Here is a 144,179-nt window from a genome sequence, read left to right as displayed (position 1 = left end):
GAAAAATTTAGCCACAGTTTCATCAGACTTCTTCTTTATGGCATTAGACTCTGTTTCATGAATACCCATGGTCTCTTTTTTCTCCCCATTTCTGGATGAATAAACGTTCTTCGAACTCCATTCTTGTCCTCTGAGAATTGCTCCTCCGGCAGAAAGAACTCCTTCTTAGCCTTCTGGCCCAGTTTTCTTTCCTCCTTATCCCAAGGTACCCCCATCGGGAGATCAGTGACTCTGCTGATGAACTGTGGGGTGAGTCTAAGGTTCAAACCTCTGAAATTGACAACGGCCAGCGTTTTTGATTTTGGCTTCAAAGCTCGTAGGAATTCTTCTGCCACCTCGTCATCGTAACCTTGAAGCTTGTCGCAGAACGACATCCACAGTGCAAGAGAAAATAGGTCCACCACCTCAGGGTTTTCCCGTAGCTTATTTGAGTCTGTCAGCTCTTTCCTAATGAACCCACCTGCCATGGTGAAAGCTTGCTGTGTTAGCCGGAGCTGGCTGGCGCGTATAAAAAGATGGACCTTTGGGATTTCCTTAGACAGAGCGCGGAATTACGCCTCTGGCATGCACACAGTTTGTAAATTCACGACTCTCTACAAGTGAGCCTTAACAGTGGCTCAATTATGAACCAAACCCTGTAGAAAAACCCCGCATACACACTACGACGACAATTCTGATGCAGAAGTAAGACGACGCTTGCAAATTCATGCACAGACTGTAATTCTACTCTTTTAGGACGTCGACTTCACCACCCTTCGAACCAATTGCATGGGAGGACTATGCTCAGGCTTACCTCGTTCCAACTTGCCACCTTTGACGTGAATAGTTTAATTTCCTCCGTAGCGGTGAGCTTCTTGTAGCGCAGCTTCCTGTAGAAGTCGTGCACGGGTTCTAGAGAGCGCGTCAGTGGTTCTGGGCCTTCTGTGCAACCACCAGACGTTTGAACAGGTCGAGGACTCGGAGTAACAGTCTTCAGGAAATTTCGGATGCTTACTCGACTGCAAAGCGGTTGAGGATAAATGAGTGGAGTGCCATATGCGATCTAGCCGGTGGATTTCAATCCCTGCGAACTCGTGGCGCGGGGGTGAGCTGTCCCCGCCGGCCCGTTGGACGATGTCACCTGCTATCATTCCACTGTAAGTCTGCCTGACCACTGAATCATTCCCTGCATATCTACCGCCGCCATTTTCTGTTAGATCGCCGCTTCTCTCCGACTGGACGCTTCCCACGTGTCCATTTCCTGTCTTGTTTGACACAACCAACGCTTTCCGAATCGGACGAGACCATCGGACTGGTTGTGGTGGCCAGTTGAATGGCTACCCGACTTGCTCAACCCATTCATTTTCATACTCGCACACATTTTAGAGCATTGTTCATGTAATTTGACGAAACAGGGTGAGGCACTTACCTGTGCGGCCGCGACGTTATTTTCATGCTTCAGGACGAGGGTGACGGATCTGCTTGCTTCTGCTTCACGCACAGGCACGGGAGTTCCTTATCGTCGACTGCTGCTAGTTACGAGACTGGTTGCCTGGCTGCGGATGGTGCATGCGCCAGCTTTATGAGTTGTAGGTGCCTTCATGGTGTATGCTCTAGCCGGATCAACTGCTACAGGATTCCTGTAGCCGTTTCTCCTCCTAGGGTGCATGCCGAAACGGTGGAATCACAGTCACGGTTGCAGGGTCCTTGGATTGCCTTGATAAGTAGCGCATTGGCCTCTGCATACTTTATTCCATTTGAGAATTGTTTCTTCTGAGAATCCAACGTTCTGATTTGACTGTGCAGGTATTTTCATTGTATGGCAGCAGGGGTGGTAGAAGGAGGCGACAGCAGTGGGTGATGGAGAAAAACATTGGTTGCATGCCTCCTTATTGGACTTTGGGCTTCAAATTCTTCCACACAGTCGGTCCTGGGCCGTCCAAAGATTCTACAGGAAGTTTCCTGTAGAAATACAGAACTTCCTGTAGAAAATCCTGTAGCTTCCTGTAGAAGGCTAAACTGTGATCAAATCGTGCCCAGACCTTGGAAGAGATGAGTGTTTCTGGAGGGAGTGCTGGTGAGGTCACCTGGTAGCATAGTAGGGACCCTTGTCCTTGAGTTGAGACACCTCCTTTTCTACATGGAATACCTGCAACCTGCATGAATTGTCAAATCTTGAGCCTGTTTTCCTGTTTCTGCTTCCTTCTTTTCTGTTTTCTTTTTCTTTGTTTGTTTGTTTTTCTTTCTTCTTTTTCTTATTTTTATTTATTTATTTATTTATTTTTTTGAGGGACAACAGGGGCGCCTCAGTGAGGTTTTCACCCCTACCATCTGCCTTGAGCGCCTTAGAGAGGTTTTCACTCAAGGGTCTTTTTTATTCAAAAATTTTCAGAAAGACAGCAGGGGCGCCTCAATGAGGTTTTCACCCCTACCATCTGCCTTGGGAGCCTCAGAAAGGTTTTCACCCAAGGACCTTTATTTTTTCCTTTTTTCTTTTTTTTTTTCGATGTTCAGGGTATGCCCAAAACAGAGGCAGAACCCTTCTCTATGACCAGCACTAATTTTTCCACAGTTTTGATGAATTCTTGCCTCGAAAGAGGTTTCCTGTAGATCTTTAGTCGATGCCCATTGACAAGCATGGGGATGGCTTCCTCATCAATGGTCCGAATAAGAATAGACCCATTGTCATTACACTTCTCCACTGCATATGGTCCCAGCCATCTTGTTCTCAGCTTCCCCTTAAAATCCTTATGTCTGGAATCATACAACAGCGCCCAATCTCCCGGCTGGAATTGCTTGTCATTGAGGTGCTGGTCATGCCATACCTTCCTCTGAAGTTGAACCACCTCTGAGTGGAGAAGGGCCTGCATTCGGTGTTCATCCAGCCCATTCAGCTGCAATAACCTTTCTTGTTGGGCATGGCTGAGATCTAGGTCCAGCTGAGCTGCCATCCTCAAGGTGTTGTACTCGAACTCAATTGACAGCAAAGCTCTCTTCCCATAGACCAGCTCATAAGGTGTGAAGCCGGTTGTGGTCTTCCAAGTGGTGTTGTAAGCCCAAGTGGCCTCAACCAGGCGATCTGCCCAATCTTTTCTACTGCTTCTCACCACCTTAGTCAAGATCCCTTCTAATGCTCTATTGGTGACTTCCACCTGCCCATTTGCTTGAGGATGATAGGGGGTGGAAGTCCTATGCTTGATTTTGTGATGAGCGAGTAGGTCTTCAATTAAGTTGGAGGTGAACTGGCTTCCTTGATCGGTGACTAGCTCTCTTGGGTAGCCAAATTTGTAGAAGATGTTTTCTCTTAAAAACTCAGCCACCTTTTCTTCTGTCGCTCCTTTGATTGCCTTGGTTTCTGCCCACTTTGTCAGATAGTCTGTGCACACAATGATGTAAGACCTTTGCCTTGAAGGAGGATTGATAGGACCCACAAAATCCATACCCCACTTCTCAAATGGCTCAAGAGTCACTTGAGGTTGGAGAGGCATTTCATCCCTTGGAGTCGGTTTCCCCATCCTTTGGCATCGGTCACATTGGCTGATATATCTTCTGACATCTTGATGAAGCGTGGGCCAATAGTAGCCTGCCTGTAGAATTTTGAAGGCAGTTCTTTTGGCTGCAAAATGCCCTCCACAAGGCCCATCATGACAGGTTAGGAGGATGTCAAAGACTTCCTCCTCCCTTACACAACGCCTTAAGATCTGATCGGGGCCAAGCTTGAACAAGTTGCCCCCGATCCAAGTGAATGAGGCACTCTTCCTTACGATTCTGCTCTTCTCTCTTGAGGATAGGTGCGGAGGGAACTGTGCTGAGACAAGGTAGTTTGCTATATCAGCAAACCATGGAGAGAGTACTGAGATAGCAAACAGATGTTCATCTGGCATCTGGTCATCCACTGTTCCATCCTCACCTGCAGGTAAATCCAATCTAGACAAGAAATCAGCAACAACATTTTCTTTACCTAGTTTGTCAACGATAGTCAAATCAAACTGCTGCAACAAAAGTAACCATCTAATAATATGAGCATTCACATCTGGTTTATTCATTAAATATCTAATTGCAGCATGATCAGTATGTACAAATGTTTGATAGCCAGTGATGTAGTGTCGGAACTTGTTCAGGGCATGGACCACGGCCAAGAATTCTTTCTCAGTTACAGTATAATTCAGTTCTGCCTTGGATAAGTTTTTGCTGAAAAAGTATATGGCGTATGGAATTTTTTGTTCAACTTGTCCTAAGGCTGCCCCTATGGCTTTGTTCGAGGCATCAGTGTGGATGTGGAAAGGTAGGGCCCAATTTGGACCTCTCAAGATTGGGGCAGACACCAACTTATCCTTTAATTCATTCAGAGCCCTCTGACAATCGTCGGTCCATTTAAACTCAACATCTTTTGGTAAGAGGCCAAACAATGGTGAGGCTAGCTTGCTGAAGTCTTTAATGAATCTTCTATAATATCCTGCCAAGCCTAAGAAACTTCGAACATCTCTTACCTTCTGAGGGGGTGGAACCTTTTTGATGAGAGCAATTTTGTTAGGATCCACCTGTAACCCTTGGCGAGAAATGGTATGTCCTAGCACAGTCCCTTTAGTCATCAAGAATTCACATTTTTCAGGACTAAGGGACAGGTTCATCTCAATGCACTTGGTTAGGACTTTTCCCAGATTGGACAATGCTTCCTGGAAGTTGGACCCATAAGGAGTGAAGTCATCCATAGAGATCTCCACCGAATCATGGACCAGCTCAGAAAAGATGCTCAAGACAGCTCTCTGGAAGGTGGCAGGAGCGTTGCATAGCCCAAAGGGAAGAACTCGGTAAGCAAAGGTAGCCCAAGGACAAGTGAAGGTGGTCTTATCTTGGTCTTCCGAGCTGATTTGGATCTGATTATACATGCTAAACCCATCCAGGAAAGAGAAAAACTTCTTCCCTGCTAGTCCATCCAACACTTGATCTATGAAGGGTAGAGGAAAGTGTTATTTCTTAGTGGCTTTGTTCAGTTCTCGGTAGTCCACACAGATTCTCCACTTCCCATTTTTCTTGGGAACCAACACCAGAGGGGACACCCACTCACTATCCAAGATGGGGTAGATGAATCCTGCATCCAACAGTTTTTGCAATTCTTCTTTGACAATGTCCTTAAGGGCTGGATTCATTCTCCTTTGAGGTTGCCTGACCGGTTTACAATCTTCTTTGATGTAGATGTGATGGGTACAAACCAAAGGATGGACTCCTTTCATCTCCTTATAGCTCCAAGCAAAAGCATCTAGATGACTGGCCAACAGACTACACAGCTCCTTTTCCTGGGAAGGACATAGGGAGGAGCTAATCTTTAACGTTCTCTTGGGGCCAAACTCCACATTTTTTACTCTGGGAGTGATTGGATTGGTCACACAAAGGTCCACTAAGGTGCTGGCTTGGGTATCCTCCACCAATTTCTCTAAGGACAATGCACTGGGAGGTGGATTCTGAATCAAGGTCCCAATCAAATCATCCTCGGTTTGAGGACCTCCCCTGGTGGTTTCTAGGGTGCACAAGGGTGCAGAGTACACCTCATCCTCTTCTCCTTCTTCCAACCAAAGTGGTAAGTCATGCTCTAATAGGGGTTGGGCAGGAGGGTACTTGGACATAGGACCATTTTTTATGGTCATGTTTCCTGCACGGCAGCTTATGTAAGCATCCGCAGTGGCTAACCAAGGCCTTCCCAAAATAAGGGGGTATCCAGTAAGCTTTGCCTTTGGTTGAAGAACCAAGAAGTCTGCAGGGTACTCCCAAGAGTCAACAGAGACCAAGACATCCTCCACAATCCCTTCGAGAGTCACGGTGGAGCGATCTGCTAGTTGCAGGACTGTCGAGGTCTTTCTTAAGGAACCCTGAAGGTTGAGTTTGAGCATGGTATCTCTGGTCATCACATTAATGGCAGCCCCTAAATCAATCAAAGTGTGGGGTATGATGGTGCCATTGATATGGACATCAACTAGAGGACTCCCAGGATCCAAATACTTTGGTCAGATTACTTGCCCCAACATAAGATCAGACAATTGTCCTATGACATTGATGGTTGAGGCATCTCTTTTTCGCCTGCCGGGGTGTCAGAAAAACTTTTCCTTAACCAGTTTGTTGTACATCGATACATCGTTGATGGCCTGGAGAAGGGGTATTTTCACACACAACTGTTTGAGTTCTCCCAGAAGCTCATCCTCCTCTGGGTTGGGTTGTGTGGTTGCTGTTAGTCTCTCAGGAAAGGGTGGAATGGATTTTGGTTCACTTTCTTGTTTATCTTCCTTGTCCTCTGGGGGAGGAGGTTGGTGATCCGGAAGAGTCTTTCCAGATCGCAGGTTGATCTCTTGGATCTCCACAGCATAGGTAGGGCATGATGTTTCCCCAGTATATACCTGCTAGGCCTGTCAGTTGTTGGGGTTCGAGTTCGGTTGAGTAGGCATTTGGGGTTGTCTTGGAGGAGCAGGAGGTAATGGTTATGGTTGAGCTGGTGGTGGAGGCAAAATGGCGGGAGGAGTGTTGTACTGGGGCCTCCACCCTGGTTGAGGTGCATTCCATTGAGGCTGTGGCTGGACATGTGAGTGAAATGAATTATTAGTGGGCTGAGTATGGTATTGAGGTGGGTAAGACCATGGAGGAGGCACAGACCAGGAAGGATGAGCAGGGGGACCCTAGGAAGGCATAGGAGCAGATTGGTTGGGGCTATAATAAGCTTGGGATGTCCCTTGCATCCCCTGTTGGTAAGGTCTAGGTCCATGTGGCCTCCTTTGGTTGAGGAAGTAGAGAGGTTCAGTGGGTGCCTCCGTTCCTTGGTACATGGCTTTAAGCCCAGGTAAGGTTGGGCATTGGTTTGTGGGGTGGTCCTCCTCACAAACGAAACATACCTCTACCGACTGTAATGGGCGCTCGTTCTTAGGGTGCTTCCTTGTACACCTAGGGTAGAAGATAGCCAAAGCCCTCTCAGCTTCCTCTTTCTTCTGCTGGATTCGGAATGTATCAAGTTGCATGGCAATGGTCTGTCTCACCTCACTCTTGAGGTCCTCCAACTGATTTGCAAACTCATGTTTGGAGAAAGGAATACTAGCTGAGAGGGGGTTTCCTCTACCTCTTTTCCGGGCTGCCCTAGAGTGGTTTCTAAACACAGCCTTTATATCCTCATAAGGTAGTTGGTAAATATCTCCTCCAGCTAGCATGTGAAGGGTATCTAAAAGGTCTTCAGGGACTCCTCGGAGTAGGACCAACTTGAGAGATTCAGGGTCAAGTGTGCACCTGGCCCGTTTATAGCTAAGTTGGAACCTTTCCTCGTAATCTTCTAAAGACTCATCATTTCCCATGGTCATCCGAAAGATTTCTCCCTTGGCTTCCTTGGACTTACAGTAGTCCCGGTATTTGGTATTGAAAGCTTGTTGCATCTGAGCCCAAGTGGTGATATTGTTCCCAGGTAAGCCCATGAACCAGTGTAATGCTGCATCCTTGAGGGTAGAGGGAAAGAGTTTCAGTTTTTTCTCATCTTCGGTATAGTCATAGGTTCGACAAAGGACAGCAAACTCAAATAGGAAGGTATCAGGGTCTTCAGTAGTCAGTCCATGGAAGTGAGGTAAAGCGGAGGGGCTTATGTTTTTCATTTTCATGTCTCCATTGGTCTCTCAGATGGGAAAGGCACCTTCTATTCTCTCATCTTCTCTTCTATTGTCAGCCATGGCTTCAGATGGAGTGTTCTCTAAATCTTCTTCAGTTATAGGATCTTCGTATATCTCAGGAGGCTCGCCTATAGGTTCTTCTGGATCACTGTCACCAAAGAAGAGAGAAGGGTGACTCAGTGAAGTGGTGGGGTGTTGTGGGGAAAAGTATCCAACACGGAATGACCCTATCCCACTCTAAGGGTGATAGTTCCTTAGCAACAGCTGAAGCAAAGCTATCTAAAGTTACTTCTTTATGACATGCAAGAGATGAAAGGAAGAGATCCACTTACCGACGTCTTGCGCAAATGGTCGATCCAATCTCTATTTGCCGCTCGCTCCCAGCCCCAAGTCTTCTCACGGGCCCAGCTACACGAGATCCTGTGAACAAGACAAGAAAAGGAAACTACAAGAAGCATGCATTCATAATTGATTCAAGAATTAGCATAAATCAAATACGCAAGTAAGACAATACACCATTGAAACACATGCGAATAGAAGAACCTCAAATGCTTTATTAATATAAGGAAGTAAGGTTCAGGCGGTGATACAACCGTGAGAGGTCCAATCCAGCATCACCTTCCCGACGGAAAGAAATCTCCTCTTCACCTCCCTCAGGCAATCACCCAATACTCACAACTGTAAACCAACAGCAATTCTTTGCACAAAATTCCGGCCTTTCAGATCCCATGGGATGAGATCCTTATATAGAGTTTTGGAGTGAAGATAAGTCAGCTTGATGTGTGACTTGTTGTCCTCTTCAACTCCAGTTGTTCTTCAGTCCTTGAGTCCACTCGGAGTTTCTACCTTCCACTTGGAGTTTTAGAAGCTCTTTACTCATCATTAGGCGAATCTTCTGATCCAAGTGTCATTTTGGAAGCTTCCTGGGCACTGGCACATTGAGAAAAGATTCCTCCACATGTCAAAGTACGCCCAGCGCAGGTAGCCTTTGCTGCACTTGCTATGCAGCGCAGGTACACCATAGAGCTTTTGACATTCAGCGCAGATGCTTAGTGGAGCAGCTGCTTTGATCCAAAATTGACCTGTTTTTGAGTGTTTTTCAGTGGAGAACTGATCTGTAGTGCTGTGGTTTGCTGACCTTATTCCTCTTAGGGGTAGGAACAACATGTTTAGGGACTTTGGATCCCTCAGATTATTGACATTTCATGCTCCATGCTGTAAGGCACAAAAATGTCTATAACAGTTGCCCCCTAAAGTATGAGGTCGTTTATCGGGTGAAATGCTTTATTAGGAGGATCCGAAGTTCATTCAATCGTCAGGAGGTGACCTGTAACAAAATACAATACAATACATTATCTTTTCATACTTTCTTTTCATGATCTAGCTGATGCGGGCATTTCCCATGCTCAGCTTTATAAATACATTTGCTGTACATAAACAGACGATCGTCTGATAATAGACTGATAATTCTCTGCTTTTAATTATCATCCTTTTAGTAGGATGATCATCTGCTGCACATGTCTATGTTTTTATCTCCTGAATATATATCGCAGCCCGGATGGATGAAACTAGATCCGGGGTCTTCAAACTTGTCCGATCTTCACTCTAGTACAAGTCGATCCATGTGAGAATTTCTTGAAGTCGAACATGGAAAGACATCGCTTGATTACCAGTCAATAATGTAAACTGTTAACAAGCGCGAGAGGAATCATCGATAATGATGATGACCCTCAAGGTACTGCAGCACAATTCACGTGGCGTGAATATAGGATCTGACGTCGAACACCACGCAAAGTCTCCCGGTCGAAGGTCATTAATGTATACCTATCGCCGAAAGTGAGAAACTTGCCATTGAGGCATGCAAGCTTCAAAGTACTGAGGGGGTGTTCCTAGATCAACTTCTTGGATAGTGAGCTGATGTCGACAAGAAGTGATCCGTCAAAGGAGGGCCTTAATGAATCCCACATCAGTGACACGGAACGGAGCTAGTGATGATGGTGAAAACGATCTATGAAATATGATTCAGGGTGGCGGTCATGGAAGGATGAAAGATGATGTATGGTAGTGGATGGGACCCGGTTGACACTTTCTGAATGACATCTCTTGAACATATAACGACACTGATGTGATGGATCGGTAGCATTACCCCATGTATGGATGGTATGGCGAGACCATGGTGAAGGGACCGGTGAATGATAATAACCCAACCCGATATTTACGGAGGCAAAAGTGTCATGTTCAAGAGCGACTTGCTACCATTAAGCTTTGAGGTTCTTCCCAATTTTTCCCCAGTCATTTCTGACCAGTACCTCTTTATTTTTGTCAAGCTTGAGGAGGATAACATATGCTTGTTCTATAACCTGCCCTTCGGGCAAGCCCATCGCTATGTTTTAACGAGCTTAACGATAGGGAAACTCGTTCTCGTCTAAAGACAAGTTTGTCGCTATCTAATATTTTTAACGAGCCCAGCGACAAAGACAACTTGGTCCTTTTCATTTTTAGAGAGTCTGAAAAGGGTACATAAAGTGGACTCCAGGGGTCCTTTTTCGTCATCTAATCCCTTAAGTCCGAAAAAGTATAAAACAATACAGAAGGGATGAATGTTCGATATCTTTATCGAGCCGAACTAGACAAGCGCTCGATCTTTTTGTGCAATAATCCCTCAGGTCCAAAAAAGATTAAAATCTAGAGGAGGGATAGCTCTTCCGGTCCTTTTAACGAGCTGGAAGGCCAAAACTCGACAAACTTTTCATATTTTACGAGTCAGTGAAAAGAGCTCAAAGAAGACTCGTATTTTGAGGAACGAGTGATAAACAGGGATAGCAGCAGATTCCAGGTACAGGTTGGAATTTTCCAATCACGGCAGTGTCACAAGGATGGCTAGGTGAAATCACTCTTCGTAGCTGTTCCTCAAAATAGGTAAACAATCAAGTGGATGTGAATGATCGGCCAAATGAAAAGTGGAGGTGACGGTGCACAAACACGACCAAGGCTTTTATGGCTGATGAATTTACGGTCTCAAATGGTTATTTACCGGTTCATTTTTTCTTGATGAGCTTGAACTCTGGGGGAAGCTTGCTCACATGTGCATTTATTTTTTAATGAGCATGAACTCTTGCTAAAACTGCTCGGTTTTGCGTTTATTTTTTAACGAGCATGAACTTTGCCAAAACTGCTCATTTATTTTGCATGCCCCCAGCATCATAATAACGCATGTCAAAGGAGGGTGCCCCCCAAGCTTCATTGCATTCAACTTGGTGGTTGGAATGAAGGTTTACCTTTGAATTTTGAAAAGGGGATTTGTTTCATTTTTTAATGAGGTTGACACAGTAAAAGAACTATCCTCATGACTCCTTGTTTCATTTTTTAACGAGGTTGACACGAGATAAGAACCGTCCTCGGAGCCCACTGTATTTACAGTATCTCCATTAGGGCGATGATCCATGCTAACAAAATATTTAGTAATCTTCCGAATCCGTTGGATATAGAAGATTTCATATTGTAGGTTTCCACTGTGGCTACTTCCGCCAGATTACCTACCGGCGGTAGGGCAAAAGTACCCATTAAGGCAGGTTCTTTTAGGAGACCTACTCCAATATTTTGGAGCGATTGATTACTTTCATGGATCATTGTGTTGCTTCCCGTAACTTGAGAACTGTTGGGGAGAAATGTTTGTTGGTCGACGATTGTAATTTTTCCTTGAAAAGGAAATACAAATCCTCCTGAAGTAGGTCGACACAAATGCAGCCATGGCATATATCCAAGGCCTTCCCAGTAGGATGTTGTAATCGAGGTTTCCGTCGATTACTTCAACATCAACTTCTACTGTTTTGCCCCCCAGTTCAACTTGCAAGTTACTTAAAATCCCGTATGGAGTGTATGATCGTCCATCAAATGCTTTTAAGGTCGTTGACGATTTCGACAAGGGTGGTGAGCCTAAATTTTTCCAGCAACTCATCGACATAAGACATGTAGATGCCCCCTCATCAATAATTGTTCGATGAACAGTTTTGTTGAGGGTTTTCACTTGAATAAGGAAAGCTAGTTGAGCTGGTAACTGAGGGTCATATCCTTTATGATCAAAGGCCACAAGATTGGAATCCATTGGGCCAATCCCACTTATCGCTGATAGTAAAGCTTGCTCTTGGGAGGGGCAATTTTGCGGTACCTCAAGTGTCGACATAGCGGACGGCGATTGGGCCAGGTCCTCTACTATATTATAATTCTGTGCTATTTTTGCACGAGGATTAAATGTCGATTTGTGTACTACTCCCTTTGGTGACTTTATCATTGGTTCAAGAATGATGGGTGGCACGACTTTGGTCAAAGTTGTTGTTGAACTACTAGGTTGTTTATTTGCCTTGTCGTTCAACTGCTTTGGATTCCTGTAATCTTTATTCCTTGTCAAAGCATTATTCTGTTGCTTTGAGGTGGACAACATAAGCACTTGGGATCGGGAAGCATTTTGATTAGCAACCAGATTTTGTCTTGGATTAGGAAACGGATCAGTCAATATTGCTGGGGTTTTTGAACTCTTGAAGAGTTTCTTAACTTCAGCTATATGTGGACAATCTTTTGTCCAATGATCCTCATCGCATATATGACACGCTGTCGGGGGTTTCCCTTTCCTTTTCTTTTTCTTCTTGCCCCCTGGTTGCTTTAGTTGTTTGCTCTTGTCGGTCGACATGGCATTTACTTCTGAGGCAAGAAGTTCCTCATTTGCATTTTGACTAGAGATTTTGCGTTTGCCAGTCACGCCATTACTGGCATGAGAGTTAGTATTCGATTTAGGAGGGGGAGGAATTGAAAATTCAGGTCTAGGGGCGTCAGGTATTTTGTCGTAGAGCGTGCCCGACTGAGTATATACTAAGTCTAAGTATTGAGCACGAGCAATGACTTGCTCCTCTGTTACGACTCCTCCCTTGGCCACATCTTTCGTTATAGCCGGAAGTAACGACTTTATAAACCATTCAGCTAACAGCTGATCGGGAACGTAAGTTTTCACCATCCTACGACGACGTCGCCACTCATGTATATGATCAGATATGTGAGTGGTCGTTGTCTGTTTGAAGTTGGTAAGGAGTTATGTTCCCGTTTCATACCTTATCGGTAATTGAAAATGGGTTAAGAAAGTCGTGGCTAAGGAGCTGAAATTGTCGAAAGAGGCTCTTGGCAATTAAATGTACCATTTAGCCGCTGGACCTGTCAATGTCCTCTGGAAGAGGCGAAGTCTTATCGAATCATCGTTTAGAGTGTTCGATGAACACCACAGATGAAAAGTCATGACGTGATTCGACGGGTCTTCACCTGGATTTCCATTGAATTTAGGAATGTCCGATGGAAGTTTATGCGGAATTGCTGGCCACCAAGGGGCATAAGCAATTGGATCATTCGTCAGCCGGTTTAGATCTGGTAATTCTAGAGTTGCTACAAAGGGCAACTGTTGGTTCAGGTTAGGCGAAACATATCCAGGATAAGATGGTATCGCCTGAGCAATGGGTCTTTGCAGACCAGCATAATGCTGACAACTTTGACAAAGTTGATGGGCATAACCATTATAGCGTGGTTGCCCATTACTTACAAAGACTTGTTGCTCAGGTCCTTGATATGATTGCTGGAATGGCGATTGTTGAGATTGAACCAGCTCTGGTTGTTGGACCATTTGCTGTTGACCAATACTGGATGATTGACCAAGATGAGGAGTCACAGTACTTGTTTGAGCCTGAGTCGCTCCAGATAAGGAGGCACTACCCTGAGATTGTGATTGAGCCGCTGAGACAAGAGGTTGTTGTATTACAACAGGTAGCGCTTGTACTTGCGACGCATTCGCCATAGCAGGTGTGGTGGTAATATTCGACGCAGGGTGTACTGGTTGCATTGAATATACAACTCCTGGTTGTTGGGGCAGTATTGGTACCCAACCGCTGGATGTAATTCCAGTTTGACCTGAACCTTGTTGTAAACTCCCATATGGTTGTTCTCCGGGAGGGAACAATGAAAGAGCATACTGCCCTCCATATGGTGGAAATCCAGTACTTAAAGGGTAAATTGGCCTTTGAAGACACATTGGATCAGTTTGTTGAGTTTCAACATAAGAAGTACCAGATGATAATCCGGATGAAGAAATAGGAACTAACCATATTGTCGCCCCCGATTGGACTCCAGCTTGTTGTTGACAATTTGCCGGGACAGATGGTATACCAGCGAACATCGTTGGAGTAGCAGCAGGAGGTTCTGCTGCTGCTGTGTCAGACGACACAGTCCTAGATGTCGACGGTTGTTCAGACATATCTAGTCTATCCAAAAGATTTCTTAGCGATTCTACAAGAACTTACGATGCCAAAAGAATAACTTCGAAGATCAACGCAGGAATAGGAGGTGATTATGTTCCGTTTAAAATGAATTTTATTATGACGACGCTTTTAGACACAACTTGCTTTTTCACTTTTTAAGAGTCGAGAAAAAGCTAAAGATGACTCTAGTCTCCTTCGATGTATTAACGAGCCCGAAGTGACAAATGCTCGGATGGACTTTTTCAGTTATAGAGTTTGAAAAAGGCCAAAAGAAACTACTCTGGAGTTCTAGGCAGAGGGTGTGCCAAACCTTTCGCAAAACCACAGAATACGTTTTACGGTACGAGTGGTCGATCTTCGTGAATGCTGTGTTCACTGCATCGCGATCAGTAGGGCGGCCGACACAGCTTCCTATGGATAAAGGCTTTGTTCCTATAGGGGTCTCCCAATATACGCGACGGTACGCGGGAGCACAAGTCCGTATTAGTGCTATCGTCCCTCAGGAGGAATCACCCACCTTCGTAGAGATCGACCGTCACTATGTTTAACGACACCGGAACACGTCTCTACCTAGACCTCTACTGTGTTTCGTTATGTTTCAAAGCGTTGTTATGTAAATTCAGTTCGTTTTAGGTTGATCTTGCTTAGCAGTTTGCCTTTATGGATCACCACGTGATGTATGATACAACTCCTAAATGCAGTCTAAGAATGATAAGCAAGCTTTTTTCATTTCTTTCAACTTATGAAAATCTTAACTACTGAGGGAAAAGAAAGACATCATCTTTTCAAACAGATCATAGAGCACACACTGATGCACTTTCCTAAATCGACATGCAAACTGTCAAAATGCACATGCACAATGCAAGTATTTATTTTCTTCTTCCTTAATGTTGATGTATTACAAAAAGAAAGCTGTTGTATGATTTCGAATTCAATTTCAAGCGAAAATAAACAAGCTTTTGTCCAATAATCAAAAGAACACCTTAAGATTCACTCATTTCAACACAAGAAATACTAAAATCCGAACCATATAACGAAAGCAAATGCTCAAGCAGCTATGAACAGCAATAAACTAGCTCTTAGAATCACAACGACACTTTATCACAGGTCTAGATTCAAGAGGCCACAGCAAGACTAGTTCACTTTCGTTATGGGAAACTGTAAATGAATATAAGAAATACAACAAGAACAATCACAGTTTCTTCATACAACTGAGGCGGAATGACGGCAAAGAAAGATAGTTTCAGATGGGTATACAGGTTGACAACAGGCTGCAAAACCAATACTGAAAACTGGGCAACAGAAAGCAGGGAACCCCAGTTGCACAATGCAAAACTGGTTCAGCGCAGTTACTGCACTGTCAATCTGACATGCAGCGCAGGTAGCCCCTTCGGGACCTGCGTTGCAGTGCAGGTAGCCTTTGCTGCAGCTGCACTGAAGAGACAACTCTCGTCTCTCTCAGATTCCGGGTCACAGTTTGCTCAAAAATCAATGGTTTTTGGCCAAATCAGAGGCTATCAGCCAAGTATACACTAGAGGATGATTAAGGAAGATGAACACTATCACAAAGAGCTAAAAAGAGTCCTTGTGGATCAGCTCTTCAAATCATAAACATGCCCAGCACTGAGCTAGAGTAGCTGCCCTCTACTTTGCATTCGAAGGATTCGAATGCAGTTCGATTCGGTACTCCCTTTGTTTAGGAAATGAATAGCAAGAAACACAAGCTACCAACAAGACACGATCCCCAGCAGAGTCGCCAGTCTGTTGTGGGGAAAAGTATCCAACACGGAATGACCCTATCCCACTCTAAGGGTGATAGTTCCTTAGCAACAGCTGAAGCAAAGCTATCTAAAGTTACTTCTTTATGACATGCAAGAGATGAAAGGAAGAGATCCACTTACCGATGTCTTGCGCAAATGGTCGATCCAATCTCCTCTATTTGCCGCTCGCTCCCAGCTCCAAGTCTTCTCACGGGCCCAGCTACACGAGATCCTGCGAACAAGACAAGAAAAGGAAACTACAAGAAGCATGCATTCATAATTGATTCAAGGATTAGCATAAATCAAATACGCAAGTAAGACAATACACCATTGAAACACATGCGAATAGAAGAACCTCAAATGCTTTATTAATATAAGGAAGTAAGGTTCAGGCGGTGATACAACCGTGAGAGGTCCAATCCAGCATCACCTTCCCGACGGAAAGAAATCTCCTATTCACCTCCCTCAGGCAATCACCCAATACTCACAACTGTAAACCAACAGCAATTCTTTGCACAAAATTCTGGCCTTTCAGATCCCATGGGATGAGATCCTTATATAGAGTTTTGGAGTGAAGATAAGTCAGCTTGATGTGTGACTTGTTGTCCTCTTCAACTTCAGTTGTTCTTCAGTCCTTGAGTCCACTCGGAGTTTCTACCTTCCACTTGGAGTTTTAGAAGCTCTTTACTCATCATTAGGCGAATCTTCTGATCCAAGTGTCATTTTGGAAGCTTCCTGGGCACTGGCACATTGAGAAAAGATTCCTCCACATGTCAAAGTACGCCCAGCGCAGGTAGCCTTTGTTGCACTTGCTATGCAGCGCAGGTACACCATAGAGCTTTTGACATTCAGCGCAGATGCTTAGTGGAGCAGCTGCTTTGATCCAAAATTGACCTGTTTTTGAGTGTTTTTCAGTGGAGAACTGATCTGTAGTGCTGTGGTTTGCTGAACTTGTTCCTCTTAGGGGTAGGAACAACATGTTTAGGGACTTTGGATCCCTCAGATTATTGACATTTCATGCTCCATGCTGTAAGGCACAAAAATGTCTATAACATGGGGGTGTTGGGTAAGAATTTGCCTGTTTTATCTCGATTTCTACGAGGCATGAAATGGAAAGACTTTTGATTGCTTTTGTTTCTTTCTGGTACCTACAAAACTAAAATAGATTGAACTGCAACTAACTATCTTGCTGAAATGGAAATGCGGAATTGAAACGAAAGCATGAAAGGACTAATCTATTTTGCTCAAATGAAATTGCAGGAATGAAATGCTAGACTATGCTTGTGGAATTGAAATGCTAATCTACGCTTGCAGAAATGAAATTGCGGAATTGAAATGCTAATCTATGAAAGCAGGAAATGTCTACGCTACTTTTACGGAAATGAAATTGCAGAATGGAAATGAAATAAACTACTTAGTAGAAGGCGAGAGTAGGAAAATAGAAGAAAATCAACAATCACCAATACTCTGATGCTTCCCCGGCAACGGCGCCAAAAAGATGGTGGGCCCCAGTATTGTAGCAATAATGCTACAACTCCTGGAACTCCCTTCCTTAATTTTATCAACCCGGTAGTTCGTAACAAACTTGGAAGCGACGGTGTTGTATGCACAAGTACTAACTCTTGCCGCAGCTGTCACTTGGTCAGTTGGCACAAGTCTGCTAGGGGCTTAAGCCAACTTCTATGAGCTCTTAGAAGAAGCTTTTTAACTGATGGATGAAAGCTAACTCAAAGGAATCTAACATACTTGCGGAAAGAAACTGGAAGCCAAGAAGTAACACAAACCCTAGCAAACCCTAATTCTACCAACCAACCCTACTGGTGCAAAGGAAAGGATGAAAACTATTGAAAAAGATGCCATTACTTCTACAAAGGTAAAATGCTCATGCCTATGCTATGTCTATCTGAAGAACACATCTTTTTGTATTTTTGAATAAGTTTTTGAATTATCATGCGTGTGCTTTTAACTGGCTTTCTACTGTGCAGGGGTGGATAGAGGAGGAGAAAGGCTTGGAAAAGGTTGGGAAGGTTCAGAGGGGGTCTAAGGAGTCCCTAACACCCTTCCAGAGAGTTTCACAAAGTTTGGCTATCAAGAAACCTCATTTGTGAGCTTCTACAGGAAGTCTGCAGGGGTTCTACAGGATGTTTCAGAATTTCTACAGGATGTTCAGAAATTTCTACAAGATGTTCTACGATTGGATTTTGGGTGATGGGTGAGTGAAAGAGGATGCATGAATGGATAGGGAGGTAGGATAGGGGTCTGAAATGACTTAGTGATAGAGGGATGAAGTGATAAGAGGGTGTGGAGAGCTAGCTTGTCTTAAAGAGGGCTGAGGCAACGGAAGGGCAAGAAGGTAGGGTGACGTGGGCAAAAGAGTAGTTGTGAGACGATGGATCTAACTTGGAGATGGAGCAGTTGGCCTGGATGAAGCTTAGATGGACGAGAGAGTGATGGAGATGCATCGCATAGTGTATACTTAACCAAATCAACCACGTCCTGCACACAATCAAAATATTAACTAATCTATCCTAACTGTTAATGAAACTAATGAACAGCAGCTTTATTCCTAAAGAGAACCATGTATAGCACTTAAGTAAAGAAACATTCCAAAAGATCTGAACGCATGACTAACTCCTACAAATGAAAACATTGCACCAAAGATTGCATGGGTAAGCAACCTAGTGTTTTTGTTGGGTAGCACTGTCAGCAATTCCAACCCCTAGGAAGAGGTGAAAATGAGAGTGCAGGCAACCCTTTTCTGGAGCTCTTATCAATTCTTATCTCATTACTTTATTCTAGATATCTGAAGCAACTCTATTTTTCAATAATGACCTACTTAACCACACAATGAAATCTAACTCAACAAACTGCGTTTCAAATGCATACAAGGAAAATCATAATGCTGAAAGGAAAGATATCAATACAAAGAAGGAGGCCCTAGGCTCTCAGGTTGGGCCCAACCCCGAGAGCTATGGCTCCTCTAGAAACTCAGAGCTGAGATCAAATCTGACTGCTTCCCATTAAAAAATAATAATCATAAGTCAAGAGTCATGCCAATAATGGCTACAAAAGAACAAAACAGAGCTGGCAGCTTGTAGTGCAGAATGTGCAAAAGTTTTTCCAAAAGTCCTCTTCGAAGGCTGAAGCCTTATCATTTATACACCACGAGGCCCAAGCTGGCCTCCTAAATCTATGGGACTTGGCTGACCAAACTGGGAGTGAACAGCTGCTTCCACAAAATCTGTTTGGCTGCCTTCTAGATCCGGTTTTGGTAGTCTTTAGAGCTCGGAGTTGGAGGTGAAGATCCCGAGGGAGGCTATTTAATGCCATAGACAACCCCCCTACGAATCCTCAACCCAAGCTTGGTTGTCTCCTAGCCCTTGTCTGCTTGGTTTTGCTCCACATGTGTCAAAAAATCCTGAAATGAGCACGTGTTAGCCACCTAGGAATAGTGACTACCCTTATTCGTACAAATGACATAAACATACTAAAAAATGATGCAGAAGTTATGAAAAATGAAGGATTGAGCAAAGGTAGTTAGGCCAAATGAGCCCAAAATGTTACCAAATTTGGGGCTCATCAATAAGGTAAATAAATTAGAGTTAGAAAATAAGAATTTTCAAAAGAAAACACAGTATAATAAGAACTTTAATCCCCAATAAAAAAGACAACCTTTGCAAATCTTGCAAAGGGAAAGAAAATATCAAGATCAAATTCAAGCACCATTATATATAGAGGTAGAGCTTGTTGGAAAACAAGAGCATCTTGAAGATCAAATTTTTACATTATATGTAGTGGATGAAGATGAACTTGGTATCGAAGAAGAAGAGTATGAATATGATGAAACATATGCCATTCATGATGAAAATAAAATTGATGACTATTGGAAGCAATTCTCTGATTTTATGCAGGCTGAACTACATGAGAAATATGACTTCAGATCGAGGAAGAGATCAAGAAATAAAGAAAACGAAAGTGAGCAGCAAGTTTCAACTTCCTCACCAAAGTTGACTCCACAAGAATCTCAATCTACAAAACCAGTGAATAAAGGAAAGCAGCAACAGAATGCAAATGCCAAGACACAGATACTTCAAGTTGAGCCTTCTCAAGATCAAACTAGAAAAATTCCTTTGGAGAGACTTGTTTCAATTCCTCAAGTAATTCCAGTCATGAAGAAAGGTGAAGATTAGAATGAAAGGACTACTAAACAGGGTCACTTGCCTAGTCTTACTGAGGAGTTGGAAAAGGTAAGAATACAGGTTCCTCTTACAGAATTGAAAAAAAAATACCTATTTATCAAAAGGAGATTGTTGAGTTTGTTAGTTTGAAAGAAAATGAGATTATAAATGACACTGTAAATCTGCAGGAAGACAAACCAGTAGTGGTTTTTGGTTCACATGTAGAGGAAGTAGACCCTTCAATACCTCCTTTTTATATTTCCTTATTGGTCCATGAATTCCTCTTACATAATTGTATGTTTGATTTGGGAGCTTCACACAATCTTATGCCTTTGTCAGTGATGAAACAACTAGATCTACAAGCTACCAAACCCTATAGGGACTTGTATTCTTTTGATTCGAACAAAGTCAGGTTTCGGGGGTTATTAAGGATCTGGAAGTGTCACTAGCCCAAATTCCAGCTAGAAGTTTGGTCATGGATGTAGTAGTAGCAGATATCCCTCCTAGATTTGGAATGCTTCTATGTAGGTCCTGGGGGGCTAAATTGGGTGGTGTTTTGAAACTAGATTTTACATATGTTGTTATACCAATTTTTGGTGGGGAAGAGAGGAGATTGTACAAAGAAACTAGATTTGTAAAAATAATTACAATAAATGGAGCAAGTAATTCACCTGTATATAGCCAGGAGAAGGATGATTTTGCATGTTTCACACTGCATGATAATTCCGAGATGGCTGAAGATAATTAGAAGCATCTTTCTTCAGCCAATGTAATTACAGAGCTGCAAACTAAAGGAGTGTGGAAATGCTTCTTTAATGGAGCTTATTCCAAGGAAGGAATAGGTGTTGGTTTTCTTCTAATTGCGCCTGGAGGTAATATGTTCCCTTTTTCTTTCAAATTAGAGTTCGAGGCAACAAACAATGTGGTAGAATATGAGTCCTTGATTATTTCTCTACGAACAGCTAAACAGATGGGAGTTAAATCAATTTCCGCTTTTGGAGATTCCGAGCTGATTATCAAGCAAATAAAAAATCATTTCCAAACAAAGAAACCTAGGTTTAGGGTATACAGAAATGAGGTATGGGACTTTATTGAGAACTTTTTTGAAGATTTGAACATTCAATTTATTCCAAGAAATGAGAATAGATTAGCAGATTCATTGGTTGTGGCTGCTAGTAATTTCAAGTCTCCTATTAATTCAAGACTAAGATATGAGGTAGGGATGAGACACAAACCCTCTATTCCTAATAATGTTAAAAATTGGCAAGCTTTTGAAGATGATCAACAGATTAAAGAATTTTTTACTATAGCTGAGGAGTTTCAGGGCATAGAAATTGATCAGGATAAAGAAGAAACAATAGAAGTTGCATAAATCAGTGGTTCAAAAGATTCAATAACTAATCTGAAGATTTTTTAATTGAAGGATAATATTTTTCCAAAGGGAGTTATTCCTCTTGAAAGGTTTTCTAACCCCAATGATGTGGTTGTTGACTCAGGGAAGGTTTCACACGATGAACACATTCAGGATCGCAACATTGGAACTCGGGAGAAACTTAGAATGAATTGTTTTTTAAAGGTTCATTGGCATAATGGTTCTAGACTAAGCACTCAAATGCTAACCTCGTACCATTGGAATATCGACTTCACGTGATGAAGATCAATCATGTACATATGTAGGAACTTGTACATAAATAAGCTCAGATGTTGAGCATTTGGTTTCCAGTTGCAATTATTCAATTTAATCATTAGTTGATGAATAAAGGTGACTTTCCCAATTGGAAAATGGTTTATAGAGGTTTCAGACTTCAAGAATGCCACGTTTCAGTTGGTCAAATTTCAGGGTTTTCACAGTTTTGGACTCCATGCCCAACTAAGGCTACTTATATATGATTCTCAATATTTTGTTATCAAAGTGCAAGCATCTTATCACTGCAGATATCGGCGTGGGATCACTGTACAAATTTTTCACACAGTTAAGTTTGGCGAAGCAATATATGACTCCATGCCAAATGAATAAGGCACTAATCTACAGTTCTTAGTGCTTCTGTGGCAAAAGAACTATCCCCAAGTGGAGCTAGATGTTGTAACATGCATTTTTATTGTTTATAATATTCATTTTTCATTCAAGAATCAATTGAAAATACTTCAAAAAGAAGAGAAAAAGGAAAGATGAAGAAGTGATAATGGCATACTGGAATCGCTAAAAGAATTGTAAAATAATCGGCCCTAGAGTAGCTAAGGTTGCTATACAAATCTCTATATAAATGGTTATATGGAGCTAGACCCGATATATATATATATATATATATATATATATATATATATATATATATATATATATATATATATATATATATATATATATATATATATATATATATATATATATATATATATATATAGATATATATATATATATGTTCATATTGAAACAAGAAAGAAACAAAGTAAAATATCAGATTTGCAAAAGAAACAAGTGCTAAAGGGTTAAAGCCGAACCCGAAATACTATAAGTTGTGTTTTATAAAGTTGGGCAAGTCCGTAATGATATGTATGATTGGTTCCACTGATAGCACCGATTGTGATTTGCGATTGCGGGCCAGACCCAAAACATATATACACTTTGTTTAAAAGTCTCGTCGGGTCCGCCACATCACAGGGTTATAGAGGTTGGTTCCGCTGATCACGATTGTGATGGTCGGACCTGAAAATATATATATCTTGTTTTATAAGTGCGGGGGATATGTCATATCGCATAAGATATTATATATGTATGTGATCCCTGTTATAGCTCCAAACCTCACTCTTGATGTTTGTGATGCTGCACTCATGGCCTAGGGCAACCCTTCCTTCCAGACCTGGTCCAAAATTTAAAAAACAATTTTTTATTCCCTATACGCGACATTGCCCTGAACTAAACATGTGTGTACGCGGGTCTGTGTATACCCAACTAGCGTATATGTCTTAAAACACTTAAAAAAAATAGATCTCCTTAATTTCAGGTGGAGATCACGAGTTTTACCTGTTGATTACCTATTAGTGCCCGTGGCCCAACTGTTCCCAACGAATTCCCAACTAAAAAACTGCTTTGGGAGAAGTATAAAAAGGCTTCAATGGGAAGGCCTAAGGGAGTAGAGAAGAGAGACAAAAGTTACTATGCTGAGATTTCCCTGACCAGGTCTGAAGATCCTAGTGCCTCCTGCACTTCCCCCATTTAGAGGAAACCCTTGTTTCCTTGTGTGATGATGTCTATATACTACTTGAGATATCATGGAGTAAGTCATGGAAGGAGTTTGTTAAAGGCTTGAGACTAGACGAATCTGGAGGATGGTTCCACTTGGAGCCTGCGAAAAAACGAATCAGGTGAAAATATTCCTTTCTGTACTTTATTTGTCTATCATAAAAGAAACACTTGTCTTTGTTCCTGATATAAATCTTCTTCATGTTTATGATATCCATGTTATGATTCATATATGAATGGTTGTTTAATTGCATAACTAACTACCTTTCAATATATTATGAAGATGATTTCATTATGATGTTTAGTCCATATATTATTGTACTTTCTTGAATTGATTGTTTTGCAGGTTGAAAGAGCAAAAGGAACTCCAAGAGGGTTCAGACCCTGGCGTGACCTTCTCAAACGAAGGACCCCCAGGTATGCCCCTTATCGTATAGTTTGCTTATATTAGCATTATGGATGTGTGGAATGTGTGTTTCTCTGTATAGATAACCTCCGATCTGCTAGGGTATCAACCCAAGACCCTAGAGGAATTTATCCCTTAACGGAATTGGCGACTCCATTGGGGACAACAGTATTGTTGTTCCTAGTTTGGGTTGGTTCAAGCCAATCAAGGCTCAGTTGTCTGTTTTCTTGCTGTTACTGTGTAGTCTGTTCCTATAGGAATTTGAATTGTAAGTTTTGATCAGTTTCTTCAGTCTGTTTTTTGTTTTTCTTGAAATCTTTTATATACGATGTTTTTCTTATTTACAGAAGCGTATATATGCATGTTTCCTTAAGTGAACCCGCATATACGTAGGTTTCCTCGGGCTCAGTCGCGTATACACGCAGCTGTACATCAATACAGTCGTGTATATCTTGTAATTTTCAAGATTTTTCAAATATTTTTGTTTCTGAAGGTCTGTCTACTAGTCTGGTTCAGTCCTGAACAGTTACTTTTCTGTGTCAGTCTTTAGTTTTACAGCAAGTATCTGATTTCAATTCTCTCTGATTGTGGAAAGTGTTGGTCTTATTTGTTTTTCTTTCAAACGTCATCATTTTTGCTTAAGCACACAATATTTCTTGCTAGGAATCTTGGCTTCTCTGTATTTTCAGGGTATAAAGATTGATTTCAATCTTTGTGTCAAGTTTGGTTTTGGTGACTTTTTGGTTTGCATGTCAAAACAGTATCTTTATGACCATCTACTTTTCTTGCTTTCTGAAAGTTGTTGGTTCACACTTTCTTGAAAGTTGTCTTTTCAATCTTTTAGTCTTTATTGCCAAGCTCTTGTTGCTGCTTTTTGATTGTTAAGAGCATTTTGAAACACATTTTTGTTGAGTTCTCACTTATTTTGTGTTGCAAACTCGCAAATTGTTTCATTGCCTATTCTTCGATCATAAAGTTTCAGTCTTGTTTAGAGCACTTTTGAAAAGTCATTTTTTGTTTCGTTTCTGAAGAAAACTTCTTGAAACTTGGTCTTGCTTTCTTGAACTTGGTTTTGATTTAGTTTCCTTTTAGTGAATGAAAGTGCATTTTTGTTTGTCTTGAAACTTTCTTTTAGTGTAGAGACGAAAATGAGCATTAGAAACTCATATTCCATCTAAACATTTTAAGTGGCAAATCATATTGATAAACAAGTTACTTTCATTTCTTGATTTAGAGTAGTCTTAAGTCTTGCATCAGCATGTACTCATTGCATTAGGATAAATTTGTGCATCTTTTTAGGCATCCATATTTTTGTTAATTTTTGTGAGTGTGAAGTGTTAGTAAAAGAAAAGAAAAGAAAAATTTGTTGCCTTCTTTGAAGTTCCCCTAAACCTAGTAGAAATTTCTTTCATCAAAAAACAAAAACAAGTGCATTTGCATATAGTTTGGTTTTTATTAATTTCTTTTGTGTCAAAACACCACTAGTTTCACTTCTGCTTATCCCTTGACTTAAATAACAGCCCATTTAAAAACAAGAGCTAATTAAAATATACTAGAACTTTTTATAATTGTCAAGTTAGACATGCCAACAAGTTTTAGGATATTTTAGGGCCTTGGATTAGGCGAGTGGAGAGATAACTCTCCAAGGCCATTTAAACTGTCAAACATAGGAGTCTGAATAGTGGGTGAAAATCCAATAGTGTTAGGGAAACCAGGAAAGCTCCAAATTTAGGAGTTAAGCACGAGGGTTTTTGAAGATAGGGAAGAGAGATACCCCCTCTCCTACTTGTCGGATCTTACCTCAAGACTGTTCCGCCTGGCTTCTGACACGATTTGGTAACCTTAGTTGCTACTCCTAGGGATATACACAGGTGGTTGTGGAGGGGAATCCCGTGGCACCTGAGGTCGATGTTGTATCACTCTCAACGGTACTACTGGAGGGCACCCTTGCAAAGCTTGGGGGCTTGCACCGGTGCAGGCTATTGTTAGGAGGTCAGCGTAGCTTCCTCTGTTACCTTCGCTGATAGGACTGGGCTGTTATTATCCTAGACTATCTTCGGAAGGCCCCATACATCACTTTCTTGTATTTTGGTGTCCAGTCCTCATCACCCGGAGTGGAAATACTCGAAAGTTGTTTGACTGGCTGATATCGTTTAGGGAATTTTTAGTGTGTGCTTTGTGCTCTTAGTTGGCCTAGCTTTCAATTTTTTGGGTCTTTAGCTAGATCTTAATAAAAAATTCAAAGTGGCTGACCGATCACCTAGACGGTCTCGAAGACTTCGTGGTCTTTCACCACCAAGTTTAGAGCCTTCTCCTAGAAGGCATAGAGGTAATACTTCCGGTGGGTTTCATCCCATGGCAGCTGACACATCGGGGATTGATCCTCCTCTCGGGGGCATTAGCGTTCAGAATAGGCCTGGTAATTCCATAGAACAAGAGAGGAACACTCCAGTTCTTTCGCGAGTTCTCTTTCAGACGGAAGATAACATAGAGGTAGAAGAACTCCCAGAGTCATTAGCGGCTCCACATTCTCCCCTACCTTCTAGTTATCTAGAAGTATTACGATACGCTAGGACTCTGATGCATAGATCGTCAAGTCCAAGTCACATTACGCACTTACCATCGATGACCACTACTGGAAGCATGCCTTCTACTACAAGTGCTACAACTATGCAGACTCCAACATCAGTACAAGGGGGAGGAACAATTTCCATCCCCTCTGCTTCTTTATTTGGATCCTTTGCTAGCACATCCTTAGTTGGGTCTACCTCCATTCCTTCTACGAGTGGAAATTCCCAAACCAATGCTTTTAGTTCTTGATTTTTTCCGTTTGGCACCCATTCACAGGGTATTCCATCAGTTCCATTTAGTGCCTCCACATCTATGATGGGTGGATTGACTTCATTCCAGGGTTTTCCTTTCGGAAGTGGTCATATACCACATTCCAACCCGACAGTAGGATCTATGCCCTTTTCTTCTACAGGACAAAGCAGCAATCCTTTCCAAGGTTGGACTAACCCTGTGGTTAGTGGCATGGGAACTGGGAATTCGTTTTTCGGCCAACAAGGGAATGGGTTGTACTCCACAGTTAGTTCATTTCGAAGTATTCCTCCCTTAGCTTCTGCTTGGAATCCTTATCAGGGGTTATCGACTCCTTATAATCCTTTAGGAGAAAGCTTCGCCGGTTATGGAGGTTTTGCGGCTGGAGTTGGTCAAACTCCGAGTTTTGCTGGAAAACAAGGCTTGCCTTTTGCTTCAGCTGGTTCTGTTGGATACCTCAGGCAGCCTAGTGCCTTTCAAAATCCAGGTGAATATTTTCATAACTTTGGGAGCTCCGCCCAGTCAGGGTGGAACCCCCAAGGTCCTCCTAGGCTTCCTTTTCTGGCAACTTTGAACTTGCCAGATCTCACGAAATTAACAAACAATCCAATCAAATACAACCCGGCCTGGCCTCCGGTCCCAACAAAACTCCCTCCGAACATTCCAAAATTCGAAGGGAAGGGCGGTGAAGACCCAGGCAACCATGTAACCACATTCCATCTGTGGTGCTCATCAAACTCCCTTATTGATGACTCGAATAGGTTGAGACTTTTTCAACGCACCTTGACTGGTAATGTGGCCAAGTGGTATATAGAGTTGCCAGGGGGCAGCTTTACATCTTTCGCTAACTTAGATAATATTTTCTTAAATCATTTCCAGTTGCCTGTCTGTTATGATGCCAGAACTGAACTTCTGGCCACTTTTCGTCAAGACACAACAACTCACATTTTTGACCATATTCAGGAATGGAGACGGAGAAAGAGGCTCATTAAAGCTGAAATCCCTCTGGAATACCGTCTTGAATGGTTTTTGAAATCTTTACAACCTGAAATCTCTAAGGATGTCTCCATGTCCAGAGTCTATTCTGAGGAGCAAGCTATTTTTAGGGCCCAACAATTAGAATTGATTTACTCTCAGTCTGGGATCCTACAAAAAATCTTTCCAGATGCTCCTGGGTCTAAGGTTGATATAGCCAAGTCGAAGCCAGGTCCTCATGCAGATGGTATCGTTGGATCGGTAGACACAAATGCGGTGAACTTGTTGAGCCAATTGCAGCAGTTGTCTTTGCAAACTGCTCCTAACAACCAAGTCACATCGTCTAACCCTTCGTCTTCCCAACCCTCTTCGATTAATTCCATCCAATCTGATAACCCCAAAGGAAATCAAAATTCCAATGGGAAAAAGAAAGGACGAGGTAAGAAAAAGAGTCAGGATGGGAAGGCTGACGCAAATAAATTCGGCAATAATACTGGTGGTGGTAGAAATGAGTCTAAAAAGAAAGTTAAGTTTCCATGCAAGTTATGCAATGGAGACCATTTAACTCATCTTTTCCCTAAGATTCAAGACGCTCAGTGCTTGTTAGGGCAGCAAGGGACTTCTAGCTCTCAAGCTGTGTTAACAAACCCTTGTCCCCAAGGGCAATAATACTGGTGGTGGTAGAAATGAGTCTAAAAAGAAAGTTAAGTTTCCATGCAAGTTATGCAATGGAGACCATTTAACTCATCTTTTCCCTAAGATTCAAGACGCTCAGTGCTTGTTAGGGCAGCAAGGGACTTCTAGCTCTCAAGCTGTGTTAACAAACCCTTGCCCCCAAGGGCAGCAACTTCTTGCTGGCGTGAGTTCAAACCCTGGTAACTCTGCAGGGGGCAACCAGGAAGGGGAGAAATCATCAAATGTTTTCATGATGGGTTCTAATGTCCATGTGGCCACTCGGTCACGTGATTATGGTAAAGCCGAAACTTCCAAGGACAAAACTGCTCCCAGAAATACCAACCTTCATATTGACCGACCCCCTGTCGAGACTATACCATGGATACCGAAAGGTTCCGCTAAATGCACGACTATTAATCCTAATGCTAGGGCCACCCAGAACTACTCCATTGTTGAGGATCTGGCTCAGAGTCCATGCACCATGTCCGCTTTAAAGGTTCTCCAATCATGTCCAGCTCAACGAAGTGCTTTACTTTTGGCGATTGGGGCAGTTGATCCAACTAACTCTTTAATGCTCACTTTCGACATGTTAAATGTCAAAAAGTGACTCCCTCATCATATGGCTTTCCAAATAAAGTCTACATACCAGAAAATTAACATTTTTCGTACCGTTATTGATGAAGGAGCTTCCACTTGCGTCATGTCGATGTCATGTTGGAAGGCTATTGGATATCCTTCGGTTGTTCCTTCACCTACCCTCCTGACTACATTTGATGGGCATTCTCATAAGCCACATGGGATTATCCCAGCCTTTCCCATATGTGTTTGGGGGAAAGTTGTCAATATTGAAGTAGAAGTCATTGATGCTAACCTCGACTACAATCTCCTCTTAGGAAGGAACTGGGTATACGAAATGGACGCCATTGTTTCAACTCTGTTTCGTGTCATTTTCTTTCCTCATGAAGGGAAAATCGTTAAGGTTGATCAATTGGATTATTTTCCAGTCGATCTTCAAGCAACTTCTGACTCTACTGTGCCTTTAGTGGATAACCCTCATCCGCCTATTGAGAATCTAGGAGTTGGGATGTATTCCTCATTGATGGGTACCTTTGATTTTCCCTCTCCTATCACTGGAATCAATGTCGTTTCATCATCTAAGGAGTCTCCTCGAAAAGAGTTCTTCCGAACTCATTATTTTTCAGACCCTTGGACCTTGCCTTCACCTATGACCACATTAGCTGAAGGACAAGTTAATGGAATGGCATTCCCTATGTCTGCAGCTAAGCTTAGATACCAATCTATCATTAACTCTCTAGACAACCACTCTACTCCTTTTTCTGAGGAGGAGCTAGATGGTGATGTGGCCCCGGCCTGGACCCTTGATTCTACCTCCGCCCTGGACTACTTAGATACAGTTTTACCTTCTGAACAAGCAATCCTAGAAGTAATGATGGGTGTATATCGACCTTGTGAAGACTTACACCATCGTTCATATTTTCTTCCTCCATTGCAAGAAGTAGAATCTAGGTTCTCCGAGCTCTTTACTAGTGATGTTTGTACGGTATCAAATCCTTTGGCTCCAGCACACTTTCGTGCCGAAGGTAATATGTCGGTGATTTCAAAAATGATATCTATAAACATCTCTACAAACCCTAACGTGATCGAGAATCTCTTCATCGGAATCAAATGTTCCCCTGAAGAAATTCAAGTTTACACCGACCTTTTCAAGGAATTTCGAGATGTATTCGCTTGGTCTTATGAAGAAATGCCTGGCATTGATCCATCTATAGTTCAACATGAGATCAAGACGTATGAAAACGCCAAACCGGTTCATCAAAGGCTTCGGCCAGTTAATCCTAGGAAAGCAGTAGCCATTAAAGCTGAAATAGAGAAGCTACTCAAGGCAGGTTTCATATACCCTGTTCCTCTTACCAATTGGGTTTCTAATCTAGTCCCTGTGGATAAAAAGCAAGGAACAATCTGAGTATGCATCAACTTTAGAGACCTAAATAAGGCCTGCCCAAAAGATAATTACCCCACACCATTCATCAATCAGATTATTGACGAGTGTGTGAGTAATGAGATTTTTTCCTTCATGGATGGTTTTTTTGGTTATAATCAAATCTCTATCCGTCCTGAAGATCAACATAAGACAGCTTTTATATGTCCCTGGGGTACCTTTGCATATAGAAAGATGCCTTTTGGTCTTAAAAATGATGGAGCTACTTTCTAGCTTTCCACAACATTAAACATATCATCAAAGCATACTTGGACGATCTAGCTGCTCGTTCTCGAAAGAGAACTGATCATCCTAGTCACCTTCGATTGGTTTTTGAGCGATGTCGTTTTTATAAGATCCGGTTGAATCCCAATAAGTGCATTTTCACGGTTACATCCAGTCGGTTATTAGGGTTCATCGTGTTAAACAAAGGGATTTGGGTTGATCCCTTCAAGGTTGAGGCAATAATTTAGTTGCCTCCCCCGTCCTCAATTCGGCAACTTTAAAGCCTTCAAGGGAAGGCTAATTTCCTAAGACGGTTTATAGCAAATTATGCCGAGATCACTAAAGGGTTTATGCGTTTGCTACGCAAAGGAGTTCCATTCATGTGGGATGACTTTGCGCAGTAGTCGTTCGATGCTTTGAAAAAGGCATTAGTCTCTGCCCCACTTTTGAGTCCACCGAATTATGGTAGGGACTTCCTTTTATATCTCGCTACAGCAGAATCAACCATTGGTATGGTTCTCGTTCAGGAATATGATGCTCTCACGGAGCATGTGATTTATTATTTGAGTCGAGGCTTGATAGGTCCTGAACTTTGCTATTCTCCGGTTGAGAAGTTGGCTTTGGTAGTTGTCCATGCTGTCCAGCGGCTCCGTCATTATATCTTGCTACGCAAAACTTTTGTCTTAGTGGCGATCAATCCATTTCATTTTGTCCTCAGTAGGCGAGTGATTGGGGGCAAATACAATCGATGGATAGTCATTTTACAAGAATTTGATCTCGAGTTCTTGTCCGCCAAGTCTAAGAAATCCATGGTTTTTTCCGAGCTAATTTCCGAGCTGCCTTGTGGAGAAGATACTATTTATGAGGAAAGTTTTCCCAATGAACATTTATTCCTCATCTCTTCACTTGACCCTTGGTATGGAGATATCATTGTCTATCTCTAGACTTCGTAGTTTCCCTCTACTTTCTCTAAACATGAACGTTGAAAGTTACGTCACCTGGCTAAAAATTATGTTATCATTGGTGATACATTATATCGTCGAGGGGTTGATTCAATCCTTCAGCGTTGTTTAACCTTAGAGGATGCAGAGTCAGTGCTCAATGACTACCACAGTGGAGCTTGTGGTGGTCATCTATCAGGGTTTGCTACAGCCCAGCGTATCTTGTGTGCCGGCTATTTTTGGCGTTCACTCTTAAAATACTGTGTTGAAGTGGTCAAACGTTGTCACCCATGTCAAATCTATACTTAGAATATGCGCACACATCCAGCTCCTCTTTTTCCCGTTGTCACTGTTGGTCCTTTTACTAAGTGGGGTATCGATTTTACAACTTGTAATCCGCCTTCAGTGGTGAATCACAAGTACATTATCGTGGCTGTAAACTACTTTACGAAGTGGGCCGAGTCCATGCCCACTTATAAAAATGATAGTGAAACGGTAGCATTGTTCCTTTTTAATCAGATTATCTCAAGATTCGGTATCCCGAGAGAGATTGTTGCTAACCATGGCAGTCATTTCTAGAATCAACTAATGTCCGAATTGGCTCTTAAATTGGGTTTCCGGCAGGAACATTCGTCTCCTTATTATCCTCAGGCCAATGGATAGGTCGAGGCAGTCAACAAAACTCTTAAGATGATCTTGCAATGGACAATTGACAAAAATCGATCCAATTGGCATCTTATGTTGTATCTGGCTCTTTGGGCATATCGAACCTCCGTAAAGACTGCTATTGGTTTTACACCTTTTCAGTTAGTTTATGGGATGGAATCTATCTTTCTTATCGAATGTGAAATCCCATCTCTTAAGTTAGCTGTTGAGCTCCTTCCAGAGACTTCTAGTCTCGAAGAGCACCTCCTTCATTTGGAACATCTCGACGAGCAGCGTCGAGATGCCGACACAATCAATGAGGCTCATAAGAAAAGGGTTAAAACGCGGTATGATAAAGCTATCCGTCCTCGAGTCTTTTCTGAAGGTGACCTCGTCTTGCTCTATGACCAAGACAAGGACACCTTGGGGGTAGGCAAGTTCAAGCCTATGTGGTACGGTCCCTTCATAATTAAACAAGTTTTAGAAAAAGGGTCGTATGAGTTAATAAATTTTGAAGGAAACAAGTTGGCAGAGCCCCGAAATGGGCTCTACCTCAAAAAGTACTTTTCTTAAGTAGCAGCTAGGCAATGCCTTCTTTTTACATTGTGTATATTTGTACATATCTCATCGAGAGATTTTGACATCAACACTTTTTGGTCTGCTGTGGCAAGTGTTGATGGATGACTTGGTCTATTTTGGATTCGCCGATGGTGCTAATCGGCACACTTGGAACCTCGTTTCCACAGCTTGGGTAATCTGCTATCCAACTGGTCAATTGATGGTATCAAGGGGAGTATGCATTGGTCCCGCTTCAAATAATATGGCTGAGTATACTGCCGTTATTAATTTACTATCCGAGGCAATTTCTTATGAAATCGACTCGTTGGTATTTTATCTTGATTCACAATTGATAGTGTCACAATTGAATAACATTTATCGAGTAAGGGATCCATGTTTATATCGCCAGTATTTAAGGGTGAGGTTGTTGCAAATATCATTTACTTATATTAATTATTTGCACATTCCAAGATCTCATAATTGGTTAGCTGATTCTATCGCTAATCAAGCATTAGACTGGCATATCAATCGTTCATCACAATAAAATCAAGCATCAAAAAGTCGAACTGTATATATATCATAAAACATCTCGAGTGTACGTAAGTTTGTCCAAAAATAATATACAAAATTGGGACTCAAATGCCCATAATCATGTCTAGTACATCTAATGCCCTAACTCAGGATGAGTGGCTAAGTAGGCAACTACTGCATTGCCCACACGCCTAAGAGTACGGACCCAGTCTCGTGGCATGCCAACCACATGACGTTGCATATCTATTGGAAGATCCTCTAAGGCTGCCATCGGTACTCCGTGAGTCAATATCACCAAGTTCCGCTGAACTATGTGAAGTAGTCGCTTTGTGTCTGCAGCTGCCTCTTCGGCCCCTCGGCCGCGACGTCTATGCAGTGGGAACTCATCTGGTCGTACCAGCCCAATATCTGGAACATGATCATCATATTAGTCATTTGAATCCTGTCAAAAACATTTTTTAAAATTCATTATTATATTTGAAAAATCACAAAAAAATCATAAAATCAAAAAACACTTACCAATGTCGCCCCATGCTACGGTCGGTGGTAATACTAGATCGAGATCTCCTCGGAAATCCAACCCAGCATAAGGGTAGTCATCTATGGCGATGATCTGCTGATCCCACCAAGAAAAGAAGTCATCGTCAAATGCAGTCTGTGGGACGTCCCCACCTCCTAGATGTTTCATCAGGTCAGCCCACCTACCCATTCATGGATCTCATGGGGTGCTGATTGAAACCAGTGCTCTAGGACGAAGTGCAGGGACCCTCTCATAAAAGAAAGAACACAAAATAGTCCCATATCCGAAGTTTTTGGTCTGCCCTCTCTTGATGGAAGTGAGCTGGCTTTTCAAGCTAGCCAGAAGAGGAGTACACCAGTCGAATACGGTGGTGAGACAGTCTACCACCAAGCTCATGGATAGCCGTGATGCCTGGCGCAGAGAAGCTGATCCATTCACTCTAGCTATGGTGAATAGGATTATCCTCGGCGATAAACTCTCCACATGTGTGATTGAAATTTGACTTCCAACCTTTTTTGGATGTCTCGGGCAATATATATGTACATAGTCCTCGATCGAGAGACTGCCTCATGTCCTGCCCCTAAAATGTACTACCTCTCCCCTTTAAGAAAGTCCTGTGATGAAATAAATATCTTCCACTTCTATCCTGAGTGGCATCTATTCAATCATAAATGCATCATCCTCGATACTCCAGTAATCAATGAGCATCTCAAGCAGACGTGTGTTTGCTTTCATATTTGGAAATTTGAAGAATTTTAGCAAACCACATCCCCGTAAGGCATCCAAAGCATTGGGATCGTTAATGACCTCATCATCCACTGCGGTATGCTTTCTTTCTCGCCAAGTGACTGTTATCCTGAAGAAAAAATGATTTTAGACCATTAGTTTTTTTGTTTGAAATGTTCGTGGTGTATACACGGGTCCATTTACACACAGTTGCGTGTAGGGCCCGCGTGTACGCGAGTTTCATATTTCCAACCCGCATATACACCGCGATGAAATTTTTGACAAAAAATTCTACAATAAAACATAAATTAAAAATTCTAAAACTAGTCAAATTGATTGCAAGACAAGTATAAGAGTTACCTGGGGATTTTGGAAGAATCTGAACAGTTGAATTTGGTGTATGGAAAAGTTTGCTTCTTTTGCTCCACTTCTCTACTCTCAAACTCAAATGGTGAAAATGGTGAGTCCAAAAACTCTTTTATAGGCTTTGAAAATGCAAAATTTTTTCAAAACTTAATTTTGTTTGGTCTCATGTAACTTTTAACTTGGGAGCTTGGAATGTCGAGAATGGTTTGACTTTCAGGACATTTTGGATGTTTTTTTGATGGTTTCGAGACGGTTCCATGACTGTTGACCCGTCATGGCAGGTATCATTTTCTCACTGGCATATAGGTTAGGGAAGCCATTTTTCCATTGCATTATGCATACTAGCCTCCATTTGTCGATACATTTGCCATAGGGTCGATCCCATCGTGTTATGGTTCGTAAACCATCTTCACTCACCGATTCTTTAAATCATGACACGATGGTAGAAGCCATCCTTTACATGGGCACCGTAGTTAGCACCTCACTGACATTTGTTGCCCATGCTGCTCCGATTTGAGTAGACTCGGGAGTCCTTTGTAGTCCCGCCATGACTTATGCGATGAAGACTCATTCCTTTTTGCTTCTTCGCTTCGTTCTGGCCTTATACCCTAGAGGCTCCTTTGTGTTGAGTTTTACTACTGCATTGCATTTTGACCATTTGCACCTTTTGGCCTTGAGCTGGCTTCACTTGTACTCGTGTTTAAGCCAACCTTTGACCATGACAACTGCAAAATCAAACTTGCATACCTTTAACTTCTGCAACTTGACACAACTAGACCCGTGGAAGGAACACACCTTTGAGTTTCTTTGACCAGTTTTTGCCTCCCTGCATTGAGCATAGGAATGTTCCTATCCCAGGAGCTAGATCATTTGCTTCACCGACACTCGTTCTTTTCACTGTACTATAGCATTCTTTTATTATTTTTCCAACTTAACAGAAAAAGACAAAAAAATTATATATTCCAAAAAAGAGTGGGAATGAGACAATATTTCCATTTATTGTTGGTAGCTAGAGTCAGTCATGTCACCCTTGAACAAATCACTCAAAAACAAAGTCTCCTCCATTTGGGCGGGATTTAGTTTGACTTAGGTACACCTTAACCTTGTTATTGAGTCAGTTCTCCCCCGATTGGTTATCTCTTCCAATCATATGGAGGGTTCCTTCGTGCCTCCTGCATGACAAACTTATACAGAGTCATCATGTGTTGCCACATAGTCACATTGAGTCATGATTTTGTTCAAGGGAAGTTAGCTTGTGTCGACCTCTCTGCGGTGTCTCTTGACTCATTTTTCAGTTGGCCATCCCTGGTTGTCAGTATCATGTCTATCATCACATCAGCTATATTGGTCCTTTACTCGTGCCGGTTTGAGAAGGTCTCCATTGACTTCTTGCTGGCGGGTCTTGTCCTTATCGACGACGACATGTTTCTCTGAGGACAGGCCTAGAGCCGTACCCTCGCCCTATTTTCATTATTGATAGGTCACCTTGTGCTCAACATCGATAACTATCATGGGTCTTTGACTGAGTGGTTTCCCTTATGTTCGACATCAACTTACATTATCACACATTGGGATTTGTGCAGTACCTTGGTTTCCATTTGACCCTATTGGTGGATACCTTACCTCTGTGTCAACTTTCATTATTGGTTGGTTCAGAGGGTTTCTGTCGTGCACTAGTCACATCCTGTGTACGCCGAAAGCGTACTTCGGTCAGGTTACTACATCTTTTTCGTCTGATTCCTTCCACATTATTGGCCTACGGGTTACACTCGCGCTAGATTGATGAAGGATGCCTTAATGCCTTCCTTCTAGCAGATCTTTCCCTATCGACTTCGACTCATTGCTCTAGGGCAAAGATCTAGAGTCCATTTGGCAGTACCTTGGGGTTTGTAGTCATTAGTGGTAGATCCTTCATTATCGATAGTGGGAAACCATCATTTTCTCCTGATTGATAGATTCTTACAGGTGTTTGACTTCAGCTCATCCATTCACACTTGTTAGATTGTACTGGGTACCTTGACGCTCATTATCATTATCGGTGAGTAGTCTCGTGTTTGTTAACGGTATACATCAATGACTGGTAATCAAACAATTTCTCACATGGTCGACTTCAGATCATTTATTACCATGGTGTAGAAATGTACCATAGCAGTCGGTGAAGACCTCAGGTTATATCAACATTCACTGGTTCACTTGACAGTTGCTCTTGTTACTTCTAGTTGATACCATTCCACCTTATATGTTGCAGTCAGTCATGGTGAAATTCTATATGCTGGCACCTGAGTTTGCAGTGTAGTACCATCCTATTCCATCATGTTCATTCAGTAGCTTTTGTGATCAGTCTTTGATATCAGTGATCCAGTTCATTCTTTAGCATCATTGACATTCTTATATGTGATATTCAGACATGTACTTGTTCGATCGTGATCAGATGATCCATTATGTATTTTCTAGTTCTGTATACTCATATACTTAGTGGATCTACTTGTACTTGATATGCGGACATGCTTTACTTTCTCTGAGCATGGGTATGCCTGCCTCAGACAGTGTTTCTTTCTGATCTCCTTTTGTGGCTTGGCAGGCTGAACTCTGGTGAAGTCCTTCTTAGTTTTTGGCAAATTTCCTTTCCGTGAACTTACTTAATACATTTTGGCCATCATGTACCCCTTCTGACCTCATATATTATGGGGCATCTGTTATAGCTCCAAACCTCACTCTTGATGTTTGTGATGCTGCACTCATGGCCTAGGGCAACCCCTCCTTCCAGACCTGGTCCAAAATTTAAAAAACAGTGTTTTATTCCCTATATGCGACATTGCCCTGAGATAAATGCGTTTGTACACGGGTCTGTGTATACCCAACCTGCGTATATGTCTTAAAACACTTAAAAATTAAATCCGCTTAATTTCGGGTGGAGATCGCGGCTTTTACCTGCTGATTACCTATTAGTGCCCGTGGCCCAACTGTTCCCAACGAATTCCCAACTAAAAAACTACTTTGGGAGAAGTATAAAAAGGCTTCAATGGGAAGGCCTAAGGGAGGAGAGAAGAGAGAGAAAGGTTATTATGCTGTGATTTCCCTGACCAGGTCTAAAGATCCTAGTGCCTCCTACACTTCGCCCATTTACAGGAAATCCTTGTTTCCTTGTGTGATGATGTCTATCTACTACTTGAGATATCATGGAGTAAGTCATGGAAGGAGTTTGTTAAAGGCTTGAGACTGGACGAATCTGGAGGACGGTTCCGCTTGGAGCCTGCAAAAGGATGAATCAGATGAAATTATTCCTTTCTGTACTTTATTTGTCTATAATAAAAGAAACACTTGTCTTTGTTCCTGATATAAATCTTCTTCATGTTTATGATATCCATATTATGATTCATATATGAATGGTTGTTTAATTTGCATAACTAACTACCTTTCAATATATTATGAAGATGATTTCTTTATGATGTTTAGTCCATATACTGTTGTACTTTCTTGAATTGATCGTTTTGCAGGTTGAAGGAGCAAAAGGAACTCCAAGAGGGTTTGAACCCTGGCAGGATCTTCTCAAACGAAGGACCCCCAGGTATGCCCCTTATCGTATAGTTTGCTTATATTAGCATTATGGCTGTGTGGAATGTGTGTTTCTCTATATAGATAACCTCTGATCTGCTAGGGTATCAACCTAAGACCCTAGGGGAATTTATCCCTTAACAATCCCACCAATTGCGATCTTAGATAAGGGATGGACCTGATATATATATATATATATATTGTTGTAAAGTCCTGGCGGGTCCGCTATATCGAAAAGCGCTGCATTTTTATATGTATTTCTATTATAAAATATTATAATAGAAATAAGCGTTGAACAGGCCGGACCCAAGGCATATATATATTATGTTTTATAAGCCCTAGCAGGTCCGTGAGGCGTACGAAAAGGCGAATTTAAAGTTACAAGTGGGATTTCGGACGAAGCAAGAATGGTAAGTGGTTTTTATTGGAGCTCACCCGATCCCACTTATCATTCGACACATAGCAGTTGGGTGGAGAGAGAAAACCACCCATTTCGGGTGGGTATTCTCCAGGCTTATGTCCCACTCAAAATCTTTATAGACAATCTGACCCGAAAAGCGTAGATCTATGGTGGGGATATATCAGCGGAAAAGGTATTCCTCAATAGTTGTGCAGAGCCCGTATTGAAAGTGGAAAAAGCATGTTTTATGGCATATTTCTATTATAAAAGGTATATAATGGAAAAAGCACAAATATGAAGGATTTATGCATAAGTCTAATATTACCATAGTTATGTGGCTTAAGGGTGCGTAAAGTTAAGTTTTGCAGTGATATATCAGGCCGATTGCGATTTGCGATGGAAGTCAACAGAGCGCTGAACGGGTGGATTTGACAGATTTATAAAGCAAGATTAACTCTTTGAGTTCTGTATTAATCAAAGGTTTGCGTTAATTTCACTGTGTAAAGTGGAAAATCAGGGTTAGAGTCGAATCTAAAGAGGAAGACAATCGGGTATGTTTTCTTTGTATTTTAGCCAATCAAAATTCCCATGTAAGCCTAGGATTACATAAGATAAATGCATTTAATTACGGCTAAAATGAATTCAGCATCATTAGGGCATTTACATAGGAATTCGGTAGCGGATTAGCATAGCAAGCCAGCAGTTATCGTCCCCTTCTGAATTCAGTTATGTTCTTGTTATTTCATGTTCTTTGAGGTGTCTTTTACCCTCTGTAAAATTCTGCAATAGTTTTTACTTCATATAGTTAGAGAGGCAGTTAAATAATTTGGCCAGTTTCAAAAATAAACAACTGTTCCATATTGTATAAAAAGACAAAAATTTACAAAGAAAGGGTCGAATTTTGGAGAAACCGGAAACTAGACCACTGTATTCCTAATATCATCGTTGATTAATGAAAGAATCAGAAGTTTCCATGAGTTGTTGGGTATAATTTTGTAACCTTCTCTGTCATGTGTCATGTTATGTTTTCTTCTTTCAAGTATAGTAATGAAGCTGCAAGTCTTTATTTTCTTATGTAGATAAAGTTAAAATTCCTTAAGAGAGTGCTCCTATACTTGAAGTTCCCACCTTCCTTTCTAAATTATAGATGATAGTTTCTGTGAAAGACCAACATATTATCTTTAACTTCTCCAAGAGTCACAGATATTAGTTTCTGTGTTAAGCAGCATATTGTCTATGATTCAGTTCTCATTTTCATAATTCTTCTAAGTTACAGATAGTAGCTTCTGTGAAAAGCTAGCATATTGTCTTTAACTTCTCCTTCAAGCTTTCTTCTCTCATCATTTATATCTAGCAACAAATGGCATTCTGAAATGTTCTAAACATACATGTATTAAGGGTTAAAGACCAAGTTTTCCAGGTCCCTCATTTGAGAACACGACAAACAATAAGTGACAGTAAATAATATTTATTAATGTCTTAAGCACAATTTCTCTATAGCCAGGAAATTGGTTTCTTAAGGTACAACACATAACATATCAAGATGCAATTACAGAACAAAGACACGAGAATTATAGAATATCTCTCTTTATTAATATCTTCCAAATGTTTACAAACTCTGTCCACCCTGCGTGCACAGCTACAGGGGTCTGCGCACCCAGTTGCGGACTTCTACCCTAGGCCTCTGCGCACTCAGCTGCATAGCCTCTACATATGCTACAACCCAAGACTTAGACTTCTTACTTCAGAGCTATGACTCTCTTATATTATTTATCATTCTATATCTCTAAAACTACTTAGAGCTTAGCCCTTTTTATACAATCCCATGGTCTGCGGAGCATGGGTAGATCTCTTATAGACGACTTTAGTTTACAAAACTAAGGGTGGACTACCCATTATGACACCTAACATCTTCATGCTCCGTGACCACAAAATGCGGAGTCTTTACATTTTTATTACAAAATTTGACTCAAACATGGGCTTTTAGCCCCAAAACTACCCTTGGGGGATCCCGCTCTCAACAAAATCTTTCTGAAATGTGATGTTGATTTAACGATCACTTTGGATTGCTCACTAACTTGCTTTCCATATTGTGATGCATCTTCAATCGTGTGTTCCCTTCTGTTATCACTTAGAATTTTCCTTAGAATTTATCAAAAGAAGGAAGAAACCGAGGTAACCATAAACCAATCTTTTAAGTATAGGCTCTAGCCAACCTATCACTCAGAGAGGGCTCTCTCTATATGTTTTAGCTTTGTTTTACTAGGATTTTAGGCTAGTTCTTAATGTTCATTGGAGTTTTGGTTTTGAATTTAAGGTTGGGTGGTGGAATTCTTGGAATAGATGGATAGAGCAAGGTCTTTAAGCCATTTGTCTATGGATTCAACAAATGGATAGCAGAACTGGATCAATTCATTAAATGGAATGTTCATAGGGCATGCTAGCAAAGTAAAGAGAAAATTTGTAGGTCAAATGGGTGAAATGATCCTAACCAGGGTGAGAGAGCACTTAAGAATGCTCAAACCAGGGATAAATTGAAGAACAAGGGATAATCATGAACAAAGGGCAATTAAGAATTCTTTGTTATAGATCACAAGGAGTAACCTAAACTAAGGAGAAATCAAGAATTCCTTAACTTAGATTTGTGAAGAAAACATTCAATATGCATAACAGTCAAGACAGAGTGCAGTTAAGCAATTTTTGAAATATCATTCCATGTTATAGCATTCAGATTTTTAGAGACACAAATAAGACTGTGGAAAAACTTAAAGAAAAATAACATTGAACGTGAGAGAATACTTATTTGAACTTTGCTTTGCACAAGAATCCAGTGAAATATCTGATCTTTGTTCCTTGATCCAGCTAGCTAATTCGGTGATTGATACAATAGAATTTCATACTTAAGAACAAGAATTCTATAGAAATGCTTGGAATCCACCCCAAATTACTTCAAATAAAGATGTATTTATACAAATTCTAAACTGAAATATCTTGAAAAAATATCAAGATTGTGTTTACAAATATCTCAAATTGTTTTACATTAATAGAACTTAAATAAAGGAAACTAAAAACTAATGAATCTATTTGGCACTATATTTATGTATTGAGGGTGAAAAAGATGAGAAATTCTAATTTTATAGCAACTCTTAATTGATGATGAGGCTTCCAAGTCACTAACTGCATCCTTCCTTTGTGCATTATGCCCCAGAAATTATGCAAAATTAAGGTCCAGTGATACCTTTGTATATCTCAATCCGAGATAGATATGTAAAATGTAAAAGAGGTTATTGTAGAAAAGTATGTTATGGACATAAACCTCTCTCCGTTTCCCAAAATTCAGCTCCTACTGTTCACAATATTCTCTGCAAAATGATGTCAAAAATAGGCCTTTGCACAATCCAAAAACTAAGCTTTGAAGAGATGCATTTATCTCCATTTTTGTAATCCCAGTGTAAAACATGAGATAGGTTTCTGTAGGTTGGCCTTTTAGGAACACAAGCCTCCTCCAGTTTTTCAAAATGCATCTTGGATTGGCCACAATAATTTCTGCAAAATTATGACTTAAATAGGAAATTTCTGGAAGATGTACCATTTCTGCTCTGTTTTTTCATCTATCTTCACTTTGATTTTTCAATTTGATACACTTTTACTGATAATCTTTCATCTGATACACTCTTACTTTGATGACCTGTCAATATCCTTTATTGTGTTGTTTTCACCTGTTTACCTCGTTGCTCTGTTTTTACTGTGCAGTAAATTTTTGTTGGAAATTTATCACAGTAAATCAGTCATTGTCTCCCACCATTCCACATCAAGTAATTTTATATTCATCATTCTCCTTGAATTGGGTGAAATTGACTGTTAATGGTAGTTGATGGAGGCTGCAGAGGTTTGTGCGGTTCTAGTACGGACTGATGAATGAGTTGGGTTATCTGCAGCGTCTGTGGAGTAATGGCAGAGGTCTGTGAGCGAATTAGCTGGTTGTAGGAGTCGCAATGGCTTTTCTGAATTGTCAATGGTAATTGCACGAAAAGAGTGAAAAGAGGGGTAAATGGGATTTCATAGCGAAAGTGGTTAATTTTTGGCGGGTTCATTGATTGATGAATAGTGACGGTTTTCGATTGAAAGGGGGAAGTGGTTTGGGAGGTCCATCGGACCGCTTTTGTGGTGCGGGCGGTATTCGAGAGGGGTTGTCTAATCCCATTCATTGTTTGACATGTAGCATTAGGGGCCGGGAGGAAAACCACCTTATCAGACAAGTAAAGGGCGGACATCGGGTCGGCCCTATATGGATGCGAGCCGTTGGATGAGTGGGAGGGAGATCGTACGGTGATCAGAAGGTGAAATTGTGCGGCAATTTATACAAAAAGTTTTCGGGGGGCCCATGGGTCTAATCACCAGCAGTATGAGATTAACTTGGAGCTTAATATCATTAGGGATGCTTTAATATGAGATTAAGGACTGAGGGGGGGATTCAATATATTTGTGGGATATGGGGTAGTAATATAGTTTATAAATAAACTAAGGGGTGGGGTTAATTTATATAAAGAAATTAAATATATACGGGACAATGGGTTTCTCGGAAATTTAAATAATAAAGTTTAAAAAATTAATATGCAGTGAAATGAGTGGAAGGGGTATTGCACTTAAGTATATGAAATGGTGTGTGCATTCCACACACTTAGTACTTAGGATAAATGTGTTTGGTGGGTTTTGCACATAAAACATGTTTATACAGGGGTTTTCCTAGGCAAGAGAACTTAACCTTAGGAAAAGGGGTTTTGTGAGGGGAATGAATGATTTATAAAGGAATTTAACATCTTTCCTCCTTAAGTTATCAAGCCAAGGATCCGGTCCCACCAGAAGTCAGAGAAATTCCCTGAGCCTCTTTTACTTAAAGAACTAAAGGTATTTATATTTTTATTGTGAAAGAGAAGTTAGTGAGTGTCATAGGGGTTAAAATGAATGAGGGGATGTTAAATAAATCACATTGTGAACCATTTCCTTTGCTTTGCCCTCTACTTATGAATATTGGAAAGATTCATTTAAAACAATGGCGTAAGTGCTTTTATGTAATCACATGATATTTCTGCAACCTTTCTACTACTTACCCACTTACTCATCCTACCAATTTTTTCTTCACTTTATTAGGGTGCGTTTAGGCTAGCAAACTCTTATCAATCTTTTTCTTTTCTTTACAAAGTAAGCTATCTAATTCTAACCTTATTTTATCCAAGGGCTTAGATTAAGCTTATGAGCTCCTTTTATTTTCTCTACCTAACTATGATTTGCCAAGATTAAACTGTTTGGTCGGATTTTGTTCTCTAATCTAGTAACATGAAATTCAAATCATGGAATAACCAAGATTAAACTATTTGATTACCATGGATTGTGGCGTGAATAACAAGTTGCACACAATTATTATTATGCATAAAAGTAAATAGTAGTGGCCTTTGGACTTGCACACTTTCATGGTCTTTTTATTTTTGGGTTTCATATACTTTCATTTTTTTTTTTTTACCTTCTCTTATTCTTTTTTTCCTTTGATTTATCTTTTAGGAAATACCCTCTTTACATTTTTTACTTTTTTATAATATGGAAAACATTTGCAGAAAGCAAAGGTATGTACAATATTACAAGCTTAACCTTAGTCATTCAAAATTATGACTCCTATTGGTATAGGAACCTAACAGTGGCTCATCTTGGGGATGCCATTTCCTTGTGAAATGTCAAGAACGTCGTTGACTAGTAGCTTGATCCATTGGGCCAATCCCACACATGTATAAGTTCTGTTGTATAATCTTTGTGACAAAAACTTTTGAATTGAAAATACACCATTTTCTGCAAACTGAAATCCTACCTACTTACTCTAATCAGCTTTCTGACGGCTGGTTAGGTAAAATGAAACAACCAATGCAACCACTCAAGCAGTATATACATTGATGGATTTTGCTACTTGGGCTTGTTTGTGATTAAAACTGAGGTTCTAAAGCCAAATATAACCTTGTCAACCAAAGAGAAGATAAGGAAATACTTGCTTTCCTTTGTAGGCTCTAAAAACTGTACAAAAGGATCTTCCAAAATATATACACTATTGTTCAACTAATTTAAGCAACTGCACACTTTTTTTGGACAGCTTCCATGCCATGAAACTAAAATATCACTTTTATCTTTAACACCCTGAGGACTTTCATATGAGCTTTGTGATGATACTTCTACTAATTGTAATGTCTGTCTGGTGAAACCTTTATCATCTTGATTTTGACTCTCATAGTCTGTTAATGGTGAAAAAATCTCTTTGCACTCATCATCCAACCTATCAGCTACTAGACTATAAACAACTTGGAAGGATTGCTACAACTTATTACATATAGGTTTGAATGGAACTTCATGGGTTTCTACAAGTTGCTCATCCTTTTCTTTAGAGATGTTATACCACATTTCCTTTAAAAACTGAAATGATTCAAAACAAAGAGGCAAAGAAGCTTCACTTATTTCCAAATTTTTCTACACTTTCTTCTTCACTTTCATAGCTAACATGGATAAAATGATCACTATTTTCAAGCTACTGAAACTGAATTTCCTTATTCCCCAAACTAGCTTCTGATTGCTATGTAAAGTTAGTTTGGATTTTAAGAACATAATTGTCATCATACTGATCATATTTAGGCAAATCATCAAAAGAAGTAATGTCATCAAACATACACATTAGATCAGGAGATTGCTCCTCCACATATTGCTCTATGAATCTATCTTCTGATCTATGGTAGTTGGAATTAGTAGGAATTTGTTCATGATTCTCAACCTCTTCCTTTTGTGGAATAAATGTGTCATGGTGATTTTCAGCAGAAAATTTATCTTTCATGGTGATCTTTTTTATTCTTTCCTCTGTTTTCTTCATCAAAATGTCGAGTTTGTCCTCTGCAGCGTTGTTTTCCTCTGTTTCTTCTTTCAACTTTTCTCTTCTAATTTGCAAATTAACTTCTACATCTACTACAATGTTCTGCATCTGTTCTAGTGTTGAGGGGTTTCTTTCTCTTAGCTGAAATTCTATCTCTGGATCAAATGCTCTTGGGTAATGCAAAAGAGCTGAATCAGCGGGAGGCCTTATATTTGATGGCATTGAATAATAGGCTTGAATAAATCTGTTTGAAAATTGTTGTATTGTTTCATCTGGCTATCTTTTTAACTGATTATATTCTTCTATGATCACAAGAAGATTGACTTTGATTATCCATCTATCAAGGAAAATTTTGACAAACTGTTGGAAATTTGAGATGCTTGCAATAGGTAAATTCTTGAACCAACTCTTTACTCTACTTTGCAAAGAAAGAGAAAAAAACCTGATAATAACATCATCTTCATCAATTTCAAATAAGTCCAGATAATTTTCAAAACCTTGAATCTGTTTTTGAGCAGTGATACCATTCTCTCCATCGAACCTGGGGAGACGCTTATAATAATTGTTAGGGAAAGCATGGAATGTAGGAGGTAAAATGAGTGGTTTATATCTATCAGGAACTTTATGAGGTACTGGAATATGTACAAGGATTGTATGATTAGTCTTGATTGTTTGATGCTCCTCAATTGGAAAATGATCTTCATAAGAGTTAGAAGAATTATGCTCAAATGTGTAAGGAGACTTTATATCTACAATTTTCAAAGGGAAATAATAAAAAATTAATCTAAAATCTTCTCTAAAATACAATATACATTGAAAAACTTTATTGATGAGAAAGAACACAATGTCTTGGATAAAATCCAAGTTAAAAGCCTAATCTTTTCATATTGTTCTTTCAGGTTCATTCCTCCAATGGAGTCTTGATTGTGAAATTGATTTGGAGTCGCCAGGTGGGTGATTTTAACCTTTATGTGTCTAATCACTGTCTACCGTCATAGATCAGATCTGAACCTGTAAAATATTTCTGAAGAAAATGTTAGTCTTCCCCAGTATGGTCACCACTATGTTATCACTCGGAATTTTCCTTAGAAGTTATCACTCAGCATTTTCCTTAGAAGTTATCAGAAGAAGGAGGAAACTGAGGTAACCACAAACCAATCTTTTAAGTATAAGCTCTAGCCAACCTATGACTCAGAGATGGCTCTCTCTATATGTTTTAACTTTGTTTTACTGAGATTTTAGGCTAGTTCTTAATGTTCATTGGGGTTTTGGTTTTGAATTTAAGGTTGGTTGGTGGAATTCTTGGAACAAATGCATAGAGAAAGGTCTTTAAGCCATTGGGCTATGGAGACAACAAATGGATAGCAAAATTGGATCAACTCATTAAAGGAAATGTTCACAGGGCAGGCTAGCAAAGTAAAGAGCAAATCTGTAGGTCAAATGGGTGAAATGATCCTAACCAGGGTGAGAGAGCACTTAAGAATCCTCAGACCAGGGTTAAAATGAAGAACATGGGATAATCATGAACAAAGGGTAATTAAGAATCCTTTGTTATAGATCACAAGGAGTAACCTATACTAAGGAGAAATCAAGAATTCCTTAACTTAGATTTGTGAAGAAAACATTCAATATGCATAACAGTCAAGACAGAGTACAGTAAGCAATTTTTAAAATATCATTCCATGTTATAGCATTCAGATTTTTAGAGATACAAATAAGATTGTGGAAAAACTTAAAGAAAAATAGCAATGAACGTGAAAGAATAATTATTTGAACTTTTCTTTGCACAAGAATCCAGTGAAATATCTAATCTTTATTCCTTGATCCAACTAGCTGATCCAGTCACTGATATAATAGAATTTTAGACTTAAGAACAAGAAGTCTATAGAAATGCTTGGAATCCACTCCAAAATACTTCAAATGAAGAAGTATTTATACAAATTCTAAACTGAAATATCTTGAAAAAATATCAAGATTGTTTTTACAAATATCTCAAACTGTTTTACATTAATAGAACTTAAATAAAGGAAACTAAAAACTAATGGATCTATTTGGCACTATATTTATGGATTGAGGGTGACAAAGAAGAGAAATTCAAATTTGATAGCAACTCTTAATTGATGATGAGGCTTCCAAGTCACTAACTACCTCCTTCCTTTGTGCATTCTACCCCAAAATTTCTGCAAAATTAGGATCCATTGATACCTTTGTATATCTCAATCTGAGATAGACATGTAAAAATTTAAAGAGGTTATTGTAGATAAGTATGTTATGGAAATAAACATCTCTCAGTTTCCCAAAATTCAGCTCTACTTGTTCACAATATTCTCTGCAAAATGATGTCAAACACAGGCCTTTGCACAGTTCAAAAAATTGGATCTGAAGAGATGCATTTATCTCCCTTTTTGTAATACCTGGGTAAAATGTGAGATAGGTTCTTGTAGGTTGGCCTTTCAGGAACACAAAACTCCTCTAGTTTTGAAAAATGCATCTTGGATTGGCCACAATAATTTCTGCAAAATTATGACTTAAATTGGAAATTTCTGGAAGATGTACCATTTCTGCTCTGTTTTTTCATCTATCATCACTTTGATTTTTTAATCTAATACACTTTTACTGATACTCTTTCATCTGATGCACTTTTACTTTGATGACCTGTCAATATCCTTTACTGTATTGTTTTCTCCTGTTTACATGGCTGCTTTGTTTTTACTGAGGCTGCAGAGGTTCGTATGGTTCTGGTACAAACTGATGAATGATCTGGGATGTCTGCAGCATCTGTGGAGTAATGGCGGAGGTCTGTGAACGAATTAGCTGGTTGCAAGAGTCACAACGGATTTTCTAAATTGTCAATGGTAATTGCACGAAAAGAGTGAAAAGACAGGTAAATGGGCTTTTATAGCAAAAACGGTTAATTTTTTGCAGGTTCATTGATTGATGAACAGTGACAGTTTTTGGTTGAAAGGGGGAAGTGGTTTGGGAGGTCCATCACACCGCTTTTGTGGTGCGGGCGGTATTCAGGAGGGGTCGCCCGATCCCATTCATTGTTTTACACGTAGCATCGAGGGCTAGGAGGAAAACCACCTTATTGGGCGAGTAAAGGGTGGACATCGGGTTGGCTCGATATGGATGCGAGTCGTTGGATGAGGGAGAGGGAGATCATATGGTGATCGGGAGGTGAAACTGCGCGGCAATTTACATAAAAAGTTTTCAGGGGGCCCATGGGTCTAATCACCAACAGTATGAGATTAACTTGGAGCTTAATCTCATCGGGGATGCTTTAATATGGGTTTAAGGACTACGGGCAGGATTCAATATATTTGTGGGATATTGGGTAGTAATATAGTTTATAAATAAACTAAGGGGTGGAGTTAATCTATATAAAGAAGTTACATATATACAGGACAATGGGTTTTTCAAAAATAAGTAATAAAGTTTAAAAAGTTAATATGCAGTGAAATGAGCGGAAGGGGTATTGCACTAAGGTATATGAAATGTTGTGTGCGTTCCACATACTTAGTACTTAGGATAAATGTATTTGGTGGGTTTTGCACATAAGACATGTTTATAAAGGGGTTTTCCTAGGCAAGAGAACTTAACCTTAGGAAAAGGGGTTTTGTGAGGGGAATGAACTATTTATAAGGGAATTTAACACCTTTCCTCCTTAAGTCATCAAGTGGAGGGTCCAGTCCCACCAGAAGTCAGAGAAATGCTCTGAGCCTCTTTGACTTAAAGAACTATAGGTATTAATATTTTTATTGTGAAAGGGAAGTTAGTGAGTATCATAGGGGTTAAAATGAATGAGGGGATGTTAAATAAATCACATTGTGAACCATTGCCTTTGCTTTGTCCTCCACTTATGCATATTGGAAAGATTCATTTAAAACAATGACATAAGTGTTTTTATGTAATCACATAATATTTCTGCAACCTTTCTACTACTTACCCACTTACTCATCCTACCATTTTTTCTTCACTTTATTAGGGTGCATTTAGGCTAGCAAACCCTTATCAATCTTTTTCTTTTCTTTACAAATTAAATTATCTAGTTCTAACCTTATATCATCCCAGGGCTTAGATTAAGCTTATGAGCTCCTTTTATTTCTCTACCTAACTATGATCTGCCAAGATTAAACTGTTTGGTCAAATTTTGTTCTCTAATCTAGAAACATGAAATTCAAATCTTGGAATAACCAAGATTAAACTATTTGATTACCATGGATTGTGGCATGAATAACAATTTGCACACAATTATTATTATGCATAAAAGTAAATAGTAGTGGCATTTGGACTTCCACACTTTCATGGTCTTTTTGTTTTTGGGGTTCATATACTTTCATTTTTTTTACCTTCTCTTATTCTTTTTGTCCTTTGATTTATCTTTTAGGACATACCCTCTTTACATTTTTAACTTTTTTATAATATGGAAAACATTTGCAGAAACCAAAGGTATGTACAATATTACAATCTTAACCTTAGTCATTCAAAATTATGACTCCTATTGGTATAGGAACCTAACACCTTCCAAGTCACGTACTATTGTAGGTTTCCAAGGGGCACACTCACTTCACCCTCAGAGTGTTAGAACCTCTCATGCACCTTCCTTGGCTTATTGCAGCTGGCACACCCTTGCTACCAACAGGGACATCTTACTTTCCTCTATGCGAAATCGCGGTTAAGGAATTATCATACGACCCACTGTTGGGAGTCCTACACCAAATGGTCTAAGGTCTAATTGGGACTTCTTACCAGGGAGATCCCCTTCCATGTTGGTGGGTCAAGCACCGTCAACATTTATGGCGCTAGAACGAGGGCCAGATGACAAGATGGGTCCTCACATCTGTTTTGAATCTCTACATATCTGTCATGACTAACTATAGAGTTTTTCTTCCGGAATGTATGTCTTATGGAAATGATTTCATTATCTCAGAAAAGCTCTCGGATAACTTGTTACATAAAACATATGATGGTGGAGGCCACGTAGCCTTGGTTAGGCACCCGGTCGGTGTTGTAGGCTCATGCGAAAGACATGGAATCTTTGAAGAATACATGATTTGTGTGTTGTTCATGTACATGCTTCGAGGGCACCCAATGCACTGGTGTGCCACACTGCCTAAAAAATCTATTCATTCTCTTGCTCATCTGGTCACAGAGATAGACCCTGCTTTCAATCACTTTAACCGCAAAGCACTCAATCAAGAGATTTTGAAATTACGAAAAGCACCCGATGAATCCGTTGATCAGTTTTACACACGCTTTTGTAATCTTGCATACTGATTTCCCGACGATGAAATTGATTGGTAATTTCTTTATGGAATATTTGAGTATCTTCTTTGCATATCCGAAACCCGCTCAGCACACTTCGGTGATGGAGTTGCGCAATCAGAGGAAGGCACAGTTGTTGTCACAAGTGATTGTCTGCCTTCACCTCCTCAAACAGCTCCACCACCGTGGAGTGATGTGGGAGATCATGCACACACATATGTTGAACTATCACATCCTCCCACCCCACCTACTCTTGATATCTGCACAGATTTGGCTTGCAAGCATATTGGTTGTCACGTGGATTCGTTCCCTCAGCCTCCATCCTTGCATTCTATTGATCCTCCTGATTGTATTGTCTTGTGTTTTCCCATTTTAGACTCTTCACCTGTTGTGAACGAGGATCAAGTTTTCGATGGAGTTGGTGTTATGCAGCCAACCTGCACCATCATTCATGATGAGTGTGTGTGGGAATCTAAAGAAGAGCTCATGGTGAAGGATAACTCCCTTCCAACCACGCCTCATCTGCTTTATCTTGACATCCCTTGTGATTATAACACTGTTGATTTCCCCTGTGAAAAACCATTTCTAAATGTTTCTACTTCTAATCATTCACAGGACACCTCGGATGTCAATCTGTCATCACAGTGCGGAGAGGACACATCTTCCTCCAAAAATTCATCCAATCTGTCATATGTCATTTCTGAAAACACAGAGGGTGAACATCTTTACTTCTCATCTACCCCTTTGCCCGATTCATCAAATCATGAGGATGCCAACAAACATCCTGAATTTTCTAATCTTGGTTGTTGTGATATCTCTACTTCTTCATCGGATCACGATGTTGATTCAATCGTTGTTAATCTATCTAAGACATTGGTCTATGATGAAGTATCTGTCAACAAAGTCAAAACCTCGCAGACTGTCGCGTCATTTTAGCCCGAGCTAATGCTTATGTCAAGCCCTCATTGTCCTAAGGTTGGTTTCACTTCCGGTAACGAAATTTTTGAAACGCTCAAGGCTTCTGATCACTCTCTACTTTACATTGAATATCAACCAAACACCCAGATTTTTCTTCCTCCACTCGAACTACACGATCCCATCGCTCATGCATTGGAGGAATATTACGCAGCAAGCACACATGCACAATGTAAGTGGTCTACCTTGTAGGAATTTATAGGGTAAGTTCCTCAGACAGAACACCAAAGGACAATGCTCACAAACAGATCACAGATCAATACAGCAGTATTGTTGACATGGTTAAAACCCTCAAAGAGGGAAATAGTCCATGACCTGAGCCAACGCGGCCACTTCAGGAAATTTATTAATAAAAGAATGAAAATTTACATAAGCTTCTCTCATGAACTATTACCCTACAAATGACCCTCCATGCTCTTTAAATAGTGATCATGGTCCAATTGGGTGTTAAGCCATAGATCAAGTGTCGGTAATACCGAGGAGAGGATGAACTGTCGGATCACTACATATCATGACCGTCGGATTGTAAGTTACAAAAGTACATAGTAAAGAAACACACTTTACCTAACTCTACACTAGAGCAAGTTATACTTAACTATTTCCTATGTGTCAAAATATCCTAACATCCCCCTTTAAGAGCAACTTGGGATAGGATTGAAGGATGTACAAATATGACACAATAAGAGAAGGAAGGAGGCATTAGAGCCTATATGTAGGAATTTACAGGGTAAGTTCCTCAGACAAAACACCAAAGGGCACCGCTCACAAACAGATCACAGATCAATACACCAGTATTGTTGACGTGGTTAAAACCCTCAAAGAGGGAAATAGTCCACGGCCTAAGCCAATGTGGCCACTTCAGGAAATTTATTAATAAAAGAATGAAAATCTACATAAGCTTCTCTCATGAACAGTTACCCTACAAATGACCCTCCATGCTCTTTAAATAGAGATCATGGACCAATCGGGTGTTAAGCCATAGATCAAGTGTCGATAATACCAAGGAGAGAATGAACCGTCGGATCACTAAATATCGTGACCGTCGGATTGTAAGTTACAAAAGTACATAGTAAAGAAACACACTTTACCTAACTCTACACTAGACCAAGTTATACTTAACTATTTCCTATGTGTCAGAATATCCTAACATACCTTTCTCACATTTGCTTACATGTCACAGTCAAGAGAATGCATACACTCAACATCTGCACACAATGTAGCACAACACCATGGCAGCTCCATAGAGTGCATGTCATGCGCTTTCACTCATCTTTGTTCTGTGGTCGCTTGTAAGCTCGGAGTGTGTCCATCTTCATCGTTATATCTTTCATGCTTGCTGGTTTGCGCAACTGTGATGTTCACAAACCATGCCTTCACCAACATGGGTCAACAAATGCACCGGTGGCTGCATTAGAAGTATCACTTCATGTGAGATGACCCATGCACTATTAGCTTAGGAGTAGTAGTTTTTTATTTTGAGTTGTTTTCTTGCATGCATGTTTGCTTCTTTCTTTGTGTGTTTTTTTGCTTGCTTGTTTTTTTTCTTACTCGCTTTGCTTCCACATTTGCTTCTTCTTCTTGCTTTACTTTTTGGTTTGATTGCTTTTTATTGTCTGTAGGTTAGTTTCACATGGACCAGGTGCGACTCTTGAAACAAGCTGGGTAAAGTACAAGAAGACTTGTACAACTATCAACATTTGGCTATCTTTTGTCTGCTTTCTTATGTAAGAACTTTTTGTCTTCAGTCCATGATACATCAATGGAAATATGTTTTGTTCGAAGTGAACATTGGTGAAAAAACAATTCTTGCATGCTAACTAGTATCACCTACTCTAGTCGGTTGTTTTTGGGTTAATCCTTGTTAGCTCAGTCAAGTAGAGTAAGGTGAGGGGGGAAACCTTAACAAGCACGTCAGAGGTATACATAAACTACTTATCTGAAGGAACAACCTCTTCTGCTATCAATAAGTCGGGATCACTCTTCTACCTCTGAAATGAATAAGTGTTATGCACAGTTATGAAGATGAAAAATGAAAAAATGAAAAAGTGAAAAAAGTTTGAAAAAATGAAAACATGAATAAGGTGAAAGAAGAGAAAGGCTTCCTGCATAGAGAAGTGATGCAAGTAACTCCTCCAGGGTATTAACCAGGCTCACTAGCAGCGGAGCCATGCTTGTGTTCCTGTGTGACTCCTCCGAGGTATTGTCCAAGCCTGCTAGCAGTGGAGCAACACCAGAGATGAAACTAAGACTCTAACGACTATACTGCTTGTGCATCATATACTCCTCAACCCCAATTGGAACAAATATGTTGGCTTGGCTTGTAATGTGTGTCAATAGACCAAGGGCTTAGCAAATGCTACATCTTACAATCAAGCAGTGTGGAAACCCAGATGAACTGAGAATTGAACAATACTTCCAGAGGTGTTAGACTTGCTTTTCACAAACAAGGTCCATTCATAGAGCTAGATTTCTACCAGTGTGTCGCCAAGTGTTGTAGCGGCTACAACCACCCTCCAAAATTTTGCCTTAGCTTCATTTTGGAGCCTCCATACCAACCTTTCATAGCAACATGTCTTGTCTTGTCAAGTACATAAGCTTCAATGATTTTCTTGTAGAATGACAATCTGTCCATCAAAGCTTGTTGCATCCCCCTCACAGGTTGTTTCACCAGACTTAGTCCAGTTGCAGGCTGAGAAACTCCCTCAAGAAATTGTGCAATTCTAGAGGGCAACTAGCCTTCCCTCCATAAATTGCGCAATTCTATCTAGCAGCCTGTTGGGCTCCAGAATTGTGCAAATCTGCATGTCACTGTTCACTGAGAAAATTGTGCAATTCCTCCCAGCAAGGTTGCTTAGCCTAGAAATTGCGTAATTCTGGGCAGTAGTCAACTGCACTGCCTAGGAATTGCACAATCCCTCTGGGCAGCCAGCCCAACTCCCTCCCAGAAATGCACATTTTTTTCTTCCTATTTGAGCAGATTGTTGCATGTGCCTTCAGGTTGACTAGTTCCCTCTAGGACCGAGCAAAACTGATTTACATGCATGGGCTACTCCTCCCAACGCAGCATGCAAAAGCATCCCTTGTTTTAGGGGTCTATTTTTAGCAATTGGAGGTTACATGCAAGGATCATTTCAGAAACCTCCCACCAAGTTTTTCATTCCCTATATTTGTGGCATGCGTGTCAAAAGCTCAATTTTATCTAAACTCATCAACCGAATGCTATAGAGCTCATTCCTCACATCAATCTTGCATCTCTGAAATCCCACATTGCATCTAGGAGTCGTCAGCACATTCAGCTCAACTGTTTTGGGGTAAGACTGCTTTTCATGTCTCGCGCTATGTTTCTGGTGCTTTTTGTGTTTTTCTTCATATGAATGATGTCTGCTTCATTTCAGTGAGCGCTTGTTTTTGTTTTGATACATACTAGACTGTACTAGCACTATTTCAGTTTTCATTGACATCTCACTGTTGTCACATGCATGACACTGTTTTGAACGGACGATCATCATTGCGGCAACTCGATTCACACACATGCATGCTTTCCTATTTTCTGAATCCTGCACTTGTTTTTTTCATGAATTATCATTCACTCTTGTTTGCACTCATCTCATCATGCTTTCACACTTCTCATGTTTTCAGTCACTCAGCAGTTGGACTGGGCTACCTTGGCCCAGACCGTGTCTTGCCCGACTAACACTACACATTTCCGGAAGAAAAGGCTCTGCCTTCCCTCCAGAAATAGTGCAAGTCTAGCCAAGCACTAGCCTCCAGACATGCATTGCGAAATTCTTAGAGGCAGTGTCCTGTTGGCCCCAGAAAGTGCGCAATGTAGTTTGCTAGTTGCATGTCACTGCTGACTGAAATTGTGCATTGCACAGTTTCAGTCCTCAACAAGCTACGTTGGACTATGCATTGCACAGTTCCAGCAGTTAATAAGCCTACTAACATCCCAGACTGTGCCTTGCACATTTTTTGCAATCAGTCTCCCAACCTCCCGGCAGAAATTACTCAACGTTCATGATCAATCATACAAGTATGTTGCAAGTCAGTTCTCAAGTTCATTTTTGTTTTTGACTGAGAGATTTCTTGCCATGAGTGTTTCCGTGTCTCCAGGTATCGCATGTGTTCATTTACCTCTTAGCATCATAGGTACGATGGTTTTCAAGAGAGCAGAGTTGAAGACATCGTTCAGAGAACACTTGTGGATGCAGTTGATCAAGTGTCTATGAAATTTCCTACCCACGAAGACATCAAGTTGTTTGTAGCCAAGGACATCAAGATATGATAGTAGCAACATCACAATAGGAAGCACCATCAACAATAGCTGAATGCATCATACCGGATGCAACGAATGCAAGAGGAAGCTTGTTGACAACACAAAGGCGGAACAAAGTTGCAAGCTCAAGCAGATCCACTTGTGATGAAAGCAACTTTGGATACTCGGGCTATGAGGTGATGGCATGCCATGAAGATTGCACGAAGGTAGAGAACGAAATAGAGAAGGAGTTGCATGTGCTGAAGCAAAAACTCAAGGAATAACATGAGCTGCATAGACGAGAGAATGAGTTGCAACAGGAACAGGTACAACAAGGGGCACAACATGCACTCACGGATGAAAAACTGTGCCTGTACAAATTATAGATCCATCCTAGCAGTTGGCACAGAGTAGACAAGGTGAGAAGTGTTGTTGATCGCATGCAGGGGAATGCAGCATCATGCATGTCATTGTGTGCACGCATGAGATCCCACCTATTCGGCACACTCACCAAGGCAAAGACAAGAAGCAAGTCTGACTGGAGCCGAACATGTACCTCAACAAGTTAATGAGCACAGCCACCATCACATGCTTGGAGAGAAGCGTCGACACTATGCATCAACATGTTGTCGGTCCGGTCGCACTAGGATGACCATGCGGATGCTATCAGACGAGTTTGACAGAGGAGCCATATCAGTGCACTCAGATGCATCGAAGGAAAGAGTTCGCTTCAGTAAGATGTCACCATTGAGTGCACAGACACCATCACGGATAACCAAGATTGGCATCAGCTCATCACCTTTGACCATCACAAGTATGTCAAAGAGTTGGTCTCACCACAACGGTTCAAGTGTCAGTGATGTCTTGCATGGCTTTCTCAAGCCATTTTGTTGCACATGGGCACATGTGCATTGTAATGTAACGTCTTGTCAAGTGGAAGTTCAAGTGTCGATAGTTGAATGTAACAATCATAGAGTAGTTGAAGAGTCATGAGGGTAGATGAACGGTCTCAAAGGGGAATGTCAAGGGTCACCCCACCCTTTGCTATAAATAGTACCTCATAACTTGTTGTATAGGATTTTGGTCAGCGAAGCTTTCGATAGGACTATCTTAGAGAAAGCCTGGATAGTATTGTAATGAGCCTTGGCTTCTCCACTGCACAGAGCTAGTACATCTCTTTAGAGGAGTAGTCAATTGTGGCTGTAATGTTCCATTGTCGGAACTAGTGGTTGGACATGGATGTATTGTATGACTGGAACTTACACTTCTTAGTATAACAGAGCCAGCACATTCCATGCATATGTTGTATTGTATTCTATGTTGTCTAGTTTACTCTAAATGATATATGTATTTTTTTTCTTATGCATGCATGTATGGACTATTCTGTATAAATATATATGCATCTTTCTGAAATGTGTTGTTGGTTTAACCATCACTTTGGATTTCTTGCTAACTTGCTTTCCAACTTTTGATGCATCTTCACTCATGTGTTCCCTTCCAAGCCGCGTACTATTACAGGTTTCCAAGGGGCACACTCACTTCACCCTCACAGTGTTAGAACCTCTCATGCACCTTCCTTGACTTACTGTAGCTATCACACCCTTGCTACCAACAGGGACATCTTACTTGTTTCTGTGTGAAATTGTGGTCAAGGAATTACCATACAACCCACTGCTGGGACTCCTACACCAAATGGTCTGAAGTCTAATTGGGACTTCTTATTGAGGAGATCCCCTTACATGTTGGTGGTTCCATTACCATCAACAGAATGCTTTTTCGCAATTCCTGGGTTGAGCGGCTCTAGCTACCTCTCATGCTCTGCTCAATTTCCCAGCTGAAGACAATCTGTCAGCTATGTCTGTGCAATTTCTGAGCCGAAGTTCACTGTCAAGATTCTCTGTGCAATTCTGGAGAGAAAGGCTGACTGTTGAGTTACTCTACCCAATTCCAGAGAGGAAGGCAAGTTGTTGGGCTGCTCTGTGCAATTCTTGAGAGCAAGGGAGGTTTCATTTTAGGATTGTGAGTTTTCCAAGACGGCACAGGAACTAGATGTAAACCAAGTCATGGGGTCAACTTGTGGTTAGTCAGAAAAGCAAGTAAGCGAACACAAGATGCAAAGTAAAAGATCAACTTAAATAAATCACAAGTACCTAAGTAGTGCAAGACAAGCTGCTAAGATTTTGAGGAGGGAAGCTCCAAAACAAGGCGAAGGAAAAATTTTGGAAGGTGGTTGTAGCCGCTACAACATTGGTGATGCACTCGTAGAAGTCCAACTCTCTCTATGGACTTTATTTTGTGACAAGCAAGTCTAACTCCTCTGGAAGTATTGTTCGATTCTTTGATCATCATCACTCGAAACTTCAAGAACCAATCAGAAGTTGCCACATGTAATATTTTGCCATGTCATCACCATGTGTCACCCAAAATCATACCACTTGGCCACCCAAAATGTCCAAATCTTCCTACCATGTGTCCAAACATTAGAGAGACATGTCATCATCTTTTACCACTTGGTGCCATCTGTCATCCTACCTGTACTTCCATGTCAGCTTCTGTCCATTCGTTGAATAGCAGAGAAATCCATAAATCTAGTGATTTTGTTAAGTGGCTCTTTTGCCACATCTCTGAAAATTCGGATGCCTAATTGTGAAGAAACAAGTTTGGTATCTGATGGATAAATCTTTGTAGTAGACGGCCCAGATGCCCAGACATGCTAGAAAGGCCCAGATAGCCTAAATACTAATACTAATAATAATAATAATAACTAGATGTGCTAAGGACCTGGATACCTTTGAGAGGTTTGAACACTCTAAAAAGACTAAAGAGACTTGAATATGCTACTTGAGGGAGGAACTTTACCTAGTCTTAGAACCTTGCATTACTCCAAATTCATTTTTCTCTTGATTCCTGGCGAATTAGGAGAAGTGCCATATACCATTGGAAAGGTCTCAATGAGGGTTGTCCAACTGATAATGTAGTTTCCTCATTTGGGCTAAGGACTGAAATAGAAATGACCTCAAAGATATTACCTATATCCTTGACCTTAGCTAGCCAACTACACACATCAACATGCTTACCAGGATATCCCTAAACTTGACACAACAAATTCCAACATGATTAACAATCTCTTGGTCTTGACTTCTCTCTCTCTCTCTCCCTCTCTACCTGGATACCTTTGAGAGGTATGAATACTCTAAAAATACTAAAGAGACCTAAATATGTTGCTTGAGGGAGGAACTTTACCTCGTCTTGGAACCTTGCATTACTCCAAATTCATTTTTCTCTTGATTCTTGGGGAATTAAGAGAAGTGTCATATACCATTCGAAAGGTCTTAACAAGGGCTATCAAACTGATAATGTAGTTTCCTCATTAGGGCTCATGACTGAAATAGAAATGAACTAAAATATATTACCTATATCCTTGACCTTGGTTAGCCAACTACACACATCAGCATGCTTATGAGGATCCCCCAACAACCAAAAACAAATTCCAACATGCTTAATAATCCCTTGGTCTTGACATATCTCCCTCCCTCTCTCTCTCTCTCTCTCTCTCTCTCTCTGATCCCCCAACAACCAATAATACTAGTGAAATCGACTACATTAGATCATAAGTTGATAAACCAAGTTCATTAAATATTGTTTCAAATAGTATTACATTGAATAAAACTATCAAATAGAGCATTTTCCTTCTAGATCATCAATCGCGGTTGATTTGGAATAGTGCATATTTATCTACACTTGCTTTAGTTGTTGTGGTGTGGTGTAAACTATTGCTTTCTCTAGATCAAAGGTGTTTTCTACCAATTCTTCTTTTGTCTTGGTAGTTTCCTTTGCTTTTCCCCTCGACTTTAGCCACTTTGGATACAATTATGGATAAAGTTTCTAGAAATTCTCTTAAGTGTGCCCATCCACGTCAAAATGTTTGCTATAACTGTTAAGATCCTTCCTTTTATGGTTGTGGTTACCATATTCTTGTCTCTTATCATGGTAGTTTCTTCTTCACCTATAATTTCCCACCCACCCCTTTTTGGAGTCCAACTCAATATATAGGGCAATATTTCTCATCTTTTCTATGTTTTCCATAATAAAAAGTTGCAATAGTCTTCTAATATGGTTCAAAAATCCTCCGCAATACTTCACCACCACCCCTAGCTCTTCCAAAGAGATACCCAACCTAATTGTTAAGCACAATAAGCTCTTTGTTAAGACGCTTAATATTAAATTAATACATTGCTATTGCTATTGCTGTATTAGTAGATAAAATAGAACCTTTCACTATACCTTGTCATTATAATGTACCTTGATTCCCAACCACCTCCCAACGCAAATTTTGCAGCTCTCAGGTTTTCAAAGTAAACAGAGCAGAAATCACATATGTAGAAAATGCGGTAATCTCCAGACTAAGAATTTCGGGCTCAATTTCCAGCCAACGAAGATAAATTTAAAAATTCCATGATCTGGGTTTTATGCAGAATGACCCATATTGTCTTCTTTGCGGGAATTTTCCAAAAATTTTGAGCGGTTCCAGAGATTTCACAGGTTCTTTCGAGGACAGTTTTTGCAAAAACGCATTGCAAGCTGGGATGACTCATTCCGTTGGAATTCGACTTAATGAGAATTTCGTTTTCAGATGAGACTTGAAGGCATTCTATTAGGGAAAAGAATTATATTAATTGGATGGTGGCCTCAACTATGTCTCACAATTGAATGACAATATTGAGGTAACGGTTGACAATATTGAGGTAACGGTTTAATGAAAAGAAGATATTCTAGATGGTTGGGAGTGTTTAATGATAATTTTTCCAATTAGATTTAGTCTTATAACGTGATTATGTTATAAATATCTGATGCTGTACTACTTAAAAGATTGGAACATTAGCATGATATTATAACCAAGAATTTGGACCCAAATAATTAAAGGAACAATATGAAATATTATATATGTTTTATGTATATAATATTTAAAAATAAAAATTGTAATTTATTTTTTGAAAAGTTTTTTAATAAATAATTTTTATAATTGTGTAGAACTTGTTTTCTAATTAAGGTAAGAATTAGTTTGAAACTAATTTTGGGACAGTTAATCAGTGAGGTCAAAAAGGGGAAATAAAAAGATGGAAATAATTCAGTAGAGGAGTTCAGAGTTTAGTTTTAATAATAAAGGATTGTAAACCATAATTTTTGTGAAGCCTAAATAATAATTGGGATTTTAGCATTGGTGTTGCAGTGATTGTTTTTGGGATTTCAGCATTGGTGTTGCACTGATTGTTTTTCTCATGTGTCCTAGCATTCATATATGTTTTTCCTCTCTTGGATAGTGTAAGATGTAGTTGACGCTTTAGTTTATGTATTTAATGAATTTACTTCATTGTACTCATTAAAATTTCATTGTAATCATTAAAAATTAATCTTGAAGCCCTTAATGAAGCGCTCCACATCTGGGAATCTCATTCATATTGTATTCTTCATCCATAATTCTTTCTACAGAGGTGAAGCACAAATTCTTAATTACCTGTGCCAAAACTTTGTCTCCTTCATTTTCTGTTTTACATCTTCACCTTGCAGCTTTCATAGTCTCTGGCCATTCTGTTATAGAAGGCTAGGGTTTCAAAACTAGAACTTTTGGTTACAAGCCTTCATGGTCCATACTTTCGGCCATTAATTTCAATTTTTTTATCCAATCTCAAAATCTCAGACACTTGTTCCCCCACAGCCAGAAATTGTCTCCTGAGGTACAACATTTTTTGGCATCATTGTCGGAGAACAGAGAAACGAAGTTATTTTTCCCTGGGTATTAAGATTCTATTTCTTGATGGTGAACAAGATTTAGATACAAAGATTGGTTGTTTATTATTCACTTGGTGACTCCACTGGTGAAAAATTTCACTGGAGAAGAAATCTTGCTGGCACGAAAATGAGGAAGCAACAAAGAAAAACCAAGTATCAAACTTTGAGGTTTTTCAAGGAATCTCTATGTTTTCTTATCAGTTCTATTGTATGTTTGCCCCTACACATTACAAAGATTATTTCTTACCTCTTATTCTCAAAAGGGTATAAGACTCATCAAGCACATTCTTTGTTGGAAAAAGAAGACCTCCCTTCTTCCTGTATCATTGATCTTGGGACATCTTTATCCCTTGAATCTAAAAAGAGAAATGATTGTTGCATTATAATCCCTAACGACAATCACCACAACTATGAACTATCTCTGAGGTACAACATTACACATGAGTGATAGAGGTAATAAAATCATCGAATGAAGACATCTTCCATGTATCTTCGAATGTGGATTTGGTTGCATGGAAGCAAGAAACAAAAATTAAGAATTCAAAACACAATTTGGACAAAATTGAGAGAATGAATGGCTCTTCCTTGTTTCCTACGCTACATAATTTGAGATGGAGCGATAGTGATTTAAATTTAGTGAAAAGAATATTGGATAGTGTTTAAGCTATTAAGACTCAAATTAATGAGCTGATTCTCCAACCAATGTCCTTGCAACACATCTTTCTTCCTAAAGAATGTTTTCATCATGGTCCTAACTTCATTAGGCATTTTTTTAGATTCAATGTGGAATAAAAAGTTGAGAGAAATAGAGAGAGATAACAATCCATATTCTTCATCCATTAAATTAAACCATTTACCTTTTAAATAGTAGAATTTGGTTTAGTCTCAGTTCCCATTATGATCCTATATCAGTGTTTACTCCACAAGAGAATATCCACATATGTATTCCATTTATAGTAGTTGAATGGCGCGAGGAATGCGTATTGAGACTATTCCATCATGCCTTCTTGCTACAAGCATGTATATTACTCCCTTAGATTCACTCACTCTAATACCATGTGAGATTCAACCCATCAACTTGTAAGAGCATTTAAAATCTATTTGAAAAGAAACGCAATTAACAAATTCAAAGAAGAGAAGAGAAGAGTATAAAATCATCGGAGCAACACAATTTTTATTAACATGTTGGGAAAAAAGTCTCATAAAGATGAAAGAATACAATACAATGCAATTGGGTGCAATAGAATTGAATTAGTTCTCATCCAACTAAGCTAGGCTAAAGTATATGTAAAAAATGAGAGAACATGACCTCATATACAAGTGCACCTTTATGAGGAAGTTAACTTAGTTTTTACTAAGCAAGTAGAATAAACTAGTTCATAATGAACAAATGAACTAAACTAACTCTTAGAATACAAGATCTATTCATTAAAGGTAATACCTACCCTTAAATTAGAGGAAGAAGTGCTTTTATCCCTTCAAAATTAAATCGAATAAAATAAATCCCTATAAGTAAGAAATGAAACTCAAAGAATTTTTAGGAGAGAAAAATTATATAAAATAAATCCCTATAATTAAGAAATGAAGCTCAAAGGATTTTTAGGAGAGAAAAATTATATAATTCAATAAAAATAAGAAAAAAACATATAAAACATAAAGAAAATTCATAATATAATTTTCAAATAAAAAAGCTCAACAGATAAATATTTAATTAAAAATACATATTTAAATTTAAAAAAAATAATATATATATATATATATATATATATATATATAATAAAACTTATATTATACACTCAACCTAACATGTAAATTATTAAAAATTACAACACTAAACAATGCAATATCATCATCCACTGTTTCAATAAAATCTATATAAAACTTATATTATACACTCAACCTAACATGTAAATTATTAAAAATTACAACACTAAACAATGCAATATCATCATCCACTGTTTCAATAAAATCTATGTCACTTTTCCTGGCCTATATTAAACTAAAATCACTTTTCTCCAAATGAATCATTATAAAAAAAAAAATCTAGATGATTTTTTTTTAATATAAAATTATAATTTATGTATTTTTTTATTTTTTATATTAAATAATAAATATATTTTTTAATTAAAAATAAGATACCAATATTAGTTATTTTAATATTTTTTTTACTTTTATATATAAATAAATATTTTAAATATTTTATTTTTTATATTAAATAATAATTGGATAATATGAAATTATAATCTATATATTTTTTAATTTTTTTATATTAAATAATAATTTTTTTTATAAAAAATAAAACAAAAAAATTATTTTAATATCTAAAATAAATAAATAAATAAATAAACTTATATTATGCACTCAACTTAAAAAGTAAATTATTAAAAAATGCACATTAAAAAATACAATATCAACCTGAATCGTTCAGTAAAATGTATATCACTTTTCCTTTCTGTCTTTTTATATAAAACTAAAATCAAATAAATCATTATAAAAAAATCTAAAATGATCTGTTTCAAAATAGGATCTCATATCATATCATATTTTATATTTTTTCATTTTTTATATTAAATAATAATTAGATAATATGAAAATATAATTTATGTATCTTTTAATTATTTTATATTAAATAATAAATAGATTTTTTTATTAAAAAAAAGATGCTAATATCAATTAGTGTAATATTTTTTTTTTACTTTTATATATAAATAAATATTTTAATTTTTTATATTAAATAATATGAAATTATGATTTATATATTTCTTAATTTTCATATTAAATAACAATAATATTTTTTTAATTCAGTGTAAAAAAATTATAAAAAAAATAAATTATCTTAACTTTTAAAATAAATAAATAAACTTATATTATGCACTCAGCTTAAAAATTAAATTATTAAAAAATACAACACTAAAAAATACAATATCAACATGAATTGTTTCAATAAAATCTATATTACTTTTCCCTTCTGTCTCTCTATATAAAACTAAAAGGCCTTATGTTTCAATAAAATCTATCACTTTTCCCTTCTGTCTCTCTATATAAAACTAAAATGTTTTTTTCGTATTGAGTGTCTTTATATAAAACTAAAATCAAATAAATCATTATAAAAAAATCTAAAATAATGTATTTCAAAATATGATTTCATATCATATTTATATATTTTAAATTTTTTATATAAAATCTATCACTTTTCCCTTCTGTCTCTCTATATAAAACTAAAATGACTTTTTCTCTTAAATGTCTTTATATAAAACTAAAATCAAATAAATCATTATAAAAAAATCTATTTCAAAATATGATTTCATATCATATTTTATATATTTTAAATTTTTTATATTAAATAATGATGAGATAATATGAAATTATAATTTATTTATCTTTTAATTATTTAATATCAATTATAATTTATCTATCTTTTAATCATTTTATATTAAATAATAATTAGATTTTTTTAATAAAAATTAAGATACAAATATCAATGATTCCAATCATTTTTCTCTACTTTTATTTATAAATAAATATAAATAAAACTATATACATCATTATTTACTTTTGTTAATTTTTTTAATGATATAGAAATAAATTATACATTTTCTTTTTAATATATAATTAAAAAAACAAAAAACAAAATATGCTTTATATATAGATAAATAAAAAATTATAAACTAACTATCAAAAATAAATTAACTTTATTAATAAATATTAAAAATATTTAATCTAAATTCTATTCGTTCATAAAATAGCTTAATTATTTGATCAACCAAGATATATAAATAATTTTTCCATTTTTATGGATCATAGATGTGTAATTGATAAAACAGTCTATCTATGGAGTTTTAGATAGATGAATAGTATGATCCAGTACCTTGTTAAAACACTCTTTGATACGAATTTACTAGTTCAATTCCCTATTAAACATGGATGAAAATATATCTTTAATAAAAATAATAATAATAATAAAAAATCAATTCATATAAACAAGCACGGCAATGTTATACTTAAAATGCAAAGTAAATTAATTTTCTCTTAGAACAATATTTAGAATCGGTGCTTCTAAATTATTGATTTTTATGAATAGTATTGTTTTAGAATCGGTGCTTCTAAATTATTAATTTTTATGAATAGTATTTTCTAATTTTATGAAAGCTACACTAATAATGTGCAAATAAGGTAATGCGTTTAATGGAGTTTTTGTGGGAAAGAATTTTCTAATTTTATCAAAGCTGCATTAATATGAATTTTGTTTTTTTTAAATATTATTTAAATCCAGTTGACAATACAATAAATTCTAAGCATATTATATGTACATAAATCTTCTACTAAATATAAAATATAATATCTTATTGAATAATGGAGATCAAATATATTAATGCAATTAGAGCCGGCTGTTAAATAACGTGCGTTTTTTATTTATTTTTAATTGAACTTTATCTCGATCCCACTATTGTAAAGTCCGCCGACAACGTAAAAATATCTAAACAGCAAATGGCCAGAATATTCTATTGGAATTTTTTCGTACACATTAAAGTTTTGTTTTACGGCAAAGGCGATTATATGCGGATACTTTTAACCTTATCCGCTCCTCCACCGAGGGGGAAAAGCAATTCGCAGTATAGATTTGCTGGCCACAGCGTTGGTGCACCACTCAACGCTATTTTTAAAATTGGGTTAGTAAATGTAGTAATATGTATGCAATCAACGTTTTCTTTATAAATTGCGCAATTTTATCTAGCAGTCTGTTGGGCTCCAGAATTGTGCAAATCTGCATGTCACTGTTCACTAAGAAAATTGCGCACTTCCTCCTAGCAAGGTTGCTTAGCCTAGAAATTGCGCAATTTTGGGCAGTAGTCAGCTGCCCTGCCCAGGCATTGCACAATCCCTCTGGGCAGCCAACCCAGCTCCCTCCTATAAATGCACATTTTTTTCCTCCTAGTTGAGCAGACTGTTGCATGTGCCTTCAAGTTGACCAGTTCCCTCTGGGACCGAGCAAAACTGATTTGCATGCATGGGCTACTCCTCCCAAGGCAGCATGCAAAAGAATCCCTTGTTTCAAGGATCTATTTTTAGCAGTTGGAGGTTACATGCAAGGATCATTTCAGAAACCTCCCACCAAGTGTTGCTTTCCCTATATTTGTGGCATGCGTGTCAAAACCTCAATTTTATCTAAACTCATCAACCAAATGCTATAGAGCTCATCCCTCACATCAATCTTGCAGCTCTGACATCCCACATTGCATCTAGGAGTCGTTGGCACATTTAGCTCAACTGTTTTGGGGTAAGACTGCTTTTCATGTCTCGCGCTATGTTTCTGGCACTTTTTGTGTTTCCCTTCATATGAATGATGTCTGCTTCATTTCAATGAGTGCTTGCTGTTGTGCTGATACATACTAGACTGTACTAGCACTGTTTTATTTTTCGTTAACATCTCACTGCTGTCACATGCATGACACTGTTTTGAATGGACGGTCATTGTTGCGGCGACTCCATTCACACACATGCATGCTTTCCCATTTTCTGAATCCTGCACTTGTTGTTTGCATGAATGATCATTCACTCTTGTTTGCACTCTTCTCATCATGCTTTCACACTTCTCATGTTTTTAGTCACTCGTCGACCGGACTAGGCTGCCTTGGCCCGAACCGTGCCTTGCCCGGCTAGCACTGCGCATTTCCGGAAGCAAAGGCTCTGCCTTCCCTCCAGAAATAGTGCAAGTCTAGCCAAGCACTGGCCTCTAGACATGCATTGCGAAATTCTTGGAGGCAATGTCCTATTGGCCCCAGAAAATGTGCAATGTAGTTCGCTGGTTGCATGTCACCACTGACTGAAATTGCGCATTACACAGTTTCAGTCCTCAACAAGCTACGCTGGACTATGCATTACGCAGTTCTAGCAGTCAGTAAGCCTACTAACAGCTCGGACTGTGCCTTGCACATTTTTTGTAGTCAGTCTCCTGACCTCCTAGCGGAAATTATGCAACCTTCATGATCAATCACACAGGGATGTTGCGAGTCAGTTCTCAAGTTCATTTTTGTTTTTGACTGAGAGATTTCTTGCCATGATTGTTTCCATGTCTCCAGGTATCGCATGTGTTCATTTACCTCTCAGCATCATAGGTACGATGGTTTCCAAGAGAGAAGAGTTGAAGACACCATTCAAAGAACACTTGTGGATGCAGTCGATCAAGTGTCTATGAAATTGCCTACCCACGAAGACATCAAGTTGTTCATAGACAAGGACATCAAGATATGACAGTAGCAACATCACAATAGGAAGCACCATCAACAATAGTTGAAGGCATCATACCAGATGCAACGAACGCAAGAGGAAGTTTGTTGACAACACAGAGGCGGAACAAAGTTGCAAGCTCAAGCAGATCCACTTGTGATGAAAGCAACTTTGGATACTCGGGCTATGAGGTGATGGCGCACCATGAAGATCGCACGAAGGCAGAGAACGGAATAGAAAAGGAGTTGCATGTGCTGAAGCAACAACTCAAGGAATAACATGAGCTACATAGACGAGAGAATGAGTTGCAACAGGAATAGGTACAACAGGGGGCGCAACATGCACTCACGGATGAAACTACGCCCGTACAAATTATAGATCCATCCTAACAGTTGACACAGAGCAGACAAGGTGAGCAGTGTTGTTGATCACATGCAGGGAAATGTAGCATCATGCATGTCATTGTGTGCATGCATGCGATCCCACCTATTTGGCACACTCACCAAGGCGAAGACAAGAAGCAAGTCTGAATAGAGTTGAACATGTACCTCAACAAGTTAATGAGCACAACCACCAGCACATGCTTGGAGAGAAGCGTAGACACTATGCATCAACATGTTGTCAATCCGGTCGCACCAGGATGACCATGTGCATGCTATCAGACGAGTTTGATAGAGGATCCATATTAGTTCACTCGGATGCAACGAAGGAAAGAGTTCGCTTCAGTAAGATGTCACCATTGAGCGCACAAACACCATCACGGACAACCAAGATTGGCATCAGCTCATCACCTTCGACCATCACAAGCATGTCAAAGAGTTGGTCTCACCACAATGGTTCGAGTGTAAGTGATGTCTTGCATGGCTTTCTCAAGCCATTTTGTCTCACATGGGCACATGTGCATTGTAATGTAATGTCTTGTCAAGTGGAAGTTCAAGTGTCGATAGTTGAATGTAACAGTCATAGAGTAGTTGAAGAGTCATGAGGGTAAATGAACAGTCTCAAAGGGGAATGTCAAGGGTTACCCCACCCTTTGCTATAAATAGTACCTCATAACTCGTTGTATAGGATTTTGGTCAGCGAAGCTTCCGATAGGACTATCTTAGAGAAAGCCTGGATAGTATTGTAACGAGCCTTGGCTTCTCCACTACACAGAGCTAGTACATCTCTTCGGAGGAGCAGTCGATTGTGGCTGTAACGTTCCATTGTCGGAACTAGTGGTTGGACATGGATGTATTGTATGACTGGAACTTACACTTCTTAATATAACAGAGCCAGCACATTCCATGCATATGTTGTATTGTATTCTATGCTATTTGGTTTACTCTAAATGATATATGTATTTTTTTGCTTACGCATGCATGTATGGACTATTCTGTATAAATATGTATGCATCTTTCTGAAATGTGTTGTTGGTTTAACCATCACTTTGGATTTCTCACTAACTTTCTTTCCAACTTGTGATGCATCTTCAATCATGTGTTCCCTTCCAAGCCGTGTACTATTACAGGGTTCCAAGGGGCACACTCAATTCACCCTCAGTGTGTTAGAACCTCTCATGCACCTTGCTTGACTTACTGTAGCTGTCACACCCTTGCTACCAACAGGGACATCTTACTTGTCCCTGTGTGAAATCGTGGTCAAGGCATTACCATACGACCCACTGCTGGGACTCCTACACCAAATGGTCTGAGGTCTAATTGGGACTTCTTACCGAGGAGAACCCCGTACATGTTAGCGGTTCCATCGCCGTCAACAGAATGATTCTACGCAAATCCTGGATTGAGTGGCTCTAGCTACCTCTCATGCTCTGCTAAATTTCCCAACTAAAGACAATCTGTCAGCTAGGTCTGTGCAATTTCTGAGCCAAAGCTCACTGTCAATATTCTCTATGCAATTCTGGAGAGAAAGGTTGACTGTTGAGTTGCTCTACCCAATTCCAGAGAGGAAGGCACGCTGTTGGGCTGCTCTATGCAATTCTTGAGAGCAAGGGAGGTTTCCCTTTAGGATTGCGAGTTTTCCAAGACGACGCAGGAACCAAATGTAAACCAAGTCACGGGCTCAGCTTGTGGTTAGTCAGAAAAGAAAGTAAGCGAACACAAGATGCAAAGTAAAAGATCAACTTAAATAAATCACAAGTACCTGAGTAATGCAAGACAAGGTACTAAGATTTTGAGGAGGGAGGCTCCAAAACAAAGCGAAGGAAAAATTTTGGAGGGTGGTTGTAGCCACTACAACATTGGTGACGCGCTGGTAGAACTCCAACTCTCTCTATGGACCTTATTTTGTGACAAGCAAGTCTAACTCCTCTCGAAGTATTATTTGATTCTTTGATCATCATCACTTGAAACTTCAAGAACCAATCAGAAGTTGCCATATGTAATATTTTGCCATGTCATCACCATGTGTCACCCAAAATCATACCACTTGGCCACCCAAAATGTCCAAATCTTCCTGCCATGTGTCCAAACATTAGAGAGACATGTCATCATCTTTTACCACTTGGTGCCATCTGTCATCCTACCTGTACTTCCATGTCAGTGTCTGTCCATTTGTTGGATAGCAGAGAAATCCATAAATCTAGTGATTTTGTTAAGTGGCTCTTTTGCCACATCTCTGAAAACTTGGATGCCTAATTGTGAAGAAACAAGTTCGGTATCTGATGGATAAATCTATGTAGTAGAGGGCCCAAATGCCCAGACATGCTAGAAAGGCCCAGATAGCCTAAATACTACTAATAATAATAATCATAATAATAATATGTTGATAATAATAATAATAACTAGATGTGCTAAGGACCTGGATACCTTTGAGAGGTTTGAACACTCTGAAAAGACTAAAGAGACTTGAATATGCTACTTGAGGGAGGAACTTTACCTAGTCTTAAAACCTTGCATTACTCCAAATTCATTTTTCTCTTGATTCCTGGCGAATTAGGAGAAGTGCCATATACCATTGGAAAGGTCTCAATGAGGGTTGTCCAACTGATAATGTAGTTTCCTCATTAGGGATAAGGACTGAAATAGAAATGACCTCAAAGATATTACCTATATCCTTGACCTTAGCTAGCCAACTACACACATCAACATGCTTACCAGGATCCCCCTAAACTTGACACAACCAACAACAAATTCCAACATGATTAACAATCTCTTGGTCTTGACTTCTCTCTCTCTCTCTCCCTCTCTACCTGGATGCCTTTGAGAGGTATGAATACTCTAAAAAGACTAAAGAGACCTAAATATGTTGCTTGAGGGAGGAACTTTACCTAGTCTTGGAACCTTGCATTACTCCAAATTCATTTTTCTCTTGATTCTTGGGGAATTAAGAGAAGTGTCATATACCATTCGAAAGGTCTTAACAAGGGGTATCAAACTGATAATGTAGTTTCCTCAGTAGGGCTCATGACTAAAATAGAAATGAACTAAAATATATTACCTATATCCTTGAACTTGGTTAGCCAACTACACACATTAGCATGCTTATGAGGATCCCCCAACAACCAAAAACAAATTCCAACATGCTTAATAATCCCTTGGTCTTGACATATCTCTCTCTCTCTCTCTTTCTCTGATCCCCCAACAACCAATAATACTGGTAAAAATCGACTACATTAGATCATAAGTTTATAAACCAAGTTCATTAAATATTGTTTCAAATAGTATTACACTAAATAAAACTATCAAATAGAGCATTTGCCTTCTAGATCATCAATTGCGGTTGATTTGGAATAGTGCAGATTTATCTACACTTGCTTTAGTTGTTGTGGTGTGGTGCAAACTATTGCTTTCTCTAGAGCAAAGGTGTTTTCTACCAATTCTTCTTTTGTCTTGGTAGTTTCCTTTGCTTTTCCCCTCGACTTTAGCCACTTTGGATACAATTATGGATAAAGTTTCTAGAAATTCTCTTAAGTGTGCCCATTCACGTCAAAATGTTTGCAATAACTATTAAGATCCTTCCTTTTATGGTTGTGGTTACCATATTCTTATCTCTTATCATGGTAGTTTCTTCTTCACTTATAAGTTCCCACCACCCCTTTTTGGAGTCCAACTCAATATATAAGTCACTATTTCTCATCTTTTCTATGTTTTCCATAATAAGAAGTTGCAATAGTCTTCTAATATAGTTCAAAAGTCCTCCGCAATACTTCACCACCACCCCTAGCTCTTTCAAAAAAATACCCAACCTAATTGTTAAACACATTAAGCTCTTTGTTAAGCCTTAGATATTGAATTAATACATTGCTATTGCTGTATTAGTAGATAAAATAGAACCTTTCACCATACCTTGTCATTATAATGTACCTTGATTCCCAACCACCTCCCAATGCAAATTTTGTAGCTCTCAGGTTTTCAAAGTAAACAGACCAGAAATCACATATGCAGAAAATGCAGTAATCTCCAGACTAAGAATTTCGGGCTCAATTTCCGGCAAACGAAGATAAATTTAAAAATTCCATGATCTGGGTTTTATGCCGAATGACCCATATTGTCTTCTACGCGTGAATTTTCCAAAAATTTTGAACGGTATTTTCCAAAAATTTTGAACGGTTCCAGAGATTTCAGAGGTTCTTTCGAGGACAGTTTTTGCAAAAACGAATTGCACGCTGGGATGACTCATTCCGTTGGAATTTTTTTTTTCAGAGGAAAAAATCAAGATAAATTATATTAAGATAATATAACAGACAGCATTACAGATGTATCAGAGGAGACATTTAGCAGACATTACAGCATTCATTCCGTTGGAATTCGACTTAACGAGAATTTCGTTTTCAGATGAGACTTGAAGGCATTTTATTAGGGAAAAGAATTATATTAATTGGATGGTGGCCTCAACTATGTTTCAATTGAATGACAATGCTGAGGTAACAGTTTAATGAAAAGAAGATATTATAGATGGTGAGGAGGGTTTAATGATAATTTTTTCAATCGGATTTAGTTTCATAACGAGATTATGTTATAAATATCTGATGTTGTACTATTTAAAAGATTGGAACATTGGCATGATATTATAACGAAGAATTTGGACCCAAATAATTAAAGGATCAATATGAAATATTATATATGTTTTATGTATATAATATATAAAAAAATTGTAATTTATTTTTTGAAAAGTCTTTTAATAAATAATTTTTATAATTGTGTAGAACTTGTTTTCTAATTGAGGTAAGAATTTGTTTGAAACTAATTTTGAGACAGTTAATCAGTAAGATCAGAAAGAGGAAATAAAAAGATGGAAAGAATTTAGTAGAGGAGTTTAGAGTTTAGTTTTAATAATAAAGGATTGTCAACCATAATTTTTTTGAAGCCTGAATAATAAGTGGGATTTTAGCATTGGTGTTGCAGTGATTGTTTTTGAGATTTCAGCATTGGTGTTGCACTGACTGTTTTTCTCATGTGTCCCAACATTCATATATGTTTTTCCTCTCTTGGATAGTGTAAGATGTAGTTGACGCTTTAGTTTATGTTTTTAAAGATTTACTTCATTGTACTTATTAAAATTTCATTGTAATCATTAAAAAATAATCTTGAAGCCCTTAATGAAGCGCTCCACATCTGGGAATCTCATTCATATTTTTTTCTTCATCCATCATTCTTTCTACAGAGGTGAAGCACAAATTCTTAAATACCTGTGCCAAAACTTTGTCTCCTTCATTTTCTGCTTTACATCTTCACCTTGCAGCTTTCATAGTCTCTGGCCATTCTATTATAGAAGGCTAGGGTTTCAAAACTAGAACTTTTGGTTACAAGCCTTCATGGCCCATACTTCCAGCCATTAATTTCATTTTTTTTATCCAATCTCAAAATGTCTCAGGCACTGGTTCCCCCACAGCCAGGAATTGTCTCCTGAGGTACAACATTTTTTGGCGTCGTTGTCGGAGAATAGAGAAACGAAGTTATTTTTCGCTGGGTATTAAGATTCTATTTCTTGATGGTGACCAAGATTTAGATACAAATATTGGTTGTTTATTATCCACCTGGTGACTCCACTGGTGAAAAACTACACTGGAGAAGAAATCTTGTTGGCACGAAAATGAGGAAGCAATAGAGAAAAACCAAGTCTCAAACTTTGAGGTTTTTTCAAGGAATCTCTATATTTCCTTATCAGTTCTATTGTATGTTTGTCCCTACATATTACAAAGATTATCTCTTACCTCTTATTCTCAAGGGTATAAGACTCATCAAGCACATTCTTTGTTGGAAAAAGAAGACCTCCCTTCTTCCTATATCATTGATCTTGGGACATCTTTATCCCTTGAATATAAAAAGAGAAATGATTGCTGCATTATAATCCCTAACGACATTCACCCACAACTAGGAACTGTCTCTGAGGTACAACATTACACAAGTGATAGAGGTAATAAAATCATCGAATGAAGACATATTCCATGTATCTTCGAATGTGGATTTGGTTGCATGGAAGCAAGAAACAAAAATTAAGAATTCAAAACACAATTTGGATAAAATTGAGAGAATGAATGGCTCTTCCTTGTTTCCTACGCTATATAATTTGAGATGGAACGATAGTGATTTAAATTTGGTGAAAAAATATTGGATAGTGTTTAAGCTATTAAGACTCAAATTAATGAGCTCATTCTCCAACCAATGTCCTAAAGAATGTTTTCATCATGGTCCTAACTTCATTAGGCATTTTTTTATATTCAATGTGGAATAAAAAGTCGAGAGAAATAGAGAGAGATAACAATCCATATTCTTCATCCATTAAATTAAACCATTTACCTTTTAAATAGTAGAATTTGGTTCAGTCTGAGTTCCCATTATGATCCTATATCAGTGTTTACTCCACAAGAGAATGTCCACATATATATTCCATTTATAGTAGTTGAATGGCGCGAGGAATGCGTATGGAGACTAATCCATCATGCCTTCTTGCTACAAGCGTGTATATTACTCCCTTAGATTCACTCACTCTAATACCATGTGAGATTCAACCCATCAACTTGTAAGAGCATTTAAAATCTATTCGAAAAGAAACGCAATTAACAAATTCAAAGAAGAGAAGAGAAGAGTAGAAAATCGTCGAAGCAACACAATTTTTATTAACATGTTGGGAAAAAAGTCTCATAAAGATGAAAGAATATAATACAATGCAATTGGGTGCAATAGAATTGAATTAGTTCTCATCCAACTAAGCTAGGCTAAAGTATATGTAAAAAATGAGAGAACGTGACCTAATATACAAGTGCACCTTTATGAGGAAGTTAACTTAGTTTTTACTAACCAAATAGAATAAACTAGTTCATAATGAACAAATGGACTAAACTAACTCTTAGAATGTAAAAAATGAGAGAACATGACCTAATATACAAGTGCACCTTTATAAGAAAGTTAACTTAATTTTTACTAACCAAGTAGAATAAACTAGTTCATAATGAACAAATGGACTAAACTAACTCTTAGAATACAGGATCTATTCATTAAAGGTAATACCTACCCTTAAATTGGAGGAAAGAAGTGCTTTTATCCCTTGAAAATTAAATCAGAATAAAATAAATCCCTATAATTAAGAAACGAAGCTCAAAGAATTTTTAGGAGAGAAAAATTATATAAAATAAATTCCTACAATTAAGAAATGAAGCTCAAAGGATTTTTAGGAGAGAAAAATTATATATATGAGAGAAAATGATAATTTGAAGTAAAACTTTAGTGATAAAACTAATTCAATAAAAATAAGAAAAAAACATATAAAACATAAAGAAAATTCATATTGTAATTTCCAAATAAAAAAACTCACCACATAAATATTTAATTAAAAATATATATTTAAATTTAAATATATATAAATAAATAAATACTAAAATAGAACTTATATTATACACACAACCTAACATGTAAATTATTAAAAAGTACAACACTAAACAATGCAATAGCATCATCCATTGTTACAATAAAATCTATATCACTTTTCCCTTGCCTATATTAAACTAAAATAACTTTTCTCCAAATGAATCATTATAAAAAAATCTATTCCAATACTAAAATCAAATGAACCATTATAAATAAATATATATCTATATCTATCTATATATATAAAATATAAGATGATATTTTTTAATATTAAATAATATAAAATTATAATTTATGTATTTTTTTATTTTTTATATTAGATAATAAATATATTTTTAATTAAAAATAAGATACCAATATTATTAGTTATTCTAATATTTTTGTACTTTTATATATAGATAAATATTTTTTTTTTTTTTTATATTAAATAATAAAAATATTTTTTTTATAAAAAATTAAAAATTAAAAAAAAATATTTTAATATTTAAAATAAATAAATAAACTTATATTATGCACTCAACTTAAAAAGTAAATTACTAAAAAAATACAATATCAACTTGAACTATTCAATAAAATGTATATCATTTTTCCTTTATGTCTTTCTATATAAAATTAAAATCAAATATATAAAACTAAAATCAAATAAATCATTATAAAAAAATCTAAAATAATCTGTTTCAAAATAAGATCTCATATCATATCATATTTTTCCCTTTTTCTTTTTTGTATATTAAATAATAATTAGATAATATGAAAATATAATTTATGTATCTTTTAAACATTTTATATTAAATAATAAATAGATTTTTTTTATTAAAATTAAGATAATCAATTATTCTAATATTTTTTTACTTTTATATACAAATAAATATTTTAATTTTTTATATTAAATAATATGAAATTATAATTTATGTATTTCTTAATTTTTATATTAAATAATAATAATATTTTTTTAATTCAGTGTAAAAAAATTATAAAAAAAGTAAATTATCTTAACTTTTAAAATAAATAAATAAACTTATATTATGCACTCACCTTAAAAATTAAATTATTAAAAAATACAACACTAAAAAATACAATATCAACATGAATTGTTTCAATAAAATCTATATTACTTTTTCCTTATGTCTCTCTATATAAAACTAAAAGGCCTTCTGTTTCAATAAAATCTATCACTTTTCCCTTTTGTCTCTCTATATAAAACTAAAATGTTTTTTTCTCTTGAGTGTCTTTATATAAAATTAAAATCAAATAAATCATTATTAAAAAATCTAAAATAATCTATTTCAAAATATGATTTCATATCATATTTATATATTTTAAATTTTTTATATAAAATCTATCACTTTTCCCTTATGTCTCTCTATATAAAACTAAAATGACTTTTTCTCTTAAGTGTCTTTATATAAAACTAAAATCAAATAAATCATTATAAAAAAATCTAAAATAATCTATTTCAAAATATGATTTCATATCATATTTTATATATTTTAAATTTTTTATATTAAATAATGATGAAATAATATGAAATTATAATTTATCTATCTTTTAATTATTTAATATCAATTATAATTTATCTATCTTTTAATCATTTTTTTTCCAAAGAAAAAAAACGAACTTTTTATATGAGATAGATAAAAAGTTACAAGTAGATGCATAACATTCAGTTTGCTGTAGAGACGACACCCACAGCAGCCCCAGAGAGGTAAGCAGTCTCCTCTGAACAAAACAAAGAAAGACAAAACACTGTTCACCTACGACCGAACAGATCGTTCACCCTTCCGGCATATACAAAAACACAGTCCTTTTTATGGAACTACCAACAGTGACGCGTTATCACAGGTCAGGTTTTAATCGTGGGTCTCCTCGTAAAGGAAAACAACCCACTGAAAAGAACCAATGCATCCTGGATAAACGCAGAGGCAGACAAATTTATCATGTCCAGTAAAACAATAGTTGTATCATCGTTCACAAACAACTATATACATTTTGAAAGTACCAAAAAAGACCAAAACAGCTGATAAATTGAAATTTAAGCATAAGGAGGGAGATCCGACACACGGATCTGGTCATGGATTTGCTCAGTTAATTTCCAAACGCCCATAGCTTGCTGCAGACCATCTTTAGAAAGCTTATCCGCTGCTTCGTTTCAGTCCCTGTAGATATGTTCAATTGAAAACACATTAAAAGAAAGTTTTAAATTCAAAATCTCTTCTAAAAGTGGTCTCAACAAGTAATTCTGACATCTACTTTTTCCATTAACCCATTTCACAACATTCAAAGAATCCCCAAAGATCTGAACTGCGAAGATGTTTCTGTGGATAAGCCAGCATAGGAGGAATTTTAGTGCTGAGAGCTCAGCAAAATTGTTTGATCCGGTTCCAATGCCCACTGACGCCTTTAAAGAGTGTGATTCATTTAAATGGATGATTATCCCTGCCCCGGCTGCGTTATTCTGTGAGGCCCCATCAAAGTAGGCCCACGGGATCCCAATTCTGATTTGTTCTTCCCTGCTCTGAGTAATTTTCCTTGTCTCCTCTGGTTCAGGGATGCTGGATAGAATGGCTGAGCTTTGGATAGCAATAGATTCTGCTAAGGGGGCTCTGTCATTAAAAATACTTCTGTTCCTTGCTATCCAAACCCCCCAGTGGATGATGGGTGAGAGATTCCTCAGATTCCCCTCTGTTCTAAGTCTCCACCAATTCTCCCATGCAACAGACAAGTTTTCCCCTTCCCAGCTTAACTGTTTCTTTAATAACTTTTGCACCTCCTCCCATACCTTTTTTACGAAAGGGAAACCCAAAAAGAGATGAGCAATGGACTCCGAGTCAGCAATACATAAGGGACATCTTCCAGGCCCTTGTTTATATCTGGATTGGAGAACATCCCATGTTGGAATTCTCTTTTTTAACACACACCAAAAGAACAATCTAGCTTTTTTTGGACATTTTAATTTCCACAGAGATTTTGCCCACCATTCTGGTTCATCCCATCCTTTTTTCGACATTAAGAACTTGTAACCGGCCTTCGGGGAGTATGTTCCTGAATCTGCATGAGCCCATACCAAAAGGTCTGGTCTATCTTTTAGTCTTACATTTGATCTGGAGAGTTCCTGGATGAAACCCTGCCACTCATTCCACCAAAAAGGTCTAATATCTAATTCTTCTCCCGATTTCCATGCTTGCCCCCATATAGTAGACTGACCTATTTTTTCAATCTGATTTAAATAAAGGATGCCTTTTGATTCCAAGTGTCTGATCAGTCCTGGAGATAGAGCAAACAATTCATTGCAGCCCACCCAAGGGTCCCTGCCTATCCTCAAATTTTCTCCGTTTCCTACCTGCCAAGCCAATCCTTGTTCAATGATTTTAAATGCCTCAGTAGTGGCCTTCCAAACCACTGAAACATTCCTTCCTTTCTTATTTTGGTTACGGATCCAGTCTTCCAGAGGAACAGGATCTATATACTTTCGCTTCACTACTCTTGTCCACAGATTCTCAGAATTTATGATCCTCCATCCGGATTTGGCTGCCAGGGAAACACTGAAATCATATAGATTTTTAATTCCCCAACCTCCCCAATCTTTTGGCTTTGCAATTTTCTCCCATGCAACCCAAGGAAGAACAGAGTCCTCCTTTGATCCTGACCATAGGAATCTGCTGCAGATCTTTTTTATCTTGTGGAGAATCCCTTTTGGTATCCAAGTCAGGGCTGCCCAAAACACTGGCATGGCTTGCAGCACTGAATTTACCAGGGTCAGCCTGCCAGCTCTCGATAGCCACTTGTAACTCCAATGAGTGATTTTTGCTTCTATTTTGGCCACCAGCCAGTTCCAGTCCTGCTTTTTGTATGAATTTGGCTTCAGCCAGAAACCCAAATACTTGAACGGATTCTCCATATTGTAGACCTCAAAGGGCAGAATAGATGAGATCTGGATAATTTCATTTCTGTTGAAACCTTCCATTATTAACTGAGACTTCCTGAGGTTAATTTGCATCCCTGTGGCTTTCATGAACAGATCAAGAATATTTTTTAGTTCTTTTATTTCATTCAAGCTCCCATTTGTAAATAATAAAATATCATCTACAAAAAGGAGATGAGTAATGAACATATTTACAGCAACTTCCAAACCTTTAACCAAACCTGTTCTTCTGGCTTCCAAGATCAGTCTGCTTAAAACCTCTGCCACTAGGAGGAAAAGCAATGGGGAAAGAGGGCATCCCTGTCTCAGACCCCTTTGCCCTTTGAAAAATTGTGACGAAGCCCCATTAATTAAGACTGCAAAACTTACACTAGTTACACATCCCATGACCCAATTTATAAATTCCAGATTGAACCCCAGATGGGTCAACAGCATCCTGAGATATGTCCAGTTGATCCTGTCATATGCTTTGGACAGATCAATTTTTATCACAGCCCCTTTCTTGTTTGACTGTCTAATGCTGTGAATTGTCTCCTGGGCCACCCCTATGGCTTCATGGATTTGTCGACCATCTAAAAATCCAAACTGTTCACTTGATATGCCTTTTGACAAGATCGGCTTTAGGCGGACAACTATTAGTTTTGCAATGATTTTATAAACACAGTTGCACAAAGAAATTGGCCTGAAGTCTTCAAAGGAGTCTGGATCCTCCTTTTTTGGGATAAGAGCTATAAAAGTTGCATTAAAAGGAGAATATATCTCACCTTTCCTCCTCGATTCCTCCACTACCTCAGTTAGTTCTGTTCCTATTGATTCAAAAAAATGGTGGAAAAGCTCGATAGTCCACCCGTCCGGGCCCGGGCTTTTATCTTTTGCCATTGATTTTACAATGTTTTCCACTTCCTCCTTTGTCACTTCTCTGGATAATTCTTCTGCTTCCTCCTCCTCCACAAAACGGGGAAAACATTGAGCTGTTCTGATTACTTCTGCTAATGTTATCCCTCCTTGTTCAGTAAACAGATTCTGAAAATGGGTCTTTCCCATTTTTGCTAGTTCCTCAAAAGTGGTAGCTTCTCTTCCTTCTTGATCCTTTAATTTCCATATTGTGTTTACATTTTTCCGTCCTTTTGCATAGTTATGGAAAAATTTTGTATTTTCGTCCCCAGCTCTTAACCAGATCGCCCTGCTTTTTAGCCTCCATTCCTCTTCTCTGTCTAGTAAGAGCTTTCCTCTGCGCTTTTCAAGCATCAGAATCTTTTCTTTTGACTCCTGTGTAGCATACCCATCTGCCTCAGGTTCCTCCAGATCCCGCAATTCAGCATCAATTTTGGAGAGCTCCTCATTCTGTTTTTGCTTTCTATCTCTTTCCCATTCCATGGTAGCTTTTTTGAGTCTTTTTAAGTTATCCATAAAAAGGGCCCCTTTGTTCTCCGAAGAGGATCTGCCTGAATTTCTCCAAATATCCCTGAAAAGTTTATTGAAGGATTCCTCCTGCAACCAGGAAGCATTAAATTTGAAAGGAGCTGCTGGCTTAAAGGGTGGTTTTCGTACTTCCATTAGGATGGGGAAGTGATCAGAGTTTCCCCCTTCGCCCACCCATTGCCTGAACATTGGGATTCTGGATGCCAGATCTTCGCATATGAGAAAACGGTCCAGTCTCTTTGCCACTCTCTCCTCCCCTGCTCTTCTATTCCTCCAGGTAGGTTTTGCTTTGATTAGATTTACATCTATCAGGTTGTGGGAGAGGAGAGCATTTGAAAAGAAATCCGAGAGTGGATCTTCCCTGGCTGAGGGACCCCAGGCTTCCGCATTCCCTATTGAAAAATTTAGATCTCCGCCTATAATCAAGCTTCTGTCTTTCAGAAGAGATTTAGACAAAAGGTCATTCCAAAAAGTTTCCCTTCCCTGGCATGGCCCATAGATATTTAAAATCAAAAGGGGGAGTCCAAGCTCAGGAGAATGGATCTCCACACCAAGTACATGAGTCATTCCCCAATGACTATTAATCTGCAACCTTCCTTCCCAGACTCCAATAGCCAAACCACCCGAATGCCCCACAGCATCTATAGCAAGGAAAACCCATCCAGGGAGAAAGATCCTAAGAGCAGATTCCACCTCAAAACTCCTGCCAAGGGTCTCTTGGAGTAAGATGATATCCGGATTGTAACGCGAAACTAACTCCTTCAGGGCCAGTTTTTTGGGCTTACTGGCTAAACCCCTACAATTCCAAGATAGTAAGATCATTTTACAACCTGATCAAGGGGATTTGCTGCTCTAAGCGCCCCAGGGATAGACATTTGTTTTCCGTCAGCCACATCAAACTTCGCTTTTACCTGTGCTTTTGACAAGTTTGATTTTCTACCTCTGGCCTTCCTTTTGAAGACCTGAGACGATGTTGGGCCTAACCCACCAATCGGATCAGGAATTTCGAACTTTCTGCCATGTTTTTTGTCGAGAGATCTTAGGTTATAATGGCACACCGGAGTAGAAAGGACAGGACCCAGTCTAGTAAGGGAAGCATCTTCACAGTTCAGGTCAATGGATGGGATAGCAGCAATGAGGTTTTCTATGTTTAAAGGATCATCAATGCAACAATTTTTAAGAGGAGATCCAGCTTTCAAACAGTCATCTTTAGACTCTGAAAAAAACGAAGTGCTACTTAAGTCTCGATGCATACCGTTTGGATCTTCAGCAGAGATGTCCACAGCTACATTTGAAGTCTCATTGATTTCCTTCTCCGGGCTGCACTGGGTCTCTTTTCCTTCTGGCGAATTCTTTCCAGCCTGACTGTCAAGGGCTTCCTTCTGGGTTTGGATCTCCTCCATAATGATCTCCTCTGGATGATCCTCCGTCGAAATATCCTTGTCTTTCCTCGATTTCTTCTCCCGCTGTTCACCTTTTTTCTGAGTCCTCCTTCTGCGGTTGCCGAGCGGACAGTCCCTTGCCAGATGCCCATATTCATGGCACCTGTGACATCTAAAAGGGAGATGTTCATAATCCAACAGTTGCTCAAACACATAATCTTTGTACTGTAGATTTATGGATTCTGCCAACCCTTCTTTTGGATTTAAACGAACTAAGATCCTGGCCATAGCTCTTTCGTGGGTGTGAAGGAAAGACATGTCTGCTTCCAGGAAGGTGCCCAGTAGGTTCCCAATAGATCTGAAGACAGATTCTACCCACAGGAAAGGAGGTAGACCGGGTGCCCTGACCCAAACCGGAAACTCTTCTACCTTTTCCCTATTTGCATCAAATAAGGGCGACCACCTCTTGAACATGACTGGACGATTCCCGAAAGCCCAATTTCTCCCTGCAACCCAGTCCGCCGCTTCCTTGTTTTCAAATCTAACCATGAACCAACCCTTCACAAGCGTTGCAATTCTAAAGGAATTAACCGGGGTCTCCCTCCACTGTTGCTCCGCCCACTGGTGCAAATATTTGCCTGAGAAAACCCTTCCTCTAGCTCTACCCACTAGCGTACATTCCTCCACTTCCAGCGCATCCTCAACCTGAACATCCATACCTAGAACCAAATTTCCTTCGATCTTCTTCTTCTTTAATGGTTTCTCCTTTTTTCGTTTTCCCCCAGCCCTCTCTTGTCCGGATTCTTCCTCCCTGGCTAGGGCTTTTGGGTCCGACTTGTCCAGAACCACCTGAGGTCCAGTCTCATTTTCTGCTAGGGTTTTTCCGACCTTTTCTGAGATAATTGCATGGAGTCCGCCTTCGTATCCTTCCTTACTGCCTGTGCCGAGCCCTGAAACCTCTGCCTCCCGGCCAAAAACTAGGATTTGTCCTTCCTTCCCAACCTTCGAAGGCTCGCCGGCCACTGTAATACTCCCTCCTGCACCCAGGCTGGGTTTGGGTAACCCTTTTGTAGAAAGAAGCCTAGTAATAGCCGGCTGGCCGCCCCCTTCTGTCGATACACTTCCCGGCTTTATACCTCCACCCACAGGCCTCCAGACTCCCTGATTTGCTTTGAAATTTATGATATCCTCAAGCCCTCCAGATGGGCAAAACGCACTTGAGGGTTTGTTCTTGCTAACATGGGCGCCGAAAGGATTATCGTTCAGCTGGTAGTCCTTCTCCGGAAAGCCTGAATCTATTGTGTCCCTTCCTCCTTTGATGCGCACCCCAGACAACTCCAGACTTTCCTCTAACAGAGCTTTTGACACTTTGTTACTCCACGAGCCTTCCACAGAGAGATCAGCGGGTGCATGGCTGCCATCTGACCCGAAAAACTTGACAATATTCTGGGCATTTACCTCCTTTCCCCACACCGACAGAATGTCTTCCGGTGCAGGATCTAGGTCAACTGCCTCTCTAGGTTTCACCATGGTAAAAAGCAGTAAAAAAAACACAAAGACTGACACCGCTAGCGGCCCGTTACCTGCTACTATCCTGAGACCGCCTGGGAACGTCAACCGCTAGCTCTCCAGAAATGAAATACCAACAAAACAAAACCGGTTTGAGGTTGTGCGATACCGTTCCGAGGAAAAATTTCTGCTTTAGACCTAAACGACCCTTCCTAACCTGGCTTAAGCGACCTCTGCCTCGGGGGATCAGCCAGCTGCCCCATCCCGTACCGTCAAGTCGCTGTCAGCCTACAGATGCCCAGACTGTAGCATCCTAGGCCATCGGCCTAGGTTGCCCTGGTTCGAAACCTACTGCTTCCGTCCTATCTTTTAATCATTTTATATTAAATAATAATTAGATTTTTTTTAATAAAAATTAAGATACAAATATAAGTGATTCCAATCATTTTTCTCTACTTTTATTTATAAATAAATATAAATAAAACTATATACATCATTATTTATTTTTGTTAATTTTTTTTAATGATATAGAAATGAATTATACATTTTCTTTTTAATATATAATTAAAAAAACAAAAAACAATATATGATTTATATATAGATAAATAAAAAATTATAAATTAATTATCAAAAATAAATTAACTTTATTAATAAATATTAAAAATATTTAATCTAAATTCTATTCGTTCATAAAATAGCTTAATTATTTGATCAACCAAGATATGTAAATAATTTTTCCATTTCTATGGATCATAGATGTGTAGTTGATAAGAGAGTCTGTCTTTGGAGTTTTAGATAAATAAATGGTGTGATCGAGCGTGTCCTGTTAAGACACTCTTTGATATGAACTCACCAGTTCAATTCCCTTATAACATGGATGAAAATATATCTCTAACAAATATAAAAAAATTAATAAAAAAATCAATTCATATACCAGAACTTGGCAATGTCTATTCTTAAAATTTAAAATAACTTAATTTTTTCTTAAAACAATATTTAGAGTCGATGCTTCTCAATGAATAATTTTTATGAATAGTGTTTTCTAATTTTATGAAAGCTACAATAATAATGTGCAAATAAGGTAATGTGTTTAATGGAGTTTTTGTGGGGAAGAATTTTCTAATTTTATTAAAGTTGCATTAATATGAATTTTGTTTTTTTAAATATTATTTAAATCCAGGTGACAATACAATAAATTCTAAGCATATTATATGTACATAAATCTTCTACTAAATATAAAATATAATATTTTATTTAATATATAAAATGCCTTTCCTTCTATTAAATAATGGAGATCAAATATAATAATGCAATTAGAGCCGGCCGTTAAATAACGTGCGTTTTTTATTTATTTTTAATTGAACTTTATCTTATTGTAAAGTCCACCGACAACGTAAAAATATCTAAACAGCAAATGGCCAGGAATATTCTATTGGAATTTTTTCGTACACATTAAAGTTTTGTTTTAGGGCAAAGGCAATCATATGCGGATACTTTTAACCTTATCCGCTCCCCCACCGAGGGGGAAAGGCGATTGGCATTATAGATTTGCTGGCCACAGCCTTGGTGCACCACTCAACGCTATCTTTAAAATTGGGTTAGTAAATGTGGTAATATGTATGAATTATAATTAATGATTATAATAAAAAATTATAATATTTGTTAATTGAGTGCACTCAGTTTTCAAGAGGAAAATTTGTTTTTTTATTTTGTGTAGATTTAGATGTCAGTTTGTATATATAAATTGAAAAATCTTATAATTTGAATATAAAATCCATACTAATTAAGTGAGAAGTCATCTAAAACATCTATAATAATATAGCATGGCCCCCTCATTGTATATAGAATCATCATTGAAACTGAAAGATTCATAACACTCCTCTAGAGGAGAAGTGGTTAGTGAAGGCCATGGATGAGAATGGATTAATCCCTTTTTTTCATTAAAGATATAAAAAATTATATAATCTTAAACCATATTTTAATTTTTGTTATCAAAAGTCTAATGGGATTAGAATGGGTTCTTGAATTTTGGTGAGAGAATCCATTAACAATTATGATAAACCATAGTTTTATAACTTTATAACAAGCTTGGCCTACTTTGTGATTTATATTATAATCTATATTACATAAAATAGGAAATATGCATTTTTTCATTTCTTGTTAGGTTTCTCACTTGGGTTTCTTTTACTAAATATTGTACTCCTATTGTTAATTTGGTGGCTCAAGGATAAATTTTCTCATTTAGACAACCTTCCTCATCTGAAGAAGACTCTCTTTTCCCTTGGAAGAATTTAATTTGGTCAAGGAAAAATATATTTTTAATGTGAAAACCCACATGTCCACAAAAGTACAAGTCGCCCTAGACAAGGGAAAGCCACCTCCAAAGTTACATATAGATACACATCAAGGCAAACGCATTTGGACATCACATCAAGACACATCTTCTTCTCTCTCCTCTTATGATTGGTTCGTACAGGTCTGAAGCAAGATAGCCGAGTTCACATGTACAAAGGTTCAAGTGTTGATTCTGAAATTTCTGCATTAACTTTTGACTGCGCAACCATTGACCAAGTTTTATTTGGTATTTTGGTTCCCTTTGACTTGCAAAAGTTTGATTTTTGGAGGCTGAGTTTTTCTATCGAGGAACAAAGATTTTATGGGCTACTTTCACTGTTGCTGACCATTGACTTTGGTCTCTGAAATCTAAACATGGACATGAAACTCCTTATCCCAGTTTAGGAAGACCACGATTGGCACAGTGACCATATTTTCTTTCAATACATCCAGGCTCTTCTTACAATCATCATTCTAGCAGAATGTGACATCTTTTTTCAACAGCTTTTCCATCAGCATGGTGATTTGGGCATAGCTTTTTATGAACTTCCTGTAGTACCTCATATGTCCTAGGGTAGTGCGCAACTGTTTCACACTTTGCGGCACTTCCAAATTTAAAATCACCGCAATCTTCGTGGGATCTACCATTAGTCCCTGTCTGCAAACCACATGTCCCAACAGGTTCCCGAAAGGAACTGGGAATGTACAATTCTTGAGGTTAAGCATGATTTGGTATCTTCGGCAGGTATCCAACATCAAGCGTAAGCTCGCTACATGGTGCTTAACCAGCCCAAATACAGTGCAATCATCAAAATAAACTTCCAAGAACTTGTTAATATATTCCTTAAATGCTACAACAACCACGTGCGAAGAGATGGCCAACGTGTTCTTCAACCCAAATGGCATGATAGTGTATTGAAAGCAGCCTCAGTCAAGAAGGTTGTCTTTCTCCTATCTTCTGGTGTGATTTTGATCTAGTGGTACCCTAAGAACCCGTCAATGAAAAAATATGCTTCTTGCCCACCGATATTTTCCAACACCTCATTTGTGAACGGAGTTGGGAATGGATCATGCACACAAGTGTCATTCAATTTTCTTAGATCCACACATATTCTTATCTGATACTTCTACTTCTTTTCCTACGCCACCATTGGACTTACCCAATCAAATTCTTCCACCGGCTCAATGATTCCTGTTGTGAGCATTTTGTCTAGCTCTTCGCGGACCTTCTTCTTGTATTTCGAATTTAAGCAGTAAGGCTGCTGCTTAATTGGCTTCGCATTGGGTTTTAACGTGATCCTCATCATTCCTAAATCTCTGATGATTCCCTTTAAATCCGTAAACTTGGTCGGGAATAAGTCCTGGTACTTGCGGAGTAACTCAGCGACTAATATACCGTCGCGTCATCCCAGTGGTCACCGAGCGTTGCAAACTTAGGTTCATCCTCCATACCAATGTTCACCCACTTCATTTTTACTCGTGCGATGATGTCAGGGTTCTTAACCTGTGGTCCTTGAACCTCGCGATGGCCTTTTGTTTCTGGAATTTTAATTTTTCATGGATCTTTGTCTTCTTCTTCAGCACTTACATTATAACATTCTAGCACATAGCTCAGATGAGTAGCCCATGTTAGATTTTAAGCTTTTGTGGAAGTTTTTTGTAGTGTCATGATCCGGATTATCCACAGTTTCTTGTTCATTCTACCGACGTTTCAAACCCCAAAGGGGGTCCATCATCAGGACTAAATCAGATAGAATATGAATTAAAGTTTATTGAGAGAAGAGAGCCTTGCGACCTGGATATAAATAAACCAAGAACCCTAATTTTATAAAGAAACCGACACATGATTTCTTATCTTTATTAATTATTATTTTATTTTTATTAATTATTTTATTATTTTATTTTATTTTATTTTTATAATAGTTTTATAAAAAAAATTATTTATAAAAGTTTTATAATTTTTTTTTTTTAATTATTATTAATTCAGGTTTAATTATTACCATTGTTTTAACCCTGAACAAATAAGTTTAATTTATTCATTTTGTACTTCTTTTATTAATTATTTTAGTTTTAATTGATTAATTCTTTTTATTTTTATTTAATTAATTAATTTAAATTTAAATTTTTATTTGATTAATTAGTTTATTCTTAATTATTTTAACCTTACTTTTAATTAATCAATTTTCAATTAATCAATTAATTAACTAATATATTAATTAATTTATCTAATTAATTAATTTCTAATCTTTGTTTATTTATAAATTAAATGTTAGTTTTTGGTTATTTATTATTTGTTTAATAAATTGACTAATTTTATTTAATTTCCATATTTTTATTTAGAATTAACTAAAACTAATATAATTAAATAATTAAATTAATTTGTTTTTAATTAATTAATTAATCTCCATTAAATTTAATTAAAATCTAATTAAAATCAATTAAGAGATTAATTTATAATTCTCTCATGCTTTAATCTTTATTTAATTTAAATTTTTTATTAGATTAATATTTAATTTTTATTTTTCTCTTTCTTATAATATAATTAATTAATTAAAATAAAATAAAATAATTCATTTTACTTAATTAATTAATTTTGATTTAAATAATCTTAATTAAATTTAATTAAAATCCATTAAGAAATTAATTCATAATTCTTTCTAATGCTTTTATTTTATTTAATTTTAAAATTTTTTATTTGATTAATATTTATTTGAGTGATCTTATTTAATTCCTATTTCTATTAATTAAAATTAATTTAATCTAATAATCAAAGTTATTTTTCTTGGTTATTATTAATTATTTGAGTAATTTTGTTTAATTTTTTTTTAAGAATTAAATAAAATTAATTTAATTAAATTAATATAATTAATTAAATAAAATTAATTTAATTAAATTAATGTAATTAATTAAATTAAATTAAAATTAAATTAAATTAATTAATTTGATTTAACTCATCTAATTAATTAAATTTTTGAAATGAAAAACCCCTTTTTTTTATCTTATGCTTCCAAAGGTCCAGAGGGGTTTATTTGTTTGATCAGGGGAAGCCAATTTCCACTGATTTCACTCCCTTTGTCCCTGTTGAGGTTCTGAGGAAATTTCATAATTTCAATGGCCTCTCTAATTTTCCTTTTATGATAGTTGTCCTCTCTTGCAATTACTTTGGCATCTTCCAAACACACATGATGTTTGGTTTTGGACGAGTGCTCTGCAAGGGCTGATGTACGAGATCTCTCATTCTTTATGTCAGCCGCGTGCTCTTTTAGTCTTATTTTCAGAGGCCGACCTGTTTCCCCAATATAACTCTTGCCACACGAGCAGTCGATCTTGTACACACCCTTGAGTTGTTGACGATCAATGTTATCCTTAACCGACCTCATCATTTGCCTTATAGTTCCACATGGTGTAAATTGAGTGTTTATGTTATTCTTCCTTAAAATTTTTGCAATCTTATCCGTAATCCCTTCGATGAATGGAAGGTAAACTTTCCCATGATTTTCTTTCTTGTCTTCAGGGGGACGCTTAGAGAGGGCCTTATCCTGAGCTCTTCTTATAGCTCTCTTGATACTCCACTCCTTGTATCCAAGGTTTTTGAAGACAAAGGTTAAGTGTTCAATCTCTTCTTTTAGGTGATCAGGGTCAGAAATCCTGAAAGCCCTAACAGCTAGGGTGTTTAAGACGCCAGATTTTTGGGAGGGATGATGGTAAGAGTCAGCATGAAGATAGCTATCAATATGAGTTTTCTTCCTATAGACTTGGTGTCCCAAAGTACCATCTTCTTTTCTACTGATCAGAACGTCTAGAAAGGGGATCTTACCGTTCTCCTCAAGCTCCATAGTAAATTTGATTTCGAAGGATATAGAGTTAAGATGATTGAAGAACTTCTCCAGCTCTACCTTACCATGAGTCCAATTTAGGTTGGTGTCATCAACAAATCTTTTCCACCACGCTGGCTTCAAGTGGAATGAGTCAAGGGCTTTTCTTTCAAAGTACTCCATGTATAGGTTGGCAGCAATAGGTGAGAGCGGGGAACCCATGGCGACTCCAGAAATTTGTTCATAATAGTGATCTTGAAAACTGAAAAAAGTGGACCGTAAATAGATTTCTGCAAGCTTTGCTGTTTCAAGATCGGTGGCCATCTTTATAACATGAACAGCTTCATCAAGAGGAATTTTTGTAAACAAAGATATGACATCAAAGCTTACTAGAATATCATCTTTATCCACCCTTTTATTCTAAATAAGCTTTACAAAATCACTTGAGTCTTTTATAAAAGAGTCTGTGTTACTAACCAGAGGTTTTAGAATCTTAGCTACATACTTAGCTAATTCATAGGTAGGGGAACCAATGGTGTTAACAATTGGTCTAAGAGGGACCCCTTCCTTATGGATTTTTGGTAATCCATAGGTTCTAGGAATAACCTCACAGGAGGGAATCAACTTCTTTTTTATTTTATCTTCCAGGTTGGTTTCCATGATGGCTTTCTTGACTTGCTTTATCATAGGGTTGGATTTGACTCTTCTATAACTTCCACAACTCAAATGCTCATTCATTTTATGAATGTAATCTTCCTTATTTAACACAACGGTGGCTTCTCCTTTATCAGCGTTAAGAACAACTATCCTATCATTATTTCGGAGAGATCTAAGAGTCTCTCGCCCCTCTTTATTCAGGTTACTCTTTGGGCATTCAGACTTCAACATAGATAAGGAACATTCCTGTCTTAATATCTCCCTGTTGTTTGATGAAAGACCTTGAGTCCCATTCTCAATGTTGCAGATGATTCTTTCAAAAGGAATGTTCTTAGGGGAGACCGCAAATCCCAATCCTTTGGTCAGGATTTTGATTTCTTCAGAGTTGAGCATTATGGATGAGAGATTAACGAATCTCTTATCATGCTTATTTGGAACAATGGGGTTCCCAATAACAAACCTACCATTGTCAGAATTATCACCCATAGCATTATCATTCTTAATAATTCTATAGCTTGTATTAGCTTCAGCATCTAGATTCTTACCTTCCAAGCTGCTTCCGTTCTTATATATATTATAATAGTGTGCCGCATCCTCCATGATTCTTTTAGCATCCACGCTAATGTTCTTGATATCCTTAATTTCAACATCCTTACTAACGAATTCAATTCCATTATTGTCAAATCCTGATGTGATAGCATTGTTGTTAGTGCTAGTGCAGGCTTTGATGCGCTTCTTCTCATCGCTGCTGGAATCACCATATGGGACAGCACAGGAGACCACGTTCATGCTATTGTTGCTGCTTGCGTGCTCCATATTGCAGCTGGTATCAGCATGGGAGTCCACAGTGTAGTTGTTGTAGGGAGCAGCGCAGGAAGCCACTGGTTGCTGATCAGCACAGGAGATAGCCTGAACAACGTAGGAGATCTTGCGTTCTAATGGCATTTCTTTATCCTTAATTCCAGCGTATGGTTCCAATTTCGATCTGCTTTTAGTGCTGTCTGAAATTGTTTCTTCCCTGTCTTTATTTTCTGCTGGTGAAGCGCTGTTCGGATTGCTCTGCTGAACATCGCAGGAGATCACTCGTTCTGCTGCTATTCTCATGGCGTTGGGAACAACGTAGGAAGCCTGAACAGCGCAGGAGATGCATTCTGTTGGCACGTATGGTTTCAACCCCGTTCTGCTTACAACATTAACATTCTCAACGCTGTCCAAAATCGTATCCTCATTGTCTCTTGTTTCTGTCGGTGAATATGCATTGTCTCTTTCCACAGGAGATAAACCCACGCCTTCCTCTAACTTGGTCAGCTTCCTGGACTGTCTTTCCCTAGCGATTCTACCCTCTGACTGGGCCTTCAATGCAGCTTTCACATCAATTATTTTCCAAAGATCAAAGCTAATTTTCATAGTTAGTTTTAGATGGGAGGAAAGGGCCAAGCGATTGAGCCTGTCTAACGCTGCCCTGGTTCTTTTAATTTCACTTCGAATTAGGGCCAAACTTAATTTCAAAAACGACTTATTATTATAATGATTAAATAGTCTATGATTTACCTTAGCAAAAGGAGGAATGATTTTCTTGTTCCTACATTGTTTCAGAAATTGCAGGTCCGCAGTTCTCCTCTCAATTTTTATCCTCAAGATTTCGAGAAGACAGATCTCCTTCCATGTTTCCCCTCCGTACAGGGAAGTTATGTTAGATTTTAAGCTTCCGTGGAAGTTTTTTGTAGTGTCATGATCCGGATTATCCACAGTTTCTTGTTCATTCTGCCGACGTTTCAAACCCCAAAGGGGGTCCATCAGCAGGACTAAATCAGATAGAATATGAATGAAAGTTTATTGAGAGAAGAGAGCCTTGCGACCTGGATATAAATAAACCAAGAACCCTAATTTTATAAAGAAACCGGCACATGATTTCTTATCTTTATTAATTATTATTTTATTTTTATAATAGTTTTATAAATAAATTTATTTATAAAAGTTTTATAAATTTTTTGTTTTTTTTTTTTTAATTATTATTAATTCAGGTTTAATTATTACCATTGTTTTAACCCTGAACAAATAAGTTTAATTTATTTATTTTGTACTTCTTTTATTAATTATTTTAGTTTTAATTGATTACCTCTTTTTATTTTTATTTAATTAATTAATTTAAATTTAAATCTTTATTTGATTAATTAGTTTAATCTTAATTATTTTAACCTTACTTTTAATTAATCAATTTTCAATTAATCAATCAATCAATCAATTAATTAATTAACTAATATATTAATTAGTTTATCTAATTAATTAATTTCTAATCTTTATTTATTTATAAATTAAACGTTAGTTTTTGGTTATTTATTATTTGTTTAATAAATTGACTAATTTTATTTAATTTCCATTTTTTTATTTAGAATTAATTAAAACTAATATAATTAAATAAATTTGTTTTTAATTAATTAATTAATCTCCATTAAATTTAATTAAAATATAATTAAAATCAATTAAGAGATTAATTTATAATTCTCTCATGCTTTAATCTTTATTTAATTTAAATTTTTTATTAGATTAATATTTAATTTTTATTTTTCTCTTTCTTCTAATATAATTAATTAATTAAATTAAATTAAATTAATTCATTTTAATTACTTAATTTTGATTTAAATAATCTTAATTAAATTTAATTAAAATCCATTAAGAAATTAATTCATAATTCTTTCTAATGATTTTATTTTATTTAATTTTAAATTTTTTTATTTGATTAATATTTATTTGAGTGATCTTATTTAATTCCTATTTCTATTAATTAAAATTAATTTAATTTAATAATCAAAGTTATTTTTCTTGGTTATTATTAATTATTTGAGTAATTTTGTTTAATTTCTTTTTAAGAATTAAATAAAATTAATTTAATTAATTAAATTAAATTAAATTAATTAATTTGATTTAACTCATCTAATTAATTAAATTTTTGAAGTGAAAAACCCCTTTTTTTTGATCTTATGCTTCCAAAGGTCCGAAGGGGTTTATTTGTCTCATCAGGGGAAGCCAATTTCCACTGATTTCACTCCCATTGTCCTTGTTGAGGTTCTGAGGAAATTTCATAATTTCAATGGCCTCTCTGATTTTCCTTTTATGATAGTTGTCCTCTCTTGCAATTACTTTGGTGTCTTCCAAACACACATGATGTTTGGTTTTGGACGAGTGCTCTGCAAGGGTTGATGTACGGGATCTCTCATTCTTTATGTCAGCCGCGTGCTCTTTTAGTCTTATTTTCAGAGACCGACCTGTTTCCCCAATATAACTCTTGCCACACGAGCAATCGATCTTGTACACACCCTTGAGTTGTTGACGATCAATGTTATCCTTAACCGACCTCATCATTTGCCTTATAGTTCCACATGTTGTAAATTGAGTGTTTATGTTATTCTTCCTTAAAATTTTTGCAATCTTATCCGTAATCCCTTGGATGAATGGAAGGTAAACTTTCCCATGATTTTCTTTCTTGTCTTCAGGGGGACGCTTAGAGAGGGCCTTATCCTGAGCTCTTCTTATAGCTCTCTTGATACTCCACTCCTTGTATCCAAGGTTTTTGAAGACAGAGGTTAAGTGTTCAATCTCTTCTTTTAGGTGATCAGGGTCAGAAATCCTGAAAGCCCTAACAGCTAGGGTGTTTAAGACGCCAGATTTTTGGGAGGGATGATGGTAAGAGTCAGCATGAAGATAGCTATTAGTATGAGTTTTCTTCCTATAGACCTGGTGTCCCAAAGTACCATCTTCTTTTCTACTAATCAGAACGTCTAGAAAGGGGATCTTACCGTTCTCCTCAAGCTCCATAGTAAATTTGATTTCGGAGGATATAGAGTTAAGATGATTGAAGAACTTCTCCAGCTCTACCTTACCATGAGTCCAATTCAGGTTGGTTTCATCAAAAAATCTTTTCCACCACGCCCATTCAGGCTAAATTGATTCTAGTGGCTCCTATGGTATTCTAAAGATAGTTTCCTTTACCTCTTGTAGCGCTTCATCAATGTTCTCCCACCATCTATCCTCAAAACTGAAACTCATCATGAACCCTTAGCGTAGGATATCCCATTCACTTGTACCATGGTGGAGCTCTGTCTCTATATACCAATTCATGGGTATAACATCTAGGGTATGACAGAACAGGTGCACCCACTTAGGTTGTGTCTTTTCTCCATAGACCTTCATCCACTTGGCTAGGTGTGCGCGCAGATCATCCTGTCCATCATACTTGTCTACTAGTCACATCTTAGGCTTCCCAAACTGTGTGCGCATCATTCTCCTACATTCATGCCAGTCCTCAAAGCTCCCTTTGTGTGTACCCCACCACCTTGCATGCGTAGCGCAAAGTACCCAATTCAAGGCCTGGAGACGTCACTTTTCTGGTGCCTCCCTTTCGAATCTGTCCAAGCAAGCATCTACCTCACCTAAACCATCATACGCAGGCAGATCTCTTGATTTTGTCAATACGCAGCACAACGATCTTGTCATCATATTACAGTTCAACGTGGTTACTTCGTGTAACTGGTTCTACCATCACTCTATCTCTTCATCAAAATCTGACATACAGGAGCTTTCACGCTCCCATGAAATCCATTCGTCCACGATGGGATTTACCCAGTCTTGCTCTCACGTAGTTATCTTGTAGATGTAGTCCAAATCATCGTCACTTTCATAGTCATGCACTGTATTTGTGTAGCATGATCCCTCAGCAGGGTCTAATGGTATAGCTATGCACATAGACTTCTTCTCAAAAATCATCTTGCGCTTCTTCAATTAATCACCTCGTTCATGTCAGTGGCCTAATCAATTCCTAAGAGTGCAGGGTAGGGATTGTTGTCATCAACAATCTCTATCACTTCAAAATCTGCTAGCGCGCTCGCTCCCTCAATATCCACGGTGATTCCCTGCAATCTCCCCATAGGTATTATCTTTTGCTGGTTCGCCATTCATAGCTGGATAGGAGACCATTGCAGCATAGGCCTCCCCATGTGCTCCCATGTCTACTTAGACAAAATTTTCGCGTCTGATCCTAAGTCCATAATTACTTAGTCCATCTCACATTCTCCAATCTACGCGATTAGCCTCATTTCTCTCCCTGTCGTAGTCTTGTGTTTTCCAATCTTCCAGACTACGTGCGGTTCTCCTGGCGCGGTCCCAACGCATCTGTTAATGAGTTCCTACAATCCTTTTACAGCCTTACTATCATGCAGTAGCTTCATACATGTTTCCAGGAACATCGTAAGCATAGATGGGTCCATTTCTGGCTCCAGTCTATCTTTTCTTTTTGAAGTGGAGGCATCAGCGAAGCTCTTCTTAGCTTCCATGAAGGTTTCGTTAGCGTTCTCTAAATCAAACTCTGCTTCTTTCGTTGGAGCCTTTCGAACCCAAGTACTATCTTTGGGCTGTTTTCCTTTATCATCCTCCATTGTGATTCCACTTTGGAGCACAATGTTCACATTTGGATCTTCCTGGCATGGCTCAGACCTCATCATCTACAGGTTCTGAGTCAGGGAGGTGGTAGCACTCCCTTGTCGTGTATCCTAGCTATCAACGTAGGACAATCCTCCATCTCATGATAAAACAAGGTACAATACAGACATGATGGACGCGTTGGGTTCATACAATCACAGACATAATGTCCTGGCCCTCCGCAATTGTAGCATATCAACTGTCCGTGATCTCGTCCAAGTCCTCCTCCACCTTGGCCTCGTCCGTGCCCATGAAATTTGGTTTGTGCCACTCCTACATTCTGGTCCTAAGTTATAAACTATAGACAGAGTCTAAAGCTAGCTAGGATGCCTTCGAAAAGCTCTTGTTCTACAATTGCTAAGTAGATAAACACTACTTTAGTCAATCTCTAGTATAGTTTGTAATTATGGAAAATCTGTTATGCTCTTTCTCGTCTATTGATCGTAAAGTTATAACTGAAGTCTCTTCTCAAACTGTTAAATCTGACCTTGCATCTACTGAAAACTTCGAAGCAATTGAGAATCCTTAGAGCTGGAATCCTCCTACTCTCCATGCTACTGATGTCTATAAATTGCCTATGTCGTTTGTTTTTAAAAGAAAATATTTTTTGAAAGAAGTGGAAGTTACTATAAAAATTTCTGGTCCCGCAGTCCAAAGAGTCACTTTAAATCTATTTTTTGATGACGAGATCAAGAAATTTCTACATTATGTAAAGGATCAGAAGTATTCCTATCTTCATTTTGGTGGTATTAGAATTGGTCTTGCTCCTTTGTTCCAACATGGATTAAATACTCCCTGCCTTGCTGAAGTTTTTGATACCCATCACCAGATTTATGACCATGCAAGAATAGGAACTATTTTGGGTAATCTATCTACTGGGTCTCAATATGGTACAATATTTCCCGATTATTCAATCAGCTTGGCCGATATCCATCTTAAAGATTGTTGGAAACTCTTGGTAGGAGTTCAAGGACTTCAAATGATAGAAGATACTGAGTATCTTTCTACACTGGTTCAAGCTTCTTTTCAGTTAACCAACACAGCTCACACTAAACTCAAACAACCCATTTTAAAAGACTGTGTTACTGTTGGTCTTTCAAATGCTCAAGTTGAAGGTGTTTTGTATGATCAAACTAAATTGCCAAGCAATTGGCATTTTCAATATAAGTCGATTGCAGATGATCACAAGCCTGAGTCAAAAATCAAAAGAATCTTGATTAATAATGGTCAAGTAAAGCTTATTCCTGCAAAACCACAGATTCCTCGACCTATCGTTAGGCCACGACGTTATGTAATCCCTGTACCTTCTACTGAAGCTTCTTCTTCAAGATGCATCGATCTCCCTCCAGTTGAAGAAGTCAGTCTTTCTGAACCACAGTTGTTGTCAACTGAACTATATATACCTGAATCTAAATTTTTTTTAGCTGTAAATAAAATGCATCGTATTTATCATACCCAGTTTCCTCCTGTTGAAGAATGGAAATACGCAAATCATCGTTTTGTAAAGGGTGGGAAATGGCCTCCTAAGACAAATTTTTGCCCCACCTCTTCTGTGTCAAAACAACGCCGACCCGAGTTGACTGTGCTCCCTTGATAGAGCATAATGCATTAAACACCACTGACCTAGATCAGACCTATCAGATTGGTAATTACCTTACCACATGGTGTGCACATGCAGAGGAAGTTCTGGATGATTTAGGATCCCAGTCTGAGCTAATTCTAGCTAATCTTAAGCTTCTCCATGATGAACAACAAGAAGAAAAAGCAAGAAGAGAAGCAAAAGAGAAAAATAAAAAAGAAAAGAAAAGGAGAGAATCAAAGGTTCCCAAATTTTCTATCTCCATGGATACTCCTAACTATTGGGATATAGATGAAAAGAAAGAGGGCAGTGAAGCTGAATCTAGCGCCCAAGCTGAACATAGACTAGAGCCAGCAAAATCACTAAATCTTCACAAATAAAAAAGTGAGATAGCCACTTTAGAAAATGCTGCCTCTAAATTCCCTTCCTTCATTTTGCCATCTCTCCAAAAAGCCAATGTACTTCGTGAAGTACATAAGTACCCAAGGGTTGAAGAAGACTTGTTTGCAGCCAATGCCACTGGATATGTTCTAGACTTAGAAAAATATACAAATCCAGCTGAATCCATCAGAGTTTGGATTGGTGCCCTATATCAAATGCAAATTGTCTCTAAATTAGATAATATATCTATTTTTGCCTTAGCAGAAAAACAAATGGCCGGAATTGTATATGATTGGTGGATGGGACCATTAGAATAAGAACGGATGCATGTAGCTGCTGCAGGATTATCTACATTAGAATTGCTACTCAAAACCCAATTTGTCCCCAAACCGACAGATGAATAGAAACAGATTATAACAGATCTAGCAATAATGAAATTGAAGGATTTAAAGTTTTTAGTTCAGTTTGATAATGATTATATGGCCAAGATCTATAAAGCTAATCTTACCAATGATTCTACTCAAAATATTTCATTCCTATCAAAATTTCTTGGTAATCTAGGTGATATGATAATGAAAGATCTGGACGTTCAAGGGAAAAATATTGAACAAGATTATTGGATAGATCTCCTATTTCGGTGTCAAGAAAAAGTTAAATATCTTTGTTGGCAGAAGAAAGCTCAAGATTTTTCTCCTGGTCTTGATGTTTGTCATTCTGTATTACCATGGACACCATTCAAAAAGAGAAAATCTAGAAGATATGGAAAATTCAGGCCCAAGAGAGTAGCCAATCCCAGAAATCCATTCCGCAAGTTCAAATATTTAAAAAAACGTAGGAAACCAAAAAGAGACAATGCATGCTTTATATGCAAACAAGAAGGTCACTTCACCATAAAATGTCCCAAAAGCTCTTCCAACAAGTTGAAAGCATGTATAGAGATTGATGATTTTGTAGATAATTGGTCAATTGTTGATTCCCAAGATGAAGTATTAGATGTATACATTTTAACTGATGCTTCCTTGTCAAATACTGAGTCAGTTCCCGACACATGCCAGAAAATGAATTTTTGCTATGATTGTTCTAAATCTGAGAATGAAACTGACTTGCATTTTAGTGATGAGTATAGCTCCGATGACTACACTGATGAGACATCTGGATCCATTTCAGATGATGCTATCTCTATTGTTCCCTCTCTATCTACCGATCGAGATACTAAGAATTCACACTCCGTTTTAAATTCTCTGCCTCCACAATCCACATTGAATTCTTTTTGTCCTTACCCAAAGACAGTTTCTCTCTTCATCTTTTCCCATTCCCACATTTGTTAATCTCGATGAAAGTTCTTTTCTCAAAAAGATTGTTAAAACTAACAATCTTCTCTATATTCTTGTTGAAGTCCAAGTTAAAGGTGAATGGATCACTATGGATGCATTCATTGATATAGGTGGTTCCAATAACTTAGCACACCCATCTTTATTCAAAGGATTATGGAAGCCTTTAAAAAATATTCTGATTTATAAGACCATTGGTGGCTCTGTCAATCTCACCCACTATGTTGATAATGTATCTTTAAGAGTAGGGGGGAGTATTGTAAAGATTTCTGCAATTCAACACTATGATGCCTCTGCAAGTTTGTTTCTTGGAATGCCATTTATTAATTCTGTGTTTCCAGTTACAATTAGTGATGACAAAGTTATTCTGAATATAAAAAAGAAGGAAATCGCAGTTCCAAGATTGACTTTGGCTAATTCAGAAGCTATAAAAGAAAATAGCCAAAAGAAGGCCGGCATGAAAAAATCCCAGAATACTTCTCATAATTGGCAAGAAGTATTGCAGATTTATGAAGAAAGGAGTCAAACAAAATTAAAAAAAAAAGGCAAACAGAAATCCTAATTGGTCTCTTGAACAAATGACTATTTATGATGAATTGTTGAAATGTTGTTATGAAAATCCTCAAGCATTCTGGACTAAAGAAAGTCCTCAGCAAGAAATAATTACTCTGCATGAAAACGGGGTTACAGGAAAGCTTATACCCTGTACTCCAATAGATGAAAAAGAAATCAAAAAGCAGATTGAAGAACTCTTAAATCTCAATTTAATCGAACCTAGTTCTTCTCATTATTCCTGTTCTGCTTTCCTAGTAAGAAATCACTCAGAGATAGTCAGAGGAAAATATCGAAAGGTCATTAATTAAAACCATTGAATGGAATCATGAAGGGCTTCAACTATCCTCTGCCCCGCTAGGAAACAATTATGCAAAAAATTTAGAACAGCAAGATCTTTAGTAAGTCTAACATGAAGTCTGGTTATTACTAGATACAAATCAAAGAAGAAGATCGCCACAAAACTACATTCACATGTCTCGCAGGTTTTTTCCAATGGAGAGTAGTTCCATTTGGACTAAAGAATGCTCCAGATTTCTTTCAATAGCGAATGGACTATATTTTTGGTAAATATGATTTTATTGTTGTCTATATTGATGACATTTTGATTCACAGTTAGGATCTTGAATCACATATGAAGCATTTACAAATATTTCTTGAAGAAGAAAAGTAGCATGGTATTGTTTTGTTAGAAAAGAAAATGCTTCTGTTTCAAGATAGTATTGATTTTTTGGGTATCCATGTTATCAATGGTAAAATTCAGATGCAACCCCATGTTTTAACAAAATTATCTGAATTTCCCGATCAGTTATAGGATACTAAAATGATTCAGCGATTTCTAGGAATACTCAATTATGTGCATAAATACATTCCTAGATTGTTAGAAAAAACTGCTCCAATCAGAAGACATTTGCATTCTGGATGGTCACAAGAAGCCACAGCATCAGTTAAAATGTTAAAATTTGAATGCAAAAATCTCCCCGAGCTTAAACCGCCAGGTAATGGATTTCTCATCCTTCAGACTGATGAGTCTGAAAATTTTTGGGCAGCCATCCTTTTTGAAAGAAAGGAAGAGACATGAGAAGAAATTTTATGTGCATATGCCTCTGGAGAATTTTTGATTCACCAGAAAAATTATTTTCCAGCAGAAAAGGAAACTCTTGCCATTTTTAATGGAATACAAAAATTTGAATTATATTTGGCCCCTGCCAAGTTCCTGATAAGAACAGACTCAATGAATTTCAAATATTTCTTATCAGCCAAGATATCAAAACAGCTCGCAAGAGGTATACTTTTGGCATGGCAGATATGGTTTCAAATGTATGATTTTAATGTTGAATGAGTGCCAGGTATTTCCAATTATTTATCCAACTCTCTTACCAAAGAATTGAACAAGGCCCATGTTCATAACCAAAGAACTGATATTTTTGCTATTCCTGGTAAGACCCCTGCAGATGATAGCTTTGAAACTTTTGTAAAAATATTTCAGATTCTTGAATTAATTCTTGGTGATGTGATCGAAGAAATTAAAAAGGTTATTGGACTGAGAATGAGAAGAAATCAATGGATACACAGATGTCAAGCTTGGCAGTCCAAAAATGTTGGTGTTCTGTTGGGTCTAGATGAAGAATTGGTAAAGGTATATCCTCTGCCAAATATGAAGGTAAAACTTTATTTCAAGACTCTTGATGATTACTGGACTAAAGAATATACTGAATCCATGATCAAGGTTTTGCAGAATTTGAATTATTATCAAATCATTGGAGGTATAGATTTCTCCTTTGTTGTTTATACTTATGCTAAAATGCTGGATTTGGATGAAATAAATATGATCGAAAGGGTAGGAAGGTTTCTAAAGTCGTTAAGAATTCCTGATCTTTTTGAAGAACTTGATGCTGCATTTCTTCAAAGAAATGATGAAAATTTTGCAGGAACAGATTCATTTCCCCAGTATGAACTCTTTGAACCATTTGCAGATTGGAAAATAAAAAATGGCCATTGTCAAAAGAAGCCACAGACAAGAGCTCTGCGAACATTCTTGACACCTTGGGATTATCAAAGTTTAGAGTTCAGAAATCCTATTATCCCAAATCCTTTTGCACAATTATATGGCCCTGAACGAGTTGCTGCCTCTGTGATAGCCAATAATAATGAAGAAATTAAGAAAAAACACTCTCTGGGTTAAAGAATTTCACAACCTTAAGTTACCTGAAATATTGTCTATGATCAGAACTTTGGAAAGACTTCAAGGAAGATTTGGAGTAATCAAATTACTGATTAATTCAAAGGCATTAATTACTATTAGTGTTATGGCAGGAAATTGGAGTGATGATGTATTTTGTTTGATAAATTTATTATTGTCAACCAAGGTTTGTTCATCTATGATTTTTGAATTAGGTTGGCAGCAGCAAGAGAATATCAATCATAACTGCAAGCTATGGGTCCAATGTGCCATAGAACGCTCTGTCAACATGTTTCAAATTTTCAAATGGGAATTATTAGATGGAGTCGAATTGTCAGTTCAAACAATGCCTGAATTCCGTAAAAGCAAAAAAGATTCCTTCCTTGACATTGAGATAGATCCAATGGCTTATGTAAATCGGTGGACGAAAGAGGACAATAAATATATCTTTCCACAAAAGAATCTCTATGTTACGACTGACACGATAAAGTTTGATATAGGACAATCATCCAAGGCACCACTAAAAGGAGAATCTTGTACAGTTTCAACAAAAGAAAAAGCAGCTACGATAAAAGGAAAAGAGAAGGTATCCAACGAAAAAGAAACTATTTTCGTGGATTTGTACCAAGATGCTCAAGAGCAACAGGACCACACATGGGAGACATAATATTTGGAGTGGTTAAATCAATCATGGTTAAAGCAAAAGATTCCCTCATCTTCATCAGAAGCACGTTATACTGATTCCGATTATGATAGTGATTGAAGTTCAATGGGACCTTGGTAGTGCGTTTTATTTTAATTATTGTACTCGAGAATATTGAACAAACACCGGCTGGACTAAGCAATGTCTGACAGGACCTTCAATAATTCTCATATGTTTCTAAACTTATAAGTATGATTCTCGTGTGTGTAGAGAGACACGTCTGTGTTGTGAGTGAATGTGTGAGTGTGTGAAAGAGTGTTTGTATTATGTGCTTTAAGAGATCAGAGACCAGAAAGCTCTACTCAGAGGCATAACTTGGTATGTAACATTTTTATTTGAATTAATTTTGAAGCCTGATGGGCCACTTGTCTGAGGATAGTTTGTTCCAAGATCACCTTAAGTCAGGATTGTAAAGCGAGTTGAAGACCAAAGGAGTCGTGTGTCCTCGTATTTCTCAAGCCCGTGGTGGATGATGTGAGGAATTTTAGCATACTCTTCAAAGGTTCAAGTAAGTTACTACCAATGGTGCATAGCCTGCACCATCATATTTTTTATGAGACAAGTTATCCAAGATATTTTCTGAGATAGTGAAATAATTTCCATAAGACATACATTCCGGAAGAGCAACTCGGTAGTTAGCCATTATAGATGTGTAGAGATTCAAAATAGATGCGAGGACTCACCATGTCATCTGACTCTCCTAGTGCCAAAATGTTGACAGTGTTGGACCAAGCAACATGTAAAGGGATCTCCTAGGTAAGAAGTCCCAATTGGACCTCAGACTGTTTGGTGTAGGAGTCCCAGAAGTGAGTCATATAGTAATGCCTTGACTGCGATTTCGTATATAGGCAAGTAAGATAACTTTGTTGGTAACAAGGGTCTGACAGCTGCAGTGAATCAAGGAAGGTGCATGAGAGGTTATAAGACATGGGGGTTTAGGTGAGTGTGCCCCTTGGAAACTTGTAATAGTACTTGACTTGGAAGGGAACACATGATCAAAGATGCATCACAAGCTGGAAAGAAAGTTAGAGAGCAATCCAAAGTGATGGTTAAACCAATTTTTTTTTTGATAAAGATTCATACATACTCATACAGAATAGTCCATACATGCATGCATAAGATAGCAAATACATATATCATTTAGTGTAAATCAGATAGCATAGAATACTATACAACATATGCATGAAACGTGTTGGCTCTTATTATATAAAGAAGTGTAAGTTCCAGTCATACAATACATCCATGTCCAACCACTAGTCCCAATACGGAACGTTACAGCCACATTCGCTTGGTCCTCCAAAGAGATGTACTAGCTCTGTGTAGTGGAGAAGCCAAGGCTCGTTACAATACTATCCAAGCTCTCTCCAAGATAGTCTTCTCAAAAGTTTGGCTGACCAAAAGCCTATATAATGAGTTATGAGGGACTATTTATAGCAAAGGGTGGGGTGGCCCTTGGCATTCCCCTTTGTGACAGTTCAACTATCCTCATGACTCTTCATCTACTCTATGATTGTTACATCCAACTATCGACACTTGAATTACACTTGAAAAGACATTACATTACAATGAAAATGTACTCATGTGAGACAACATGGCTTGAGCAAGCCATGCAAGACATCACTAACACTCAGTCCATTGTGATGAGACCAACTCTTTGATATTCTTGTGATGGTGAAGGTGGTGAGTTGATTCCAAGCTTGATCGTATGTGATGGTGTGCATGCACCCCATGGTGACATCTTACTGAAGCGAACTCTTGCCTCTGCTGCATTCGAGTGCATTATTGTGGCTCCTTCATCCAACTCATCTGCTAGCATGCCCATGGTCTTCTTGGTGCAACCAAACTAGCAACACACTGATGCATAGTGCCTGTGCTGATCTTCCAGTGTGTGCTGGGGGTCATGTGCATCAACTGTCAACTACATGCTCAACTCTAGTCAAACTTTCTTCTTGTCTTTGCCTTAGTGAGTGTGCATGCATGCTGTTGAATTCCCTTGCATGGGATCAACAACACTGCTCACCATGTCTACTCTGTGCTAGGTGCTGGGATGGATCTTTAACTTGTACGGGGGAAATTTCATTTGTGAATGCATGTTGCACCCCGTGTTGTTCTTATTCCTGCTGCAACTCATTTACTTGTCTGTGCAGCTTCATGTTCTTCCTTGAGTTGCTACTTCAACACATGCAACTCCTTCTATTAGCGCTCGAATCTGCCTCAGGCTGAATGAAGGCGAGGTTCAAGGAAACATCAAACCAAGCTCAGTCTGGTAGCTATCCCTACTAGAGCAGGAGAGGGCTCTCTCCGAGTCACACTCAATGAATGGATAGGAAAAACGGTTTGAGATGACTTACAATGCCATGTTTACCTTAGGCTAGTAAGTGAAAAGCAATTTTGGAAAAGGTTTTTGAAGTGACTGAACTTCTGAGATGTATATGGGACCGGCGCTTAGCAAAGAACAGAGAATTGAGAATGAAGGCACAAATTATTCTGTGAGGCAAGGTAGGCGGGAAGCGCAGCAATTTCAACTTAAGGTGACGCAGAATGGAAAGATTGCCGAAGATAGTGAAAAGGGCATGGTCGCATGAATCCTTTTCAACAAAAGAATAACACTGCACATGAAATTTTCCCACAGGCAGAGCAATATAAATTGAATTCTACCTAATCTCACTTAGAAAATTTCACTGAAATGAAACATGAAATGAATTATGAAACATAACAAGATACATATGGAACATAAGAACACATTTGCTACACTCACAACCACAAGAATCTCATGAAACAGAGCCGCTGCCTTTCATTAAACTCTCTGTCAAAAATACACAGTGCAGAAACAAAGTTTCTTTCCCACAGTTTCTCAGAAGTTACAAGCCAGCCAACCCTTTGCAAATAACTTGCATACAATATATAGAATGTGTGGAGAAGAAATGGAACACCCAGGGGTTGGGAAGTTACTCAAATCATTTCGAAAAGGAGATGGAGAGCCAACCATCAGCTACAGGTGCAGCGCTCTCAAGCATGACATTTGGCTGTGGTGACCCTTTGTATTCTTTTGCCACTTGGATAGATGCCCACCTGGAGAGAAAATTCTTTAAAAGGTGCCCTTGGTGCCAAAAAACTGAAGAGTAGATGACCGGGCCCACTTGGAGAAGTCGCGACCCGAAATTTCGCGAAACGGGAGCAATTTGGCCGTTTTTCCCCTCTGTGCCGCACCAAATTCCTTGTGCATCGCGCCACTTTGGAGCCTGTTTTGGGTCACTTTCAGGTGTCCAAAATGTGACCAAGTGGGCTTGTTGGAAAGCCTGTCCTGTCTACTTTCCAACCCAACTAGAATTTCTAAATTTGAAGCTCATTTTTCCCTCCAAAACTTTGTTCTCCCAAGACTGCTTTCTGTGTGTCCAAAAAGTGGCAGAGAGGCCATTTTTGGGTGTTTTTTGACCTTTAGGAGACCCAAAACTTGTCAAAATTTCTAGCCCGGACACTAGTAGATGTATTTTTCGATGCTGAATCCAAATATGCAAGCCGTTCCTTGATCTGAGTTCTATATTTTTAGCGTCGCGCCAGTGGTGCGGCGCACAGGGAGAAATTTCCTGTTTTGTGCCCAAAAAATTTGCTTGTGACCAAAATTTGCCCAAATTCCTTGAAATTTGGGCTGGAGGTTCCCTATGAAGTGCTTTGCTAGGCCAAGGAAGCCTCAGCCAAGATTCAAAGCCGATCTTGCTCCTTTGCCTCCTTTGCCTCTTTTGTCGCTTTGCTCAATTTTGCCTTTAGGCTCCTGATTCTCGCCTTGGAACTCATGTTGCGGGCCTGGTAGTGATGAGTCATGCGCCTCAGCATGTCTTTCTCCCTATTTTCTTTGTCCAACCATTGCTCCAAGTGAACGTTCACTTTCTCTAGCACATACTCACGGTCTTCGTCTCTTTGCTCGATAGGTCTGCCTTGCGCTACTAGGATGTGTCGTCGGTTTTCCTTGATCATTTGCAACTCTATCTCGGCTAGCCGATCCTCAAGTTGCTTGTTCCTCTGCTCTAGATACTGCACATTCCACTTGGCCCTATCCAAGTCTAGGGATAGTTTCTCAATCATGGATTTCTGCTCCTGAATGATCTCTCCCAGCTCAGCATTTGTAGGTTCTGCATCATCTCATAATCCTGGAGGAGAACAAACTCAGTCTCTTGCTCACCTGATGGTACACCTGAAGGTCCCTCCTCGTGCTTGGGCTTCTTGCCCTTGTCCTGTACCTGTGTCGTCGATGTAGGAACCGAGGCCCCTTCCACCCCAGGTGGAGATAACGCTCTCTTTGCTGCTGCAAACAAAGGTATGGTGCCTTTCAGATAGCCTCTCTGATATGTGATGTATATTGGCATGGTGGTAGTCTCATGGCTATCAAACTGATGTGGAGGGCTTCACATCTCAGGCTCAAACTGATGTGAAGGACCTCCCACCTCATGCTCTGCCTCTGATATCACTGGTGGAGCGTTGAAGAAATCACGGGAGATGAGGTCCTCCAAGCAATACCTTGCAATCCCAACTAATAGTCCACCAAAATCTGGATGAGAGAAAAATGATAGACACTGTTTAGTTGCTGTCGTGGGGTCTTGCGCTACATGAATTTCTTCATCTTCTCAATGTTGTTGCAGATGAAAAATGGGAGGCTCATCATCTTCACCCTGGTGAAGTGCATGAGCAGGCGGATGTGGTAGGAAAAAAGGCGAGAAAACCTCCCCTCGCAACTAAAATATTTCATGATCAATCTCATGAGTGGGGCATACTCATCCCTCAAAAATCTGAATGGAAAAACCCTGGTGAGTTGGCTCAAGCAGCTGTTCTTGATGTAAGGCTCATAGTGATGCCTCTCCACCTTCTTTTTCTTATGCCACTGCTCCCCAACATTAGGTATCCCCGTTGCCACTGATATAGCCTCCAGTGTCAAGGTGAAAGTGACCCCAGCCAGGACAAATTGGCCTCCCTGTAGATGAAGTGAAAAAAGGCGGGCCAACTCATGATGTACTCTGACATTTGCCACCCTTTGGCAAAATTCATAACATGCCAAGTGTTGGAAACAAGACATGGCAAGTGGGCATGCCTGTAGCTCTGTGAGGGTGTTGGGCTCGTCTCTGAGATGTCTGCCACTCCGGTGATGTCTCCTATGGGCCCTCTCTCCTGAAGATGTGTCACTGTGTGTATCCCCCTCATAATCTGATGAATTTTCTGATGCCATCACTGCTGTTTGTATCCTGAGTTTAGTGCTGCCTTTTGAATCCAATGACACTGATGAATGCTCTGAAAATCTGTTACCAAGGGGACAATAAAACAGGGGAGTGTTAGGAGGGGAATGATGAAAAGGGGAATAGGGGTTTAAAGGGGAAATTTATCAGGGATTTGGGAGTGTTTGGGGTATGGTTTTGATGGGGTAGGGTTAAGGAACTTTTGAGCTATATGAGTAAAGGGGACAAAGGGATATGATTGTAATGTAGCTAGGGTAACTATTAGGGAAAAATGCTCTAGGGGAATTTAGCAAATAGCGGTAGGGTAGGAGCATATTTAACAATCAAGTTACTGTAGCAAAAACCTAGCTTTTTTACCCTTTTTGTGTCATTTTTGTGTTTGCTTAAAAAAAATTGTTTTTGGTCTCATGGTCACCAACATCATATTTTTCTTTAAGCTTAGTATCAGTGGTGAAAAGATTTATGGGCACTTTTGCAATTTTAAGAGCCAATTCCAAAATTTTTGGGTGATTCGGTGCATTGTTAGGCTCACAGGGCTGTGCACCGCGCGCTTTGCCCAGTGCGTCGCGCCAGTGTAATATTAACACTGTGGCCGGGCTCCCAGTGTGCCGCGCGCCCTGAGTGTGCCACGCCACATTGTGTGTGCGCCGCGCGCGGTCAAACGACACAATTTTTGTTTGAAAAACAAGGGAGGGAGTTTTAGGTTGGTTGCTTTAGGGAATATGATGGAATGGAGGTGGAAATGATGAGGAATGAAGGGACAAGGGGAGGGGAGCAAAACCTTGGTGCTCATCATCACTTTTTGCGACCCCATTTTTCATTTTCCTTGGTGATTTTTCCATGGATGTCCATTATGCTTTTGGATACCATCAGACATCTTACAAACCTCATATTAATGACAAAAGTGATGGAGAAGAGGTGTCGATCATGGCCTACCTCTTGATTTGCTGACTTCGCCGAGATTTGAGATAAATTGCAATGTTTTTGGGCACCTGGCTGTGTGCGTCGTGCGCCAAGCCCAGTGCGTCACGTGCCTTGAGTGCGTCGCGCCCTTCTGGATTTTGCACTGTGGGCTGGCTGCCGATGTGTCGCGCCCTCCGTGTGCGTTGCGCGCCCTGGTGTGTGCGCCGCGCCACCTAGAAGTATGCTCTCCTTGCTCGAATTCCTCCTCCTTAGCTCTCCTTTCTTCAACAATGCCTCTCTCAAGCTTTTTCATAACACAATGACTAAGTCTTGGGCCAAAACAAATATATATAGGCTTTGAGAGAGTTGGGTTTAATTTTTTCCTCTTTGAAGACCCACTTTCTAATGTTTGAGTTTTGCACTTTTCATTGACTTTTAAAACACTCTGTTTTTCCTTTTTCTTTGAAATTTTGGCTCTCATGATAAAATTTTCAGCGTTTCTTTGCGGGGATTGTGTGACTGAGCCTCTGGCTTTGAAATCCATGACTGCATCTAAAAATGTCAACTGTCGATTTTTGGAAAATTTTGTCATAGTTGACCTTGTTTGACTTTTCTTCAAAACAGAGTTTTGAAGAAGAGTCGATGTCTATTGTGGTGATGATGAAGCTTTCTGCACTATAGGTATATAATATCTCCCTCTGGCCTGCATAACTTGTTCTGGACATGTTTTTTCAAAGACCTTATTGATGATTTCCTAAACCCAACAATAAAAATGATTCTGTCCTGTAATATGACCAGACCTTGACTATCATGAACTTCAGTGATTATGGACCAAGACCTGAACCAGCAGGGGCCAGACATGAGGGAAGATAAGTGGCATGACTTTCTCCGTCAGATCATGGAATGTCCCTAGCGAAATGCAGCTGAGTGGATGGAGCGGGACACCTAAAATTTGAAATTCACAAAGAACTTTGATCTTTGACGGAGGGCTGACCAGACCAACTCTAACATTGGCTCCAATGGGGGATGGTAGCTCCTTGGAGGTGGCAAGAACAGCAGATCTCTAGAGGAGCTAGACAGTGCCTCTCGGTCCGTTGGGCTATGGAGTCATAATTTTGATAAACAACACAAGACTTTGACTTATTTACAAAACTGAAGTAAGCAAGAAATTGACTCAAAATTGACAATTGGAATAACTCAAAACTGACTGTACATACTGAAACCAAACTGAAATAAAAATGGTATTTACAATGATAGTGGAAGCAGCATTAATGGATCAGCAATGATACCGCTTGTGTAGCTGACCATTGTTCGGCCCTCCTGGACAGTGTTCCCCATTCATTTCTTTCAGAAGAAAGGCATTCTGCCCTCTATATGTTGCAATCTTGAAAGGACCTTCCCATAGATTTTTGAACTTTCTGTGCTTGCCTTTCTCCTCATTTCTTGCATCCCACTTCAGCACCACATCATCCAACTGAAGTTTGTCCGCTTTTTCTTTTCTGTCATAGATTTTCCTTGTCTTCTCCTGCAACTTGGATGTGTTTTTGAAAACTTCTTCTCTTGTTTGCTGCAAGTGGATCATTTGATTCAGCCTTCTCTGCATGGGATCTTCCTCACTGTCAGCCTCCTGAAGAAGTTTGACCACCGGGGCAGCAAGGGAAGCGGGAAATACCGTGTCCACTCCATAAACCAGCTCAAACAGTGACATACCAATAGACTTTTTTCTAACTGATTCGATCTGCCCAAAGTGCATGAACCAACCTCTTGTTCTAGCTCTTCTTATTAATTTCCAGCAGCTTCTTGATGATGTTGACCAAAGATTTATTCGAAGATTCCGCCAATCCATTGCCTTGCAGATGATAGGCAGTTGAATGACCCAAAATTATGTGATATTTGTGACAAAATTCTACCATCCTTTTCGATTTAGAAGCTGCTGCATTATTAGTGATTATTTTGTTTGGACAACCAAAGCGATACAAGATGTAATTTTCGAGAAATGAGATGATTACCGTGTCCATCGCTTGTCTGGTAGGTGCTGCCTCAATCTATTTTGTGAAGTAGCCTGTCGCTATAAGGATCCACCTATGCTGTCCGAAAGAGGCGGGATGAATTTCCCCAATGAAATCCAACCCCCACTGCTGGAATGGAGTGCTCACTTTGATTGGCTTGAGTGGCAAAGGCTGTAGTTTCTGTTTTCCTTCGAAAATTTGACATTTATGACAATGCTTTACCATATTATGCACATTAGCAAACAAAGTAGGCCAGTAGTACCCCGCTCTCAAGATTTTGTTTGTTGTTGACTTCCAAAAAGGATGTCTACCACACTCTCCTCCGTGGAAGTCTTCCATGACTTTCTTTGCCTCCTCTTGCACCAGACAATTTAGTAAAATGCCACCGGGATATTTCCAATATAGTGCAGAATTCAAGATACAAAATTTGGCAGCCCTCAATTTAAGTGTTCTCGCTTTGTTTCTAACCATTCTGGGCGGTGGTGATAGATTTTTTAGCACATAGATTATATCAGAATACCATGGGGACAAAGCAAACATTTTAGATACCTGAACTGAAGTTCCTTCATCATTCTCATCGGACATGGCAACAATCAGATTTATGTCCAATGCATGCAAATTTGATTCAGCCATTAGTTTCGCCAATCCCTATCCTTTGACCAGCTTTGTAGGCTTTATATCCACATCATATTCAAGCAAGGCTGTGATCCATTTGCCCCTTCTCCCTTCAGGATCGGTCTGCACTAAAACATCTTTCACAGCAGTATTGGGAACATAGGCCAGAATGTGAGAATGTAAGACATACACCTGGAAATCTTTCAGTGCCTTCACCAATGCCAGGGCTTGCTTCTCAATGATGTTGTACTTCAAAGCTGCATCCCTTATAGCCCTGCTGAAGAATGCAATAGGTCTTTCATGATCATCCCTCTTCTGCAATAGTATTGCTGCCATAGTGTGCTCAGAAGCAAATGAAAACAATATGAAATCTTGAGTGTAATCCGGGCTGACTAGAACTGGAGCTGAAGAGAGGGCCAATTTGACCAAGTTGAAAGATTTTACAGCCTCATCCGTCCATTTCACCTGGCTGTCCTTCTTAAGCATGTTGGTCATTTCTTTCAAGTGTTCCGCAAGATTAGGCACAAAGCGATGCAGAAAATTCATCTTACCATTGAATGACTGTATCTCCTTTTTGTTCCTAGGCAGATCAATTTGCTGAATTTCTTGGACACGTGCTGGGTCTATGTGGATGCCATCTTTTGAAATGATATGGCCAAGTAGTTTTCCTTCCTCCATGGCGAACAAGCTCTTCTTAGGATTCAACGATAGGCCATATTTCCTGCATTTTTGAAAGACAATTTTTAGGTGATGCATATGCTCTTCATCAGATTTTGAAAACACCATCAAGTCATCCAAGTACACCACCAAAAACACATCCTTCTCATTTGCAAACGCCAAGTCCATTGCACACTGAAATGTGGCACTTGCATTCTTCAAACCGAATGGCATTTTGGCATAGTGAAATGTTCCCCATGGAGTTGTGAATGCTGTCTTCTCCCTATCATCTTCATGGACTGAAATTTGGTTATATCCGGAATAACCATCGAGCAGAGACATACGAGATGCCCCCACTACTCGCTGAAGTATATGGTCCATCTTGGGCAGTGGATAGTTGTCCTTCAATGAGACCTTGTTTAGATTTATGAAATCAATGCATAGGCGGATCTCACCGGTCTTCTTTCGTACAGGAACTAAGTTAGATATCTAATCTGAAAATCTGATAGGCACAATGATACCTGACTTGTACAACCTATTTACCTCTTTTTTGATGGATGGCAACAACTTTGGATTGATCCTTCTCAGCTTTTGTCTAAATGGTTTCTGATTGGGCTTGATAGGTATGGTGTGCTGAATGATGTTCGTATCATAGGTCTTTAAATCTGAATAATCCCAAGCAAATACATCTGCAAATGAAGCCATCAAACTGATATATTTGTCCTTAATCTTTGGCGGTAGTGTCTTGGACAATTTTACCAATTTTGGATTTGCTGCTGTACCGATGTTGACTTCTTCTACACCTTTCTCCGTGGGCTGCAAAGTTGGCTTGCAGGCTACATCATCTTGATCGAAAAGTTCTTCTAGGGGTATCAAGCCTTTAGGAATGACGTTGTTCTTTAGCTACAATATGTCCATTTGATTGATTTGAACTTCTTCTATACCATTCCCTTTGTTCTCATCATTTTCCACATCGATTAAGGTTTCTTTGAACTTGCCTTTGTTGAGCAGAAAATCCTTAATCCCCTCATCATCTTGGAACACTTGCCAATGTCACTGATTGTCTAGAATGGTTGGACAGTGCTTGACATGGATTTCAAATTTGTTGCTGGAGTTCATGGGGATCTTCAAGCTGCTCGCTACCTTGGCAAGAGCATCAACAATACTATTTTGTATTCGTGGCACACATGTCAAGGTGTATTCGGAAAATAGCTTCAAAATGTCCAAAACTGCATTACGATAGGCTCACATCCTAGCATGTTTTTCTTGGTACTCACCTCTGACCTGTTTTATCACCAACTCGGAGTCGCCATATACTGAAATCCTCTTTGCATTCAGCTTCCTAAGAATCTTTAGGCCAACAATCAAAGCTTCATATTCGGCTTCATTGTTGGAACATTTGAAGGCCAACTTGTAGGAGCAAACTCTCACGCTGCTAGGTACTTTGTTTGGGGCGGAGAAAGGACTGCGTACCCAAATACCAATACCAGCTCCATCATTCCCTACTGCTCCATCAAAATCCATGGTCCATAAGCCTTCTTCTTCCTCTTGCCAGTGCTGAAAATCTATTTGCTGTCCATTGTTTGTTTGTTGTCCATTGTTTGTTTTCTGTCCATTATTTATTTGCTATCCATCGTTTTCAACTGATTGCCCAATCTTTTGTTGCTTTTCTTGTCTTTCTTTCTTCAAAATCTCTCTAAATTTTTTTATTATCTCTGAAATGTCGTCTGCTTCTACCATCTGACTATCTATTTCATTTAAACTATCTGCAATTAAAACAAAAGACTCTAAATATGTGTGCACATAGTTTATAGGATGATTTATTGGTTTCTCCTTGCTTGTGATCATATACTTCATCTTTTGTTCCCGATATAATTTCCTCATTTGTCCAAATACCAAGATTGTCGCATAGGAGAAATCCAACTGTAGTGTCCCCTTCAATTTTGCCACCCAAGACCTGGAAAGAAGCATACCAAACCTTGGAGGAATGTTTGCTACCACTACGTCCATCAGAACATTTTTCATATGAAGTTGATCCAAATTCACAACTAAGTCTTTGATGAGCCCAATGCATCTTACTCTGCTGGAGTCGAATGAGTAGAGATCATGATATTGGCGGGTGATGTCCAGACCAAGCTTATCCATGATAGCCTTGGGCATGAGATTGTGAGAGGCTCTGGAATCGAACATGGTATTGTGTAGCACAAAGTCATGTAATCGTAAACTGATATAGAAGGGTGGCACCTCGCTCTCAGGAGACTCACCATTCGTCGCTGGCCCAAAAATCATTTCAGGCTGATCATCTTCCACGTTTACCATGTCGGACATTGGGTCCAAGTTCAACATTTTAGAAATCTGTCCTCTATAGCTTCTGTTCTTCATGATTTCAGTCAAAGGGATGGATACCTTTAGCTGAGAAATCTCATTCTCTAGGCTGAAAGCAGGAGTTCTTTCTACCTCTTTGCCTGGGATCTCTTTCCTTTCCTTGTCTTTTGAGATGGCCGGTTGCTGTGATTGTTCCGCTGATTTCGATTTGCTGCTCTCCGGAACAACCACATCCTTTCCCTTTCTTTGTGTAGCTGATAGATCTTTCTTTTTTGTTTCATCCTCCTTCTTTTTTTGAATTTGTTTAGCCGGTACATCTCTGTTTTGAAGGGAATATCGCTGTTGTTGTGTGGACAAAGCATTCATATACCCCCTTTGATATTCTTCTGACTCTTCTTCCAACACGGTTTCGTTAGCTAGGATAAAATCGGTGTCTTGGTATGTAGCTGAATTCACTGCACATTATTCTTCTTCGGTGATGTAAGTAGGCAGCTCATCGGGAGTAAAGAGATGATTCTCTTCACCTATTACATTCCCTTCCTCATCTGATTTTGGTCCATGTACAAAATTCTGCTGCAAAGGTGTTTGTATCGGCTGTTGTGCTGTCTACTCTTGAGTCCGCTGATCTCTTTGTCTAATTCTATATTGTGGCTGCTGTTGGCCACGAAAGTTAGGATTCCTAACTTGTGGCTCTGGCTTGTCAAGTTTTACCCTTTCGAGCATCTGTTCTACCTTCTTGAGTAGCTGATCCATTGAAGAAGATTCTTCTTTCACAGTGGTTTTATTCTCTGCTTTTGCTCTTGCTCTTTTGGACAGCAGGTTAGCGTCAACGCTGACTGGAATTTTCTGCATATCTTCCATTATAGCCGGTTCTCTCTCTCGTAATTGGTACACCATGTTAGCATCAAAAACATCGGAAACTTCATCATTGCTAGTCCCACCGATGGATTTATATGGTCTGGGATATCATTGTAGACTGCATTAAATCTAACGCAATAATCTTGGACCGACTCACCGCATTCCGCTTGATTTGTTCTTACTCGGCCAGAATTTGAAGGGGATTATTTTTGACTTCCCACCTGTTCAAAAATTGTCTTTGTAGCTCAGCCAAGGTGGTGATGCTTGCAGCCGTCAAACCTTTGAACCATTTCCTCACATCTCCTGCAAATGTTTGTACAAAGAGCCTCATTGCCACGTTCTCTGCATCGATCTCATGAAGTTCATAGAAATCTGCCATTTTATCCACATGTTGTTGAGCTGTAATACTGTTAGGAGTGCCATCAAAAAATGGGATTTTACTTTGATAGTCATTTGGCATGTCATCTAGGACTTGGGGTAGAACAAGAGGAGCAAAACGGGAAGCCATCATTCTCGGTGGATTTGGCCTTGGAGGTGTTGGAGGAGTATGCACAGTTTGCAAGGGGCTTGCACTTGGAGTTTGGGGCTGTGTGGCAATGCAGTTATCGATTAATCTATTAGCTCTTTCTGTCTCAAGGTCTACAAGAAATTGCGGATCGGGGATGGTGTAATCAACAACATTTTCGAATTTAGATTCAAACAGTGATATCTCAAATCGTTCGTCAAACTAAAGCTCTTCGAGATACTCAAAAATATCGGGACATGAAGGGGATTTGAACGCGGGAGTTATGGTGCTTTCTTGACGAAGGAGTCTTGGGATCAAATTTGGATTTTCGTAAATGTGAGGAGGGTCCGGGTTCGGATTCGCTCTGGTGTATCGTCTTGAAGCTAGCGTGCTATTGAGAGGAATTACGGGACACAACCAACTTACTCAGCCTTTCCAATCCTAAGCTCATCATCCGGAAGCCAAGAATTCTTATGAAACAAGGGGATTTTATTTTCAACTTGTCCCTAGCGGAGTCGCCACTATGTTAGCGCTCGAATCTGCCTCAGGCTGAATGAAGGCGAGGTTCAAGGCAACATCAAACCAAGCTCAGTCTGGTAGCTAGCCCTACCAGAGTAGGAGAGGGCTCTCTCTGAGTCACACTTAGTGAATAGATAGGGAAAACGGTTTGAGATGACTTACAATGTGATGTTTACCTTAGCCTAGTAAGTGAAAAGCGATTTTGGAAAAGATTTTTGAAGTGACTGAACTTCTGAGATGTATATGGGACTGGTGCTTAGCAAAGAACAGAGAATTGAGAATGAAGGCACAGATTATTTTGTGAGACAAGGTAGGTGGGAAGCGCAGCAATTTCAACTTAAGGTGACGCAGAATGGAAAGATTGCCGAAGATAGTGAAAAGGGCATGGTTGCATGAATCCTTTTCAACAGAAGAATAACACTGCACATGAAATTTTCCCACAGGTAGAGTAATATAAATTGAATTCTACTTAATCTCACTTAGAAAATTTCACTGAAATGAAACATGAAATGAATTATGAAACATAACAAGATATATATGGAACATAAGAACACATTTGCTACACTCACAACCACAAGAATCTCATGAAACAGAGCCACTGCCTTTCATTAAACTCTCTGTCAAACATACAAAGTGCAGAAACAGAGTTTCTTTCCCACAGTCTCTCAGAAGTTACAAGCCAACCAACCCTTTGCAAATAACTTGCATACAATATATAGAATGTGTGGAGAAGAAATGGAACGCCCAGGGGTTGGTAAGTTACTCAAATCATTTTGAAAAGGAGATGGAGAGCCAACCATCAGCTACAGGTGCAGCGTTCTCAAGCATGACATTTGGCTGTGGTGACCCTTTGTATTTTTTTGACACTTGGATAGATACCCACCTGGAGAGAAAATTCTTTAAAAGGTGCCCTTGGTGCCAAAAAACTGAAGAGTAGATTACTAGGCCCACTTGGAGAAGTCGTGACCCGAAATTTCGCGAAATGGGAGCAATTTGGCCATTTTTTTCCCCTGTGTGCCGCGCCAAATTCCCTGTGCGTCGCGCCACTTTGGAGCCTATTTTGGGTCACTTTCATGTGTCCAAAATGTGCCCAAGTGGTCTTGTTGGAAAGCCTGTCCTGTCTACTTTCCAACCCAATTTGAATTTCTGAATTTGAAGCTCATTTTCCCCTCCAAAAAGCCTGTCCTGTCTACTTTCCAACCCAATTTGAATTTCTGAATTTGAAGCTCATTTTCCCCTCCAAAAATTCATTCTCCCAAGACTACTTTCTGTGTGTCCAAAAAGTGGCAGAGAGGCCATTTTTGGGTGTTTTTTGACCTTTAGTAGACCCAAAACTTGTCAAAATTTCTAGCCCGAACACCAGTAGACGTATTTTTCGATGCTGAATCCAAATATGCAAGCTGTTCCTCGATCTGAGTTCTAGATTTTTAGCATCGCGCCAGTGGCATGACGCACAGGGAGAAATTTCATGTTTTGTGCCCAAAAAATTTGCCTGTGACCAAAATTTGCCCAAATTCCTTGAAATTTGGGATGGGGGTTCCCTATGAAGTGCTTTTCTGGGACAAGGAAGCCTCAACCAAGATTCGAAGCCAATCTTGCTCCTTTGCCTCCTTTGCCTCTTTTGTCGCTTTGCTCAATTTTGCCTTTAGGCTCCTGATTCTTGCCTTGGAACTCATGTTGCGGGCCTGGTAGTGATGAGTCATGCAACTCAGCATGTCTTTCCCCTGTTTCCTTTGTCCAACTGCTATTCCAAGTGAACGTTCACTTTCTCTAGCACATACTCACGGTCTTCGTCTCTTTGCTCCATAGGTCTGCCTTGCGCTGCTAGGATGTGTCGCCGATTTTCCTTGATCATTTGCAACTCTATCTCAGCTAGCCGATCCTCAAGTTGCTTGTTCCTCTGCTCTAGATACTGCACGTTCCACTTGGCCTTATCCAAGTTTAGGGATAGTTTCTCAATCATGGATTGCTGCTCCTAAATGATCTCTCCCAGCTCAGCATTTGTAGGTTCTGCATCCGTCTCATAATCCTGGAGGAGAACAAACTCAGTCTCTTGCTCACCTGATGGCACACCTGAAGGCCACTCCTCGTGCTTGGGCTTCTTGCCCTTGTCATGTACCTGTGTCGTCGATGTAGGAAGCGAGGCCCCTTCCACCCCGAGAGGAGATAACGCTCGCTTTGCTGCTGCAAAACAAAGGTCTGGTGCCTTTCGGATAGCCTCTTTGATATGTGATGTATACTGGCATGGTGGCAGTCTCATGGCTATCAAACTGATGTGGAGGGCTTCCCATCTCAAGCTCAAACTGATGTGAAGGACCTCCCACCTCATGCTCTGCCTATGATATCACCAGTGGAGCGCTGAAGAAATCACGGGAGATGAGGTCCTCCCAAGCAATACCTTGCAAGCCCAACTGATAGTCCACCAAAATCAGGATGAGAGCAAAATGATAGACACTGTTTAGCTGTTGTCATGGGGTCTTGCGCTGCATGAATTTCTTCATCTTCTCAATGTTGTTGCAGATGAAAAATGGGAGGCTCATCATCTTCACCCTGGTGAAGTGCATGAGCAGGCGGATGTGGTAGGCATAAAGGTGAGAAAACCTCCCCTCACAACTGAAATATTTCATGATCAATCTCATGAGTGGGGCATACTCATCCCTCAAAAATCTGAATGGAAAAACCCTGGTGAGTTGGCTCAAGCAGCTGTTCTTGATGTAAGGCTCATAGTGATGCCTCTCCACCTTCCTTTTCTTATGCCACTGCTCCCCAACATTAGGTATCCCCGTTGCCACTGATATAGCCTCCAGTGTCAAGGTGAAAGTGACTCTAGCCAGGACAGATTGGCCTGCCTGTAGATGAAGTGCAAAAAGGCGGGCCAACTCATGATGTACTCTGACATTTGCCACCCTTTGGAAAAATTCATAACATGCCAAGTGTTGGAAATAAGACATGGCAAGTGGGCATGCCTGTAGCTCTATGAGGGTTTTGGGCTCGTCTCTGAGATGTCTGCCACTCCGGTGATGTCTCCTATGGGCCCTTTCTCCTGAAGATGTGTCATTGTGTGTATCCCCCTCATAATCTGATGAATTTTTTGATGCCATCACTGCTGTTTGTATCCTGAGTTTAGTGCTGCCTTTTGAATCCAATGACATTGATGAATGCTCTGAAAATCTGTTACCAAGGGGACAATAAAATAGGGGAGTGTTAGGAGGGGAATGATGAAAAGGGGAATAGGGGTTTAAAGGGGAAATTTATCAGGGATTTGGGAGTGTTTGGGGTATGGTTTTGATGGGGTAGGGTTAAGGAACTTTTGAGCTATATGAGTAAAGGGGACAAAGGGATATGATTGCAATGTAGCTAGGGTAACTATTAGGGAAAAATGCTCCAGGGGAATTTAGCAGATAGAGGTAGGGTAGGAGCATATTTAACAATCAAGTTACTGTAGCAAAACCCTAGATTTTTTACCCTTTTTGTGTCATTTTTGTGTTTTCTTAAAAAAATTTGTTTTTGGTCTCATGGTCACCAACATCATATTTTTCTTTAAGCTTAGTATCAGTGGTGAAAAGATTTATGGGCACTTTTGCAATTTTAAGAGCCAATTCCAAAATTTTTGGGCGATTCAGTGCATTCTTAGGCTCACAGGCCTGTGCGCCACGCGCTTTGCCCAGTGCGCCGTGCACCGGGTATGCGATGTGCCAGTGTAATGTTAACACTGTGGCCGGGCTCCCAATGCGCCGCGCCACATTGTGTGTGCGCCGCGTGCGGTCAAACGACACAATTTTTGTTTGAAAAACAGGGGAGGGAGTTTTAGGTTGGTTGCTTTAGGGAATATGATGGAATGGAGGTGGAAATGATGAGGAATGAAGGGACAAGGGGAGGGGAGCAAAACCTTGGTGCTCATCATCACTTTTTGCGACCCCATTTTTCATTTTCCTTGGTGATTTTTCCATGGATGTCCATTGTGCTTTTGGATACCATCAGACATCTTACAAACCTCATATTAATGACAAAAGTGATGGAGAAGAGGTGTCGATCATGGCCTACCTCTTGATTCGCTGACTTCGCCGAGATTTGAGATGAATTGCAATGTTTTTGGGCACCTGGCTGTGTGCGTCGCGCGCCCTGAGTGCGTCATACCCTTGTGGATTTTGCACTGTGGGCTGGTTGCCGATGCGTCGCGCCCTCCGTGTGCATCGTGCGCCCTGGTGTGTGTGTCACGCCACCTAGAAGTCTGCTCTCCTTGCTCGAATTCCTCCTCCTTAGCTCTCCTTTCTTCAACAATGCCTCTCTCAAGCTTTTTCATAACACAATGACTTAGTCTTGGGCCAAAACAAATATATATAGGCTTTGAGAGAGTTGGGTTTAATTTTTTCCTCTTTGAAGACCCACTTTCTAATGTTTGAGTTTTGCACTTTTCATTGACTTTTAAAACACTTTGTTTTTCCTTTTTCTTTGAAATTTTGGCTCTCATGATAAAATTTTCGGCGTTTCTTTGCAGGGACTGTGTGACTGAGCCTCTGGCTTTGAAATCCATGACTGCATCTGAAAATGTCAACTGTCGATTTTTGGAAAATTTTGTCATAGTTGACCTTGTTTGACTTTTCTTGAAAACAGAGTTTTGAAGAAGAGTCGATGCCTATTGCGGTGATGATGAAGCTTTCTGCACTATAGGTATATAAGATCTCCCTTTGGCCAGCATAACTTGTTCTAGACATGTTTTTTCAAAGGCCTTATTGATGATTTCCTAGACCCAACAATAAAAATGACTTTGTCTTGTAATATGACCAGACCTTAACTATCATGAACTTCAGTGATTATGGACCAAGACCTGAACCAGTAGGGGCCAGACATGAGGGAAGATGAGTGGCATGACTTTCTCTGTCAGATCATGGCATGTCCCTAGCGAAATGCAGCTAAGTGGATGGAGCGGGACACCTAAAATTTGAAATGCACAAATAGCTTTGATCTCTGACGGAGGGCTGACCAGACCGACTCTAACACCTTCTTTGTTACATTCTCTGTCTTCATGCAATCTTCATGTTACACCGTCACCTCATATCCTGATTCTCCAAAGTTGCTTTCATCGTCAATGGATCTGCTTGAGATTGTAACTTTGTTCTGCCTCCATGTTGTCAACAACCTTCCTCTTGCATTCGTTACATTTGGTATGCTGCCTTCCGCTGTTTCTCATGATGTTGCTCATTGTGATGTTGCTACTATCATATCTTGATGTCCTTGTCTACGAAAAACTTGATGTATTCATGGGTAGGCAAGCCCATAGACACTTGATCAGCTGCATCCCCAAGTGTGCTATGAATGTTGTCTTTGACTCTGCTCTCTTGGAAACAATTGTACCTGTACTACTAAGAGGTAGATGAAAACCTATGATACCTAGAGACATGACAACACTCATGGCAAGCAATTTGTCAGTCGAAAACCAAAATGAACTTGAGAACTGACTTGCAACATACCTGTGTGACTGATCATGAACGCTGCATAATTTCAGTTAGGAGGTTGGGAAACTGATTGCCAAGACTGCACAAGGCACAGTCTGGGCTACTGGGAGGCTGACTGAATACTGGAACTATGCAATGCATAGTCCAATCTGGCTACTGACTACTGGAATTGCGCTACATGCAATCTCAGTTGACGGTGACTACATACTCATGCACTGCATTGCACAATTTTCTGGGCCAATTGTCATTGTCACTCTGAAATGCGAAAATAGTCCTGGAGGATAGTGCTTGGGTAGAAATGCACATTTCTGGAGAGGAAGACAGAGCTTTCCTTTCCTAGATTGCACAACACTGTCTAAGTGAAGGTAGAGTCTAGGCCAAGGTTGGCCAGACTTGCTGATGGGAAACTGAAAGAAAATATGTAAGTGGATGCATGGCGACATTAAGTGAAAGCATAAGTGATTGATAGCACATGCACACATGAATGAAAGATTCAGTAAGCATATCAACATGCATGTGGGTGAAGCGAGTTGCCGAATCGATGATCGTTCATTCAAAAGAGTTCCATGCATGCGACAACAGTCACTTAGCAACAAAAACTGAAACAGTGCTGGTACAAGCTAGTATGTATCAAAATGACAGCAAGCATTCGTTGAAATCGAGCAGACATCATTCATTCGAAGTGAAACACAAAAAGCGCCAGAAATGCAACAGAAGTCATGGAAAGAAAACTTACCCTAAAACAATTGAGTTGAGTGTGCTGATAGCTCCTAGATGTGATGTGGGATGTTAGAGCTGCAAGGTTTATGTGAGGAATGAGCTCTGTAGCGTTTGGTTGACAATTTTTGATAACATTGAGGTTGTGATGCGCATGCCACAAATCTAGGGAAAGTGACACTTAGTGGGAGGTTTCTGAAATGATCCTTGCATGTAACCTTCAACTGCCAAAAATAGATCCCTGAAACAATGAATGACTTTGCATGCTACCTTGGGAGAAGTAGCCCATGCATGCAAGTAAATTTTGCTTGGTCCCAGAGGGAACTGGTCAACTCAACTGCACATCCAAGAGGTTGCTCAACTCTTGGGAGAAAATGTGAATTTTTGGCTAGGAGCTGGGCTGGCTGCTCAGAAGATTTGCACAATTTTGGGGCAAAGCAGCTGACTGTTGCCCAGATTTTCTCAAATTTTGGGCTGAGTAGCCCAACTAGGAAGGATTGCACAATTTTTTGGGTGAAGCTTGCTCAATAGAATTGTGCAATTTTGGGGCCCAACAGGCTACCAGTCAGGTTTTCACAATTTATGGAGGGAAGACTGGTTGCCCTCTAAATTTGCACAAATTCTTGAAGGAGTTGCTCAGCCTGCTGTTGGACCACGTTTGGATGAACAACCTATGAGGGGAATGCATCAAGGTTTGATCAACAGACTGTCTTTCTGCGAGAAAATCACTGGAGCTTATGTAGTTGACAGAGCAAGATATGCTGCTATGAAGGTTGTTAGGGAGGCTCCAAAACGAAGCTAAGGAAAAATTTTGGAGGATGGTTGTAGTCGCTACAACACATAGGAAGACCTTGTTTGGTCATTGTCGATGCCTACATAAGTTCTAGGGCTAGAAATATGACAATCACAAATGGGAAGTCTAAATAAACTTGTATTATATCCTCCTACCCAAACCCTCATTGAGAATGATTTTCGTATTTGGGTAGAAGAGAAAGAAGAATAATACCTTTATAAGTCATCACCCTGCCCAATCTGTATATTACAAACCACCATTGGAAATGACAAACTAGATGAGGATAATTTGATTGAAAAATTTCTACAAAATAAATATCTTGTTGCCATAAATATTGATGGCATAAAAGAATAATATGTAGGGCATCTTGGTTTCTCTTAGGATAGTTCATGAGAATATATAATTACTACTGGTTCTTAGCAATGCAATATGAAAATCATATAAATCAACCCTTCCGTAACTTTGAAAATCATCCCTTTCCTTTCGGTTGACCAAGAAGAAAAACTAGTCACTATTTTGAGGTAGAGTATTGATGTCTTTGCATGGGATTACAAGGAAATGAATGGATTCTACCCTTCTATATTCACTCATCATATATACATCAAATATTACCACAAACATTTTCATGAACCTTAAAGGAGAAGGACTATTTCACTAAAATACATTGTAAACAAGTAACTGCAGAAATTATTAGATGCATTTTTTATCTATTTAATTTTATACATTGAGTGTGCTTCCTGTTGGAATAAGGAATTACTAAGGGGGGGTGAATTAGTAATAGTGAGATTCTTTAATATTTTTCTTGAATATCCTTTTAGTCTGAATTTATTTTCTATTACTTATGAGAGCTTTTATTCATAGAGAAAGTAAGGAGCAACTATAAGGATTAATATGTTCATACAACCATTCACATGAGCAACATACACATTTTGACATCGGTGCTTTTACGTGGAAACCCAAAGGGAAAAAACCGCCAATTTTTTGTTTGTTTATGATGTAATTTAAGAACATACTTAATTACATCAGATTGTTTGTGATAACCCACTCACAAGAGGCACCGAACCCCCTTAGATTAGCAAGCACCAACTTACCAAAAGGCACCAAACTCTTTTGAATGCAAGAACCAACTTGTTATTGCCACTATTCTACTATTCCATACAATTTTCAAACTGAAAACATAGTCATATATAAATATAAGTAAATACCAATCAGGTTGGTTGCAAAAACAACTTCTACCCGTGGTCCATTGATGTTCAAAAGACTCCCATATTCTGATTTCCATACGCTACTTTCATTCAAGTAACCAACGTATGCACATAACTTTAGTAAAGGCAAAGATCTTATATCCAGCTAACTAGCTTTTCATATATTTCATCATTTTTTCATCTTTAACCATTGCATCATTACTTCATTATTCATTAATTAAATAGTAATCATGTGACATAAGAGCAAAATAAACCATCACACATAAGAAACATAACAACACATGAGAACACTAGGATTTTTAGGTGGAAACCCAATGTGGGAGAAAACCACCACTTTCGTCATTTATGTCTTCTTCTTTTATTATTAAGAAAACTTCTTACAATCTTGTATTGGTGCATAATCTTACCAGTACGAAGGGAACCCACTTACAGAAGGCCACAACCTTCTCTCGTTCTCTAGCACCCACTAGAAGGGAGATCCAATCCCCTAGATCTTCTTTATCGACTACTACCTAAAGGGATCACCTACCCCCTACACAAATTTACCAGCTACCATTGGAAGGAAGCTTTGACTCCCTCACTTAAGGATCCAACCCTTAGCACCTCTTATGGAACACATTTCATAATATTTCATACTAGATCCACTTGACTCAAAACATCACATTTGTAGGTCACCTTTCATCATATTTTCATACTAGACCCACTTCCATAATTAAGCCCAACATAAAGTAACAATTTCAAAATAAAACACTAAGCAAACTAAATCACTGTATTACGATAAACCAATCACTAAATCTTAATCAATCATTGAAACAAGATCAAACCAATTCATAACAGATATAAACCATTAGATCATACCAATGCACAACCATTCATCGCAAACCATACATTGTTCAAAATCCCAAAAACCAATTGTTGTCGCTCCAAATCCTAATAAGATAGACTTGAAAATGTATATGCTATTGTTATAAAGCATATCCTCATATATACGTGCCTCTCATGTATAAGACCTGCATACATATCTCAAATCACTAACAACTTAATCCGATCCAGATCTTTTACTTCAATGATGCATACATAATTGCATTTAAAATAGCATGTAACCAAGTGAAACATGCACATAAAAGAAGCAGAAATCAAAATAAACCATGAGATCGAAGGCACACAAACAAGTTGATAACAATGTTCACCTAATATGGGCCATGTATCCCAACCCTCCTCAATGTGGGGAGGCCTTTTCATTAATTAGTAGGAAAATCAAATTACATGCAAATTCAAATTGACACCTTATACCTCCACTTCCTGGGATGGCCTAAATATGTAGATCTACGGTTGGATTCTTGGCGAAAAATCATGAAAAATGACTATAAAGTCAGCTCTATTTTGTGTTAGTGACCTCTAGGGCTCTAGGGAATATTCCCCAAGATTCCCAAGGAATATGTCTTGACAAACACACCCAAGAGCGGCACTAATTCAACTCTAGTCTTCCCTACACACTTTGAAATTCAGCCTCACACATCCTCCTCCATTAGTGCTTGGTCGAATGGCATTTAATTATTTGTGGTTGGGTGGGCCTATTAAAGGCTACCACCCATGGCCCAGTGGTAATGAGATAGATTAGGGTCTAGGTGACCCACGGTCGAACCCCACTTACACTTGTTATAGCTATTTAACAGTTGTTTTTTTGTAAGAGTTTAATTTGAGATCAATGTCGACAGACTGTCGGGTAGGTTCAACTCTCGCTGTCCACACACACACACACACACATATATATAACACCAACCATTGGTCATTGGTCGGCTCGTCACTGTGCATTTTAAACAGGTGAAAAATTGGTTCCCATTAGTGGTTGGAATGGTTCAATTTGTCGCCTCCTTAGAAAAATCTGGAAATGTTGACTAGGATGCCACATGTCACACTCTGATAAGTTCATACAATTTATTAAGCTGATGACTAGGTTGCTGACACAATGCTAATGTCACCTACCACATGTCATGCTCTGGTTGGCTCACCTCAATTCATACAGCCACATCACCCTGGTGATATCATCATCTGTATAGTGTATGTCAACATTCATACTGTTGACGTCAACATGCCAAGTGTCCTTGTGGGTCCTACTTGCAAGAAATTTAGTTATTTCCAAAAAAATTCTATGAGTTATAGCTTCTTCATACGATGTTGGATTGAGGTTTCATTCACATCATTGGATTCAGAACGACGAGCTCTTCGATTTGAAACTGGTTTCACTGTGTTTTGAGGACTTTGAAAATTTGCCCTTTTATTATCCTCTTGGATCATTCCTCCCCACTAATGAGATTTTGGGCCACCAAAAGCTTTATCAGTAAATTAGAAAGTCCCTCACTTTCTCCTTTTCAATATAATGGGCCTTTGATGCATTTTGTTGAGAAATAGCAACAAGAAATTCAAGTTTAATTTTTCCTTTAAGTAAACTGAGAATTAAAATCAAATTCTATGCTCATAGCAAATTGTAAATAGTTAATTAAGTTTAATTAACTTAATTAGATTAGGAATTTCAAGTTGGAAGCCTTTTTGTAGTCATGTATATGTTCTCCCTAAGTTTTAGGGGTCCAATATGAATTTAAATTGAGTTGGAAATTAGATCACTCACTTTACTAAGTTAAGTTAAGTTAAATTAGTTCCAAACTATTTGAGGAACTAATAGAGATTTAATAGTCAGTTGGTGCACTAGTGCATCCATAAGTGTCACTCTAGTTAACTAAAGATTCACTCATCAGAAACTCATGCATGTCGATTCTGAGAAAGGCCCAATTGAGACTAGAGTGTAGGGATAGTGTGCTATCAGTTGTATTATTTACTGTAGTGTAAATATCGTGCATGCATCAAAGATTGATGCTATGTTTAGATTCAAAATTTTGGAAGCATGAATTCCCTTTAAATACAGGTTATTCATCCTAGGAATTATGCAAGAGCTTAGGGGCTTGGAGCTACTGAATTGGCTAAGTGTTGGCCAAGAGCTAGCTTGTGAGCTGAGAGAGTTGAACATACTTGTGCAAAATTGTTCTAGTGAGAACAATATTTGTATCTTCACTCATATTTATGATATATGAAATGCACATAGCGGGGTTTTGATCAGCGCCTTCCCCAGATACATCTTGTGATATGTGCCATTGATTTATCTTCTTCTTGTTCATATTGTTTTCATCAATTTATTGGCTTCCGTTGGTTGAAAGTAGAAGTATATTCTTGTCTTGTGCTTTAGTACATTGCATGACGTTGTGAATCTATAGTACCTTCTACATGCTATCGGAGCTGAGAACAATATAATAGATGATATTTCGAAGTTTTTATTTTTGGGTTAAAAGTGAAATTCGAATTTGCAATACATATTTTAGGATTGATAAGTGGCGTTCTATGATTTTCGGCTTGAGTATGCCTTGGAAGGGAGCTTGAATTTTACAGCCTGGAGGGATAGAATGGAGGCTCTGCTAGAGGATAATGGCTTGAAGGAATTCATCGATCAAAATATTCCTATGTCAGCAACATCAGATGCACAAAATTTGGCCGAATGGAAGAAGTTTGTGGCGAAGGTGAGGCAAATAATCCTTGAGGGAGTTCGAGACCACATTTTCTCGAGTATCCATGGCTAGGAAACTTCATATTCTATGTGGAAAACATTGACAAACTTGTATCAAAACAAAACTGACCAAAGGAAATTTTCTTTGAAGGACAAACTTCAAAAAATCAAAATAGAGAAAGGCAAGACGATTCCAAAATACTTGATCAAGTTCACTTAGTGTCATGATGAAATTGGAAGTGTTGGAATCATGGTTGCTGAGGATGATATGGTGAGTCTTTCTCTTCTAGAACTCCCAAAGAATTGGCATAGTTATCAAAACTCTATCAATGGTTGGGAGAATCTATTGGATTGGGAATGACTGTGGTCAGATTTGATGCAGAAGGAGATCAAGAGGAACACCAGGGATGGATCTTCATCAAAGACTGATGATGAAGAGAACAGTGCCTTAGTGATTGTTGTACTACTCAACAAACCCCCATTTATTTATTTAATAGTTAATATTTGATTAATAAATGGGAAATTTTTAAAAAATTCAAAAACTTAGCAAATGAGAGCTTCCTTTTTTGAACTATTAGAAATAAAATTTCGAATAAAATTAAGATATCAAGCCAAAATCCCTTTGTTACTAGGAATTCTCACATTATCACAAATCATTGGACCTTAGATAACAAAGGTTAATTGACAGTCGGAATCTGTGAATTGCGATAAAAGGGACCACTGTAGTAGACTTATGGTATCATTGAACTTTTCATTAAAGCTAAGGCTTAAAGCTTTTCTCAAGACAAACAAATCCATAATGATATGCGATTTGCATTATTGCAATGTGATTGCAATATGATAAGTCAAATGCTAATCACATCGCGGCTTTTACACAAATGCCAAACATATGCACCATGAAAAAGTTGTGAAATGTGATGTCATTCAGACCCGATGGAATTATGAAAACTATTATAACTTAGATTAGCTCTGACATATAGTAAACAACAACTTTATGGAATAATTATTCATTTAAGCAAAATGCACTCAAAAGGGTAAAAGGCATACTGCTCACATTACATATTGCAAAATACTAAATGACTTCAAAGTGATACATAACTGATATTGCGATATTGTGATAATTATTATTAATCACAATCGCATCATCGACATTACACCCTTTAATGCATCAAATTGAAGTATCAGTTACAAATTTTTGATGCGATGATTTAAATGAGTCATGAAAGAAACAATGAAAATACCTTAGTGCGTAGTTAATGAGTTTTAATGGCATTTAAGTTTAAAACAACTTGATGAGATTTGATATCTTTCATCTATATTTTCAAATAAAAATTCTTTCTTTTCATCTTTCAGAATTAACTGTGTCATTTCATTTTCATAGTCATTTCCGCTCTATGTGTTTATCCAATAACCTCCATTGCTTAATTTCAGGGAACCTCTGAAGGAATCAACGCTTGAAAATATGGTGAAGAAAGGAAAAGCTACTACGTCTGAGAAATCGGACATGGCCCCACTCTTCTCTAATACCATTTGCAACAAAGATGGAGGAGCCACATCGTGGGAAGCCATGTATAACTTATTAGAGGGAGAAAAAATCGAGACCACTGGAAACTAAGGCAATAGCTAATGCCAAAGAATCATTTGAGGCTTCCTACTTTGAGGCAGCATGTTTGTTTCTACACAGAACAACTACAAGGCCCAAGATATTACCAGATACAGATATGGTGAAATGGATAATTGATAATGTGAATATTTCATATAGGACTTTTAGAAATTCAAGACATGAAGTTATGGGTTCTTTCATGCGAGACAACTTACACCAAATGTACCATCTACCAGAGCCACAAAAGCTCTATGATAAAGATTTTCTTGAACATTTTTCCAAAGAAAATGAGGAACCAATGGACGTTATGTAGAACCAGAGGTTGGGCTCAGGAAAATTCAAATGGGAGAAATTCGGTATGTACCCAATTCCATCCCTGTCGGCTCCACATAATTTTGTAGCTGCGATGATGTGTAGACTATTTGGGAAGGCTGATAGTACCAAAGTTTCTATAGAGTGGGTTTTGTTGATTGATGTAGTTGTTAGCACAATGATTATGAATTGGAGTCATATTTTGTTAGACAATTTAGCTATGGCTATTATGGAATACAAGCAAAAGAGAATTATCTCTTCACGAACTATTCCCCCTTTTTACATGAGCGGTTATGTAATGGATGCCATATGTTTTTGCTCACAATTTCCAAACATGGGTTGGAAGTGGATTATACAGAACCCCATCCCCATCCATGTTGGCTTGTTGGGGCCTGACCCAGGTTTAGAAGTGATTTAGCCAAACAAATCTCGAAACTACTGGCCCTTTCGGCAACAGTCCGCGGTACACAGACTGAGGTCTCACCTGAGGTAGTATGGGAGGGTGATGGAACCAGGTTTCCGCACCCTAGGGATGTCTTGATGATGTCTAGGAATTTCACAAACCGAACCCACGTGCTTGCGCTGCTCCACGCAGCTGTCTGTCCTTCGCAACTTGTGCGACTACTTATGTGCAAAATTGTAAAGAGCACGAGAAGGTGCCATCTAGATCCTTTATCCTTACTGTGTTATTATTATATATCTTGAATTAATTGTGTGTACCCAATATTCTCATTGACCATTCAACATTCATAACAAGTGCGCGCAATCATAAAACTGTAAATAGATGCATAAATATAACAGAAGAATAAACACACAGTATTTTAGAATCAACTTATCTTTTATTAATTCTCTGTTACAGTACAATCCCAACTTTTCCCTGCGCACTCAGCTGCAGGGGTTCGCGCACATGGTTGCGGACTCTACCCTACCTCTGTGCACACAGCTGTAGAGCCTCTTCCTACTACTACAACCCAAGACTCGGATTTATAGACTTGGAGCTAATTCATCATCCAAGAACATCATAAGACTTAAGACCTCCTTTACACTTAGAGCCTTGCTCTATTTATACAATCCCATGGTCCGCGGACCATGGGTAGGCCGTCATACCATACATCGAATTACATTATTTTAGGGTGGACAACCCTAGACTCTCACACTCCACGCCCGCATTTCGTGGGGTCTTTACATTATACTTGACCAAAATCTGGGCTTCAAGCCCTAAAAACATACTATGGGGGGATCCGCTGCCCAACAGGCCCCCAACACAATCATCGTGACTTGTCCTGAGTCACTCTACTGGTGCGGCGATCTTCACGCAAAGTCCATCTAGCTGTGCTTGTGCTGCACGAAGATATGTAGCGCACTGATCTACCATCCACTAGATCCATTCTGCTCGCTTAGCCGAATGCTTAGTGTCAGGGTCAAATCCCTGTCTCATGTCATGCATTGCTTTTATTTGCTTGAGTTTTCCTTCGAGGTCGATCGTGATGAGGAAGGTCTCATCAATCCAAGGCTTGACACGTGCTTTAAGTACTGCCTCTTTTTAGCACGTTGTGTCCATTTTCTCCTTCAATGCCTTTACCTGTTGTAACCTCATGAACCGCTTAGTTAGGACCATTATTTGCGTCATACCTCGCATGCTATCATATTGCATTTGAAGCTCCCAATCCTCTATTTCCAACTGCTGTATGGTGGGGTCCTCTTGTAAGGTTGTGAGGACCCTGTAGGATTCTTCCAACAACGTGGTGTACCTCTACACTGCCTATTCAATTTCTTCCAACCCTTTTTGGATATTTCCGGCACATTGATCTCGAACTTCTGGGGGCATGGAGAGTTGCACCTTTAACTGTAGTTCAGAAATTTGCAGGTTGAGGTCCAGCTAGATCCTCGTAGCTTCCTCCTTCGCCTCGTGGGAATCCACTAGCTAATTTTTGGATTTGTATTCCTACTGGTAGATTTGTCGCAATTTCTATTTCTGGGACGTGGCAACATGCTTCCTCTATGACTTGCTCCAACTACTGGTTTTGAGCCACTGCTTCATCATGTTGTAGGCTAAGCTACTTGATGTTGATTCGTTGTTCACTTAGTATTTGCACTGTGTGTCCCTCCTTAGCGCAGAGTTTTGTCATCACTCCATCCTATAGCTGGTAGAGAATATCTCGCAGAAGGGTAGCCAAGTTTAGGCTGAGTCCCTTGATCTGTCCTACCACAGCTCTATCCTCCACGTTGTTCGCTGTCAGTGCTCCTTCGGATAGTGCGACGGTGTTGGCCATTTTGGCCTACAACAATTGCTCTATTGTCGATGCTCCTATGGCACTGTAGATGGCTACCATTCCTTCTTGTGGGAGTCACACTTAAAGTCCCTGTAGTTGTGCCCTGAGTGCCCCCAACACATTCTGCTACTTCGTCATTGCTTCTTGGAGCGCCTCCCTGGTGACCTCGCAAACTGTGTCATTGATGTCACATAGATCACCTTTTGTCAGTGTAATAGGCTCCCCATCCAATTTGGAAGCCTTGGTCTTCTTCCGTGGCCCTGTTCATTCCATCCACACAGCCATTGTGTAGAGGTGGTGCTTGGGTCTGTGCCTTCCGCCATATCGTCTATCCCATGTCCCGTGGTTAGGTCTATTAGAAAATTATATCTTACAGAGCAATGGAACACACAAAATATTGTAGAAATATAAACACAGAAAATGCATAAAACAAGAGAGACACAGATATACGTGGTTCACCCAGTTTGGGCTACATCCATGGAGAAATAGTGAGTCCTTCTTTTATTATATTATCTAGAAAATTGAAAAGATACAACCTACAACAGATTCATTGTGACTCCCTCTTCTCTCTCAATCTCCTCTCTCTTCCTCACTCAAAATACAGATATATATAGACGTAATACAATTCCCTCATATATAGTTAGGGGTTGCCTTCTAGGGCAAAAAACCCTAAATTAAACATAACCTCTACCGTCAGATCATCCACCTAATGAATGGCCCAGATTGAATAGAAATTACTGGACTTTTACAAGGCAATTTTACATCTATTTTTAGCTTCAGGGGCGCTGCTCCCGAACCCCTGTTGGGGGACCACTGGCCCCCAGACCTCCCAGCCAGGGGGATTATCCCCCCCACACTCCCTGGTGTGGAGGGGTGTACAGTCTTCCAGGGGTATACATTCAGCTGAAACCTTTGAATATAAAAGATAATCAGGCTCCACACCCAACAATCTCCCACTTGGAGACTGATTATAGCAACTCAACCACTGCTTCATTTGCTATACAATGACTCAAATTTGGACCTGGCTGTTTCTCATCTTCTTCATCATACTTGAAGACCAATTGAAATTGAGCAGATTCTCAGTTTCTCCCTGGTTACAACTTTTGTTAACATATCTGCAGGATTCTGACTAGTGTGTATCTTTTCTAGCTTAAATTGTCCATCTTCCAACACTTACTGTATGAAATGGTACTTGAGCTGTATATGCTTAGTCTTGGAATGAAATGCAGAGTTCTTTGCAAGATGTATGGCACTCTGGTTGTCACTATATAATCTGCCCAACTCCTGCTTCCTACCCAATTCATCTAGAAACCTTTGTAACCAAATCATTTCTTTACTAGCCTCTGTAGTAGCAACATACTCTACTTCTGTTGTTGAGAGTGCAAAAAAACTTTGCAGTTTTGAGACCCAACTGATAGTTGTTCCACCTACAGTAAACACATATCCTGTAGTGCTTGTCTTTTTATCTCTGTCACCTACCATATCTACATCAAAATATCCCTGTAGAGCAATGTTTGAACCACCAAAGAATAATGCTTGATTTGTGGTACCTCTCAAATACCTGAGAATCCACTTCACCGCCATCTAATGTTCTCTTCTTGGATTGTTCATGTACCTGCTTACAACTCCCACTGCATGTGCAATATCAGGCCTTGTGCAAACCATTGCATACATTAAGCTTCCAATTGTTGATGCATATGGAACTTTAGACATATGAGCCATTTCTTCCTGAGTCTTGGGACACGCCTCCTTACATAATTTGAAATGGCTAGCCAAAGGTATACTAACTAGTTTTTCATTCTGCATATTAAACCTTTTCAACACCTTTTCTATGTACTCACTTTGAGACAATGTTAATTTGTGATTCTTCCTGTCTCTAGTTATTCTCATACCAAGTATTTGTTTTGCAGCACCCAAATCCTTCATTGCAAATGAGTTTGCCAATTTCCTTTTGAGCACATTTATTTCCTGCATGTTAGGACTTGCAACAAGCATGTTATCTACATACAATAACAATATAATGTAGCTTCCATCATTTTGCCTTTTGAGATAAACACAATGGTTAGAGTGACATCTAGTATAACCTTGTTCAGACATAAACTTGTCAAATTTTAGATACCACTGCCTTGGAGCCTGTTTTAAGCCATACAAGCTCTTATTCAACCTGTACACTAGTTTCTCCTTCCATTTTACCTCATATCCTTGTGGTTGCCGCATATATATCTCTTCCTCCAAATGCCCATGGAGAAAGGTTGTCTTTACATCTAACTGCTCAAGATGAAAATCTTCAGCTACTACTAGACTTAGAATAGTTCTGTTTGAAGTTATTTTCACAACAGGAGAAAATATCTCATCAAATTTTATACCCTTTTTCTGTGCAAACCCTTTCACCACAAGTCTAGCTTTATACCTTTTTCTACCTCCATCTTCTTCCTTCAACTTGTAAACCTAGTTATTCTGCAATGTTGTTTCACCTGTAGGCAACCTGACTAAGTCCCAAGTCTGGTTATGTGCTAAGGAGTCCATCTCTTCTTTCATGGCTTGCTCCCACTTCTTCCTAGTTTCTACCCACACTGCTTCTTCATAACATTCTGGTTCAACAGAATCAGTGAACAATACATAATATAATGAAGGAGAGTATTGTTCAGGGGATCTAATTATCCTGGTAGATCTTCTAACACCACTTTTAGGTGTTTGAGGTGCTTGTTGTTATTTTGGTTGTTGTTATAGCTATTGATCATTATGATTTTCAGGCACCATCACTTTTCCTGTGATATCGTCAAGCACTGTGTATTCTCTGTTTTCTTTTTCCTGTTTCTTTTCCTACAACTGATTCTTATACAATACCTTTTCATTGAATATTACATCTCTGCTCCTAATGATTTTGTGATTTTCATAATCATATAAGCGATAACCAAATTCATTAACACCATATCCAATAAAGGTACATTTCTTTGATTTTGCCTCAAGCTTTGTTCTGTTTTCTTTATTAATGTGGACAAAGGCTTCACAACCAAAAGTCTTTAAAAATGAGTAGTTTACCTTTTTACCTGTCCATTCCTCCTCTGGAATACCACCATCCAAGGATCTTGAAGGCCCTCTGTTTATTAGATAAACAGAAGTGTCTACAACATCTACCCAAAATTGTAAAGGCAATCCTGCATGCAATCTCATGCACCTTGCACGCTCCATGATTGTCCTATTCATCCTTTCTGACACACCATTTCTTGTGGTGTTCCTGGAACTGTCTTCTCTCTGTGAATTCCATTCTCTGAACAGTACCTATCAAACTCTTTACTACAATATTCACCTCCATTATCTGATCTGAGACACTTCAACCTTTTCCCTGTCTCATTTTCAACCAAAGCTTTCCATTTCTTGAAAGTATAAAATACATCAGATTTATTTCAAATATAATAAATCCAGGTTTTTCTGGTTGCATCATCAATAAAAGTAACATAATAACGAGAGCTGCCAAGAGATGATACCTGAGCAGGTCCCCATACATCTATATGCACAAGCTCTAATTTTTCGCTCTTCTTTTCTTTCCCACTCTAAGGAATCTGACTCTCTTTTGTTTTCCATAAACACAATTTTCACAGAATTTTAAATCAACATGCTTCAAACCTGGCAACAAATTTCTTGAGTGAAGAATCTGCATCCCCTTCTCACTCATGTGCCCGAGCCTATGATGCCACAATGCCATATCTTCTCCTGTAGAGGCTAAAGCATTAACAGAATTAGAAATACCAGTGCATAAATACAATGTACCAACCTTTCCTCCTTTCGATATTACCAAGGATCCTTGATATTACCAAGGATCCTTTAGTGACCTTCTAGGTTTTATTTGTGAAAGTACTTACGCAGCCTTCACCTCCCAACTGCCCTATTGAAATCAGATTTTTCTTCAGATCTGGAACATGCCTTACCTCCTTCAATAGCCATTGATTTCCATTTTGTTGTTTTATGAAAACTGTACCCATTCCAACGATTTTACAGGGTTTATCATCACCCAATCGAACCTGTCCAAAATCTCCTTGAACATAATCATGAAAATGTTTCTTATCAGATGTGGCATGGAATGAGGCCTCTGAATCTACCACCCAGGCATCAATAATATTTTCTAATGAAAGAATCAAAGCATCTTGCAACACATCACCTGCTACATTTGCCTCATGACTAGTTTCTTGTTGCGCGTCTCCTTCTTTTCCCTTCCGAGACTTGCAGTCTTTCTTCAGGTGTCCCTTCTTCCCACATTTCCAGACACTATCCCCGATCTGGACTTTGATCTGCCTTTTCTTGACTTACTGTGATATCCTGGGATCTTTCCTCTTTCTATTTTTCTTCCCCTAGTCTCTGCAGTCAAAGAATTACCTGATGTCTCACTGGAGCTTTTCTGTCGCATTTCCTCGCTAAGGATTGCACCAACAACATCATCAAACTTTAAAGTACTAGATCCAGAGACAGAGTTACTAATGGCCATAACTAAGCCATTCCAACTTTCTAGCAATGAGCACTAAAATAACAGAGCCCTAAATTCATCATCAAAATTTACCCCTACAGAACTTAACGGACTTGTAACTGTATTAAAATCATTTAAATGGTCTACAACATATCCACATTTTGACATCTTCATATTAAATTAATGCTTCATAAGAAATACCTTATTTGAGGCCGAGGGTTTTTCATATAGTTTGGCCAATGTCGACATTAAACCCTCTGTTGTTGTTTCCTTTGAAATATTAAACGCTACCGATGCTGCTAGGCACAGCCGTATTGTTCCAAGTGCCTTTCTGTCAAGAATATCCCATTCTGTGTCTGTCATACTCGTCAGCTTCTTTGTCTTTCCGCTCAATGGTAGGTATATATCTCTCTGATACATATAATCTTCCATCCGCATCTTCCACAACTGGTAGTTTTAGCCGTTAAATTTTTCAACCCTAAACCTACCATCTTCTGCCATTGCTCCCACTCGAACTAGGAACCCTTCCCTCCTGCGAGCTTATCAACCAAATAGACCTTCGGCTCTGATACCAGTTGTTAGAAAATTCTATATTACAGAGCAATGGAACACATAAAATATTGTAGAAATATAAACGCAGAAAATGCATAAAACAAGAGAGACACAGATATACGTGGTTCACCCAGTTTGGGCTACGTCCACGGAGAAACAGCCAGTCCTTCTTTTATTATATTATCTAGCAAATAGAAGAGATACAACCTACAGTAGATCTGCTATAGCTCCCTCTTCTCTCTCAATCCCCTCTGTCTTCCTCACTTAGAATATAGATATATATAGACGCAATACAATTCCCTCATATATAGTGAGGGGTTTCCTTCTAGGGCAAAAAACCCTAAATTAAACATAACTTCTATCGTCAGATCATCCGCAGCCCCCCACGTGGAGGGGTGTATAGTTTTCCTGGGGTATACATTCCGCTGAAACCTTTGATACAGAATATAATCAAGCTCCACACCGGACAAGGTCTGGTCCTATTTTCTCATGTTTCGTGGTGGCCCAACTATTGCTATTTTTTCGGCAACCTTTGTTGCCTTGCAAGATGCCCTTACTTCCTCAGCTAACTGCTCATTCTGCTTCTGTCGTGCAAGAAACTTGGTGGCATCCTTCTGTCATTGTATTGCTGCCTCATCACACGCTGCCAGATCCAGGGCACGCCATTCAGGTGGCCATGAGTTGAGCACCGCGAAAACAACGTCATCAATTGCAATGAATAGGCTTTTGGTTTAGTTCTACTCCGAATCCTGTTAGAGTCTAGATTTGCCTCAGGCTGAAAAGGCAAGGTTCTAGGTCCACATCAAACCATGCTCAGCCTCGTAGCTAGCCCTATGAGGACAGGAGAGGGCTCTCTCCGGGTCAATCTCAGCGAAGGATAATCGATGGGGCTTGAGATGACTGATTTAACAACTGATCTTAGGCTAGGTCTGAAGTGCAAGGATTTTTTTGAGTTTTTGAGGGTTTTTGTTGGAAAAAGGAATAGGCAAATTTTGGGTCCAGGGATGAGGCCAGATTTTCACAGAGTTCTGGTTGGGGCAAGGTAGGCAGTAGTTTTGATGCTTGAAATTAAATGAATGGATAGAAAAGACTGCTGAGGAGCTGAAGAGGGCATGAAGGTATCAAGAGTCCTCCTCAAACTGAAGAAAACATTGAAAATTAAACAAAACTACAGGCAGAGCACACCAAACTCATGGATTCTACCTTTGTCATTTAACTTGTTTAATTCAGAAGCAAAGAGAAGGGAAATGGCATACATAAAACATCAATGAACTTACAATTACATGAAGAAAAACACCATCAAAACATTGAGCCACAAGGATCCCAAAAAGTGTTGCAAAACCCTGGTCTTTCCTTTGCCAAAATTGCAGAAAATGAAATGTACAATAGAGTGCCAAACAATCCCAAGTATCCAACCCTGAAAATGATTGAGAAATTACATGATATAGATAAGCCTAACTCCTTCCCATGCCTCTAGGGGTAAAGCTCATCATTCTAGGAGCTGTTTGAACCAATTCTAAACAAGGAAATGAAATCTAGGCAATCAAACAACCTACCCCTATATGCTAGGAAACTGATTCATTCATTTAATTTTCACTTTTCAGTGAATGAATCCTCTAGAACAAGTAAAAATGTGCCAATATTACATCATGGTTATCAAATTACATCATGAAAGATCAAGAGTAACATCAAAAAGAAAAACTGGTCAAAACTGGGCAAATTTCTAAGCTAAACAGTGAAAAATAGGCAAATATCCTCTATGCGCTGCGCCACTTTGGAGCTGAATTTGAGGCCCTTCCAGAAGCCCAAATTGAGCCCAAGATAGCGTTTTAGAAATCCCTACCTATCTAATTTCCAACCCAAGTGGAATTTCTAAATTTGGATGTCATTTGACCCTCTAAAACTTCAATCTCCCAAGATTGCTTCCTGTGTGTCAAAATAGGGGTAGTCAGGTCATTTTTTGAGTGTTTTCGGCCTCTTGAGGACTCAAAACCTGCCCAAATTTCTTGGCCTTGCACAAGAAACCATAATTTATCATGAAAAATCCAGAAATTCAAAGTGTTTTGGATTTGGAGCCCTCTAGAAAAAGCGAGCGCCATGTGGCGCGACGCATAGGGAGACAAAACCTGTTTTTTAGTGCAAAAAATTTCAAAATGCCAAAAATTGCTCCAAATTTCTTGAAATTTGGGCTAGACCTTCTATATCAAGTGTCATGCCGGGCTAAAGAGGCTTTGGCCAATATCTAAAGATGATCATGCTCCTTTTGCCTCTTTTGCTTCCTTATTGCCTTCTTTAATTTTGACTTTATATTCCTTATTCGTGCCTTACAAACCTTGTTCCATGCCATGTAGTGGAAATCCTTGTGTCTCAGTAATGCTTTGTCCCTATCAGCCTTGTCCAACAGTCCCTCTAAGTGGATGTTGAATCTTTCAAGTCATGACTCCCGATCATCATTAATCTCTTGCTTCAATGAAGTGAATTCAATCCTCCTCCTTTGGGTAGCTTGACGATTCTCCTTGATGTTTTATAATTCCATAATCACCTACTGATCTTCAAGCTACTTATTCCTTTGCTCCAAGTATTTTATATTCCACTTATCCCTCTCCAAGTCGAGGGACAAGGCTTTGATCTCTGTCTGCTGCTCCTGGATGATATCTCTAAGGTTGGCACTTTGCGGGCCCATATCTATATCGTCATCCTGAATGAGAATGAATTCGATCTCTCGTTCACTTGAAGGCCCCTCACCCTGCATTGTCCTCTTGCCTTTGTCCTGTACTTGTGGTGTTGATGTCAGAAACGAGGCCCCTTCCACACCCAATGGAGATAACACTCGCTTAGCTGCCGCAAACAACTGCCTGGTACCCTTCTGATAAGTAATGAAAACCGGTATAGTAGCAGTGTGTGGATCATGGCCTTCATGGTGATGAGAAGGTCCACCTGTCTCATGCCCAGCCTCTGAAGGCCCCTGTGAAGCTCTGAAGAAATCACGGGAGATGAAATCAGCCCAAGTGATGCCCTGTAATCCGAGCTAATGAACCACCACAATCTTGATGAGAGCAAAATGATAAACACTATTAAGTTGCTGCTGAGGGGTTTTGTGCTGCACAAGGGTGGTCATCCTCTCTATGTTCTGGCATATGAAATAAGGAATGTTCATCATCCGTACCCGGGTGAAATGCATGAGCAACCTGATGTGATAAGAATATAAACGAGAGAACCGTCCCTCACAGCTGAAATAATTCATGATTAATTTCATTAGTGGAGCATATTCATCTTTAAGATATCAGAATGGAAACACTCTTTTGAGTTGCCTCAAGAAATCGGGTTTAATATATGGCTCATAATGCTGCCGATCAATTTTCTGCCTCTTGTTCCATGGTTCTCCAATGTTTGGTATGCCAGTTGCTAGTGAGATAGATTCTGGTGTAAGTGTGATGGTGACACCAAGCAAAGTAACATGATCTCCATGTAAATGCAGCACAAACAGACGTGCCAACTCATGATGAAATTGAACATTAGCAACCTTCTCACAAAACTCATAACATGACTGATGCTGAAAACAGGAGATGGCCAGAGGGCAGGCCTGTAATTCAGTACGGGTGGTTGGTTCTTCTCTGATATGTCTGCCACCCTTATGAGGTCTCCGGGGTGCATGTTCCTACATGGGTGAGTCATTTTGGGTCTCCACTTCATAATCAGATGAATGCTCAGATGCCATAACTGCTGATAGACAAATTGGTTTGAAGGAACAGGTGCCGATGTATGAAACTGCTTTGGACTGCCTTTCGGTGATGTACTTGAGCTCTGGCACCAAGGGAAAAATAGTGAAACAAGGGACTGCAAAGGGAGGGGAAAACAGTGAGGGATTAGAGACTGTTGGGATAAAATCAGTTAGGGAAATATGGGAGAGTTTGGGAATTTAATATGGGAGAGTTTGGGAATTTATGTATAGGGTTAGGAATTTTTGTATAGGGTTAGGGTTTGAAGTTTTGGGTTTGGGAATTTGGGAAAGGGAATTTGGGAGAAGTAATTAATGAGCTTAGGGGGATAGGGAAACTTATGAAATGATGAAAATAAGGGACCAATGGGATGAGGGAGTGAATTTGGTGACAAAACAATGATTTTGAAACCCTAACAGCAAGTTTCCTTGAGGCAATTTAAGAGGTAGGGTTTGATATTTTTGTTTTAACCATTATCATCCATAAACCACCATAGCCTATCACAAAATTGGATGAAACACCAAGATGGAGGCTCTACCTGGCAAATCCGTGCGAGTTCTTGGTGATTTGGAGGAATTGTGAGCAGTTTCGGGCCTTTAAGTGTATGCGCCGCGCAAAATGCCCAATGCACCGTGCCTTCCTAGTGCGTCACGCCCGTGTAAAAATGCACTGCACGTTTGCTCCCAGTGCGCCGCACCTTCTGCCCAGTGTACCGCGCGCACTCTAAACACAGTCTTGGCTTTGAAAATTACAGTTTCACCCTCTCACCACTAAACTTGGACTTTCATTGATCTCTTGGATGCAAATGACATTGATACACATAGAAATATCTTTATAAAGTCATTTGATTTGTAAAGACCCATTTTTGTAATGTTTTAGCTTTTGGCACTTTTTCACTCTAATACAAACCCTGTTCTTTTGTTTCCTCTTTGATTATCTGACTTGAATGATGAATCTTTTGGCTATTTTTGCAGGGATAGTGGCATGTCTTGACAAAGGAAGACTAGGGCTACACCTGGAGAATTCAACAACTGAAAAACTTTTGAAAATTACATGGCAATTTATTACAAAACGAAATGACGAATTTTCTTCAAAACAGAGTTTTGAAGAAAAGTCATAGTCCAACAATATGACGATGAAAATATTTGAAATGAAAACTTATTAAGAACCTCCCTCATGGGTCTGCTGGCATTGTTGGACATTGTTGAAGACCAAATCAACTAACCCTAGACCTAGTGACTGAAATGACTCTTGCTGATCAGGAGACTAAAACAGGACTGTAAGTGACTTTAAAACTTGATTTTGATGAACAAACCTAAGCTAGCAGGGCAAGGCATGAGGGGTAATGAATGACAACACCCTTCCATCAGTTTATGGCATGCCCCTAGCGGAATGAAAGTGAGTGAATCGAGCGAGACACCTAAAAATGAAATGCAATAGGAGAAATGATCTCTGACGGAGGGCTGAACAGACTGACTCTAACATTGGCTCCAATGGGGATGGTAGCTCCTGGGAGGTGCCATGAACTATAGAGCTTTGGGAGAGCAGACAGTGCCTTCATCCATCGGGCAATGGAGTTAAAACCCAAGCTAAAATGCATGACTAAAAACCAACACAAACTAACTTAAAAACAAGACTGAAAACGGACCCACAAATGACTCATGACTGACTTACTTAAAACAAGAACTTACAAAGCTTATTGAAGGGCAACAGTCCATCAAGATTTCAAATCATGATGACGACCACCTGCATACTAATGAAATATGTACAATCATGTGTAATGAGCTTTCCAATGTAACCAATCAAGAAGATTCCTTCCTGACTGATTCTCCCGATCAGATCTCCTGGTCAACAATAAATACTGGTAACTGGGCATCCAAAACATAATTTACCATGATCTCCTTCATCACTGACTACCACAATAATCACCTTCACTGCGGACTGCAATAGATTTGCCAGAGGATCTTGAAAAACATGAAGATTTACCTCCTGCTGAAGAAACAAGGTGTCGTTTTCTTTTGATTCTGATCTTCCTTCATAATGCGCTTCAGTAAAAATATGTTCCTGGTCCTCAAAAAATCTTGAACAAGTAGATGAACAGATCTCCTCTTGGAAAAACATTTCAAAACATGAGACATATGAAGAAGAATATGAAAGGTAGTCCTGAATGTTCTGATCTTCTGTAGTCTGAATATATTTTTGATCATCTTCATATGATATAACAGCTAGATTATCATGTTCCTCGTTACATTCATCCATCATAAGGAAAGAAACTTCGGATGGTTCTTGATACTCAAACATGAAATTTATATCATCTACCAATGATTTGTCCAAGGAAACTTTTTCACTTGCTTGAAAGAAGATCTCGTTTTGTTTTTCACAGAGGAAATGAACTACCTCCTCATGAAGGCTATGTTCTAATGAACTGAGAACGATCTCAATAGCAGATCTCTCCTTCATGGGATTCAACACAAGGTATTCTTGATCGTCACTATCTGAATCTAGATCTGAAATAGCTGACTTGACTTTATCACCTTCTGAAACTTGACTTTCCTGCATATCGTCTTCTTTTATGGACAGATCTGAAACAAAACCTTCTCTTTCATCATTTTCCATTGTACCAAGATCTTGATCCTACTGCAAAGTTTCCTGAGCATCTTGATGGGAATCCTCTAGGTTCTCTTCATGTTGCTGAAATGAATTCTCGTATAGAGCCTCCATGATTTCTCCATCCATCAATTCATTATCCCCATAAAAAATCTCAAGATTTTCAATAAAACTATGAACATGGCTACAACAGTTCTGAACTAAAATCAAGGATGGATGAGATTCTTTATACTTTTCAAAGAACATGGTATGAAAATCCTTTAAATAGTAAATAGAAGCAGATGGAAAACTTTCATACCAAGATCAGGCTTCATCTTCCAGAGTAGCCATAAACATCTTCATCAAATAGTCTTCAGGAAAGTCGATATTTAATTTATGCACATGAATGTGAAATTTCACCAGATGAAGAGCAACG

This window comes from Pinus tabuliformis, chromosome 3_1 (genome assembly GCF_031772625.1).
Source record: "Pinus tabuliformis cultivar Carrire ecotype Pingquan chromosome 3_1, CPIR1, whole genome shotgun sequence".
NCBI classification, from domain to species: Eukaryota; Viridiplantae; Streptophyta; class Pinopsida; order Pinales; family Pinaceae; genus Pinus; species Pinus tabuliformis.
The sequence above is the reverse complement of the archived record's forward strand: the minus strand, read 5'-3'. Positions refer to the sequence as shown.